General features: G+C 48.7%; 1 protein-coding gene across 1 annotated transcript; it reads right to left on the bottom strand.

Annotated features, from left to right (window-relative positions):
• Positions 1 to 299: 299 nt before the first annotated feature.
• Positions 300 to 95,753, bottom strand: CA6 (carbonic anhydrase 6). Its single transcript, XM_078642308.1, has 9 exons — positions 95,337 to 95,753; positions 61,358 to 61,540; positions 57,707 to 57,855; positions 46,658 to 46,753; positions 31,850 to 31,916; positions 27,469 to 27,626; positions 25,255 to 25,378; positions 3,718 to 3,831; positions 300 to 2,126 (listed from the first exon to the last, which is right to left on the bottom strand). Exons 1-9 carry the CDS (start codon positions 95,440 to 95,442, stop codon positions 1,513 to 1,515), a joined length of 1,611 nt encoding a protein of 536 aa, XP_078498434.1. The 5' UTR covers positions 95,443 to 95,753; the 3' UTR covers positions 300 to 1,512.
• Between the last annotated feature and the right edge of the window lie 48,426 nt (positions 95,754 to 144,179).

Genomic DNA, 144,179 nt, shown 5'->3' on the forward strand with positions numbered 1-144,179 from the left:
CCACTGCAAAATGGATTCCAAATCCCCCAAGTTCAGAATAATGTGACTTGTTCAACACACCTTCCAAAGTCAGTTTTGTACACCACACACTAAACCATCAGCTGTTTGCAATGCTGCTGTCAACTCAGCATTTTGAGGGCATATTTATCAGGACAGGAAGAGGTGCGGACGGAGTGCATGTGGCATAAGAGTTGTCCCATTGTTCCTTGCATGAAAACAAGCTTGCATCAAAGCTTTCATTTCACAAATCAGTGCATGTTTGAACAATAAAAAGTTAAGGAAAATAACTTGAAGATAACTTGAAGGAAAATCATTTAATGTAAATATAATGCATCTAGTATCCATCTATATGTTTACATTTATTCTTTTGATTACGTTTCACATTTTCTGCTTAATAAGTACATTAAAAAAACAAATTTACGTTTCTCCAAAGTGCAAACAATCATTAAAAAACAGATTGGGACGTGCTGGCGTCTCAGCAAACTGAAATCCACAGGGCCCCCTTGAAATGTCCCAGTTTTTGTAAACTGCCCTTTTTGATGAATGGAATACGTGGGGTTTGATATGAAAGGGGCATTAATTAATACATTTAAAGAGAACAATGAATAAAGAACAGAAGAGAAAAAAACAAGGATAAAACGTAAAACGATCAACAATAATTGACAGGAATAACACCACTTTAAAACGATAAAGCAAACTAAAGTATTATAAACAAAAAAGGCAGTGGGTCCCAAAAAAGAACAATGACAAATCAGGCAGGTGAACTAAAAACGAACAAAATTAACTGGTACATAGGCAACAGAAAGAGGACCCTGCTTTTACATTCTGAGGTACATGTCTTCTTTTAAAGCTAAACGTCTGATGTTTTGATCTTTACCCTCCTACAAAAATATTTTCCACAATGTATGTCAACCGGTTAGTGCATGCCCTGTTTGCTTAAAGGATGCCGATCTAGCCTGGCTGAGTCTCAGTACCACTGACGGCTACAGCGAGAAGGACAGCTTATTGTGTTTTTTTAATTTAGGGATAACTGAGGTCCACAGAACTAGGTATGTGTGTTCAAATACAGCCTAAAACATGGCAACTCAGTGGGATACAATGATAATTAAGAAAAGCATATGTCGCAGGGCAACAAAAGGGCTCTAGCACCAAAATGTGGGTAAAAAATATAAGGTAATTCATGGACCAACCACGCATTAAACATGGAGCAACTGGGTTTGCTTTCAGACAAACATCTGACAATTTCTGGAGAAGGGGTAACTGGGACAAAAAGCAGTCAGCTTGAGGGCTGAGGGGAACCAAACAAGGAGCACAATTCTGACAAAATTGTTAAATCCTTGGTGTGTTGCTTGCAGTCTGTCCAAAAGCAAGGTCATATCGTGACATGCCAATATAGGTTCTTTCAAAACAGACAAATTCTGCATGGGAGCCCCTCTTCTGTCACCTTTGCCCTAAGGATGGTTTGTCTGTCCAGCACTCCCACCACCTCTTGAACTCAACTGCTGAAGAGCCTCACCGGCAGCTGGTATCCACCTCCAGGATCACCCCCCCAGACAAGGTCATGGGGGTCTCGCCCCAGGAGATGAGGTCCCCCTTGGTACTGGCAAGTCGACACTGGGTGAGCATCATGATATCGGCTGCACCTAGGGCATGACTCCAAAGATGAATGCGGCTCATCGAGCCCACAAATCCATTGGAGAAAATGCCAAGAAGATCATCACGGTCTTTACCAAGCACAATGACACCTCCTGACTTTACGACATAGCCCTTCTGCAGGCCTTTCTCTTTGATCATCAAGCCATTGGTCCAGAGCTCGGCAACACCAGTGGCTGAGTCCCACCGCATACAGTTATGCACCCAGTCCTCAGACTTGTGGTGCACCGGGAAGTCTATAAAGTGCCCTCCGACCCACAGACCCACATCTGAACCCACCGTCACCACTAGCTCATTGTCCCTGTGGCGAGTGCTATAGGAGAAGATGGTTTTTGTGCCTTGGTTGTTTGTCCGGACCCAAAAGCAGAGAGTGAAGGCTTTCAGGACAATGTCTTTTTGTGGCCGCAGCTCTACATAGCTCGCTGTGTGTTCAGTGGAGAAATAGAACGATGGGTAGGCCACCATCCACACCCCTAGAAGAAAGGAAGGAACAGGAGTCACTTAGACATTGATTACAGTATGTGAAAGGAGAAGGATGATGTCTCCATAAGCACCTATAAAGGACTGAGAAGTCAGCTTTTATCCATAGCCCTGTCAGGAAGAAACAGTGAGGGGAGGAGACCACTTTTATACCTGGAAAGATTGGGCATACAGAACAAAGGCACAGGAAATGAGACTCAATCCACATCTAGGAAGTAGTGTACAGGGAACAGACTCCATAGTGATCACTGAAACGCTTCACCTCCCTTCTCAGGGTCACTCACACTACATTTTCCTCCACCTAAATTATGTTTGCCATCACACCTTCTCCCACTCCCTACTGCACTTCTTCACCATCGCTCCCTCCATCACCATTCCCATAAAAGTCACTCCATCTAAAGGGGTCCTCTACAACTGTTCTCAACAGTTTATCCCCACTACACCCTCCCCCAGTGTCTCCTTGACTAGATCTTTCACCCCTTTCCCTCCACCACAAACTCTATGGACATCTCTATACACCCTTTCACCAAGACCTCATTCAACGTCCCCTGTCCAGCCTTCTCTTCCTCTCACTCATAAGTATCTCCTCTACCGCTCCCACCTACCGCCCCAAAATAAGAATGTCTGCTGTGAAAACGGACCCCGGTTACCAAGGCAATGTGAAACAATAATATGTCATATTGTAGTTTCATTTCTCCATTCACTTTCTGTCTTCTCTTTCACAAGTTCTATCATTTAATCCAACTTTTGAAATTAGGGATGGATGACAATGTTTTTGTGGTCTGTTGTCAATGTGGCTATCTTCTCCCTACTCTCTGATTCCTGCAGCAAAGTGACATACTATTATGGTTCAGGGTAAGAGCCATGATCTCACAATGGAGCTCCCCTCACTGCAGTTCTTTACTCTGTGGTTAAGTAGCACTAACCTCGCTCATTGTAGAAAATGGGAGTGGGTGGGGCTATGGGCATGTTAAGTGCCAGAATGATGCAAGCTAGGTGAGAGGCCAATTTGATTGTCCAGTGGACAATATTCCTTGTGGGAGGTTGAATCAGGCCCAGAGGTTCTACCTATCTTCAAATTCACCCACAGACGAAGTGCATGAAGCCCCAGAAGAAAAATGGCTCTGGCTAAACAAATTCAAATACCACCTCAATGCCCTCTACAACTGTAACATCTGTGTCTCCCATACCATTGTGTCACTAATTGCTGCTCCACGACTAACTGGACCAGTGTCTTCTTCACCACCACTTAGACCAAATCCCCTATACCCCAGACCATCAAAGACACCAGTGCTAATTTGCCTATTCACCACTCTCCCGCGAGTGCCAGTATTCTTCCTCATAGGACTCATGTAATGCTCCACAATGTTTACTCCAAAAATCTTTCTTCTGCCGCGTACTCTCCCCGTACCATCTGCCACCTGTCACAATAATGCCGCTTCAATCAACACAAAGTCTAATCTGCCGCTTAACCCTCAGCACCTCCTCTGTCATGAACCCCGCCCACCTGTGTCATTTTCAGACCATGTCTCAAAGTATGGGAGACCTTGGTGTGCGGGGATGTGAGGGTAACACTTTTCTTACCTCTCAGGCCATCAAGGCTCCTGCCTCCTGGTCCAATCAGTTGCCTCCTCATCTCCAGGATCTCAGACTCTATGACACCAAGTTTCATACCAATCACTTCAGGACTGCATTTTTCTAAAGATGTAAAACAAACCAATGAGAAATAAAGTCACACTTTGTAAACACAGTGAGCGCTTATAGAGTTTTCTGAGTACACTCACTTACACAGTGTTTAAAGAACATTCAGAAATGTAGAGGAGAATTAAACCATATTAGGGATGTTCTACAAAAATATTGAGTTTTTATATCAATCTGCACTTACTCAAACTGCACAATATTGATTATCAACATACAGGCAATTAGTTGTACTTTATCGTGTATGGATAGAGCAAGCTTCGCATTGCGACTTGCTCGAGTCATGAACCTCGCCCGTGTGTAATCAATTAATAAAACTTGTACGTCTTACTAATCTTTTATTTTATATTCGAACAAAGTAGAGGAAGCTTGCGTATGTGTATTTTCTAATACAACTAATCCATGTCTCTAAAACATGGCCGCCGCTTGGAAAAGTTGCTTCTGCGCATGCGTCAGTCACACTCACGTGACCTGACGTAGTTATAAGTTTGGTGGGAAAGGGTGCGCATGCGTAATACACAGCTCTCGTGAATAACGTGGTGATGCTCTTGTGAGTGTGTATATGTTGCTAACACTTAAACTGCATAGTATAATTTTATAATGATAAGTTTAAAGTACACAACCCATGATGTGTTTTTCATACCGTCACTTCTATGTTTTAATTTATTTTCGCTTACTTTTCATGTATCCTCGACTCGGAGGGGTGCTGGGCTGGGGAGTCCATCTTGGAGGGTATTTCTGCGCAGAATCTAGAAGCAGCCATTGGCATTGAACTCAGGCCAAAGAAGGTTGATGCCAGAGCCACCCTGGGAAAGAGCACCTTCACCCAGCCGAAGCATCATGATTATGTTCTATTGTAACGAAATGTGTTCTTCTCATTGTATTCTGTGCGGCTTTCTCATGGGAACCCCAATCTCGCTAGGCGGTACCCAGAGATGCAAAGTAGGCCTCCAAATAGTCTATTCCGATTGGTGTGTTACCCAGACCCTACCTTAGGACCAATCCAAATTGAGGGATTCTGACACTTTGCAACATTGGGGGGTGGTACACCGTCCCAAAACAGTATATCTACCCTGGGTTCACCTAGGGAAATTGTCCGACTTGTCTGGTTTAGCTGACCTGTCACTGACCCAACGCACTCAATAGGTGACTTGATACAGAGGAGCTGCGGAGCTCTCTGTCCGAAATTTGACCATAGACTCTGAAGGTTTTACTGAACCTTAAGTGCTGGTGAAGCACTTTGCTGGGGAATTCACTGACCCAATCGGGGTCCTGATCGATAGCTGCAGAGAGGGTGGAGCGCAGGCGTTGCTTCCGAACTGCGGGTGCTGGTCGTATCCTGGTGGTCCTGTCCTGATTCCTAATCTGAGGGTTTCCTGTCCTGTCCTGGGTGTCCATTCTGCACCTGCTGTCCATTCGAGGGGTATCCTTCCTTGAGGGTTTCCTGTCCTTAACTGACCCGTGGCCAGGGTTTGGTTTTCACACCAGTCTAGGTAAATATTGCTCTGAATCTCCTGAAACTGCACCTTTCTATTTTTCTGTCTTTTGCTTCAATAAAGACATATCTTTGCGCGTGAATTAATTTTCCATGCTTTCTCCCGCAAACATTGAATCATAAAGTCATTTGCATTTGTTTCATAACGTGTTCCTATGTTACCCTATCTGTTAGAAATTATATTTTGCATTGCAGTTTGTCATTTCCTGATATGGTCTAGAACCTCCCTACTTAAATTGTCTAAAGCACTTTTGCCTTAAAGCATAGCGTGTCTCTCTCTCTCTATAGACTCTTCTATAGTTATATAAATGTCCCGAACTCCTGTCTCATATTTTGAGATAATTCTAGAATACTAGTCCTAATCAAAGCCTATCCCATCTTTAGTGATTCATCCTAAACGTTCTAATTCCTGATCCTTTATTTTAATTGTGTCCTGGTTCCAGTAGGTTATAAATGGTTGCACTGACTTATTTGCTATTCAGCTATGTACTTTCTGTTATTCTGATTATCGATTGCTTAATTACTGTAAATTTGATGATTTCTGAATTTTAATAAATTAGATAAAGATTTTAAAACTTCCAGTTGTCCGTGGCCATTTTACAAAGGGTATTGAATGTTATTTGCTGGGTTTGTATTTTGCTGCCTTTCCTTTTACAGCTAGCTCCCTGATCCATTGTGGTCATAGGTACCCGCATCGGTGGATGGTAAGTCGGGTACTCTGAGGAATAACGAGAGGAACTCACAAATATCTGATAGCAGACCGTGAGGTCATCCGATCAATGTGTATGGTGATTTGAAATATATGGGCCCGAAGCCGGAAGTGGCGAAATTATTGGTCGGGTGACCCGCGCGCTCTATCAGTATTTTCTGGTAGCAGAGGTATGGTTAGGGAATAGTTAAAGGTTAGGTAGGACTAGTTAGGCTAGTCAAGTCGATAGCTGCTAAACATTATTGCTGCTATAAGAACGGCCATTTCGGGGGACTTGATCAATCTCTTGAGAATGCGCTGCTTTTGAAATATATGAATTGTTTGAAAATTGTTATTCTTGTTCTTATATTGTTATATGTATTAATCCATGCGTATGTAAAACGTTTTGTTAAGTGTTGTCGGAACTCCCCGGGGAAATTGAATGGCAAGTGGTGAATAGAATCCATTGCCTTGAGGTCGCAGGCTCAAGGAAAGTTAGGTGCAGGTTAGGTAGAACCAGAAGCACTAACTAGGGTTTTCTGAATACATGTGTGAATAAATGTTAGTAACGAGGTTCATTGGCAAAATTCCCATAGTGGCGTAACCTAATAAGGGTCACATCGGAAGAGTAGCAGGTTCATCGGAGCTTGGGTGAAAGCAAAGGGGTCCGCTGGGAAACCTTAGACTCGGATATATCCCGGAAAGAGTGGATGGGTCTAGGGAAGTAACAGGTTCACTGATGCTAGAGTGAAGGGTGGGCGGAAGAGATCTACCCGTAGTGTGTGAAAAGTAAATGGAAGTAGTTTACTTGCAGTAAAACAACTCTTTCCTGTCTAGACACTTGAGCACTGTGGCAAATGTGTATTCGTTGTAAAATAACCAAGTACTAAACACTTTAGAAAGAAAGAAAGTTTTCGTTACCTTGTGAAGGGAGGGAGTCAGTCGCGAAGCGTCTCTGACGTCACTCCGTGCCGCGCTGAGATTGGTAGAAACAGCGGGCAGGTAGCGGGGCTGGAATTGTGAAGGAGGGGTGAGCGCCGAAGCGTGAGAACTGTCTCACGAAAAGGCCGCGCACCCATTGGCCAAAAATATTTGAACTCGTGCACCCCATTGGTCGCACGGAATTGCAAGGCGCATTCTGATTAGAGGTAATTTTGTAAATAAAGTAAGCGTAGAAATCGTATGTGGCACTCGTATACTCCAGAGACTAGACCCGATCCAAGAAACCTAGGGTTTGAAAGGGATCAGTGGAAGGCTAATAGATACGGCATTATGTACGGAAATAAGCGAAAATTGTCCCTTGTAAATAAGGTAAAGAATTACTTCAAAAAGGACAAGCCGATTCAAACTAGAGAGGGCATTGTTATTCCTCCACCAAATACTCCCGCCTCTTTCATGATGTTCGACAGAGGGTACAATACATGTGTATGGTTAGAAAATTGGGCGAAATACACACAAGATGACGGAATAATGGCCTTTCCGTTAGAAGGTACCTTTAATGGTAGGATCTTGTTCAATTTAAGAACCCGAATGAATGAATTACATCCCAGACCGAGACTAACGCAGTATGAGGCATTAGAGGAATGGGAGATTGAGGCTTTCCAAAGAGAAAAGCCCCGAATGGACAAAGGGCTGACAAAGTATTACCCAAAACTGAAACAAGAATCACGAGACAAAAAGATGAAACAGTGGAGACAGAGCATGATTGTTGAGGGTCTGTTTCCCATGATGCCAGCAGAAGATCCTCCTGGGGGGGGGAAAAGGACGGAGAAGTCCAAGCACTGGGGGCCCCTAGGAGAATCAGATGACGAGTTATTAGATGACATATGCATGAGAAGTCCGCCTCCTTATAATGAGGGACACCGACCTTCGAGTGCAGGAGATATTCCCCGGAGACCCCTACAAAGGGAAGAGGTCAGGTCCGCAAGTGTAGGAGGGGATTATCTAATTCCTCCTTATACTGAGAATCTAGGACCCGTAGAAACCAGAAGTATTTACCCCAGGAGACCTGTAGGTGGGGAAATGGGATATTCACAGGAAGGAGATTTTTGCCCTCGTCCCCCTTACGGAGGTGAGGTGGGGTCCTTAAGTACAGGAATGCCATTATTACAGCCCCGGGATGAGGAAGATCCGAGAATCCTAGGCACAGGAAGTTTGTTTCAGAAACCTAATTATGGTGGAGGGCCGAGTGAGACACATCCCACTGCCCCGAGTTATGCTCCTATTCTGACCCCGCAGGTGTTACATGGAAACACTTTGGACAGGTTATTAGAAGAGAAAGAGCGAGAAGCGCTAGGAAATCAGAGAGCTGAAATAATACGGAAAATGTCACAACTGAATGCAAGTCCTGAAGCTTTAACGATCTCAGTAACTATCGGACCGGTGGTTCCGTTGTACGGGGACCGTCAAGGAAGTCCGAAAACTCCAGTAATTACTCCTGTCATTGCACCGACCAGACCAGAACCATTAATTGTAGATGACCAGACAAGTGAGTGCGAGTCGGAGGTCTCGCTGCTAGATCTGCCCGTTAGAAATACAGGAAAAAGGATCCAGAAAAGACACAATCCTTTTAATGCGAGGGAAATTCAAATGGAATCGACCTCAGGTACGAAGAGTGTCACATTGGTGACTCCTGAAGAAATCGAAAGATGGAGTCAAGAATTTGAAAAACAAGCGTCCCCAACGAAACCTTTAGATCTCTGTCATTGGTCATTGGGTGTAATTTGATTAAAAAATGCACTCGTGTTTTTAAGGATTGTAAATATTTTAAATAGGAGCTTTTTAGCAGCCCCACCTAGAACGAGACTTACATCGCCCCAGGGCCCCCTCTCGTGTCTGGCAGCGCCACTGTTGCTAGGCGCCAGGCACCACTCCACAATCTTCAGGCGCCATCTTGGCCTGGGGAAGGATCGCGGGTCAGATCTCCGCCCCTCCGCCCTCCGAGGAGATTTAAAGCCTGACATCAACACCCCTCGTGGTATTTGTATTGAATGCTCACTCACCCTTGAGGCGGAAGCCGGGGGTTCTTCGCGCTCTCTTGCGCGCTGTTCATTTATTGAAGGTCATTGCTGTCATTGGGTGTAATTTGATTAAAAAATGCACTCGTGTTTTTAAGGATTGTAAATATTTTAAATAGGAGCTTTTTAGCAGCCCCACCTAGAACGAGACTTACATCGCCCCAGGGCCCCCTCTCGTGTCTGGCAGCGCCACTGTTGCTAGGCGCCAGGCACCACTCCACAATCTTCAGGCGCCATCTTGGCCTGGGGAAGGATCGCGGGTCAGATCTCCGCCCCTCCGCCCTCCGAGGAGATTTAAAGCCTGACATCAACACCCCTCGTGGTATTTGTATTGAATGCTCACTCACCCTTGAGGCGGAAGCCGGGGGTTCTTCGCGCTCTCTTGCGCGCTGTTCATTTATTGAAGGTCATTGCTGTCATTGGGTGTAATTTGATTAAAAAATGCACTCGTGTTTTTAAGGATTGTAAATATTTTAAATAGGAGCTTTTTAGCAGCCCCACCTAGAACGAGACTTACATCGCCCCAGGGCCCCCTCTCGTGTCTGGCAGCGCCACTGTTGCTAGGCGCCAGGCACCACTCCACAATCTTCAGGCGCCATCTTGGCCTGGGGAAGGATCGCGGGTCAGATCTCCGCCCCTCCACCCTCCTCCCTCTCTCTTGGATGGATAAAAACAGACCACCTTCCCGTCCGCGCAGCGGGCGGGCGCAGCGGGCGCGCCGGCGGCGCGCCGAAGGCGCGCCAAAGGCAAGCCCGTCTGCGCCCGTCCGCGCCGGACACGGGCCTAGGGCCACCCCCCCTGGCCATAGTGTTTGCGTAAACACAGTATCCTACCCACGCTCTGCGTTGATCGACCTTCGCCCACAAGCCACTGAAAAATGCATAAGGCACAGCCCAGACTTTATATCATCTAAAACTGTATTGGATTGTAATCACTGCCAAATGTCCATTCCCCTATTAAATAAAAGAGCTAGTAGCGAAAATTCCATCCAGGTAAATCAAGTGTTTACGATAGCCCTCATTAATGTACGCTCATTAGCCAAACATAGGCAAGAAGTAGCCGATGTACTTATTGATAGGAACATAGATGTAATGTTCCTGACAGAAACTTGGCTGGACAAAGCCTCTGACCCGGACCTCGTCATAGCCGTTCCACAAGGTTTCAAGTCTTACAGATTAGATAGAATTGGTAAGAGAGGCGGTGGGGTTGCCATAATCGCCCGTGACTCTTTTAGAATTCGTACTACTGTCATTCCTTCAACGGCATGTGAGGCGCTTCAATTCGATATCTATCTGTCCCCTTCACACAATTTTAAAGGTGTATTACTATACAGAAGACCAGAATCACGGTCGGAATTCCTCACAGAAATACTCACTATCCTAGAAACTACAGCTATGGATAAATCTGTGACTCTGTTAGGTGATTTTAATTTCCATTTGGAATGTAGCGAAGATAAGGAGACTACCTCATTGCTATCTGAAATGGAGATCTTTGGCCTAGTTCAGTTGGTGAAAGGACCTACTCATAACGCAGGTCATACCTTAGATGGTATTTTCACCAACTTGGAGAATATACTAGTGACTGATGTCCTACCAATGACGTGGACTGATCATCACTTGGTACTGGCCACAATATTAATGAATAAAATACCCATAGCCACTTTGCTCCCCCCCAAACATGATATGTTTAAAGTCTGGAAAGACGTTAATATTCCCAGTCTTCAGGAGGCGTTACAGAACTCTACACCCACATGGGCTACTGATCCAGAAACTGCTACTAATCAATATCATATATGGGTCAGCCAGGCGGCCAACAAACTGGTACCTGAAAAAAGAATGTCCAGGAATAGAAGATCCCCCTCAGCACCATGGTACACGGAGGAACTAAAAAAACTAAAACAGCAATGCAGAAACAAAGAAAGAATTTGGAGGAAAAAGTATGAGAACGAGGATAAGATAGTGTACAAGGGACTGCTAACCCAATATAAACTATTGATCACAGAGACAAAAAAGAAATTCTACACTGAGCAAATTGAAAGCGCAAAAAACTCGAATAAAAAGTTGTTTGAAATAACTAAACAGCTTGCGGGAAGTGTCCCAGACCTTAACCCCCCGTGCTCACAAGATTTCTGTGATTCATTGGCGTCATTCTTTTTTAGCAAAGTGAATGACATATTTTCAGCCTTCAACCTAGCCGATAACCAATGCCTTGAAAAAATAAATACCCCATCCCCAAGTATAAATTTTTCCTGTTTTGCAGAGGTTACGGAAGTTCATATTCAGGACATTATTAAAACAATTAAATCTGGATCAGCCCTGGATCCATGTCCCTCAAACACCCTCCGTTCAATACTGGATACGGTTATCCCAGCCATTACCCAAATAATTAACCGCATGTTCCGCACAGGCGTCTTCCCAAACCAGTTAAAAAAAACTTTACTCAAACCCCTTTTGAAAAAACCTGGCTTGGACAAAGCAGAACTTAAAAACTATCGGCCTATAGCGAATTTACCTTTCCTTGCTAAAATAGTGGAAAAAACTATGAATACTCAACTTACGGAATTCATCGAGCAATACCACCTGCTCGATGAAACACAATTTGGATTCCGTAAATATCATGGAACGGAAACAGCACTCATCAAAGCTGCAGATGACATTCGACTCATCAGAGACCAAGGTGGCACTGCACTGTTGGTACTCTTAGATTTATCTGCTGCTTTCGACACGGTTGACCATAAAATCCTGGTCAACCGTGTCGAAAAGATGGGTGTACAAGGCCTAGCAAAAGATCTGCTAGCGTCTTTTCTAGCAGAGAGATCCCAGGCAGTTATACTGGACCAGTTTGAATCCGCTGAGTTATCGCTGCCATGTGGGGTGCCTCAAGGTTCATCCCTTAGTCCGACACTATTCAATATATATGTGTCGGACCTCGCTAATACCATCAAAGCGCACGGGATGAACCTTACCTCATATGCGGATGATACACAGCTGATACTGGCTGTCAGGAACAATGGGGAAACAGTGGCGGAAAATTTCAAGACAGGTATGCTGGCCATTGGAAAATGGATGTCAGCAAACTGTCTGAAATTAAATTCTGATAAAACTGAGGTGGTCACTTTTGGCCACCTCAGTCCTAGCTGGTCCCCAACCTGGTGGCCATCATCTTTTGGAGCCGTACCCAAACCAGTTACGAAAGTAAGAAATTTGGGTGTCATCTTCGATGACAAGCTAAATTTTCTGGCTCATGCTAATCAGACGGCCTCTACGGCGTTTTACAAACTACGTCTGGTTAGGAAGATTCTTCCTTTTCTTCCTACTAATGTGGGAAAGACACTGGTCAGCGCTCTGGTATTGTCAGCACTGGACTATTGCAATGGCTTGTTTGCAAACGCACAAGTCAGGATAATAAAGAAATTGCAAACAATCCAGAATGCGGCAGCCAGACTTCTCCTGAACATTCCTAAATTTAAGCCAATACAAGAATCCCTGAGGAGTCTTCATTGGCTCCCGGTCAGGAACCGAATTAAATTTAAAACACTTTGTATCGTCTACAAGGCTTTACATCAACAAGCACCTCAATTCCTGCGCGACCATCTTGTCCCATACATTCCCACTCGAATGCTACGATCAGCAGGACAGAATGACTTGGCAGTGCCTCGGACTAGGCTGGTCAACTGGGGAGACAGACGTTTCCTAGTTGCCGCCCCAAGATTGTGGAATTCTCTCCCACAAATCATAAGATCATGTCCGAACTTAATGTCCTTCAGGAAGAAACTGAAAACCTGGCTGTTTAACCTCTGAAAAACATCCTCAGTATCAAACAAGTGAGTAATACAATACAGCGCCGAGACGCCTGCGGGCAATTGTTCGCGCTTAATAAATTCTAAAAATAAATAAATAAATAAATACAAGCTGAGAATAGAAATAGAGGAGTTGATGGCAGGAAACGTAGGATTAGACAGATTAAATACCTACTCTGAAGACGAAATGCTGTTTATCTGCAAGAGTCTCACCCGAAATACCCGAGTACTTCATGAAAAACTGACAGATACTGCTGCTAGCATGGGAATAGATATTTCGAGATCGAAACCTCTGCAGAAACCATATAGGGCAGATTTCTCAGACAAGGATTTGGAAAACTTGAATGTTTCAGGGAAAAAAGCACAGGTCAAGGAACTATTGACCGTATTGCAAAAATGGGGAGATGTGGAAAGGTGGAAAGCCCGATGGGTCAAGAAAAAGGATGAGGCCAGGTCTAGGCAGGCAACTCCCGAATTCGCTCTAAGAGAAGCTGACAAGCCAGAACAGTTATGCCCTATGCGCGAAGTACCAGGTGGAAAATATGTGCACGTTCCATGGTCCAGACAGGATATTGTGTCCTTTACTAACGATTTCCCGAAATTGCGCGAAAAACCAGTCGACTGGTACAGGCAGGTGGAAAGGTTCGTAAAGGTGCAAAAATGCTTGTGGAAAGACCTGGATGGGTTTTTCGACATAGTGGTCCCGGTAGATCTGTGGACCGAGTGTAAAATAGCCATAGCTTGGCCTAGTGAGGAATACCCGAGAGATGACAAAACAGGGGAACCATCGAAAGAAGTGATGAGAAAATATGAACAAGTAATTCAGCATCTGAAACTAAAAGTGCCAGCAAAGGAAACTGATTGGACCAAAATAGATAGAACCACGCAGGAAAGAGACGAGACAGTGCACTCCTTTTATGAAAGGCTGTTGCAGGTGTTCAAAACATACAGTGGTATAGATAACATCGAGATGAAGGATATGACACATTTTATTTACAGGTTTGTAAATGGTTTAAGACCCGAAATTTGTCAGTGGATAAAAGATAACAAAATCTGTTGGCATACTAAAAAGATGGATGAGGTCCTACGGTACGCAAAGTACTGTGAGGACGAGATGGCAGAAAAGAAAAAGGCTCTTAAGGAGAAGGTTATGTGGGCTCAAGTGAAGCTCGCAGAACAGCAGGAAAAACAATCGAATAAAATGGCCAAAACTACTCAGAATCCAGGTCCTGGGGGTGGGGGAGGAGGAAAGCCCCGGCCCAAAATGAGCAGGGAGGAGGCTAAGAAGAAATTTCCCTGCCACCAGTGCGGAGAAATTGGACACTGGCGAGACGAGTGTCCCTATTTGCAGGATGATAACTCCCAAACACCTGATTTAACTCCACAGACGCAGAATGAAAGACCAAGAAAGACCCAACAACAGGTAAAAACGATTCAGTTGCCCCGAGCACCAAAGCAAGTGTTTAAGGGAAAATCCACACAGGGTGAGGACGTAGAAGTCTGGGGGAGCAATGAGAACAGAAATGCAGCAACTTCGCAGTATTTACTAAATGATACCTTCTTTTGTGATGACCAGTACTGACGGGGCCTGAGAGGGGAGGACGAGGAGTGCGTGCTTGGCGCTTCCTTGCCGGTAGACCAGTCAGGGCCATACATTGAAGGAAAGGTTGACGGAAATGATGTCACTTTTCTATTGGACACTGGCGCTACCCGTTCTACTGTGAGAACAGTGGACGTTCCAAACCTACCCCTCTCGGGAGAAGCAATCCAAGTAGTGGGGGTATCTAATCAACTGATTAGTACTCCTGTTACCGAGCCCATGGAGATCTCAATTGGAAACTTTAAAGAAATGCATAGATTTGTCGTTTGTGACACCAGTCCAGTGAACTTACTGGGACATGATTTGCTGTGCAAAATGAACTGTACCATCTTTTGCACACCAAAGGGTGTTGAAATTCAGACCCCAGATGAAGATGGCATTTATAAATTAATGTTAATAAGACCTGACTCAGAAATTAAACAAATGACTATGCAGGATTTGCCCAAAGAACTCCAAGAAACAGTGAAGCCAGAGGTATGGGACTTTACCGGGAAAGATGTAGGGTTAATGAAAAACGTAGACCCCATACAGATAGCCATAAAAGACAATGCAGTATACCCTAATACTAAACCCTACAGAATGAATGCAGAAGTGAGAACAGGTGTTGCCCTGGAAATACAGAAACTGCTAGAAGGAAACATCATACAGGAAGTAATGAGTAGCCCATGCAACTCACCGATTATGGGCATCAAAAAGCCTAGTGGCAAGTACAGAGTAGTGCAGGACCTAAGAAAGGTAAACAAAATAGTGGTTCCTTGCTGCCCTATTGTCCCGAACCCAGCAGTGATTCTGTACCAGATTCCCTGGGATGCTGAGTGGTTCACTGTGATAGACCTATGTCATGCATTCTTTTCCATTCCCTTGCATCCAGACAGCAAATTTCTTTTCTCATTTGCTTTCAACAGTCACGTGTATGTCTGGAATAGAGTCCCCCAGGGGTACACAGAGAGCCCCTCTATCTTTAATCAGATCTTGAAAAAATGCTTGGAAACTTTGGTCTTACCTGGAAATTCTGTCTTGGTGCAATACATTGACGACCTCTTGGTGGCGTCCAAAAGTCATAAGGACTGTGTGATTGACACCATTGCCCTACTGAATCACCTGAGTGAGAAGGGACATAAAGTGGCCCCTGAAAAATTACAGTTCTGTGCAAAATCAGTAAAATATCTGGGGCACCAGATAGAGAAAGGCATCAGGAAAGTAACGTCAGAAAGAGTGAGAATAATTCAAAAGATGCAGTTACCCCGTACTCAGAAAGAAATCAGAATGTTCCTTGGGGTGATAGGATACTGCAGGCAATGGATTCTGGGATTTGCAGTTCTAGCTAGGCCTTTGATAAAAATGACCAAGAGAGGAACACCGGATGTTGTAGAATGGGATGATGAAAGCTTAACAGCCTTCACAAAATTGCGAGATTGTCTGTGTACAGCCCCTGCATTAGGAATGCCAGACTATTCCAAGGAATTTGCCCTGTTCTGTGACACTCGCGATAATTGCGCGTTGTCAGTCCTAACCCAAGAGCATGGCACAACCAGGAGGCCAGTGGCATATTTCTCTGCCACCCTGGATCCAGTGGCAGCTGGATTACCAGGATGTCTGAAAGCAGTAGCTGCTACCTGCACAAGTCTAGAACAGAGTGAATCCATTGTCATGGGACATCCTGTAACTGTGTATGTTCCACATGGAGTGGTGATTTTGCTAACTAGAACGAAAACTCAGTATCTCACCCCTAGTCGACTGACTAAATACGAGAGGATTCTCGTGGGTGCTGCAAATATAACAATTGTCAGGTGTAACATTGTGAATCCCGCCACTCTGCTTCCCAACTCAATGGATATGGAAGATGGGGAGGAAGATGAGCATAACTGCATTGATTTAACAGAATTTTGCACAAAACCACGCCCAGACATTAAAGAAACACCTTTGCCTAAACATGACATGGAATTGTTTGTGGATGGTTCATGCCTAAGACATGAACAAGGAGGCCTGAGTGCTGCCTATGCGGTAGTCTCCTTAACCAAAATTGTAGAAGCCGGTTATTTATTTGAAGTAAAGTCTGCACAAGTAGCCGAATTGATCGCTATGATAAAAGCTTGCAAATTGGGGAAAAACGTACGCCTAACAGTGTATACTGACAGTCAGTACTGTTTTGGAGTTGTGCATGACTTTGGCCAATTATGGCTACAGAGGGAGTTCCTGACTTCATCAGGTACCCCTATTCGAAATGGAAAAGTTGTTCAAGACCTTTTAGAGGCAATCCAATTACCAAAAGAATTGGCAGTGGTCAAGTGTGTTGCACATAAGAAGGACTTTGACCCTGTATCATTGGGAAATGATTTCGCTGATCGAGTGGCACAATTATGTGCCAGGGATCGATTGATCATAAATCCAAAACGGGGGGGCCCGGAACCAGCTGCCAACTTCGAGTGTTTGAAGAAGTGCCTACATGGGATGAAGTGAGAGAATGGCAGCAGGCGACACCCTGGCAAGAGAGAGAGAAGTGGAAGGAAGAAGGGTGTAGACCAAGACGTGAGGATGGTGTCATCTTGGGCCCAAATGGTATGCCTGTGTTACCCAGACACTTGCTTGGCACAATGGCGAGATTGATACATGAGGGATCACACATTGGTAGGGACGCCATGATTCTGGTATTCCAACAGACTTGGTACAGCAAAAAGTTCAGGAAAGTAGCAGAGTCCCTCTGCCAGAGGTGCCTGTCATGTCAACAGATGAATCCAGGCAAGAGAACAATGGTGGAACTAGGGAAATTGGGAGGTCAGGGGGTCCCTTTGTGAGAATACAGGTTGATTTCATCACCATGCCACGTTGTGAGGGGAAACGTTATGTCCTAGTCATTGTCTGCCTATTTTCAAAGTGGGTGGAAGCTTACCCTACTCCCCAAAGTGACGCACTGACAGTAGCAAAGTGTTTACTAAAAGAACTGATACCTAGATTCGGGGTTCCAGTCACTACTGGAAGAGGTGTGGCGCCGCGGCCAGGGCGACTGACGCTGGAATCTGGGGATCACGGTTCGATCCCCGGCTCCGGCGGCAGGTTAGCTCAGCACCATGTGACTCTGGGCAATAGCTTGCTTAATCTTCCCGACGGCCCCCAGCGCCTAGAGACCCTAACGGGTGATTGTGCGCTTTACAAATGTGGATTATTATTATTATTATTATTATTGAATCAGATAGAGGCCGACATTTTCAGAATGATGTGATCGACCAACTCTGTAAGGCATTTGGGATCTCGCAAAAACTCCACTGTGCATATCATCCAGAGGCTTCTGGAGTAGTGGAACAAATAAACGGGACTATCAAAACAAGACTAGCGAAATTGTGTGATGCATCTGGCATGACCTGGGTAAAGGCCCTGCCTCTGGTTCTGATGGGACTACGAAGTATTCCAGACCGGAAGACAGGCCTGAGCCCACATGAAATCCTGATGGGAAGAGTGATGAGACAAGCGTGGGTACCAGGAAGCAAACTGTTGAGTATTACTGATGATTTGGTGCTTGAATACTGCAAGAGATTAGGTGACCAAGTACGTTATATCTCTCGCCAGATCGGAGAAGACGCCGTCACCAATCCAACGACTCCTCTCCACAAACTGGTTCCAGGGGACTGGGTCAAAATAAAGAAGCATACTCGGTCGAGCTGCCTGGAACCAAGGTGAGGACAGAAGCGCCAAGTAATCCTGGTGATGACCACAGCAGTGAAGTGTGCAGGTATTCCCCATTGGATCCACGCCAGCCACACCCAGAAGGTACTACCTGACGAGGAGCCTGGAGAAGAAGGCCGTCCAGCAGAGGGGCCTGCAGAAGTAAGACCAGAAACAACTGACAACGTACAGCCCAGTACCAGTCAAGCTGAGGGGTCCGCAGACGTTGGTCCAGGAGTAGTTGATGACGAACTACCAAGAGTCCAGCCTGCGGAGGGGTTCCCAGAAGTTGGTCCAGAAGTAGCTGATGACGAGCTGCCGAGCATATGGCCAGATGAGTGGATACCCTTGATTGACCTCACCGAAGACCCCATCAGAACAAGAGAGCGAATTTTGGAAGGTAGAGAGTGGAATAGAGAGGAAAAGCAAGGCACAGGCGAAGAACCTCAGACTATTGAGATTCACATCAAACCTGAGGAAGGAGATGGTCAGACAGGGACTGAGCAAGTAATTGATACACCTCCACTGACTCCTGATGTCGAAAAGGAACAGACTAGACATAGTGTAATAGTTCAAGCAGAAGAAAATCAAGGGATCGAAGTGCTCGAACAGGATCAGACAGGGTTAGAAGAACGTGTTCAGGAAACAGAAACAGAGACATTTGAAAAGCAAAAGCAAAACTCTCCTGAACAAGGCCAGTTTAGTAACCAGGCAGAAGAAATAGATACGAGCCCTGGAACTAGTCAGATAGGAAGGGAAGAAAAAGAAGCGGCATTGCCACAAGCAAATGAAATTAAAAGGGCAATAAAAGAAAACGAAATCCCAGTACCAACTAAAAGGCTTAAGAAAAGAAAGCACATTGAGCCTGGATTCATAAAGAAATTGAGACTGAGGATAAAAACGGTAGAAGAAAAACGTGCAGAAGAAAGGAGAAGTTCTCGCATAGCAGAACAACCAGAAGACACTTCCAAAAGAAGGAGCGATCGAATAAAAAGACAAAACAAAAAGTACAAGTCTCCTGAATGGACGCTCGTTTTGGAAGAATTTGAGGATCTTGATATAACTGACGAAAGCGACGGAGAGCCAGTCGCTGAGTACTCTGCCGAAGAAGAAGACGAGCCACCGTGAATTTGCACAAAGTAAGCTACTGGTGCAAAGAAAAAAGAGGGGTCGAGAAACTTCTTCTGAGCCAAAATGTCTGATTCAAACGTGAGTGGTAGACCTAGTCGCAGTTGTTGCAAAACATGCTGCAAGGTATGTGTATGTAGTATAATTATAGTAATATTAGTTTGGATAGGACTAACAGTTTTCATTCCTTTTGCGGTGAGCAAAAATACTAATATTGACCCTACTCAGATTACCGACACTGAAGAACTGACAACACGAAGTGTAGAAAGACATGAAAAAGCACTCAGACAGACAAAACGAGACTTAGAAGCATCAGATGAGGAAGGACTACATTACCACGGAGTTAGAAACAAGACACATTTAAATGTTTTCGCAAACTTGTTAATACACTATGTAGAAACTATGGAAATTGAAGATTGCTATGTCTGCATGAAGCTACCTACCTCTGTGGCTGAAGGCGTGACATACCATCACTTGCCCCTGACATACGGAATATCCTGTAGTATTTTAGCAAGTTTATTTTACAAAAGAGGACCGTTACAGTACTATTACTCTAACAATGACGTGATCTTTTCTGAACTTCCTATACGTGGGAACCTGAATCCTGTACATACCAAAAGTGACGTTACTCGCTATATGGGCGAATACTTTCTGACTATAGGTAATATAGACATAGGTGACGCACACAGAGATAACTTGACCTGCTCTTTGCGTGAGCAGGAAAAGATTTTCCTGAACATGGCAGAGAAGAGGAGAATAAAAATAAAAAGAAAGGCAGATGACGAAAAACAGAAAACACCAAAATGGGCTGAGGACATGGAAGGCACCTCAAAGGGTGGGGCGGGACCTGCTCTGTTGCTGGATTTTGAAAAGAAAGGAAAGCTATGTCTTCATCGCGAGAAGACTAGCTATTATAATAACATTTTCATTGGTTCTAGTGAATGTGAACATAATTACAAGGTAATTGGAGGATGGGGTTTCAAAAATGGGTCAGAGCCTGTGTTTCCTGGAATTTATTATATATGTGGAGACAAGGCTTATTTTAAATTGCCGGATCACTGGTATGGAAGCTGCTACTTTGGCATTGTCTTCCCGAAAATATACCATGTGAATGAAGTTGCTGGAAGCAGTGAAAATACTAATGGCTTAGTGCGTAGTAAAAGAGAAAGCGTAGGTGAAATAATGGGTAGTATTTTCAGTGCACTGATACCTGGAGTGGGAGTGGTTCTGAACACTCACAGAATTTGCAAATTGTCCACTATAGTGGATGTGTTGTCTACTGACACAGCTCATGGATTTCTGCTGGTCAATACCGAAATGGTTGCGATCAGATCAATGGTTTTGCAGAACAGACTTGCTCTTGACACCTTATTAGCAAAAGAGGGCGGAGTCTGCCGGATGTTGAAGGCGCAACATTGTTGCACTTATATTCCGGACAAAAGTGTGCAGCTCAAAAGATATGTGAAAAACATTACTAATTTGGAAAAGGAACTCAAACCACTCGAGGTTGACAGTGCCTGGAAGAGACTGGTAGATGGTCTCTCAAATGTAGGTCATTGGTTTGCTATTTTAGGTAAAAGCTTATTGTTCAAGGTACTGATGCCAATTGGAATTATAGGTCTTATCCTATTTTTCATATTTGTCTGTTGCAAATGCCGTAAGCACACCAGAAAGCATCAAGTGAATGCCAGAGGAGTGAAACGAAGTGTGGATGAGCTTGAATTAGAGGAAATGAATAATCAGATATACAAAAAGGTGAAAAATTCTCACCCTACCAAAAATGAAAAAGAGAAGCTGGATCGTTTGTTGGAAGAGATAGAGCTGTATAAAGTGTGAAGAAGTTGGCATCTGGTTCCATTATTTTTGTGATGATAGTAAATATCATCAAAGAGGGGATTGATAGAGCAAGCTTCGCATTGCGACTTGCTCGAGTCATGAACCTCGCCCGTGTGTAATCAATTAATAAAATGTGTACGTCTTACTAATCTTTTATTTTATATTCGAACGAAGTAGAGGAAGCTTGCGTATGTGTATTTTCTAATACAACTAATCCATGTCTCTAAAACATGGCCGCCGCTTGGAAAAGTTGCTTCTGCGCATGCGTCAGTCACACTCACTTGACCTGACGTAGTTATAAGTTTGGTGGGAAAGGGTGCGCATGCGTAATACACAGCTCTCGTGAATAACGTGGTGATGCTCTTGTGAGTGTGTATATGTTGCTAACACTTAAACTGCATAGTATAATTTTATAATGATAAGTTTAAAGTACACAACCCATGATGTGTTTTTCATACTGTCACTTCTATGTTTTAATTTGTTTTCGCTTACTTTTCATGTATCCTCGACTCGGAGGGGTGCTGGGCTGGGGAGTCCATCTTGGAGGGTATTTCTGCGCAGAATCTAGAAGCAGCCATTGGCATTGAACTCAGGCCAAAGAAGGTTGATGCCAGAGCCACCCTGGGAAAGAGCACCTTCACCCAGCCGAAGCATCATGATTATGCTCTATTGTAACGAAATGTGTTCTTCTCATTGTATTCTGTGCAGCTTTCTCATGGGAACCCCAATCTCGCTAGGCGGTACCCAGAGATGCAAAGTAGGCCTCCAAATAGTCTATTCCGATTGGTGTGTTACCCAGACCCTACCTTAGGACCAATCCAAATTGAGGGATTCTGACACTTTGCAACATTGGGGGGTGGTACACCGTCCCAAAACAGTATATCTACCCTGGGTTCACCTAGGGAAATTGTCCGACTTGTCTGGTTTAGCTGACCTGTCACTGACCCAACGCACTCAATAGGTGACTTGATACAGAGGAGCTGCGGAGCTCTCTGTCCGAAATTTGACCATAGACTCTGAAGGTTTTACTGAACCTTAAGTGCTGGCGAAGCACTTTGCTGGGGAATTCGCTGACCCAATCGGGGTCCTGATCGATAGCTGCAGAGAGGGTGGAGCGCAGGCGTTGCTTCCGAACTGCGGGTGCTGGTCGTATCCTGGTGGTCCTGTCCTGATTCCTAATCTGAGGGTTTCCTGTCCTGTCCTGGGTGTCCATTCTGCACCTGCTGTCCATTCGAGGGGTATCCTTCCTTGAGGGTTTCCTGTCCTTAACTGACCCGTGGCCAGGGTTTGGTTTTCACACCAGTCTAGGTAAATATTGCTCTGAATCTCCTGAAACTGCACCTTTCTATTTTTCTGTCTTTTGCTTCAATAAAGACATATCTTTGTGTGTGAATTAATTTTCCATGCTTTCTCCCGCAAACATTGAATCATAAAGTAATTTGCATTTGTTTCATAACGTGTTCCTATGTTACCCTATCTGTTAGAAATTATATTTTGCATTGCAGTTTGTCATTTCCTGATATGGTCTAGAACCTCCCTACTTAAATTGTCTAAAGCACTTTTGCCTTAAAGCATAGCGTGTCTCTCTCTCTCTATAGACTCTTCTATAGTTATATAAATGTCCCGAACTCCTGTCTCATATTTTGAGATAATTCTAGAATACTAGTCCTAATCAAAGCCTATCCCATCTTTAGTGATTCATCCTAAACGTTCTAATTCCTGATCCTTTATTTTAATTGTGTCCTGGTTCCAGTAGGTTATAAATGGTTGCACTGACTTATTTGCTATTCAGCTATGTACTTTCTGTTATTCTGATTATCGATTGCTTAATTACTGTAAATTTGATGATTTCTGAATTTTACTAAATTAGATAAAGATTTTAAAACTTCCAGTTGTCCGTGGTCATTTTACAAAGGGTATTGAATGTTATTTGCTGGGTTTGTATTTTGCTGCCTTTCCTTTTACAGCTAGCTCCCTGATCCATTGTGGTCATAGGTACCCGCATCGGTGGATGGTAAGTCGGGTACTCTGAGGAATAACGAGAGGAACTCACAAATATCTGATAGCAGACCGTGAGGTCATCCGATCAATGTATATGGTGATTTGAAATATATGGGCCCGAAGCCGGAAGTGGCGAAATTATTGGTCGGGTGACCCGCGCGCTCTATCACTTACATTGACAAATGTCAGCAGTCGATTTTGTGTAGTCAATGTAAATGCAAGTGGATATTATTGTCTTTGATACTAGACCCAAAACCCTGTCAGGGAGTGGAATCTCCATGGGGAGACCACCTATCAGGAGAAGAGTGAGAGCAGGAAGAGTGTGAACACCCTGGTCACACTGTAAGCACAAAGGGGCTTATTTATGAGCCCTTGCCTCACTTTTGCGCCGCCAGTGCGTCACTTTTAGTGACGCACGAGCGACGTAAAAAATTAGCCTAGTTGCATCACATTTACAAAGTGACGCATCTAGGTAGATGCATCACTTTGTAAACCCCTGCACCACATTATACCTGCGCCAGGTATAATGTATGCATGGGGGGCGTTCCGACGTAAGAAAGGGTTGTAGAAGTGACGCTGTGAAATCTATGAAATTTCACTACGCCACTTCTAGGACACAAATGTGTCAATATCTTATGCCTAAGGCTGATGCAGGCACATTTCACATGGGACTTGGCCATGTGTAATGACCCATTGCTAGAGTTGCGTCACTTTTGTGTAACTCTAGCAATGCATCATTTTTGTGATTACAGATACGTTAGAAATACTGACATATCTGTAACTCCTTGCGTCATACTATAAATATGATGCATCATCGGTGTCGCAAGGAGGGTGCAGTGAAAAGTGACACATTGCTGTTTTGACGCAGCGATGCGTCACTTTTCATAAATGAGGCCCAATGTGTGGCCTAAGAGCACCCCGGGGAAACTGAAACAACCATTGGACGTACTCTTAGGAGACAAACTGCATCAGACAACTGGGGGAAATGTGAGCACTTGCTGAGACATTTGAAGCCAAGGGAGAGCAAAGGTAAGCTGAGGTGTCGTGAATCACCCAGGGGACACTGCGGGCATTGTGGCTGATCAGTTACACACTGGGGCGACTGTGAGCATAGAGAGCATTCTTTAGAGGCTGTGAGTATCTTCAGGAATATGGAACAACTCTAAAAACACCCCGCCTATCCTCAGGCGATTAACAATACCCCTGTGAGACAGAGTACACCATAGGGAAATCAACCACTTACAAGGAGGCGAACAGCTATAGGGAAACTGGAACCATTTCGAGGAGAGTAGCATTACCACTGGAAGACCAAAACTGCTCTGTAGTCGATAGATCCACAACAGAAAGACCAAAACTACTGTGTGAAGACCGGAACCTCTCGGCAGAGACTGGAAACCAAGGAAGACAGTCAAAATCCCTTGGGAAGGACAGAATCACTCCATCTCACTCAGCTTGGTAGACAAGTAAACTGTCCTCATCCCAACACTTCAATATCTTCCTCGCAGTACACTTGCTAAGAAACTTCACTAGTGTGCAGGAACACTATCCAGCATGCAACAACCAACTCTGGAAACCTCTTGGAGTGCAGGTGCAATATTTGTGTGCTTGAGTCGCTCTTCAGTCAATACCTCCCCTCGGAGTGGAGGGAACCCCTCAACGAAGGCATGATACCCTATCAGAGACGGAAGGCATATTTGGGGTATGCAACGTTTACAACGAAATTTTTACAACGCACTACCATTACAACGCAGGTATTACCACTCATACCATTACAACGCATTGCGCTGGGGGGCGCTCTAGGATAGGGAATAAGTTTAATTTTCTATCCAACACCTTCCCTAGTGTCCACGGGGACTGGAGTTGGAATAGAAAATTATACTTACCACTATCCAGCACCTCTAAGCGCTATGCGTTGTAATGGTATGCATGGTAAAAACCGCATTGTAAAGGTATGCGTGGTAAAAGTATGCGTTGTAACGTCATACATCCCATATTTGGTGTACCGGAACCATTTATCATCCTGAGATTCATGTATCGCCCTCAGATTGCAAGAACTTCTGTGGGACTGCAGGTTCCTCATCAGAAGGCAGGAACTCCCGGCTCCTCTTTTCCCAAGTTTAGAAAACTCTTTGGACTGCAGAACAGAGGTTCCTGTTTTGAGAGATATCACAAGTGAATCTATTAAGTGATCCTTCTTACCTTTGGCAAGTTTGGGTGAAAATGTTGACTCCACGACTCTGTCATTCAGCGGCTGGGCGTGGCGGTAGTCATTCCTCAGGGTTTGGTTGTTATAATCCAGTAGTGAGTTTTCAAGCAAATTAATCTATGGAAAGAAAATGTTCACAATTATTCAGTCCTATGATAATGGTATGAATAGCCTGGCCTCGAGTAATGACAAGGTCTCGTTTCGGGGGTGAAGTCGCGGTTTGGTCAAAAGTGAACCTAATTTAAAGATGAATTGACAGTGACTGGGGCTGACCACACAGAGATGACTGCAATAATCTTGGACTTAAAGATACTTCATGAGGGGCTTGGATGATCTCACCAAAAGGACTTGTGGTGCAGAATGCAACCAATGGAACCTCACAAAGTGCGCCGGAGCAGTCACACTATTCTAAGCGGAGTATAAATTTAATATATCTTTACAGTGGATTTGGAGATTTTTGCCACAGTGTTTTAGATCAACTGTGGCATATGCCATATTTAAAGTACAGTAAACATAGGAAAAAATTGGCTTTGGATAAAAGATAACTTTATTGGTGGTGCTGTGCTTTGACCTCTGAGCAAGGGTAGGGTAACAGATGTGTGAAATCATACATTTGTAAGAACGTCAGAGTGAAATAATCAGTGCACAGTGAGGGAGTTTTAATGTGTGGTCAATAAAGGACTTCAGCTTCATTGACAACAAAGTTTGTAAATGGTTAGTGTTAAGTCAGGTTCTCCACTGCAGTATCCAATCCATGCACTTGTACCTAAACTGTGCCCACCAGTACCTCTCCGAAAACCCAACACTGATCACTGCTGCGGTGTGTGCCTGCCCCAGGGCTTTAAGTGGGCCGGGTCTCGCTGGTGCTAAGCACCGGCAGCTTTTTAAAGGGGGCCTCGAAACGGCTCTCTATCGGGCTCTGTTTTGAGCCCTGGCACAGGCGGTCCTTTTTTTTTTCCAGACTGCAGTGACAGCAAAGTCCGGAAAAAAGTCCCAGTGCGCAACAGCCCGATAGAGACCCATTTCGAGACAGCAATCACATCGATGTGCGCTGCCCACACTGCTCACTTCTCACTAGTGGAGAAGTTACCGCATGACGTCATGCAGGTGTGAGTTGTGGGGGAAGGGAAATCCTTTAAAGAGTAATTTTCTTTCTGGATTTCCCTTCTCTTTCTGAAACGCAAGAGCAGCAACATTGTGGTAGGGTCACCAGGGCTTTAATTGGAAGCTTTTTCAATATTATATGTAACAAGCTAAAAACTAATAACCATTGACAAAGCCAATAGTCCTTACTTGTTGTAGGTATGATGTTACTTGTTGTATCACATATCTGGATGCAATGACAGAAACAGCAAAATACAAGTCAGGCGGCACACTATGCTAAACACAGATTTTTAGCGTAAGCGTTTTAAAGCCACACCCCTGATTACACTGGCCATGCTCCTTTGAGAGAGCCCCCAGTTTTTTCATCCTACCTAAAGCCATGGCCTGCCATATTGTAAATCACAGTGCTGAGTATTGTGCCATAGGCCTGTGGTGATGCTGTGTGTGTACACGCCAGTGTTGACAATCCTTTAGCGATGCTGAGTGTACACAGTGTAGTATGAAGGCAGTATTTTATTAGTGATAGTATATGTGAACACTACTACAAAATTGCTAGTGTGAAATAGCTGAATGGTGATACTTTCTGTACACAGTATTGTTGATAGATCAATGGCACTGCTGATTCTAGTCTAGTCTAGTCTAGTCTGGACATTTGTATTGCGCACATATCACGTCCAAGGGAGTCTCATGGCGCATGCAGACAGTCCTGAAAAGGAGATGAGCCGAGAATAGATCTAGCAGAAAAGCCAGGTTTTCAATTTTTTTCGAAAGTTCATATGTTCTACGATGGTACGAAGGCTCAGAGGTAGTTTGTTCCAGAGGGAGTGCATAAAGTGTTATATGTGCAAGTCCTATGGTAGTACTATGTGCACACAATATAATGTGTGACAGACCTACGGTGACACTAAATGCACACATTTTAATATTTATACCATGTTCCTAGTTTAATGATGGGTTTGTGTGGTAACCGTTTAGTTTATATTACGTTTATATTTTATATTTACGTGATGCATTGTTTTTGTGCGCACAGCAGATTTATTTCTGTATGTATTTTTTTTAAATGGCCCTTTAGTTCACAATAATTGATCAATTATTGACTATACCTGAGTATGCGAGAGAACGATAGGCTCATCAAACACAGTCCAGATGACGTTTTCTGTACATGGCGGGGTGGTGAGTGACCCCGGGTACCGGTAAAAGTTCCTCAGATTTTCCGGCAGCATAGCTTGCACGTCCAGAGAGGTGAGCTCCGTCTTCTGCCCTGCAGAGGGAAGGCCAAGCATTGGACAGTATCACTTGTCAGTGTCCCCTCAATAAAGACCCTCACCTGGAGTATAGTGCACCCTGCCTTAGGGCTGTGAATGGATGGGGGCTTACAGTGTGGGACATTCAACTCATGATGATCTGTCCCTGGTGACGGGGTGGGTACACTCTTCACCCTGCATGTGTTAGCCACTGCTCTGCCTATTCTTCTTTATTTGTTGGAGGGATGATGATGATGTGAAGGCGACTGTGATTTAGCCATCTATCTGCTTACTAGCACCTACCTGCCAAGCTTGGGAAAACCACCCTTTGTGATAAGGTACCAGGCTGTGGGATCGTAAATGGGGCTGTAGTGTGCTTCGTCACTTTCGAGACTCCGTCCGAGAGGTGCTTGGCGCTGCAATGGGTCGGCTACTCTATTTGACCACCGAAATATCCTGACTGGGCTTAGTGGAAGATTTAGGTTACACATATGCAGGGAGGACGGTATTTAGATTGGGTCTTGTGGTGACCAAACAAGATATTGCCTCTCCGTGGTGGCAGACTGACCGCTCAACAGGTTCTGGGTGCCGCGCATGTATGGACTTGTGTTGTGTCAGTGAGAAGCCGATCTACAAGGCCTGTAGTTGCCCTTTAAAGCACTCCAGAGTATGGGACAGATGGATAAGATACGGAGAAAACCTATAATAATATAATATAATATAATATAATATAATATAATATAATATAATATAATATAATATAATATAATATAATATAATATAAGGCAGCCCTGCTTTCCATTTTGTTCGGCTGATAGAGGGTCTCGGAGAAACAAAATATGCAGGCGCAGGGCAGTCTACTCTGAAGTGAATACATGCAGCCAACAGCTTCCCAGCCACTGAAAGACCAGTTGACCTGCAAGGGGGTGCTGACAAAAGGTGACCGAGGCAGGGACAGTCTGATTGAGCTGATTTGGTTTGTCATTCTTCTGCCCAAGAGGACAGCCTGCTATAAGACAAAGCAGACTTGTGCTGAACTTATTTTGTGTCTCTTGTCACAAGGACAACCAGTTGTCCAAGATGTATCAATGATACCTTGCCTCTGAGCACTGGGGCAAAACGCCAGCAATGCACAATGAAAATATTTCAACCCCATTCAAAATGAAGGAGCAGACCACGGCCTGTGTGGGTATAATCGTCTCAATAACCAACTCCTATCGGGCTTGGCTAATAAGGCAGCCGTGTCAGACCCTTTCAACTAAGCTCCGCTCGAAGCCCTGCTATCCGGCATGGATCCTGGCCCTTAAAAGGTTGATGGGTGCCATTGCTCTACAACTGACCTCCCTCTGACCCCTGATGCGAACTAGTCTAGGTCAGCATCATCTTGTTCCAGGGTGACAGGCTCCAAAAAAAACAGTAGATAGTTCTGAATCATAGTTATAAATCTTTGTATCATCTTCACCTCTGGCATTCTAAGCTTAGTATTGTAGATACAAAAAAGAAAGCCATTGCTGTAGAATGTGCCTGCAGGCTACAACTCGAATGCAAGTGAAATAACTCCAACTCTACAACCACTACTCCAGGGAGAGGTGGGGCCTGCTGCCGCAGCCCGCCAAAGTGACAGACCAGCTGCTTTTTATTGGTGCCCTGAAGAAGCTTTCTGATTATTTTAGCACTATTAAAAAATAACCTGGAGATGATCCCAAACGGAAACATGAAAGAAAATCACAAGCATATGTTCCACATGATGAGGAGTTGACCTTATGAATGAGTCAAAATGACATTTTAAAACAATAGTTACTTTTTTTTGGTGCATCTATAGTAAATGTTCTGCCTTGAATGTTATAATGCCTGTGTGCTAAAGGTATGGGAAGTAAGAGATGGATTTAAATTGCGGCCTTATGTGTCTCTAACACTCCACCTCCACCGCCTTTAGAATTGCAGATCACTCTTACACACCCTGTCTTTCTCAAAGAAGGTGCCTAGCAGTATTGGAGATTCTTCTGCGTTCCGCCAGTAAACAATGTGAAGGGTCCTGACCCAATCCTTGGGCACTTATATTTATTGGTGGGTCCCAAACACAACAAGCCCATATAACCTGGTACCCAAGCATATGTTGTTCAGGCCCTATTAGTTAATGAATGAGCAAGGCCGCCCATCTTCCACCAATGCCACACTCACCAACTCTTGGTCTCTCACCCAGTTCTTGCTAACAGACCCTGGTGCCATATTCCGAGTTGGAATCAGCCTCTCCACGGTTGCCATCTGGGCTACCCTGGTGCTCCCCGGATGAAAGAGGAGCAACACTGGGTGTAGTGGTGGTCGGAAAGACGAAGCAGTGAAAGACATGCAGTTTGGAAACAAAGGGGATACTTACAAGAAAATGCCAGAGCGCAGTGTTACGCCAAATTTGGCAATGCCGTTCTCTGACATTTTCAAAACACAGGGATGCGCCTTATTAACAAAAATACAGCACACCCCTGCATCTCCGCTTGCGCAAAAAAAGATGCCTAACGCCAGTGTAGGCACCGTTGCGCCATGTTGCGAGGGTGTCTGCGCTGTAGGGGAAATTGTTTATGTGCAGGAAGGAACACCTTCCTGCACATAAACAATCAATAATGGCAATTTGCTCATTCTATGTGTGCATTCTGCAGCACACATAGAAAGTGCAAGAGAAATAGCAAAAAACGAGGAGAAATGAATAATTTCTTCTTGTATCCCATTCTAAGACCGGTATTACTTGGCCTTAGCTTTTGGCGCTGCCTCAGACTTGTAAATCTGGGGCAGCGTCTAAAAGCAATGGGTGTTGCGGTGGAACGACCACTGGAACACCCACTGTCCGCCCCTTTGCCACAGAGGGCTGCAGCGGAAAGGGGCATATTTACAAGATTGTTTTAAGCTATGTTAAGTGGCTTAGCGCCCCCTTGTAAATATGTAAAATGGCACAACGCCACCAGAGCATCAGCAAAAGTGATGCTCCAAGGGCGTTCGCGCCTTCTAAATATGGCCCAAAGTGTCACTGTGATTGCCTAGAGCATTTCTGACTCGTGGTTGTTGGTGCAAAACATTCCAGAATAGCCCCCGTTTATATAAATGCACAGATGAAGGCTTTCCTTCACAATATTTGTAAAATGTAGCAATGATTCAGTATTTTTGTTATAACAGGTCCTGTGCCGTCTTGCATCCGCCATGCCTAACCTTACTTGCACTCCTCATCCTTTGTGCATATATTTAAAGAGGAAACAAGGGCTGGTAAGAATCCTTTACTAAAGGTTTAACATACAGTTCCGTATTGTATGGAATCATAAGGGCTTGAACTAAGTTACAATGGATAATACATTAAAAAGTATTCAGAATAAGGGGCCCAAAATCTGTTTTACCTGGGGTACCAAAAATCCTTAAGATGGCACTGGCAGTAGGAAGTCTGAGGTGCTGTATATCCTCTTCGGTCCCTTTCAGGTACCACCGTGTGAGCAGCAAGGTTGGCCAACAACAAGCCAAAGAGGAAACACATGAAAACTCTGAATAAACCCCCTTCCGAGGATAGCACCTGAGCAAATAGGTGAGGACATGCAATTATGGTGCCTTGACATTCCTGGACCATCACTTTCCTCATAGCCTAGCGATGGGTTGAGCATCATTCTCAGGTGCACTGTGCTGATGAACTGTTTTTAGCTATAAGGCTGTCACGTGAGCAGGAAACCTCAAATTATCTTGCAGGTCTGTAGAAGTTCCCCCAGTAGAGATCCATGAATGTATTTCCCTCAAGAAGCTTCTAGCCCAGGTTCCCAGTGCAAGCAGCCCCAGCTCTTGTAGAAGGAGGCTGTTGGAGGTGACCTCACGAGTGTCCCGAGGGCAGCGCAGAAGGCGTCCATTACCCACAGAACACAGATGCTGGGTGAAATAAATGTACTTCCTGTGAACAAACCGAGGCCAGATCAGCTCCAGCGTGCTCAACCAAAATGAGTGGAGCCACCATTGACGACACCCACATAGTCTTCCCACATGGAGGGGTACACGTTCCTTGCTTCAGGGGCCCTGGCTTTCCAACATGAGAATGACATGAGAATCATGACTGAGGTGTGAAAACAGTGATTGAGATGTAGTTGGGACACTGAGGAAAGTCAGGCTTTAATACAGTGATTGGGGTGGTTAAGAAAAAGCATGTGGTGAGCAGTGGAGGTGTTGATCGAGACAACAGTGAAACCATACCTGAAGTGTGTGTATGAATTAAACTTACCGGCAAGGCGGATCTTGGCCAACCTATGGATGAAGTCACTGTAGTAAGTGTTCTCGAAGTTACCGTCCTGTTGGGAAGAGACCAGTACACACGAGTGAGGTATGGGATTGACCACTGAGTGAAGTCTAGCAGTGTACATTCCTTGACATTTTTGGGAGACAGGGTGAATGCTGTGAGTGACAGTAAGGGGAATAAGGTACAAAGAAGGGAAGTGCAAAAGATCAGCGGGAGATAGGCGAACAAGGTGTGAGACAGAAAAAAGACACTTGAAGAATAATATATTGTTATTTATTGTGATATTACTTTACTGAATTTATTTATATAATAGAAAGCTGGCCACAGTTCAATGCTGGGCATGGTGTATATAGATGCATGAAAAAACGACATCGAAGTATAGGGAATGTAGATGCTACAATTCCAAGAGTAGAACTAGGGTGCAGATTCACAGACATGTTTGTATTGACATGCTTTATTGATATTGAATGCCTTGATCTGGTGTTGCTACTTAACCAGTGTTTTAATATTATTTGCAGTATTTCTGGTGAAACTTAAGGCTCACCACACCATTTTCGTTGTTGTTCTCTATAAATAATAAACGAAAGTAACTAAGCTACTTTCAACTGCTGGAAAAAGTATTGCTGGGGACACCGTTGAGTGTTTCGTAAAGCAGGGTCAATGCTCCTCTGTCAAACCTTTGCCAGAACTCTGTTGAGAAAATATTAGCCGATGTGGTGGCAAAAGCAATGTTAGCAACCATCGAACACTTTCAGTGAGCAATGAGAGTGGACAGCGGTCGTAGCAAAATGCCACCCTCTGTGGCTGTTGTCATGGTCTGCAGGAATAGCAGATACACTTTGTGGCCAGATTCTGCTGGGCTGTGCATTTTGTTTAACCACTTGGGCGCTGATGACGAGCTCAGCTCGTCATCAGTTGCGCCGCTCGCACGCTGATGACGAGCTGAGCTCGTCATGTAACGCGGCTTTTTTAAAAAAGCCGCGCAGCGCGAAAAAAGCCGCCGCACTCATGCGGTTAAGCACGCAACCCAGAGTGACTGATCATGAACTGCTGCTAATTTTGGAATGATAGCAAACATTAGAAGTTAATGAACTAATAATAATCTTGATCGTTTTAAGTCATGTCATAAGAATCCAAAATGGTGGATGCAGTTCACGACCATATTTTAATATACAGAGGGGACTTTTTCCAATTTGCAGGAGCGTACCATGATTCCTCTCTCAGGTTGGGGTGCGCTTCTATTGACTCTCTAATATGCACTACATTATATATTTGAAATGCAGAGTCCGCAAACGTCTACTTAAAGTTCGCAAGATACAAGCATATCTTAATAGCAAGAGCAACAAACACTTTCAGTGCACCACAGCCAATCAGAATGCAGGTTTGTGAACCCAACTAATTACATTTCACATTCATTCATACATTGAAGTCCACAAACCAATATAGAGATCTATAAAGTCCAGATACCCACATAATTCACCTTTCAAGACCAACATTTGTAATTTAAAATGTGTCAAAAAAGAGTAAATGGATTTACACCAACTTGTTAAAGCACACACTAGAAATGTAATTCTGTACGCACACCAAATCTGAAGTCGTTCAGTCAAAGCCTTTTTTGCTTCTACGAGAAAACTTCTGCAAAAGAATTCTAATAGTGAAATGATGTTTTCAGACTCTCAAACCAATCTGAATGAAACTTTCAAGAGTAGAAGAAACCTAAAATGTATTTTCGGGTGTAAAAAGTTTGAATTGAAAAACTTCTTTCAATAACTACAGAGGCGCTATTGGTGTCTGATATGTATGTGTGTGTAAATGTATATCAAGACATTACCTTTTCAGGATTATAGTGCGGGCATAAATTACACAAAAAAGGAAGATGGAAGCAGAATTCTGGGTAGTTCTCAAGTTAAGGTGAAAAACAGCTCCTGTATATGAAGCACCCAATAATACCACACATTCTCTGAATCTGCTCACCTCAAATGCCTGTTTTTCTAACGGAATCTTTAAGCATAGGATTAGCACAGTGCCATCCACGTCTAGCTGAAAAATGTGAAAAGGCACTCACTACTTAAGGCACAGCATTACAGCTTTAGACTGTTAAAATACCACCCAAGCCAATTTGGAATGAATAAAAGCAACCCCTAGCAAAGGTGTCTTGCTCACTAGAAATTCACTGAAAGAACCAATAGTTAAAGTGACATTGTAGTTAGGAATTGTCATTATGTCTAAATTTATATTAAAAACCTTAGAAATTCACTGAAAAAAACAAAGGTTAAAGTGGCATTATAGTTAGGTGTGATAATAAGATCTGATTTTTTTTTAAACCCTAGAAATTCACACAAAAAAAAATCAAAGGTGAAAGTGACGTTATAATCACGTAAAAGTTTCAGTGCCAACGTAATATTTTGAACTAAAAAAACACAGAAATTCTGCAGTTATAGTTAGCAGAGCTAACTATAACTTGTTCCCCCACCATGCACTGCTTATGGCCTCACATATTACATCTCTCATAACATGTTCTATGACATTTATGACATCACTGATGACATCTCAAATGATATGATTGATGACATCACTGATGACATCATCCAAACAATTTTTGTTCACATTACTCTATAACAGAGTATGGTGTTAGAGGTTTGAAGTAAGTACCAAATTGCTCAGAGTAATATAAAGTTTCATTAATGCCATCACACATACATCCAACCCCCTTAAGCAAAGCAAGCTTGTGTTATGTACAACATTGACCCTTTATCATACACTTCATGGGTAGCCGAGTTCATATTAACAATCAATCCGACATAGATGAGTAACCTACTGAACACGGTGTTAAATCTGTATACAAATGTTCAGAGAAAATCAAGTTCCTCCTATACTGAAGTTCTGTTGCATAACTAATGCCCTCCTATGGACAACCTTTATCTGTATCAAACCCTTCACAGCCACCAAACCTATAGTGAGAATTAAAGTGGATATAAGTAGAAAAGTGTGTACTGAAAATAGTGTTTACTCTACCACACTGCAGGAAGTGAAACTCTCATCAGAAATACATCATAGAGTATTAAAAAGTATCTTGTAAGAACAGTGTTCACTCCATGCAAAAGTTTTCAAAAGAGAGACTATTCACTTAAAATACCCAAGGTCTGAATGTGCTAAAGGTCATACTACCTGCTGCCTCTATTTTGTGCTGAAAACTTTACATATAGCCCATTACAGCAGATTTGGAATATGTCCATCTCCTCCGGGGTGTTTCTGAAGTTATGGAAACATGCCACTCTCCTGCCGCTAAAGAAAAAACCAAATGGGGATCCCAAGGATCTTAGTAATCTTCGCCCGATTTCTCTCCTGGCAGTGCCGGGTAAAATGCTGGAGAAAGTAATCCAGCGCCAGCTAAGTAAATTCACTGAAGAAAACAGGATATTGCATGAGACGCAATCAGGCTTTAGGCCCGGCTTTAGCACGGAGACTGCACTAATTGAGGTTGCAGAGCCAGTGAGGTGGACGATGGATTCAGGAGACTCAGCGATGCTGGTGCTCCTGGATCTGTCGGCCGCTTTTGATACGGTCGACCACGCCAGGCTACTGATGCGACTGACTGAGATAGGCATCCAGGACCAGGCACTGGGGTGGATACAGTCGTATCTGACTCAGAGAACACAGAAGGTGGTGCTGGGGACCGTTTCTTCCACACCCAAGGACCTCAACTGTGGCGTCCCTCAGGGGGCGACACTCAGCCCACTATTATTTAATATATACCTGGCTCCACTTTTTACGTTGATCGCCAATTGGGGGGTCAAGGCAATCTCATATGCCGATGACACCCAATTGGTGTTTCCGTATTCGGAGGTGTCGGAGGCGTCCTTCTCGAGCTTCAAGGGCAGCCTCCAAGATGTGGCATGCTGGATGAACACAAACAAATTAAAACTTAACGCAAACAAGACGGAAGTGATCTTTTTTGGCAAAGGCCCCCCGCTACCCTCAGAACTTTGGTGGCCGGCAGAGATGGGACAGGCCCCTTCGCCTAGCCAAACGGCAATAAAATTTGGGGGTGCGGTGGGATGACAGTCTGTCCTTTGCCTCGCACATCCAGCAAGTAGCTGGTTGCTGTCTGAGTAAGCTGAGGAATCTTCGCAAGATTCTGCGACTCCTACCAGAGGGCTGCCCAAAAAACAGTAATCCATGCCACAGTGACATCCAGGCTGGATTATGCTAACGCCCTCTATCTGGGCTTACCTAAGTACCTAATTCAGCGGCTGCAACTGGTCCAAAATGCGGCTGCGAGGCTGCTAATGCGAATCCCTTTCAAGCATTCGGTCTCTCCGCACCTTCTCTCACTTCACTGGCTACCAGTAGCCAGTAGAATTAAAGTTAAGGCACTTACGTTGGCCTATAGAGCATTGTATGGCACCTGCCCAAATTATCTGAAAACTCGACTGCCGAGATATACCCAGTCCCGCTCTCTTCGCTCCAACGGCCGTGTTCAGCTTGTAGTTCCACGAGCAAAGAGGGCTCGGTTGGGAGGACGAACTTTTTCGGCCAATGTGGCGGCACTCTGGAACATCCTGCCCCCAGCGCTTCAGTAGGCCCCCTCCGAGCTTTGCTTTAAGCAGATGATGAAGACCTGGCTTTTTACCCAACCGCGCTAGGTGCTAATACTCCAGCCCTCATGGTCATACCTGTTCTTTTAGCGCCGGGACACCTCCTGGTGAGGTAGCTGTTCGCGCTCTACAAAATGCTGTATTATTATTATTATTATTCTCTGATGCAAATCAAGCACATGAACATAGGTTAGTACCTGGTGCGTATAGTCTTATGTAGAAATTGTCATGATCACACGATTCTGTCAAAATACTCAAGGCTGCTCACAATACATCGTATCTACTACATAGAATTTTTGCGGTGTTGGAAACTTTTTCTGCAAAACCAAAAACTTGTGAGAAACGTACTGGACACAAGTAGTCAACTGTCACTTGTACACAGAGTTACTCCTGAATACAAAGATTTATAATGTGTTCAGTATCGCTACCAACCTATGCTGCATTAGGAGCACATGTGTTTTGTAAACAATTACATCCATTAGCTGTATACAGGCTGTATAAAATAAGGTAGAGAAGTAATATAGCACTTACCTGCCACTATCTAAACTATAAAAACAAACTAACACACTCACTGGATGATGTCATCAGTGATGTCATCAGAAACAAATTTCAGCTGACATTTCAGGACATGGGACACAGTTCTCATGTCCTGGAAGTTAAAAAAAACTTGTCCTAAAAATCTTTTTTTTATAAAAGGTATATAGGGGCAGCATAAGGGAGCGTATGACCTCACATATTACATCACTCATGATATGTTCTATGACACTATTGATAACATCACACATGACATCTGAAATGTCATCATTGCTAAAAACATTGTGCATGGCAGGGGTGCGCGTTATGGTTACTTGAAATAACAATAACTGGTGAATTTCAGTGGATTATTTTTAGTTTAAAATGTCACTTTTAAACTGACATTTTCAACTAACTTTAACGTCACTCTAGCCTTTGTTTTTTTTTCAGTGACAAAATGAAGAAATACATATTACCCAGTGGTGGTCGCGACTAGGTAGTTATAGTTAGGTCAGCTATTCCATAGAAAAAGTGCATTTTATGTTCCTAGTAACTTTGGCCCCATTTGACGAATAGCCACTAAACATTTTAAAAAGGTGCTACTTTAGACTAGTTTGGCAATGGAAAGGTTCGGGTGATCCTTCAAGCGGGTTCCAAGAAAAAAGGTGGTCCCAAAACACAAAATCCCTCTATAGACTTCTTTAGGAAGGGCTACAGCACAAACTTCTGAACCTAATAACACCAAATTTGGCAGACAGCTAGATATTGGTCCACAGATTGTGCTTTTTGTGAATTGGTGCAAATTCACTCAGTAGTTTTTTAGAACTTAAGAGTCAAAAATATTTGTACATCTGGACGGATGGGACTCCGAGAGGCACAAGGGACGCTACGGGAGCGTCCAATTAGAAATGAAGCTTTTTTCACCTTGGGCCAGCTTGCTCCAGCGGAAGTCAGACACACGGGAGCAGGCGCTTGCCAGCAACATCAGTAAAATGTTTTGCTGGGAGCCATTACAGGACCCAGAGGCTTAGTCCCCATTCCTGAAGTAAAAAAGAGGGACCCAATCTGGGGCCAAAATCCAAACATAATCGGCAATTTTTGCTGCGATCCTAATGCAACCAGAGCAGCATTGTTCAATTTTAGAACCTTGGGGAGCCCAACCCCAGGGCCAAATTGGTTATTGAAGGGGAGGGGGCGTGTGGCGGCCCCTCCCAGAGTCAACATAGGTCCCTGGGAGCCCAACCACAGGGCTGCATTACATAAGAGGATGGGGGTGCAGCCCCCTCCTCAGGCCGTTTTCGAAACTGGGGACCCAAAAGTATTATATTTTTGGGGGGGTGGGGCCTCCCCTCCCAAGGCAACTTTCGGCCCGGAGACACCATCCATCGTGCCCAATCTAATAAATCAGGGAAAGGGGTAAACTGGGCACCCCTGCCCGAGCCATTATAGGCCCCGGGGAGCCCACCCCCCGGGACAAAAAAGGGGAGAGGGTGTGAAAAGTCCTGGGTAGCCCCATCCTGTACGCCTCTAACTTTACAAAAAGGAAGAGGGGGCCACGTGGCCCTCTCCCAGAGTCATTAATGGGGCCGGAGATCTGATCCCCTGGGGCAGGCTCACTTGCTGTGTCCCAGGGAGCCCACCCTCGGGACACAGCATTTGCCCTGCCTGCACCAGAGCAGGCAGAGAAACCTGTGTTTGCTCACCCATGGCAGGGGCATTTTCAAGACTCCCGCGAAATGGAACCAAACACAAAAGTTTGCTCCAAGCAGGCGGGATCTTTGAAAATGCTCACACCGGCTGGGAGCAGACTTTTGATCGATTTCCCTGCCCGCACTGATGCGGGCAGGGCGACAGATCAAGAGATTGCTCCAGCTCAGACAAGTCAGCATCAATAGCTGCTTCCTGTGGGCGAACAAATGCCAGCTCCCACAGAATACGGGGAGCTGGCTGGGCCAACGGGGGCGTGGGGCTTCCCCACTGCCCCCAACATTGTGTACGGTGGGTGTCCTGGATGGGCATTAGGGCACCCACCTATATTAAACACAGGCCCGGGGAATGCGGTTCCAGGGGACAGAATAGACTTGGGGGTAGGGGGGTGCCATGTGGCCCCTCCCCTTAAAAAAGAACCCTATGGGATATGGTACTTAGGGTCTAACGAGGTTTGGGAAGGGAGGGGCCCTTTAAAATAGTTAAGGCCTTGGGGGATGGAGTAGGCCTAATGAGCCTCGGGAAAGGGGCCACGGCCACACAACCCCCCTCCCTTTTAAAATACTTAAGGCTCTAGGGGATGGGGTCCCCAGGGCCTAATCAGATTCAGGGAGGGGGTCATGCGGCCCCCCTCCCCTTTGGGGCCTGGAAGACAGGATTTCCATGTAGCCCCCTTCCCTTTACAATACTTAAGGCCCTGGGAATGGGGTCCCCAAGGACTAATGAGGCTTGGGGAGGGGCCTCCCCTTTAAAACAAAATGTGGCCCTGGGATGATGGGACCCCCAGGGCTTAATGAGTTTCTGGGAGGGGGGCCACACAGTGTCCCTCTACTTTTTTATTTATAAGGGCCCGCCAAATAGGATCCCTGGGGCATAATAAGGCTCAGTGAGGAGGGGATGAGGCAAGCTTCCACTTCCCTTATATTTTAGCCCCAGAGGCTGGTGTTACTGGGGACCCAAGAAGGCTTGGGGAGGGGGGCCGCGCAGCCCCCCTTCCCTTTTTATTGGAACTGTTTCTGGGGATCGGGTACCCGGGCCAATCAAGGGTCAGGGAAGGGGCTGCATGCCCCTTTCCCTTAATATATATGTCTTGCCTCAGGGGAAGAGGTCCTCGTGGCCCAAAGGCCAATCCTATGCTGCGCACGCCAAAGGCTGTGTGTGGTATGGGGTTAGTAGCCTGCTGGGGTTTTGGCCACAGGGCATGGCTGCATGCACAGCCCTTTGCTCAACATGCCACTATGCACAGCCAAAGGCTGTGTGCAGCGTTTAGTTGGCTGCCTGCGGGAACTTGGAAATATGGGCTGGCTGAAAGACAAGCCCTGCGGCTAACCCTATGCCATGCACGACAAAAGGTTGTGCACGGCATGGGATTGGTTGGCTCCAAATGGCTGCCCTGTGGGGAGTTGCACCCAGGTCCTGCAGCCAACCCCATGCTGTGTGCGACGAAAGGCCATGCGAAATGTGAGGTTGTCTGCCTGTGGGGGGAGAAGGGGTAGCCACAAGGCATGGTCGCAGGCCAGACCCTGTGACCATTCCTCCGCCACGCACAACCAAAAGCTGTGCGCAGCGGCAGGGTTGTCTTTATGTATTGTGATAAAAAATTACTCTAGTAATTTTTTATAAAACTCTAGAATTTCACTGAAAAAAACAAAGGTTAAAGTAACATTATAGTTAGGTCTAATAAATAGAACAATCGGTTTATATTTTTTTTAAAAAAAACTTTAGACATTCACTGGAAAAAACAAAGGTTAAAGTAATGTTATAGTTAGGTCAATATGTAAAAGATAAAATTAGCCTTTTGAACTAAAAGAAAAACAGAAATTTCCCAGTTATAACTTGCGCGCCGACCATGCACTGCTTATGACCTCACATATTACATCACTCGTAACATGTTCTATGACATAATTGATGACATCACTGATGACATCATCCAAACTTCTTTTGCACACATTCCTCTATAAACAGGTATGGCATTAGAGCTATGAAAGTAACTGCAAACAGCTCAGAATAATATGAACCATCATTAATGCCATCACAGATACAACTCCGTTAGGTGTAGCAAGCATGTGCTATGTACAACATTGACCCATATACTATACACGTCACGGATAGCCTAGTTCACATTAATAATCAACCACAGATATATGGAAATCCCTCATTACACATGGTGTTCAATATGTATACAACTGTTCAGAGAAAGCCAAGATCCTCAAAATACTCAAAGTCTGCTCCAAAATGAATGTCCTTCTGTGGACAGCTTTTATTCGTATCAAGCCCCTGACATTCACCGAACCAACATTGTGAAATAAAGTTGATATGAGTCGGACAGTGGGTATTGTAAGCAGTGTTCACTCCATGGAGAGAGTTTACTCTGTACCACATGTTTGCAGACAGTGAAACTCTCATGAGAAATACACCACAGAGTATTAAAAGTATCTACTAAGAATAGTATACAGTCTATGCAACAGCTGGCAAAAAAGACACAATTCACTTAAAGTTACCAAGGTCTGAAGGAGCTAAAGATCAAACTACCTGCAGCCTTTGCACTGTGCTGAAAACTTATAGCCCATCTTCTGAAGCAAAATAACCACATATAGATAGGTTAATACCTTATGCACACAGTCTTCTATGTTACATAGAAATTGTCATGTTGAGACATTTCTATCTAGTAACTCAAGGCTGTCTACAATATTTAGTATGTAGCACCTTGAATTTATGCACTGCTGCAAAAGTTTTCTGCGGAACCAAAGAAATATGTAGAACATGCTGAACAGAAATCATCAACTGTCCCCTGCACACACGGTTACTCTACAATGCACAAATTTATAACATGTTCAATACTTCTACACAGCTATTATTTATTAGGAGCACATGCATTTTGTAAACATGTACACCCATTACCTGGACACAGACTGTACAAAATGAGGTAGAAAGTACAATAGTAGTTACCCGCCACTATGTAAACTATAAAACAAACTAACAGACTCCTTGGATGAATGCATCAGTGATGTCATCAATGATGTAATTTGAGATTTCATCAGTGATATCATAAATTATATCATAGAACATGTCATGAGTGATGTAATATGTAAGGTCATAAGCTGTGCATGGAAGAGAAGCAAGTTATAGTTAGCTCTGCTAACTATAATGAGGGCCACTGGAATTATGCGGCAGGAGAGGGCCAAATTATGCGTCACATTGAGTACATTTTGCAGAAAGAAAAGCCGAATTAGGTGGCACATTTCGTAACAGTATAACTTCATTATTTGGTCTTTTTTAAACTTGGTAACGCTTGCTGGGCATTGGCAGCACCTCATTAGTACTAGTTTAACATCCAAATATAGTAATATGCAAAAACAATGTGAGCAGTCCAGCTTTGCAAAGGACCTTCCAACCTCACAGCAACACGTGCCGCTGCATTTCTAGTAACTTTTGAACCATTTCAGCTAGAAACTATTTTTTTTTAATAAGCAGGTTGTTTGGCAGATGATGGATTCAGTGGCAAATGCAGCAAATTTATAGTTATCGGAAAATCGCCACGGTCACGCAATCACATAATTCCAGTGGCCCTGACTATAACTGGTGAATTCCTGTTTTTTTTTTTTTAGTTCAAAACATTAATGTTATCACTGACATATTCACCAAACTATAACGTTACTTTAAGCTTTGGTTTATTCAGTGAATTTCTAAGTTAAAAAAACCCCAAAAACAGATCTATTTATCAGACCTAACTATTACGTGATCTTAACCTTTGTTTTGTTCTGTGAATATATAGATATATATAAATAGAGATATAGATAGATAGAGAGATAGATAGAGAGATAGATAGATAGATAGATAGATTGATAGACAGACAGACAGACAGACAGACAGACAGACAGACAGACAGACAGACAGACAGACAGACAGACAGACAGACAGACAGATAGATAGATAGATAGATAGATAGATAGATAGATAGATAGATTGATAGACAGACAGACAGACAGACAGACAGACAGACAGACAGATAGATAGATAGATAGATAGATAGATAGATAGATAGATAGATAGATAGATAGATAGATAGATAGATAGATAGATAGATAGATAGATAGATAGATAGATAGATATGGAGTGTGGAGCATGATGTGCTAATTATAGCAACTGTTTGGGGGCAAAGCATTGAGTGGTCATGATACCCCTTTACCCCCTTATTAATGGTAGTGAGTAGCCTATTACACTCAGCATATCAGTTTATGCCTTGATATTTTTTCATGTGTATTTCTTTAAACAAAAACATTTAACTAAATACAGGCTTCAACGGGTGAAATGTGTGCAGTAAGGTAAATCATATTGAAGAGACCTTCTGGCTGTTAGGACAGTTTTTTTCTGTAGTAATAGCAATCTGTAATGCAATGGAAAGTGTTTTTCTCATGTCATGTTCACTGTACTATAGTAATACACTTTCATTTGACCTTTGTACTGTAGTAAGAAATCTGCGAATGTGTGTTTATTAGCACAGTTGCTCTCAGTAACGTGTTACTGGACTACATTTATTTTTACTGTCGTGCAATATATATTTATGCCATGTTTTAAACATGTTCTGCACCAATAAATCATGTTATTGGAAAAAGTTTTCACATATTTATCAATATACAGCAAAGGATACATTTAAAGTTATTAAAATAGTACAGTGTGAAACAGGATATCATAAAGTGGCTTTGTAGAAGAAAAGAGTTGCGCACAAGCTTCAAGGCATGTTTAAAGAGATTCACAGCCATTCACAAAGGTATCTTACACTTGTAAGTAAATTTACATGGGTCATTTACATTTACACTTTTAAGTAATGTAGGACGCTGGCTCTTTATATAGTGCACAAAGTACACTGTGCAGAGAGTCCAGTGAGATCCAGATTGGTATACAGAGGTAAAACTATATAATATTAAAGCTTTATGTGTGGTAGGGTGGGCGAGCAGTTAGGCTTATCAGAGGTTAGTGCTAAGCATTTATTGAACTCATATGTGCAATAAATGAGACACACACAAGAATGAATCTGAGATCAATTTACAAAACTAACATTGATTTGTATATAATTTTAAAGACCAAGAACTTTGTTCAACAGTAAATACTTTTTAAGGTATGAATTTTCAAAGTTCACAAAATCATTCACTTTTGTGAGCAATTACGCACCATTGAAGTCAATGGGAAGAAAGAAGAAAACTCATACAAAATCACACAGTTGGATCTCAAGGGTCACCTTCTGGATTTAGGTAAGTAGCACAGCCAGGTCCAATGTTCCACCAGCGGATTCTAGGGAGCGTTCCAAATTCGGTGGGAGGAGGGTGCGGAGGTCTTTGGTAGCTGACACTCTATAAAGAAGGGGTCTCCTGAAAACACACACAGCACAAGAGGACCTAAAGGTAAGCCTGAGTGGTCCCACAAAAGAGAGCAGGCAGCAAGGACCTCAGGACCACGGAAGAACCACTGAATCGCCATTACCAAGCCTGATCGGGCCGGGTGCAGAGCATATTGGTCAGGCGGGCGACGTGCATAAAGATGTCCTCACAATCAGGTGCAGGCAGCTTGGAGAGGCAATTTCGGGACAGTTGGGTCACTCACATAGTGCCTTGACAGGTGCTTGCTTTCTTGGTTGTTGGTGTCTCGAGTGGACTCTTCGTGTCACTGTATGCTGCAAGGGGTCAAGTACCCCAGGTATTGGTGCAGCATGGCTCCGGTAGATCCTGGTGTCTTCACACTTGATTAGGAGACAGATCAGATCCTCTGGAGCTGGTGTACCACTTTTCGTTTGGATACTACTAAGAGGTTGCCGGGGAGAAGCAAGTCGACACACCGGACTTCGCGGGTTCAGTGCCTGCAGTCCGAGGGGAGCAGTACCTCTCCTCCAAGGGAGTTCTTTGGCAATTTGTAGAAGGCTGGAGGAGCTCCAGTATTCTAGAGGCCTCGCAGTTTGGATGAGACAGCACACCACGATTGACGTGTCCTTAAGGCGGAAGGCAGAGTTTAGAGCCAAAATTCTGCAGCCGGGCTTCAGTTCTCGGGTCAGCAGCTCTTCTGTGTCCGTATATTCTTTGTGTCCATCAAATTTAAATTGCAAGTTCTAGGAATGCCACCTAAATACTACATTTAGGGGTGTTAAAGGGGAGACAGGTGGTAGCCAATGGGCTACCTACCTTTAGGGTTTCTACACCATCTAAGTGACCACTTCCTGTGGGAAGGGACACTACCCTAGCCCCGATAGGCTAATTCCTGCCATCCCAAGATGGAGGAATTGGAAAAGTAGTGTCCACATCACCGGCCCCACCTTAGGGGTGGTGCTGGCTGAATGTGGGCACACTTCCTTCTCTAACTAATTTTCTCAACTGTCCTCCCACCAGATGTGGAGCAGGACAGGGGAGTTGGTATCCTCCACTATTTGGAGATGCCTGGCTTACACTTCAAAGGCGGCATCGCCTTCAAAGCTTCCCGCCTTGGAATGCCATTCCAGCCTGGAGGAGGTGTGAAGCACCTACGCCCAGAGCAGGCTTTGTTCCTGGCCTCAGCGAGAGCTGACCCTCACCCCATGAGGTCAGAAATATGTCTGGTGGTGACAGGCTAGCTAAGATTAGTCAGTGACCAGACCAGTGTTTGGTAGGTTTTCAGGGGATCCTCTAAATGGGTCCTCTGTGTGTATTTATTATTAAATCCAACACTGGCAGCAGTGAGGATTTATTAATACGAGATGTTTGTTATCAAACACCTTAGGAGACATTGAAGCCGTCATAAAGCTAGGAACCTCATAATGACAAGTATCCAGCCCATGCACTCACTCTCTATGGCTTCCCTGTGCACTTACAATATCCAAGAATGGACTTAGACATTGTAGGGACATATCAGTTCATACAGATATGCCCAAACATGGCATATAGTGCACTCCGCCTGAAGTAGGGTGACTTACCTGTACCTCATGCCGTGTCTGTAGGCATTGCACACAGGGCAGTGTGTCATGTCAACTCTTCTGTTTTCTCCACATCGAGACACGCAGCCTGCAATGGCAGTTTGCATGGTCTTGGTAAGAGGTCCCTAGGGTAGCATCATTTGTGCCTCAGCCCTCTTCAGTACCAATGCCCTAGGTGTCAGGGGTACCATTTACTAGGAACTTACAGGGGTTGCTGAAGTTATGCCAATCGTGGTGCAGTTTTAGGAAAGAGATCTGGCACTGAGAACCTGGTTGGCAGGGTTCCAGTGCACCTACATTCCAAATCACATTATGCACCAAGCAAAAAGTGGGGGGTGACCATGTCAAAAAGGCACTTTCCTAACTTAGCCGAAGGGGATGTGTTTGATAAATGAGAGGGGTGTGAGGAATGCAGGCAAAAAATATCTGCCGAAAATTGGTCAAGATATGTTAGAGGTAGAGGCGGATACAGTATACAGGATATAAGTGAATGAGGAGTGAGGATTGTAGGTAAAATGTGTGAAGGATACAGGTCAATAATGAGTGTGAGGCAAGTCAGCTAGATGTGAGGGACACAAATTACAGGTGAACAAGGTGTGAAAGTTATAGGTAAATGCGGTGGGATGGATACAATTTGGTTGTGAAGGAGACTAGTGAATGGTGACTGAGCTGCGATGGATATAGGTAAAACATGTGAGGGGTAGTGGTGAATGAGATGCAAGAGGGATCGGTTATCGAGATGTGATGAGTACAGGAGCAAGAGGTGTTTGTGGGGTTCAGGAGAATCAGGTGTGAGCAGTAAATGTGAACTAGGAGTGAGGGCTCTAAGAGGTAAGGAGACAGGTAAACGAAGTTTGAGGGATACAGGTATTTGAGTTGCAGGATAGAGGTAACAAAATGTGACACGTAAAGTAAACCAAGTGAGAGATGAGGGTAAAAGAGGTATGCAGGACACAGGTAATCGAGGTGAATATGGTGCCATGGAGAAGGGTATATGAGAATGTTCACTCTTATGTATTACCCCTCCTTCCCACATACCACATAGAGGAACGCCAGCACAGCCAGGCCCTTTTCCTTGTCTTTCGCCTCGCTGACATCCCCATACAGGTCCGAGTTAAAATGGACGATGTGAAGCTGTGGACACAGAACAAGTTAGTGAATACTTTTTAGAGGCCCCAGGATGATGAGAGCAGGTTAGTGAATCCTATAGAGGTCCATAGGAGATATGGGCAGTTTATTGAATCCTAGAGTGAGACATAAGACCAGGTTAATAAAAACAATGGAGGTCCTCAGGAGATGAGAACAGGTTAGTAAATCCTAACGAAGCACCATAAGACCTGAGACCAGTTTTGTGACAGTGCACACTGGCTGATGATACTAGATTAGCAAATCCAAGAGTTTCCCCTGGAAAATAAAGCCAGGTTAGTGAACACACGTGAGGCCCTTCAGCAATGAGACCACATTAATGAATACAATAGAGACACCTTGGAGATGATACCACTCTAGTGAATGCAACAGGGGTCCCTCGGAGATGAGACTAAGGGCCTGATTATGATGGCGGTCCGACTTTTGTCCGACCGCCATCCTGTCGGGAATAGGACCACCCGACTAGCTGTCCGCGGTCCCGCCACAGGGATTACGATGCGACCGCCATGGAGGCAGTCGCAGTGTGTATGTTTTGCGGTGTGTGTTGCGGGCTGCAAGCACATGTCGCAGCACAAAAAATACACAGTTTGCATATCCCTGCACTAAGTGGCAGGCACCATGCGGTGAGAGCCTGCCACACTGTGGCCCTCCAGGCTGAGAGCATGGAGGGAAGCGGGGCCCGCTAGAGGCACCCATAGTCTCTTTCCACCTGCCTTTTCATGGCGGGTTAACCGCCATGAAACGGCCGGCGGAAAGGGACACTGTAAACCCTACAGCGGTGCATGAGCAGGCACTGCCACTGTTGTAGGGATTCAAGTCCTTCCGACGCACCGACTGGCTCCTTGAGCCCATCGGATGCCTGGGAGTCGGTCACATTGTAATGTGGCAGGCGGACCTCCATGCTCCAATAGTGGTGGGACCAACACCAACAGGCTGACGGTTGCAGGCCCACCGCCATCATAATCAGGCCCTAAGTTCCTGTGAGATGAGGCCAGGATAGGGAATCCTGAAGTAGCTCCTGCCCAGGGAATGCATGTAAGGCCTCCGGGAGATGAGGGCAGATTAGTGAACTCAAGAGCAGCACCTCAGAACTGAGGCCAGGTCAGTGAAAAGAAGAGAAGGCCCTCACTGATGAGACCAGATCAGTAAATCTGTGAGCGGCCTCCCGCAGATGACACCAGGTTAGTCATTACAAGAGAGACCACTCTGAGAAAAGACCAGGTTAGTGACTTCTTCAAAGAAAATGTATTGTTCAGTTAATTAAAGCGATTAAAATATTAAAAATATAGTTACGTCATGAAATATAAAAATATTAAAATCATCAAGTTAGTAATATTTCAGTAAATGCGTACAATATATAATACAACATGCTCTCACAAATATAACCCTTCTGTCTCTGACTTTGTGAGTCCTGGCTAGTGATGCCTGCCAGGTTACTGAATGCAAGAGAGGACTCTGAGTGCTGAGACTATATTAGTATGAGTGGCCCTGGGATGCGTGTCTAGGTGAGTGAATATGAGAGATCATGTGAGAGGCTGCCGGGAGAAAAAAACAGGTTATTGAATACTGGCAAGTCCCTTCTGAGACGAAGCCAGGCTAGTGATTACAAGACTGGCTCCTGGGAGATGAAACAAAGTTAATGACCACAACAGACACTCCTGAGAGATGAGGCGACACGAGGGTTGTCTGACAGAATATCGATAACAAAAATATTGTGTGTACAGAATATTGTGTCAAAAATATCGTGGACAAAAATATTGAGAAGGTAAGTGCAAATAAGTATAGATTTACTATTCTTAACTCCACAACTACGTGCCTTGGAGATATATATCTATTTTTAAGGAACCAATTATATGTGGACTTATGTATAGTAAAACTTTGCTTTCCCTTTGAAACTTACCTTTACGATATTTTTGTCTCTGATGTTATTGACGCAATATTTTATCCACACATTATTTTTAACTCAATATTTTGTCTAAATTCCAACATGAGGCAGGATAAATGAAAATATGGGCGGCCCCTCTGAAGTACCAGGTTAGTGAATACAAGCTAGGCGTTTGAGTGATAAGGCCAGGTTAGGGAATATGAGAGAAGTCACCTTTAAGATATGGCCAGGTTTGTGAATACAAGAAAGGCCCATTCAAAATAGGACCAGGGTAGTGAATATGAGAAAACTTTGGATATGAAAATATACACCAGCTTCTCCTCTAGGATCAACCTGGTAGATTAATGAGATTTACTGGGGAGAGGGGTTGGCCTAACGGCTAAGGCGCTCGACCTCGGACCTGGGGATCTGGGTTCGAGTCTCGGTAACGACGCCAAAAACCTCCTGTGATTCTGGGCAAATCACTTAATCTCCCCGTGCCTAAAAAAAAATGAAAGTCCTCATGTAACGTAACTGGTGCTATGTAAAGCGCTCTGATACCTGATTCGGTTCGGGTCTAGTTCGCGGTATATAAAACTCTGCAAAAAAAAAAAAAATTCTCTAATAACCCCTCCCCCATGATGAAATATGCTACGAAGTCTCTCAGTAGTCACCTGGGGACGAGATCTGATTGGTGAATCCTATTACGGTGGCGCTTGTCAAACTGATCCCCATAGCTGACTGTAGGGAGAGCCAAGCAGTCTCAAAGATGGTTTTGAGTGCCCTCCCAGCCGCGATATTGAAAAAACAGTTTGTAACAATAAGAGTGGCTACCTCAACCATAGGAAACAATGGTACAATGTCAGCCACTGCTTCAACTTCAACAATAACCATTGTCGACTGTTAATGTGTGTCAGTTCAGCACCTTAGCTCCGTCAAGCCCAAGGGAATAACTTCTATGGTCATCTATATCAAACATGGTGAGGATAGGAGCCCTATCGGCCCTTGTCTTATCCTCTATGTTTTTAATAATGAAAAGTGCAGGTGAGGTAAAGACAAGATCTGGAGAAGGAGGATCTTTCATTCCAGGTGGAGAGACTGTCCAATTTTTTTCTGCTCAGGAAAACAGGACAACTGCATACACTGTCGGGGTGTAAATTAGGGGTGGGCATAACTGGTGTAATTCTCTCTAACGTAATTACTTGTAATTACTGCACAGTTTGTGGCCTTATAGAGAGGGGCATGTGGTACAGTCTTGTGGTTATGTCATTGTTCAGTGTTTATATTCTGACCTATTATTGGTGGTCAGGGCATTCTATGACCATACATTGTAAGTGTCCTTTTAATTGGCGAATGCAATATTCTAGAGGAGGATGCTCGAGCGTAATGCTCTGGGATGGTTAGCAGTTGAAGCAATCTTCTGGGCGTCTTGTACCTGTATCTATCCTTTGACTTCTATGCCAGTACAACATTTTACTGGTTCTGTTCTACGCGCCTCCATCACTTCAGGGTTTTTCCCTGGAAATTAACTGGGTGGGTGGCACTGGCAATTCAGCCATATCCTCTAATCCGAAACACCCCAGCAGAATGGTAGTTGGTAGGGGCAGGACACCCATTTCCATAACTGCAGTTGAAATGTTAGTAGTGCTGAAAAGACCATAGCCACACCCTCTTTAATTTTGCATTCCTTTTCCAGCCACAGGCATCACCACCTCGCCAACGATGAGGACAGCTCTGTGGGAGTGGTGTGGTGTGGGGGTGCTGGGAGATCTCAAAGTGTACGAGGTCCACCCTGCTGGTGCCAAACCTTATGGAGAGCAAATCCTTAGGTCTTGAAAATATAGTCGTTTGTAATCGGGAGGTGGGCTTAGGTGGGGGCTTTATATACACAGAGGTTTTGCAGGGTGATGCATGGAGAGACTTGGTTTCAGAGTACTTGGTACAAAAGGGGGTACCCACATAGAAGGAGGGCGTGGTGAGCATAGTTAAACCATCGGAGAATGTTTCTAATGAACTGAGGGAAAACTGGTGCCACTAGAATATTATTCCATGTTTGACTTACTGCCTGGTGTGACATGGCTGACGATTTACCCTCAGGCAGGGAAGACCTGAGTGGATCAATAGAATAAACTCCTAAACAGTACTTAATTTGAGCCGGTGGTTGCCGGTGGAGCCCACCAGTCATTTACTGAGAGCAAGTGAGAGAAAATACATACATGGGAAAGGAGGAGGGCGAGAAAGATGGAAAAGCCATAACAAGGGGAGACAGTAGGAACTTGCAGAAGTGAGATAAAAGAGCTTGAGTGCCTGATAGTGGATTAAAGAGGCATGAGGTGGATTCAAGGCTATGCAGCATTGGTATTGGGCTGCCCGTCATTTAATAGCACTGGCCGTGGACTTCTAAGCAGAGCTAAGGGCACCAGCACTCATTCTTTTACAAACAAAGCCCTGCTCCAAAGGCACAAGCCAACAAGGCCCATAAACAAATGGCCCAGTGGACTTGGTATCTATCATGGACTCATATGTGCTGGCAGAGGCACTGTCTCCTAAACGCTGAAGATTCAGAAACTCCATGAGAGTCACAGAGAAGACAGCTGGTGCTATTATGATCAGGAATTTAGGATGCACAAGCAGAGGTAACCATGGATATCATGAGTTACTGCCAGGGATAGGCCACCTAGCGAGATCTTTCGGTTTGGCCCCTCCGTTGAGGGGGCATGGCACGAAAGGAATTGGGAATTCCAGGTACTGCAAGTCCAGAAACAGCTGTATTTTCATTAGTGTAACTGGTGTGGAAGAGGGAACCCAAGAATTGAAGCATATTCATAGACAAGGAGACAAGTATTATTGGTACAACCAATATGGAGGCAAGGACTTTGCTTCCACAGTGGAAGTTAAGAACCAGGATACACACATGCCAAGAAGAAGTGACATGGTGGAGGGGTTTACTGGAAGTAGAAACAGACCGCAGACCCCTGTAGGGATCTCGGGGCTAGGCAGAGCACTAACTCCAGAAAAGAGGATTTCACTAAAGGGATTCGTTATCCCATACCTGGGTCAAGAGAACCATTTGCGGACCATTAGTATGAAATCAGTAACATACCAGAGATCTGATGAGACTATACAGAAGGAGTGTGAGCTAGGGAGGAAAACAGACCTCTTTACCGCACCGCCATTGCAAGATTTCAGGTTTTTGCCTTTGGGCCAAATAAACGTATCAGTAATCCCATATGATACAGCATTTGCTGCTCCCAAAAAGGAACTCAGTGAACCACTGCTCAATAGGGAAGCGTATTTAGTATCCTGTTGTTCATTTGACAGTGTTGAGGACCTAGTGCAAGAGTTAAGCTTATGGATCTTGCTGGACATCAAATTTCCCTCTGGTTTGCTGTTGGTGCATCCTGAGAGCTACTCATTATTGGAGTTTGCAGTAAAAGGGCGGGAGAATTCTATCTGAGGTGAACGATTTCTGGTATCTACGAGTGGATTTCAACAGTGCAGAGCAGGAATATCGACGTATAAATATCGGGGACATATATATCGCTGCAAAAATATCGTGGGGAAGAAATATCGACAACATAAATATCGTGGGAAAGAATATCGACTGACAGGTAAGTAATATCGATTTCAAAAACATCGACGTCTTAAATATCATTTACAAAAATATAGTTGACAAAAATATCGAATTATTAATAATTGTATGTATTTTAGTGTGTTTAATGAGAATTGTTTGTTATTTTATTATATGTTTTAAAATGTTAGTAGTTATTCATTTATTTTAAGTTTAATTTTGTGTTTTTAGTTCCGTAGCGGGTTGCGGGTTTATAGGGGAATAGGGTGGGAAGTAATTTCATTATATAGATTTAAATTATAATTTATAGTAGTTAATATTTTTTTTTAAATTGAATTTTGCGTTTTTAGTTCCGTAACGGGTTGTGGGTTTATAGGGGAATAGGGTTGAAGTAATTTAATTATATAAAATGTACTGAATAATTTTTTTTTTTTTTGAAGAGTTTTATATAGCGCGAACTTGACCCGAACCGAATCAGGTATCAGGTATCAGAGCGCTTTACATAGCACCAGTTACGTTACATTAGGACGGACACACATTCATTTTAGGCACGGGGAGATTAAGTGATTTGCCCAGAATCACAGGAGGTTTTTGGCGTCGTTACCGAGACTCGAACCCAGATCCCCAGGTCCGAGGTCGAGCGCCCTAGCCGTTAAGCCAACTCCTCTCCCCGTATTGATTAATTTGTTAATTGATTAATTAATAATAGTTTAATAATTAATTGTCAATTAATTTCAATTAATCAATTAATAATTCATTATGTTCATTGTTTAATTAGTTTTAGGTGTGTGTTGTGGTGTTTTTATGTGTACAAGGTGTGAAGGGTGGTAAGTAATTAATTTTGTATTGATTAATTATTAAATATTTATCAATTAATTTCCATTAATTAATTAATACTTATTAATTGTAATTGTGTAATTAGTTTCAGGTGTGTGTTATGGATATTATAGCATTAATTAATGTGTAATGAATGACTTTTATTATCTTTGTTAATAATAATATATTTAATTTTATATAAAATATGTTAATATTGGAAATTAAATTTAATAAAAATGTTGATGTTTTTGATTTTTATTGTTGTGGGATCCAGCACTTTCCCTACTGTTGCACTCACTGGAGCGGTAATATTAATTTTATATAAAATATGTTAATATTAGAAATTAAATTTAATAAAAATGTTGCTGTTTTTGATTTTTATTGTTGTGGGATGCAGCACTTTCCCTACTGTTGCACTCACTGGAGTGGTAATATTAATTTTTACCCCTACACTATCCAACGCTTTCCCTACTGTTGCACTCACTGGAGTGGGAATAGTAACAAGCGCTTTCCCTAATGTTGCACTCACTAGAGTGGGAACAGTAATTTTTACCCCTGTGCTATCCAGTGCTTTCCCTACTGTTGCACTCACTGGAGTGGGAATAGTATTTTTTACCCCTACGCTATCCAGCGCTTTTCCTACTGTTGCACTCACTGGAGTGGGAATAGTAATTTTTACCCCTACGCTATCCAGTGCTTTCACTACTGTTGCACTCACTGGAGTGGGAATAGTAATTTTTACCCCTATGCTATCCAACGCTTTCCCTACTGTTGCACTCACTGGAGTGGGAATAGTAATTTTTACCCCTACGCTATCCAGCGCCTTCTCTACTGTTGCACACACTGAAGTGGGAATAGTAATTTCTATCCCTACGCTATCCAGCGCTTTCCCTACTATTGCACTCACTGAAGTGGGAATAGTAATTTTTACCCCTCCGCTATCAACGCTTTCCCTACTGTTGCACTCACTGGAGTGGGAATAGTCATTTTTACACCTACGCTATCCAATGTTTCCACTACTATTGTGTTTTTTTTGTTATTAAGTGTATTTATTTTTTTATAGTTTAATGAGTTAAATATAGAATATTTTATTTAATTTTAAATTATTTATATATGTGTATATTTTTTTAATATAATTTAAAATGTTTATCAATTAAATAAAGATAATAGTTAATAAAATGTATTTAAGTAAATATATGTATATGTACACATTTGTTTGTGTTTATATTTATTAAATTACGTTTATTAGTTATAATTAGTTAAAATATATATTACATTTAATTTATTTTGTTAATATTATTAATATTATTTGATTAATTTTAATTAAGTTATGTATTTTTTAAGTCGATATTTTTTACTTCTATATTTTTTACATCGATATTTTTGTGCCGATATTATTGTACTTACCTATTTATGTATAGGAAGTCAAAATTTTTGTTATCGATATTTTCACATCGATATTTTTTCTTCGATATTTTTTTCTTCGATATTTTAACATGGAACCGATTTCAACACCTTTTTGTACTGAGGGAGCAAGCACCCAGGTGGATTGGCGTTAGTCATCAAGCCATCACCTGGATGACTTCTTGTTACTGGAGGAGGCTGGGACAGGCCACTGCAGCATTCTGATGGAGCCAGGAGGAGATGACAAGGATGACTGGTAGTACTAGTGGCACATAAGGGAGAAGGCACAGTTACCGGCCTCGCATTCTTTGGGTTTTTGATCTGTACTTGGTCAAGCAGGAATCAGAGTGCCCTAAGGAGAAAGTTGAAGCATCCAGGGAGTCGGTCAGAGGTTGTTTGTTCAGCATGAAATCCATGATTTGTTAGCTGTTATTCCTCTCGGGAGACTTTAATTTTGCAACACAAGTCATTCCATGGGAAATTGGGGCCATGAAAAATAAGTGAGGAATGGCCTAGGCATTTGGGAGTAATTTCTGGAGAATATAAGATGTGTTTCAATCTGTTGAGGTCACACAGCCTCCAGTGATGCCTTGATGCTTTATACTCCTGCAGCACAGGGAGTTAGGGCTTGGGAGCTCTCTTCTGGTGGCAAATGGTAAACGTTGGAGGGAAGAACATCATCAACCTATAACTCTTCCTTGTGATAGTGGCCTTTATGGTTTGGGGGAAAGATCTGGCAAGCAGGAGCATTTCCTTTTGTCAGAGAGCTTGTCGATTGTGTGGGGTGTGAACATTCAGCAGTCTGCACAAACATCCTTAGGTTGACCAGTATTGTATGTATCTTAAGAATATGACATTCACAACAAAGTTTGTGGAGGAGTACAGGATTTACTTAGCTGGCTCAATTTAAGTGAAAGGATTTCTGAAGATTGGTGCCAGAGGCAGCACTCTTGCAGTAACGTGTTTGGGGCACTGGATACCCAGGCTGAATAAGCTAGTGGTGAGGTCAATCTCGCAAGGGTTGTTCCGTAACTATGATGTGGGCATTGAGGATGCTTGTAAATGGCACACAACTGAGTACAGAAGAAACAGCACATTGGCAGTGGAGCATCTCAATTGCAGAGTTTGTGTTGTGGGTCTGGAAGTACAGGAGGTCAAACTAGAGAGTGGGATCGAGGTGTATGCATTAGCATTTTTAACAGATATTAGGAAAAAAGGGAGACTTGCGGAATGGTTTAAATGTTGACAGGGTAGAGCAGATCCATTGTGAAGAGGTGAGTAGTGACAATGGAAATATTGGCTCATATTGTACTTATTCCAGGATGAGTTTGCACTGTTTTATATAAGGCCCGCTTCCTCAGGTGTGCATTCTTGATGTTCTTGAAAGTAGCAAATCAAGTAGGTGAGTTGTCAGTAAAGGGAAAGGGCATCGGAGCAACAACGATGGTTCAGAAGTTGGATCACACAAACATAGCGCAATTTCGACTAGTCCAGGAAATCTGTACACGCAGCTCAATGTCATTAAGACCCAAGAACGAGTTTTAAGCGTCAGAGAAAGGACTTGTGCCCAGTCGAACTGAGACAGGGAGCTGTAGGGGAAGACTGGGCTGAGGCCCGCTCAAGTTGGTTATTCCTACAGCATTATAAAGCCCCCGAGTTTAAGAAAGGGCTTAAAAATCAACATACACAAAATGTATCCTGCCACTTGGAGCTATTAAAATGAGTAATGGCTGTTTATCTCTATATCCTAATAAATAGAAGAGCCATGTGCCTTATTCGTCCAAAGGTGCTGTTAAATAGCACATATTCTGCACTGTGTACTCAGACGTTCTGTTAAATAGCATAGAGCAGCTGCCGTTTGCTACTGGGTGCTCCACTCTTAAAATAGTCCTGTTGCACAGGTCCAAGAAATGTGTCTTATCTACTGAACCAAGTGGCACCTGCCATTGTTTACTAAAAATGAAATTGGAGCATACACGAATCATGCATGCACATATGTCCAAATGCATGCACGTGCCTACTTGATGATGCGGCGCCAGTAGTGTCATGACGAGTATACACCGCGCGTGTCGCGTCATGACACATATTTGGCTTTTTTTTTTTGGGGCGACGGTGCAAGCCAAAGCCAACAGGTTACAATGGCGAGAAATATTGACTTTGCCAATGCTTGTTGTTACAGATGACGTTCAGGAGAAACCAGACTGAATATGAAAAAGGAAGTGCCAGCTCGCTTGTGCAAGGGATAATAAAAGTGTTGCTTTTTCTGTTTGTTGTATGTTAAAATTCTGGCCACAACCTACAAAGTTCAGTATTGCAACAGAACACATTTTTTTTTTAAACATAGAACCCCAAACAATGCACAATGCCAAACAGAAGCCCACACACACATCTAAAACATTTACATTTTTTTACAGGGTCTCACACACAGTGATCTAGCTGTTGCACCTGGAGTATTGTCTGTGCTAAGTATGTAACTTGTGTTCAATATATCCAAACCATGGTATACATGGTGTCAAGCATCACTCTGAGCCACGTATCTCACACTGCTACTTGTTTGTCACAACTCTGTTGTGTATCTAAGACTGCATAAGGTAGCCCCTCTGTGCCAGATGCCTCAGTCCACCCAGGTCTCAGAATGTTCTAAGTATCTCTCACTGCGACACATCTCACATTATGCCAACCCTGCCATCGCAGATCCCTCCTGTTCCATTTAACTTGTTTGTCAAGTACATCACACCTGCCCCAGATAGATTGCGCGTGTGCAGGTTTCTCTTACTGGGCAAGGTCTTCAAGCAATTTTAGCTACTTACCCAGATCTGAGACTGAGGTGAGTGTCTGAAAAGTTTCAGCGCTCCGTCCATCATCTCCTTGTGCTTCCTTTGTTCGTCCTAAGTTGGCAGGGTATGCCCTGATGTGGGTCCCTTGCTCACTTTGCCACTGGATTCAAGCTAGCCTGGCTGATGAGGGCTGTTACTCCGAAACCGGTCACAGGATGCTTGTTTACGGTCCAGGGAAGACCTGGCTTGGAAGTTCGGACTGGACTGTTCCCATGAGGCACAGGGTCAAGATAGATTTGCATATGCCTGGGTCTGAACTGGGGTGACGAAGCGAGCTAAAGAATGATGATGGATTAAACTCAGACCTGTGACTGGGGGTGAGTGTCTGAAAAGTTTCAGTCTTCCGTCCATCATCTCTTATGTTTTCTCAGCCCCTTACAATGTACCAGTTATCACATGTTGCCCCGGCCTCTTCTGTCCCCAGTATTTAACATTGCGCCCCATCTTACCTCAGCGAGGTATCTCATCCCATCCACTGTGTGCTCTGAGCCGCTCGTCTCCAGGTCCAGGCCCCCCCAGTGGAGGTGCATCTGCACTGCTGTGTAGTTGTTAGGCAGCCCGTTGGTGATCTTCATGGAAGGAGGCAAATCAATCTGCACTGAGAGGAAAATCAATGATGAAAAGCCATGAATACCTGTCACTCAGTGAGCATGTGCTGCTAAATGAAGGACCAGTGTTCACCTTGGTGGGGTTGGTTGTGGCATAAGAGCATCTAAGCAGGGGCAAGGACAGTCGGCCTCGGTGGGGATGGTTGCCCCTCAAAAGGGCATGGCCAAACACATGTGCACACCTGCCCTGTGTCCCGCACTTATCTGCTGCGTCAAATGCTCCACTTCTTTGTCTGAAGGAGATGGGACCCGCTTATAAAAACCACAGCCATATTAAGCTGCTAAGAAAGGCTCCTTTCCCAGGTAGCTGTGAGACAAAGATAGGCTGCATGGAATGATGCAAGAAGTCCCGAGGGTGTCCAGAATATTGACAACACGTGCTGTTGACTGTTTTTTTGTGGAATGTATATGGGAAGGAGGTGCTGCAGCTGACTACACTGAATGAGCCCTGAAATAGCAGGGGAATTGTCTTTCACCAGCAGGATAACGACCCAGACCGTTATTGCGATATTAAATTGAACATTATTCATTTAAGATGTCTATAATTATATTTCAGCAAGTTTAGGTTTTGGTGACCGGATTTAATTTTTACGTTTCATTGTTTTGGCTTATGCGGCTATAAGTGAGAAATGTAATGCACTTTCCTATGTACAGACTTGAGTTAAAAGTGTCAACCAAGCCAAGAGACTTTTTGATTTCTGTCATGCAGTTACTTTTAAACAAACGTCTCTGGTGCACATATTTCTTAATCAATTAGCAAAATGTAATTTGACCATCTTTACAATAATTGCTGGTTTTATAATTGCGGCAGTTTGCATTAAAGTATAATAACCTAGTACCTACTACCTTTAATGCTACAAAGGGTTACCCAATTGCGTTAATGGTCAGTCATCCTCACAATCATATTCCCAAATAGTAAACTTAGTCAAACTCGCCTTAACTAGCGGTCCCTTACTTTGTGTGTTGGGTTCCTCTCTTATTATCTTGTCACATACACAGCTGCTGTTTCCCTAATGTTCCCAAATTTGGAAAAAGAGGAGGACAGGGGAATACGTTTGAGAAATGATTGCAACAATATCGACACATCGGTCCCCTGGTATTATGAACCATATCTACTGGTTCAAAGTTCCAAACTGCCCACTGCACTTCCGCAGGTGGGATGGGGCAGGTAGAAGGCAGAATTGGACTATGAAACTTTATCGATCGGTCCTGGGGCAGTATGTGGTGACTGGGCTATGTCCACGGTGGATACGATTTGGGGGGATTAAAACACACCCAGACGGCCAGCAAAATATCTAGCCATGCATATATCATTTAAGGACATTAAGGGCCCTATTTAGAGGAGAGATGTATAGAGGTAAACCTCCAAAAGTACAAGGTACTCATAGCCTGCATATAAACATCTTCTGATGACTCCATGCGCATAGCGTCTCCACATGTGTTGTTCTTGAATGTGATGATAAAAAAGTTGTCCACCTCAAATGTGAAAAGTAACTAGGCAGGGGCTTAGACAAGGCAGATGCGCAGTTCGGCGGGGTTGGTTGTGGCAACATGCACCTCATCAGGGGCTCGTAAAGAGGGGGTGTGCACCCCGATGTGGTTGGTTGTGTGATTGGATATGCCTGGACAAAGCAAGAGGCCCCCATGGCGGTGTTAGCTGCGCCTCTACAGGGGCACGGACACAAGGCTAGACTGGAAACCAAAATCAGCCCTGGCAAAAATGGTCTAACCAGCAGCACACTGCATGAGCCCGCACTAGAATAGGGTCAAGAGAGCAGAGTTGGAGGATAACAGCACATCCTACTCTGAAGTCAGCACCTGCCCTGCTGCCCACAGAGGAAATGTCAGGGGGCTGAATGCAGGGCCGGACTGCCCGTACCGAGCATCGGGCGTTTCCGAAGGAGGTTGGAAAGGAGGGGTGCGGTTTTGTTACTAGGGAACGGTTTTGCAACAGTGCTGCAATATCGTCCCAGTAACAAAATCATCAGGCCAGCATTATCCACTCAGCATTCCCTTCCGTTTACAGCCTCCCTGTGTTTTGAAATATGTTATGGTTTTAAAAGGGCAGTGTTCCTTGTGTATCCGGCAGTTTTCAGCAACAATAAAAGTATCAGATATCTCTGGTGATTACTATTCCTACTTGAGAGGTATCGGAGATTGGTCTAGTGGCAGTTATGACTCATCTAAGGTAGCGCAGCGGGTTAACGTGCCTGCTGCAAACAACGCATATCACAGAACTGTATTATTTATGTGCATAGCTCGGGGGTTACTGCTTTTTTGAAAGAGATACTTTTGTTATTGTGCAGTTCACAAGCTGCAATCGTAATCTAGCTCAGTGAGCTATCAACTGTCATCAAAGAGCTGCATGCAAACTGTAAGGAACAGGTTAGAACCATATGTTTTTTCCAGTCTTTCCTTATCCTTATGTTGCTTTAAAAGGGTTTATATGGGTAGACATAAATTCTAATTAGTAAAGCCAACCCTAACCACCGTGTTACATTTTGAATCCTGAGTTTGTGCTTCTACAGATGAAGCACTCTTAAAAACACCTACCTAGTCCCCTTTGTCTCATGTAACATTTTCTCTATGTGTGTTTGATATTAAGTGCTCCGACACGCTACACTGGTATGAGAAGCACTATAAAGCAAATGAAATACATGTGAGAGAGGGGCTACGGAGAAATGAGGGGCACTGTTGGAGGGTGGTAGTAAGGGAAACATCGATCGACTCGAACAAAGACTGTCATATCCTGATGCCCTCTAAGGTCATTATTTGCTTTGCTTCAAAAGCTAATACAATTGAATGAATAATGAAAAATGTGTTGTAGAATGCACCATTTTTGCCATTTGTCGCCATATTTTCTTGGAGGGAGAACCAACAAACCCCCTTATAGCAGGCAGGCTCGCTCACTCCCCTTCATTGCTACACAACATACTGAGCAGTAGCGGCCCAAGCAGGATAGCACAGTGGGACAGGTGGGGTGTGGGGGCGACAGTGACAGTAGCGGCCCAAGCAGGTAAGCACGGTAGGGCGGGCGGTGAAAGTGACATATGATAGGATAGGGAATGTAAAATAAATCATTAAATAAAACCACTCACCTCGCGCTCGCCGCATCGCCAACTCGTCGTTGCGGTGAGCGCAATGTAAGTGGTTTTATTTCTTTATTTTACATTCCCTATTCCGTTGTTGGCCACTTTCACCCCCCTTCGCCCCCGGCAGCCACGCTTAGCTGCACGGGCCGCCACTGATTACTGAGTCTGCTCTGACAAAATTTGCCAGGGCGGCTTTGCGTTCTCAGTCCGGCCCTGGCTGAATGGCAGGTTTAGTCATGCCTGGACACAACTTGTGACACTTTGGTGGTTTCGCCTCTTGCATGTGGGCACTTGAGCAGCATTGTTGGGAGCAGTAGTAGTTGGGCGGTGTTGAAAGAACCGCTGCGTGAGTCAGCCAGTGCCACCTCCACGCCAAACCCAGCAGGTCCGCCAGCTGTACCTGAGTGGCCATTGTTGGTCATCGGAAAGTGGCCCTCCAGCAGCTCGTCGTAACCGCTCAGCTCCAGCTGCGGCAGATCCGGGTTGTGATTCACTTTGCGCCGCTGGATGTCGATGGGAGATTGGTGCTTGGCCGCGCATGTTGGGAAGGTTGCGCCCCAACTGGTTTCCGGTACTTCACCTTCTGCGTGGGGGAGAAAAACAGCTGGTGAGCATCCTGGCACCTGGACAAGACCAGGTTAAGGCTTGAGACTAAGTAAAATATGTACTGCTAATGGGTTCGCGAAGGCTGATGGGAAGTGGGGCAGAAGACAGTGAGACTATAACAACCACTAGGTCTCTCTACATTTCCTAGTTCCAGCCTTCTCTAATTAACACTAACATTATACTTGTGTTCCTAACACTGTTTTTCCACAGCTTTCCCAGACACATGCAAAGTGAACATTTCCAGTTGGATTCCAAGTCAGACTTTACAGTCTCTAACTAACCCTTACACTAGTATGACCTGGCAAAATCACATTGAGCTTCTCAAGAAAACTCTCGGAATCACACCCCTGGCCTAACAATTCTGAGTTTGTGGGAAATTTTATGTCAGAAGCACTGGAATAACACAAACAACCAGAACATGAGTGGCAGTTGTTGTTCACGATTCTTGTGCTTTTTGCGCTATATTTTTATGTGAAATGTTCCCCATTAACCAAAAAGGATTTGAGGACGTATTTTGCGCTCAAATAAGTTTTCTGTTCACGTATTTATATCAAATTTTTACAAAAACAAATTATATTTACCCTTACTTTATACATATTTTGTATTCTATGTAGTTCATTCATAAAGCGATATACTCAACTCAAAAGTTTACTTGGTATTATTGCTTCCCTGTGCCTCCAGCGGTGGTGCAGAAGAGTTGTTTTAAAATGCTATGCCCCTCAGCAGGGGGCCACCAGGCAACTTTAGGGTGGAGCCAGCCCATGAAGGGTCTTCCATGGTTCAAGATTACCTTAGGTAGCCTTGTGGGTCCAGTATTCATGGTTTCTATGGTCATTTGTGCTGACCAGGATTTATTATTCATCATCAGACTTTGACCCAGAGCAAGAGAGAAAGAAAGACAGAAAAGGGAGAAAGAAAAAGAGAAAGACAGGAAAACAGTAACAAAGCGAGACAGCCAGGTTGAAAATGAACTTGCATGAGTAAGATAAGGAGACTGGAAGTGTAGGGTGGTGGAAGAAGGGGGAATGAGCAGAAATCAAGACTAGGAGCTTTGGAATTTGACATCAACGGCATTCGGGAGCACCAATATCAGGCTCCCATGACAAACTTTGGGCACAGCACTTTTTGGAACAAATGAATCACTTAATCTTGTGATCAACTGCAAACTGGATCTGTAAACATGAATGAGTCCAAGAATGTATTATACACTGAGGTCTAAGTGAACTTTATAAACTGGATACACATGGTTAAAAGCAAAGTCACTGGAATTATGTGGCAATGCCGCACCAAAATATTCAGCTGGGTTGATAAAGTTAGGTGGCAAGAAAAGGAAACGAAAGGCCAAATTATGTGGGACAGTGTACAAGTATAGGAAAATAAAGCCTAATACATTATGCAAACAAAGGCAAATTGTGTCCCATATGGATTTGGAATACTTTTTAGGTATTTTAACACTTCCCACATAATGATACTATCCCAATACCAACAAATGCATATGTTACTAATAACAGAACTTATTCAAAATGATATTGACCAACAATGAAGCTTTTTATCTTGCAAGGAGTCAAAGGAACACCATATTATAAACACAATCCTTTCTACTTCCCAGCTTGAAACAAACTGTGTAAAGCACATACATTGTAGACAGCTTAAAATAGGCCTATCAGTACATAGTTCTTATAAAAGGTGGAACTTGTTTATTAAACGCCTCCCAGTTTGTTTCAAAACTGTTTTTCAGTTTTGGTTTACCTTTTGCTTACAGCAGTGGGCCCTTGGTAATACCTCTTCCATGGAGAAAACAGGATACTGCATTTTATATTTATTATGTAGTCATTCAGAGTGGGGATTTAATAATCAATGCACTAGACATTAAGAAGAGATGCAACATGTTTGTGATTCTTTGCAAGTCCGAGGATTATCTTGAAATCATTGCTACTTAAAGAACAGTGTCTTTAATGTAATCATTATTTTTTTGGAATAGTGAAACAAAACAATTTTATGAGAAAGAAGGAAGCATTGTCCACACTCCGTGAATTGTGTTTTATAATTTATGTTTGTTCCTTCTGGAGACAAAATCCATTCTCCAATCATTGAACCAGTGAACTTCTTCTGAGGCACAGCACTGCACCAAGCGTGCAGCAATTTATTAACATGTGAGCCACATGACCTAAAAACAATGCCTTTTTGGCAAAATCTGCAAGAATGAAACTGATGGTGCATTTTGGGGCAAGTGCTGCAAATATATATTTGTTGGGACAGAAAAGCCCCTTGATTGGCGATTGACGGGTACAATTCCCCTGAGTGCCCCCAACTGCAATGATGTCTGGATCGATCCATGGTGTTGATTTTTGTTGTCATGGGCGAACATAGATCATGCGTGTGTGCCATGATATAGGCCTGTGTCATGGACTGCGGTCTTGTTGGACTGGGAGGAGCACCCAAAGCGCTACCCTCATGGGGGTGAAAGGCTACAGCCTTAGCCAGCAGTTAAGCAGCACAATGGTGGCAGCATAATGTGTAGTGATCAGTAGAAGTGAAAAAGCCTTTTTACATGTGTCACTGGTGTGAGACCTACTGGCTCACTCATGTAAAGTTTCAATGCTGTGTGCTTAACTCAACTTTATCCTATATCAGGTTAGAATTAAAAGCTGTGCCGTGCAGGTATGTTATATGCATGTGCTGGGTGTATGTGTGCCTGTAAATGATACAATACTTGGAAGACTCTGGGTTCCATTTTGGAAGACCCAGGGTTGACTGGAGGAGCATGAGGACGTAATTCTCCCAAACAGATTTGCGGATTGCTGAATTCCTGTGAGCTAGGTGGGACACACTGACTGGAGGAAGGGAGACTAGAGCCAGGCTCTTCAGTATACTTCAATGTGCGCTCTTTGATTCATAGAGTTCACTGGAAGGGGCATGAGCACATCTCAGGAAGGAGATAGGGCTTGTATGAGAATCATAAAGAGTAGGTCTGCGGCAACCTTTTTAGACACATATCACTGTGGCTGACATGCAGATGTGAACCCGTAGGCACTCTTATGGCCATTCTCAGAGTCTCCGGTCATGCAAGTCCTGCTGGTGTGAGTACAACTGATTGATGGGCCAGTAGGTCCCAAGGGAACTTACATGCTAAATAGGGCATCCGCACTGGAACACTTTTGAATTTAATTGATTTTGGAGTAGGTCTCCTGAGACTCAGACTACTAGTTAGGACTAACCTGAATGTCGTCTATAGTGAATGGGGACTAACCACAACAGTTATCAAGAGGTGGAGTGAATAACCACAACAGTTATTGAGAGGTGGCGTGGGATTCAGGAACCCACCTATTGAAACAGTATAGCCCGAACTCATGGTACTGTGTGTATTGTTTGTGAATGCCGTATTCCACTTTAAATACTGCTTTCTAGGTCGCAGCCTACCAGACACCGCATCTGTCTGATTTGCTAACATCTTAGGGACATTCAAGCTTTACTGGGAATGCATTCCACTCATTGCTTACCATTGGCTTTGTGGTTTGTAACCCACATTTGCTTGCTATCTATTTGCTGGCTCTCTTTGTTTTAGGCTTGAGTCAATCCCTTCCTTTGTTCAAACACTATTTACTGTATTCTTCCACAAGTACTGGATTTCTATAAACAGGCCTTTCAATCTTGATCTTATATTGTCACATTTGCTGTGCATTCAATGACAGAGGTTGAATAACAGTCTTTGTCTTCCAGGATGTTTGGTGTTTACTTTCTTTCTCTGACTTCAAAGTGAGAGGATTTATGTGACAATCATGTTAGCTATTGAAGGCGTGCTTGAGGAAGGCTGTACAATGGGGTTTTTTCTAGCACACAACAAAATGTAAATGTCTGTAAATTAACTGTGCAGATATCTCAGGTTATATCAGAATTAGAAAAGCACAATAAAGCACATTTTTTTGGTAATTCTGAAATTGTGATGGAAACAAATATTTAAATATGATCAAAACAAATCAATACACTAGGTGATGACATTTACATACTGTTAGACCTGGCATCCTTGGTGTTTTTTCTCTTACCTTTTTGCCTCTGCCTCCTCTGTTTTGGCTCTGTGCTGGGTTTCTTTTTTTGCTGGTCTAGGTGCTTTGGGCACTTTGCCACTGCTGATCAGTGCCAAAGTGCAAGTGCTCTCTCTGTAAATTGTGAATATGGATTAAAGTTTCCATGATTGGCTTGTTTGACTTACCTGTAATTCCCTAGTAAAGTGCATGGTGTATGCCCAGGGCCTGTAAATCAAATGCTGCTAGTGGGCCTGCAGCACTGATTGTGCCACCCACGCAAGCAGCCTTTCCAAGGGGTCTCAGACCTGTGATTTCTGTGTTTGCATGCAGTCTCTAGTGCCATGTTGGCCTTGCAAGTGATCCCACTTTCCAGGCCCTAACCGTCTCTTTTATTACATGTGAGGCACCCCTCAGGTAGGCCTAAGGTACCCCCGTGGGTAGGGGGTCGTGTATGTGAAACATAGGACATGTACTGATGTGTGTGACATGTCCTGATAGTGAAATACAGTGCATTTCATTTTTCACTACTGAAAGACTATCTGTCTCGTAGGATAGAATGGGAGTTTATTTATAACATCTTATAAGTATAACTTCCCATTGGGACAACATTGACAGATGGAGCTTAGTATGCCTGAACTCAGAATATAAAAATGCATCTTTTACAAAATATGATTTTTCTATTGTGTGTTTGAAAATACCACTGTTTAGAAATTGGATCTTTTCTTGCTTAGCCATCCTGTGTGCCTCTGCTGATTTGTGGATTGACTGTCTGGCTTTGGAGTGACAGGGGCTGGGGATGTGCATTCACTGTAGACAGCCACTGGGGGAGGGGGGGCGGGTTTGAGGTGTGTCCTGCCTTTCCTAGATGATTCAGGGCTGAGATGAACAGACCTGGGCTCCATTTAGTGTAGTGAGAAGAGATTTCCTTGCACCTGAATGGGCCTGGTCTGCCTTACAAACTGCTGTTTCCACCTCCTGCCGGTAAACTGGACCAGAGCGGAAAGAACAGGTTTTGAATGAGCACAGAGCCTCTCTGCCACAAGAGAACAAAGAGAAATTGAGTATAAATATTGGGGCCCAGAACTTTAGAATACTTCAGGACTGCCAAGGAGAAGAGCTGGAAGCTAAAGGAGAACTATTGCCCCTTTGGTGTGTGCTTTCTGGGGTTGGGCTTCACTGACTCCTTCTGCCCAGAAGAGGACAAAGACTTGGTTGTGTGCTGTGTATCCTGCTTGAAGAAGATCTCCAACAGCTTGAAGTAGAGTTTGCCTCCTGTTCTGCAGTCTCAGGGACACAAAGACTCACCACCAGCTCCCCATAACTTCCTTGCTGGGAGTTCTGACCTGCCAAGAGGTACATGTTCCTGTGTGGCGCACCTGGAGTTTGTTCCTGCTACTGGGAGCTGAGAAAAGAGATGCAACTAAAGAAGCGTGACGCACCTGCACCTGATTCTGACACAACACTGCCATGCAGGAAGAATCCCACACATCGCCACCATCCCACTGAAGAAACCAGCACAGCAAATGACAGCAGCTGCGCCGTTGCACATTTCTTGTGCAACTTTTTGCACACCGACCGCCGAAGTCCGAGATTACCGCACTGACTCCGAAGTGGGTCCTGTTGTGCAACTAAAAGAAACGACACATCGGGGGCCGTGGCTGGAGAGATGAGCGCAGCGTTGTTGGCAACGCCACATCGAGAACTAACGCATCCATGAATCCCCATGCATCGCACTGGGGCACCAAGTCTACAACAACCTTGGGACTGAAACATCACCTCCCCTTCGTGGCAGTAAGGAATTGACACATTACCTCCCCTGGAGCAAGGAACCAATGCATCACCTTCCCTGTGCATAAGGAACTGATACATCACCTTCACTGCGGCTGTTTTTGTTTATGATCTTGACGCATCCAAGGTACTTTGAGCTGCAAGTGTCGCATCTATAGTTTGCCATGGACAGAACTGTTTTAACCTTTTAAAAGTCATATCTTGATAACTGTATGTTGGATTTTTTTTGTCGTTTTGGTCTTGTTTGGTTTAGATAAAGATTACTTATTTTTTCAAAACTGGTGTGGTGTTCATTTGTAGTGTTTTCACTTTATTACTGTATGTGTGCACAAATGCTTTACACACTATCTCCGAGATAAGCCTCTCTGCTCGTGCCAAGCTACCATGGAGGTGAGCAGGGATTGTCTAAGGACGCAACTCCCTTACCCTGACTAGAAGCAAGGGTCCCTACGTGGACAAAGGTGCAAACCATTGCCAACGAGACACCCCAATTTCTAACACATTCACAGTATCATTTGAGTGCTGTATACTTTTATCAGTAAAACTTTATATCTGTGCAAATGTAATGGTCATTTCAATTGAAGATGCGTTAACTATGCCACTCTACATTGCGCCTCTGTAATCTATTCCGCACCACACCACTCTATGCCACTGCACTGTACGCCTCTCTACTCTATCCCACTTTGCTCTATGCAATACACTCTACCCCACACTGCTCTACTATACACCACTGCACTCTTCACCACTGCACTCTACACTCTATACCACTCCATTCTATACTCTACTCTGAAACAACCTATGTCAGTGCACTCTATGCCACCCTAATCTACTTTTAACACTACGCCACTCTACTGTTCACCACTTCACTCCACCCTGACACAATTTAATCTACAGTGCCACTGCACTCAGCACCACTCCACTCTGCGCCACTCCACTCTACTCTGAACCGCTGCACTCTACGCCAATGTACTTTACACCTCTTTACTCAAATTAAATGAATTCTATGCCACTGTACTCTAAGCCAATCTACTCTGCACCACTGCACTCTACACCACTATACTCTACTCTGCAACACAGTACTCTATGCCACTGCACTCTACCCTGCGCCACTCTAGACTACTCTTATGCGCTTTACGCCTATGTACTGTATGCCACTTTACTCTACACCACTCTACTTTGCATTGCTCCACTCTATGGCACAGCATTCTATGCCAGTCCACTCTAAGCCACTCTAATCTACTCTACACCACAGAACTCTACGACGCTGCACTCTATGCCACTGCATTCTAAGTCACTGCACTCTAATCTAAAACAATGTATTCTACGCCACTACACTCCACGCCAGTCCATTCCACTCGGCACAATTCCACTCTATGCCACTCCATGCCACTACAATCTACACTGTGCCACTCTATTATACGCCACTGCAATCTGCGTCACTGCACTCAAAGCTAATGCAGTCTACACCGCTTTACTCAAAACCAATACATTCTATGCCACTGCACTCTACACCAATCTACTCTGCACCACTGCACTGTATGCCATTTCACCCTCCTCTGCAACACTCTACTCTATGCCACTGCATTCTACGCCACTCTACTCTACACCATTTCAATGTTTGTCACTTCACTCTGCACCATTCTACGCCACTGCACTCTACACCAATGCACTCTATGCCACTCTACTCCACTGCACCCTGCAACACTGCACTCCTCTCTGCCACCAACCTTTAGGTCACTCTACTCGGTACCACTCTACTCATTGCCACTGCACTCTATTCCACTGCACTATGTTCAGCACCACTCTCCTCTGCATCACTCTACTCTACACCATTGCACTCTATGTATCACTCTACTCTGCAAAACTGCACTCTCTCTGCCACTCTACTTTGCACCGCTGCACTCTACACCACTGCCTGCTACACCACTGCTCGCTACGCCACTTTACAACATTGCGCTTTACATCACTGCCCTCTATGCCACTCTAGTCTATTCTGCACCACTGTACTATACGCCACTGCTCTCTGCATCACTGTACTCTGTGCCAATGCACTCTATGGTGCTGCACTCTATTCCACAGCACTCTATGCCACTGCACCCTACTCTGTACCACTCAACTCTATGCCACTATACTCTGCATCACTCCACACCACTGTACTCTTTTCTGCACCACTGAACTCCACACCATTGCACTCTGCACCACTCTCTGTCACTGCACTTTACACAGCTCTACTCTACAGCTCTGCTCTCTACCATGAACTACTCCTCTCTACCCTGAACCACTCAACTCTACACCATTTCACGCTACTCTATGCCACTCCACTCTAATCTACACAACTCGACTCTGCAACACTCTATTACTTTCTATGTCATTCCACTCTCTTCCACTCTAAACCACTCCTCTCTACGACATTCTAGTCTGCTCTACGCCACTCTACACTATAAAACTCTACTCCGCTCTATGCAACACCCTCTATGCCCCATCCACTCTGCCCCACACCACTCCACAACACTCTATGCAACGCCACTCAGATGCCTTACTCCACTCTACACCATTCTATGCCCTTCTACTCTACAACACTCTACTCCCTCCGTGATACTCCACGTCACTCAATGACACTTGACTTCACTCCACGGTGTGCCAATCAACTGTACTGTTTATGTTTATGGAATTTTTATTGCGCACAACTACCCTGGGGTGTCTCGGCGCATGTCGGACTTCCTGGGACAGAGAGCAGCCAGATGATCATTGATTAAATAACCAGGTTTTCAGAAGTTTACGGAAGATGATGAGAGTGGGACTGGTTTTGATGAACAGAGGGAGAGAATTCCATAGCCTGGGGGTTGCTACTAAGAAACGTCTGCCTCCCCAGGTAGTGGTTCTGGTACGTGGGACAGACAGAAGATGGGCACAGGATGAGCGAAGGGATCTTTTTGGAACGTAGATCCGAAAAGCATCCTTAGGAAACCTGGGTCCTGAGTCATGGATGGCTTTATAGGCAATACAGAGTGCCTTAAACTTTATCCGACTCTTGACCCTTAGCCAATGCAGTGGACGTATGGCCGAGGAGGTGGGGCGGTGACCAGGGATGCCGAGCAGAATTCTGGCTACAGCGTTTTGGACTGATTGTAGTTAGGTTAAAACGTGTTCTTGGGTGTTGAGGAAGAGAGCGTTGCCATAATCCATCTTGGAGAAAACGAGGGTGGTGATCAATGTTTTTCCTGCAGCTGGAGGAAGATATGGCAACAGCTTCTTAATCTTCCTCAGCATATAGAAGGAGGATGCGACCACTGCATTCATGTGGTGCTTGAATAACAGCTAGTCATCGAACATAACACCGAGGTTTCTGACCTTGGCAACCGGAGTGGGAGGAGAACCCATTTCAATGCATTTCTTGCAGCAACGGCTGGTCCATCCTTATGTACCGCCAACACCAATTGGGTGTCATCCGCATAGGTGGTTAAGTGCAGCCCATGTGCTTTTATAACCCTCGCCAAATCCGCCACAAATATATTAAATAATGTGGGGCTTAGCGAGGAGCCCTGGGGCACCCCGCACGGAAGGGTGAAGGTAGGCGAGTAGAAGGAGCTCAGTATCACCGCCTGAGTACGGTTGGCCAGAAATGAAGCAATGAGGTCCCTGGCAAGATGGGTGACCCCCAGGGATGTGACACGGTCGATCAAGATGGAGTGATCGACCGTGTCAAAGGCAGCGGACATATCTAGGAGTATTAGGACCGCCGCCCCACCCTGGTCCATTATAGTCCTAATCTCGTCAGAGGCCTTTATCAGAGCGGTTTCTGTGCTATGGCCCTTCCTAAACCCGAACTGGGTATCATCTAAAAGTTGGTGACTGTCGATAAACCCTGAAAGCTGTTTGTTCATAACTGCTTCAAATATTTTGGCCGGGAATGGGAGGCAGGCGATGGGTCTGTAGCTAGCTGAATCTGCGGGGTCCAAGGACGTTTTTTTTAACAGGGGCTTGATGACTGCCTTTTTCCAGATTTCAGGATAAATGCCTGTCTGGAAGATGTAATTACATAAGTCCGTGAGCGGGGGAGTAATAACCTCAGTGAGAGCGCTCAGTATGGAAGGGGGGCAAGGGTCTAAAGGAGATCCAGATTTAATGGAAGTGATCAGTTTGCTGATCAGGTCTGTCGAGACCAGTTGAAAGTTGGAGAAAATAGGTGTGATTAAAGGGCCCGGAGGAGGGGGGTCAGGGTGATCCGAGCATTTAGGGAGGGAAAAAGATGAATAGATATTAGTGACCTTGGTGGAAAAGAAAGTTGCTACCTCATTACAGAGATCTTGAGATGGCTCAATGGGAGGTCCTGTCGGAGGGTTAGAGAGAGAATCGACTACTTGAAATAGCTTTCTTGTAGAGTTCTGAGCAGATTCTATCTGGGCCTGAAAAAAAGCGCTTTTATGTTTAATAATGGATCTTTTGTATAGCGCTAGCGCATCTTTGTAGGTTTGCTCTACGCTACTCCACAACACTTCACTCCATGACACTCCACGACACTCTCCTTTAATCTACTAACTTTTAGCGATGCTGAACAGCAGTCATGCTGGTGTTCAAAATGGCTAAAACAAATTGGCAAAGCATATAGCCCTTGCATAGGCGAGACCTATTGGCTTTGTCAATGCTCATTTCATAAAAGCAGGGTTTTTACTGGACAATCATTTATTGTTGTTATTGAACGGATTTTGAGTTGTAAGCCTGTGTTCACCACCCAGTGTCTACCTCCCCCCTGATAAGCCTTGGGCTGCTCGACCCTGGCTGCCGCTGGGAGGTACTTGGCCCACAGTAGGTTGGGCCCTGGGACGTCAAGAACAAAAGGCCTCAACCCTCACGGTTGGGCCCAGTAACCCCAGCTTGTCCCATGGCCCTTTGAAAGGGATTCTGACAATATTTATGCAAAAAATGCCAACAAATTGGATCATGCAAAGAGAAAGAAGTTCCGAAAGAAGTGCCAAGGGTTGGGTGCATAAAATCGCAGAGATCGTCCGTCCATTGGGCATAAAAATCATCACCTACGCTGATGACACTCAGCTCGTGTTGGCTCTAAACCACCCCGAGTAGTCACCAAGCAGCCTAGGAAGTTGCCTAGAGGAGGTTGCTAAATGGATAGAACTATCTTGCCTAAAGCTCAATGGGGACAAAACCGAGCTCATGCTTCTCAGGAACTCCCCTTCGTTTAAACCTGAGCTACTTTGGCCAAAATGCCTTGGACCTGCCCCAGTTCCTAAAGACCAGATCAAGAGCCTTGGCATCTGGCTGGACCACGCCCTTAGTTTTAACTGCCAAGCGGCAAAACTTTTGGCCACCTGCTACGGCCTACTGAGCATGCTACGTAAAATACTTCCCCTTCTCCCATTTTAAGCAAGAAAAATCATGGTCCAAGGCCTCATCCTATCCATCCTGGATTATTGAAATGCCCTATATCTAGGAGCTCCTCAATCCACCACTCTAAAGCTCCAGATAATTCAAAACTATGCAGCCCGCACGCTCCTCCAGACCCCCCACCGACAATCAGCAATCCCGCACTGATAAGCCTTCATTGGCTGCCGGTTGGGGAAAGAATACAATTCAAAACCTTGTGCATTGCTCACAAGGCCTTCTGCAGGAATGGCACTGCGGTCAGCAGATCCATGATAATCCCCTACCAACCTAGTAGACACCTAGCCCTCCTCGCCCTACTCCCCAGAATAAGAAAGCGAGATGCAGCGGACGCTCCTTCTCCTATAACGTCGCCAAACTATGGAATGCCCTACCCCAATGTATGCGATCGGAGCCCAATCTCTTACCTTTCAGTAAACTATTAAAAACTCTGCTTTCTAACAACGGTCTCTAATTCAATGAGCTCTTCTCTTCTGTCCGCGTTTCGTCTGCAGCGCTGGGAGGCCTCAGGGTAGCCATCGCGCTATATAAATATTTCTTTCATTTCATTTCATTTCAAAATAGGGAGAAAGTAGTGGGGCATGAAATAGGATGGGTGAGAGAAAATTGAGGGCCCAGAGAGAGAGACACAAAATCTGTACAAAGGGAAGAGGGTTTACAACTGACACAGAATGAGAAGGGAGAGAGTGGCGATTGGGGGCAAAGGGTAAGAACAAAGGTGTCTGCGTGCAATGTGAGGTGGGGGCCTGAGATCACCCAAGAGGGAGAGTATTTTCTGTGGCATAGAATGGTGACGGAGTAAGCAGGTAGAAGGTGCAAAGAATTTAAGAGTGAAATGTACAGATGGCACAAAAAGAGGAGTGGCATATGAGGAGGGTAGGGATTAGGGAACAGAATGTAAGGGGAGGCTGGGTTGGGTTGCAGCTATTTCTTTAGTCCACAGGTAGGCAGGTCATTGACAGAGACTCAACGGATTCTCTGTGTGCTGTTAGTTGCTCTTTACCTAAAGTCAAGGCAAATCCAAGAATTGGACGAGGATGGCTCACTCACATGATATGACATGCTTCATCATTTGGCACCTCATCTCACCTTGGTGAGATATTACTACCAGGGCGAACTCAACCTCAGAATGGGGCTTTTCTGAGGGAGTTCTTAGAAATTTCAATTCTTTAAGGACAAAGATTTAGGTCCAGGTCATAAACTTAAAAACCTTAGGAAAAACCACTAAAATATCCTTTAAGGGGGAGTGGCCAAGATGGCGGGCGGCTGAGACGTGTTTTTGTGTCTCTGCGCTCCCCGCTGCATGCCCTGGCCCCATAGTGCAGCGTTACAATGAGCCACAAACTCCGAGCCTGTGCTCCGTGCAGCCTGACCGTGGGAGAAGCTTCCGGGGTGGCCCCCCATGTCCGGTGAGCGGTCTGACTCACATCCCGGGTCTGCGGGGCCTAGTCGTCTGACTTGGCGCGAGAGGACACCTGGCTGTGGGTCGCGAGGACCTGGACCGTGCCCTCCTCAGCACCTGTTCCCATGTGCAGCTGTCGAAGGAGTTCGGAAGCTGGGCCGCAATGCAACACTACAGTGAGAGGCGGTGCTCCCGGCCAGGGGTGAGCGTGCCCAGGGCCGAGCAGACAGCACAGAGTTTAGGATAGACAGCGGCTGCCACGCCCGATCGATGCACTTCCCGGAAGCTGATCTTGGGGCAGCGGCGGAGATCCTGAGAGGTGTTCGTTCTCCCGGAGGATCCAGGTACTGCCCCGTGGGTGGAAGAGACTGATTCTGCTGGATTACCTTCCCCCACCCACCCCGGCGGCCCTTCCACCTGTGCCTCGGGACTGTGGCATGGCCTGAACTCTGAGCCCAGTGTGTGGGTGTCCGAGGGCAGGGGTGCATGGCCCTCTCCGCCTCGTTCTCCCTTAGGGACTCTGCTCGGGGATCTCCCAGGGCCCCCATCAAAACACTGCAGAGGTAGCAGCAGGCTGTGTGTGGGGACGGTCCTGTTGCCACCTGAGATGAGGCAGAAGCGCATCTCTGCTGCAGCCGGGGAGCAGGCCGACCTACTGTGAGCCCTGTTGGACACCGGAAGTGAGGTCCCAACTGGAGGGGGTGTCCTGCCCCCACAAAGGATCCGAAGACCTTGCACCTGGGGGGCTTGAGCCTGATCAGCAAGACACCCTCAGAGGTACTCCAGAAGACATAAACTACCACGGTCTTGACTCCTCTGATCCCACCAAGGTTCGTCGGCATAGGGCACAGACAAGAGCATCTCTGTTCCCTCAGGCCACCCCGATGTGGTAAATAAATAAATAATACCTCTCTTTTTGAATGCATAAATGAATAACAGATAGCTCAATAAATAAGAGTCAAGATTCGAGGTAGTAGGAGTTTTGCAGGTTTAATACAGCATAAAGACAGGGACAGGACAACCTGCACAGGAATAGGATGGCAAGCCCTGGCAGCGCTGCCGGGGTCAGGATCGGAATCGGCGGAAGGAATAACTTTTTAATAACAGTACATGAGCATATATACATAACGCAAACACATAGCATTACATCGCAATAGGCGTAGCAGTGGGTGGAGCAATAGGCGTGACGCGTAGCAGTCGCGAAAGATAAGGGTGAAAAGAGGTGTAACAGGGCGTATACATAGACATGTGATGCAAACGTAACAGAATATGTCATGAATGGGGTGGAAACCATGGAGGGGGCTACCTAAGGAGCCGGGACCTCTAACCTGATGGTGCGCGCAAACTGGCAATGACGTGTTACTAGGAGAAGCTGGGGGCTATGAACTCTGTGCTAGGAGCAGAGACTGAAGTCTGGAGAGTCAGGGCGACATGTACCTAAGCAGTATCTAGTATCTGATGTTTAGAGAACATGTTGATAGAATCCAAATGTTATCGGGGTAAAGGCGAACAGACTCTAAGACTGGAGCATGCATTATTCTACATGTAGTGCGTGATGAAGAATATTAAATGATCATTAAATGCAGTATTTCTCTTACATGGAGACGTAGAGGCTAGAAAATGACGGAAACTATTGATGCGATTCAGTAGCTTTAGGAATGCAGAGAAGGAGGGCTGTACTGATAACTCGAATCATAACATACTCTTGGCAGACTCAGAGGCAGAGCCAGGCTGAACCGGGCACTGCGAGGCAGGAAGTAAGTGAAGGGTCGAGGATACAGGCGGGGGCTGTATCGCTCCTCAGCGAGGCTTCAGGGGACAGGAACTGAATCTGGTGTCCAGGCCCTTTTGAGGCCTAGAAACGGAGATTTTACAATGGAATAACGTGCACACTGAGAAACGTGGCAACGTAGCTTTACATAGGCCTGATATTCGTAGTATTCACGAGAACTGGAAACTGACATACTAGAGATGGACACAACTGTGATTGCGTCTTTAATCAAACATGGGGAATACATATGCATATTAATCATGCACAGATAACATATGATGGAGGACGCGTAGGGACACAGAACATGGCAAAATTTACTTTTCCACATTCCCTCCTTGTCACTACGTTTCCTTCAGGAAACATCAATATTCATGATACCATCTATTATTTCGTACAGTATCATTTGCTCGTCTCGAATTTTCTTGGAACGGGTTTTAGAATGGGGCTTGGGACTAGGAATACAAGAGGTAGCACAAATGCCGCAAATCGCAGGGCCACATTGTATACAGAGGCAGCAGCTAAATATGATCGCTACTGCAATACCTAGAAAGGACAAGACTTTCCATCCCCAGGCGGAAATTATATTCCAGAACCAACCGGACCATGTCCAGGTGCCTGGATTTTGGTGTAACAGATGGGCAATTTTATGAAGTCTGGTTATAGCTGAATAAACAGACGGCGCGTTATTTGGAATGAAAATGCAGCAACTAGATCCGATGACTCTACAGGCCCCGCCCCTATCGGCCAATATGACGTCAAGGACGAGACGATTCTGGAGCACGACAATTCTCATAAAGGATTGTTCTTCGGTTAAATTACTTAGAGCAGAAGTAGTCTCAATTACTACTGCTTCAAGGGTTCTGGTTAACCTACGTATCAGTTTACTATTCACAACTGTACCTAAATAAGGGAAGACACCTTTATTGATATCTATATATTGTTCTAGAGCAGTTTCAGTATAATCGACAATCGGGAGGTTTCTCTTGTGTCTAGTATGTACTAGGTGGGAATTCCTATGGTAGTCGGGTGGGGCTAGAAAAACCGGTGGCAGTAGGAAGGCAATGTAACAGGTTCCCTCCCAATCGAGGGGCAGACGAACATATGCGGTCTGACCACAAATAAAATAAGAATGACGTGAAGCTTTGAAAATAGATTTCCCACTGTCACTATACTTGACAATAGTAGTACAATCACTATGTCCTACGTGTGTAGAACCATTATTTCGGACACATAATTCGCCTTTGACTGGTAGTACTGAAATTGCAGGTAAGTCTGGAGTAGTATCAGACTGAACATTCAGGACCATGAAATTCGAAGAATAATTACCTAAATTATACACTTCATTTTCTAGATCTAACCCGGTTCTGTGGGGGAGACCTTGCTTGTCTGGAAAACATGTACTGTTAAGAAAAGACATATCTGTTGAGGATGACGTTAACGTGGACCATGCTCCACACGAACCATTATGTGAAAAAGGATAAGGAAAGAGTGGCAGAACTCCCTTCGGTGTCTGAAAAGGGGGGAGTCGACCACACACCCAACAATTAGTGGCATTGCTGGTCTGGTGTGAATAATGTAACATGCGGATGAAAGAATTATTTCGCATAGCGAGGCGGTAAGAGAGTTCATGAGGAGGCAGATCACTAAACGTGTGCTCCACCGTGACATTAGCAGACTTATTTACATGAGAAACTGGAAAATACAGGTAAAATGCATAACTGGTGCAGGAAATCATAATGCTGAGAAATAATATGAAACATAGAAAAACGATACATCGGATTGAGTTTTGACTAACTCTCTCACTATGGGGGTCTATTTTATACATGTCAGAAACAGTCTAACCGTTTCACCTAGGGGAGGACTTAGACAATCAAACTGGCTGACTTATTTTACTAGACCGGAGTTTCAACTTATACTCCTGCTGTGGAGTTTTCTCTAACAGGGAGGGTGCAGTATCATTGTTCTTTGCGGGACAGTCCTTAAGAATAGTACTTTGGTAATCCTTCAAATCCTGGGAAATGTTCTTTGAGACCGGTTTCAGTCCATAAAACTTCTTTATATGTGAAAGATGCACCCAGCCTTTGCGTCCCTCCAACTTCACGGCTGTACGTGTGGCGAGGAGGACCTGTCGGGGCTCCTTCCAGCGAGGCTCCAGCGGACTTGAGCGGTCAAAATTTCGCACCAGGACCATGGATCCTGGAACGATTTCATGCGGTGCCACCTCGGTATTGTCTGGAAATGCGGCGGCAACCTGTGAACGACAAGAGTTGAGGGCAGACATCAAGGAAGCTAGGTAATCTGTCAGCATATTACTTGAAACATCGGTAATACTTCGGGGTCTGGGTGTACCCCACATGTTAGGGGGGCGGCCGAAAACGACCTCATACGGGGACAGACCTGATCTGGAATGTGCGACCATGCGCATATAGAACAAAGCGAATGGCAGAGCTACTAGCCAGTCCACACCTTTCTCTTTACATACTTTGGCGATGCGAATTTTCAGGGTCTGGTTATGTCTCTCTACGAGACCTGCTGCTTCAGGGTGGCGTACACAATGGAACTTCCACTGGTACCCTAACAGAAGGGAAACATGCTTCATTAACTCTGAGGAGAATGGCTGGCCGTTATCAGAATATACGACCCTAGGGAGTCCATAACGGGGGAAGAACTCACGAACCAACTGCTTGGCAGTGGTCGCGGCTGTGTAATCTGGGACTGGATATGCTTCTGTCCACCTGGACAAAGCGCATACAACTACAAGGACATACTTGAAACCTCGACATCGCTCCATCTGAATATAATCCATCTGGAGGACTTCAAAAGGGTGGTCAGGAGGTTGAAATCCACCTTGTTCCACCGGGACACTTTTACCTGGATTAAACTGACAACATATCATACAGGTACGGACTTTCTGCTTGGCTGCAGCTCGTAAATGCTTGTTGAACCAAATGTTCTGGATACTGTCTAACATAGCTTTTTCTCCTAAATGTGCTGGACTATGTGCGGTATTGATAATGACTTGAACCATAGAGTCGGGGAGAAACCAAGTGGCTTTTCCTTTCGTTAACCATCCTTGATCTGTCTGGACCCCTCCTTGTTCGGACCATTTCTTGATTTCTTCGGGAGTAGCATGTAACTGGATATCTATGACATCTTGAGTAGGGTCCTTAACTGTCATACATGTAGTCGGATCTGGAGTGTGTGTCATGTTAACTGGAATGTCTGGAGTCTGTGCTGTAAGCTTGGCTGTGCGATCTGCTAGATCGTTACCCTGGGAAATAATGTCAGTAACTTTCGTGTGTGCCTTGCATTTCATGATAGCAATGGATGTCGGTAAATGTATTGCATCTAACAGAGCTTGAATAAGGAGACCATGCTGAATCTTGGTTCCATGAGAAGTCATGAAACCTCTCTCCTGCCAGAGCACTCCAAAGTCGTGTACGACTCCAAATGCGTAGCGTGAATCTGTGTAAACATTAACTTTCCGGTTCTTAGCGTGTATGCAGGCTTGTGTCAGAGCAACTAGCTCTGCTGCTTGAGCGGACAGGGTGTCAATACGGTGTGTTTCAATAACTTCGGTGTCGGTGGTCACTGCATACGCGGCGACTAGTTCTCCTGTACTTGTTCTCATACATGAACCATCCACATAAAGTGTCAGGTCGGGATCTGGTAACGGAATATCTGTCAGATCTTGTCTTGGTTTTGTCGTAATATTAACTACTTCCACACAGTCGTGTGTGTCCGGACTTAAAGTAACTGATGGTAACAGTGTAGCAGGGTTCAGGATGTTGCAGCGTCTGATTTCTATGTGTGGCTGGAACAGTGTCAATTCATAACCTGTTAAACGTGCGATTGTCAAGTGCTGAGTCTGTGTTCGGTTTAAAAGAACTTCCACGGAGTGTGGAACTTGTACTGTCAGGGAGTGTCCTAATACTATGGAATCACTTTGTCTGATAGCTAGTGCTGTGGCTGCAACTGACTTGAGGCACGCAGGGAGAGCCTGGGCTACAGGATCTAATGTGCTCGAAAAATAAGCACAAGGCTTGTATTGTCCTGCTTGATCTTGTGTGAGAACAGATAATGCTGTACCTTCGCGTTCTGTGACGAAAAGTGTAAAAGGCTTACTGTAGTTTGGTGTAGCTAGAACTGGAGCTTGACATAGGGCTTTCTTTAACTCATTGAAACTGAGTGTATGTTCAGATGTCCAAGGGAGGACAGTCGATACGGCTGTCTCCTGTGTCGTTAACTGTATCAGTGGCTTAGCTAGAAATGCATACTGAGGAATCCATTGTCGGCAGTAAGAAGTGAGGCCGATAAAAGCACGTACCTCCTTCTGGGTCTTGGGCTGAGGAAGACTCGCTATTAACTGGATACGGTCAGGTGTCAACTGCCTACCCCTCTTGGACAGTAAGTGTCCTAAGTAGACCACTTGCTGGACACAGAATTGAAGCTTCGAAGGGGACACCTTGTGCCCCATCTCGGCTAGGAAATACAGAACTGTGAGGGATGCTCGCTCGCAAGCACGTTCAGAACGGGCTGTGACCAGTAGATCATCGACATACTGGAGCAGGGCAGTGTCAGTTGGCATGTGAATGTTGTCTAGTTGTCTCTTAAGTGCTTGACTGTAAATACTAGGACTTTCTGTGAAACCTTGAGGAGCTCGTGTGAACATATAGCTCCTTCCATTTAAACAAAATCCGAAAAGGAACTGGCTGTCTGGATGAATGGGGACACTAAAAAATGCATTCTTGAGGTCTATGACTGTAAAAAATGAGGCTTCTGAATCAATGGCTGTCAATAGGGAAGAGATATCTGGGACAACTGGGTACTGGGGAATAATACATTTATTAAGCTCTTGTAGGTCAATCACTAATCGATATACTGGGGGTGCATTTGGATCAGTACGTTTCATGACTGGAATGATCGGAGAATTGCATACATTGGAGTCAGTTTCTACAACCACTCCTTGAGCGATGAGCTCGTTAATAATTTTGGATAAGGCTGCTACAGCCTCCGGTGGCAATCTATACTGTCTGATTCGTGGTAACACTACACCTGGCTTGAGAGTCACACGATGGGGTGTGATTTGCATATAACCAACATCAGTTGGACCTTGCGCCCATAGATGCTGCGGAACATTGGACAATCTGGGATCAAAATCTCGTAATACATAGTGACCCTTAAAGTCACGCAGGAACAATCGTATTCCCTCTGGGGAACAGCATATAACTGCACCTAACTCTTTCAGTGTTTTAATACCTAATAGATTCTCTGGACATGACTTAGTAAGTAACAGATCAGTAGTACGGGACAATGGACCTACTTCTAGAGTAACTGGCTTTGATATTTCATTTACAATGGGTTTTCCTGAAAATCCAAGGGAAACATTTCTTGAGCCTGAGAGCGGAGCCCCTGGAACTTCGGCGTGGCTAATTGTGGTCCTACTTGCCCCTGTATCAATCAAAAACTTTCTGTCTTTCCCTAATACTTGACTGTGAACATAGGGACCTTCTTGATCTACAGGTATCTCGATGAGAGGCAAGCCTACCTCCCTCTCTAGGCTGTTTCATGAATATGGCTGATACTCTGGATACTCAGACTGTGCATACTGGTACATCTGCTGTGTAACGTGCTGTGTTGCAGCGATGGGCTGCGGTGCTGTAACTGTCTGTGGTGCATTCTGTGGCTGAGGAGTCTGTGAAACTTGTTCTTGTCTAGGCGGACGTGGTCTTTCTTTAGTCTTACCAGTAGCTATGTTGTGTTTCAGAACTGCACACTCGTTTATAAAATGACCTGGCTGTTTACAATAATTGCAGTTCCCTTTAACGGGAGCTGCAGGATGACTGGCTTGATTCGGACCCCTCTTCTGACTGTCTTGAGGAACAGATTGTGCAACTAGTACTTTCATTTTCGTGTCTTTCATACGTTTTCTCTCGTGTTCTTGCTCTTCCCTGATTCTATTCTGGTGATATTGGAGCATCTGTAACATCTGGGACGGGGTATTAGCTTGCCAGGTACTTTCGACTTTCAAAACTCGATTCTTAATTTGTGGACTTGAATTCTCGACTAATTTAGTAACAAAAAGGTGAGGGTATGACTCACTACTTGTCTTGAGGCCACTGTTGATGCTAAAACATTTCTCAAATCTAGAATAAAAATCACTAATGTCTTCGTCTTGTTTCTGTTTACAGGCTGAGATTGCATCCCAGTCTTCCTTTTTCGTTGTTAACAATCTGGGTAAAACTTGAATCAATAATTCAGGTAATTCTTTACATTTCGCTCCAAGACCGGTACCTGGTACTCGTGCCTTATCTTCAGCTTCTAGAACTGCCCAATCGATCTTTTTCTCTCCCACCTCCCATTCTTTTTCCTTGAGTTTTTCATACACCCCTGCGGGCAGCAGAACCTTTAACATTTTAATTATATCTGGATACGTGTATTCTCCCATACGGAGCATGTCTTTTAATTCTCGATGGAACCCTGCTGGATCTTTATCATGACAGGGGATTAATTTTTTCATCTCTAAGAGTTCCATCTTTGTGATCGGGGTGTAAACAAACACTCGTTCTAGTTCGCCACCCATTCCTCTAACTGGGTGGACTTCTCGTAACGGATTCTGTCTCTCTATGTAAAATGGTTTACTTTCTGGGGGTGAGACATGAACAAAATGCGGGTTCAAAAACGTTCTATATTTGTGACGCTGTTCTAGAATGACACTAATTAAATCGGTACCTAAACCTTTCCATCTATACTGGAGTAACTCGTTCAGGATATCATGTAACGGGCCTGGATCAGAGTGCTGACCCTCATACAATGTAATGAGGTGCTGAATCATATACATACCCGCCAGTCGTTGCTCGGCTGGGGGCATTTTCAGAAACATTTGTGCCACTATTTCGTCTGGAAAAGTGGTAGAATCAGTAGTCCATCGGACTGCTGATCGGGCTAGTTCTTGTTCATGCATAGTACTTAACTCACCGTAACCGATTCGTGATTTCAGAATGTGATCGGTAGCTTGAAACACTTGTTCTAGAGAACCTTGTTCTGGTGCTGGATGATGGAAAGTTGACTTGTGTTCTAGGCGTAAATGGCGATCTGGAAATCTAGATTTTCCTACATACGCTATTCTGGCGGGATCCTCGTCGTCTACCTCTTCAGTATCAGAGTTACTTTCTTTCTCGCTTACTTGTGCTGCTTTACGCTGTTCGTGTAACTTTATTATTTCTTTACGGATTTTCTTGTACATACTTTCCATAGCACTGATGGTCCTGTGCTTACCCTCGGCTATATTATCACTCCACTTTGTCAGGGTTCTCATTTCGGCTTGATCTTTGGACGGGTAATCTTGTTCTCTTATTAAACAATTAATCAAAAACTTTAGTATCATGAGCTGGATCTCGGCTTTCCTTTGAGACATGACTTCGCCAATGCTTTCTGGATCATCCCCTGTACGGATGAAACGATATATTCTGTCTAGATCTTCTTTCATATTCGGTAGGGTGACTAGATACTCGGCCACCTTTCTTACACGTAATGAATATAAAACCATATTATCCTCGCCTGGGACTGGATCATAGCCGCATTCATTAAGGGCTTTTCTTATCTCTGCTACAGACTGATATCTGGGCGTACGCTGTGACGCTTGTGCATGTAATTCGACTAACGTTAAACGCTTGTGTGGCGGCGGGGTCTGAGGAGGGCCTCCTCCTGCGGCCCCTAAACTAGAGTCGTCAACTGATACTCTTCGTACTAGAGTGGCGGGAAATTGAAATGCGGACTGAACTTGTGTGGCGGGCTGGACCTGGGGGACCGTAGCAGGTACTGCAAGGGGTACCCCGGTGTCTGGAGAAACGGGGAGTGCCTGATTTACAGGGACTGGCGGAGCGCGAACAGGATTTGCATATTCTGGGACTGTGTCGTCCAAATAGGACGAAATGAAAATATCAGCTGCGGTCTGTTTGTGACGTAGCTTGGTCGGAACTAATGGTGGCGGAAAGTTACTGGATGCCTCCGGGGTCGCTTTTGGCAGGCCCTCGGCAAGAAGAGGATACATACCCTTAATAAGAGCATGCCTCTGTCTGTCTGACTGTTCGGTTTTAACTCGTTCACCAATCTCGATTAATTCCCTTTCTTGGGCTCGTTCCAAGGATTCTCTACTTAATTCTGACTTTCTGATTTCTTTTTCGGTTCTTTTATGAGATTCTTTGCGCCATAACTCGATGGCATCTTTCTGTGACTGTCTGGCTTTCTTTTTCCATAATGCTTCTTCTACTCTCATGATGCACTCGGCATCCCATGTGCCTGACACAGGCCATCTATACTTTTCCTCTAACTGTTTGGTATACTCGACCCATAAATCTAGATACAATATGGCGCTTATGCCATGCTTCTGATACATAAAATGACCTGGACTGTCCCTAGGCGGGACAGGAACTGCTGCTTCTAGCAGACCTTTTTTAGTTCTCAACTGACGCAGTTTTGAAAAGAGCGGCATGACTGAACTATAATCTGGACACAATACGATACACAATAAACACGATAACTACTTCACACTCATACCACGACATCAAGATACATGAAGAACATTCAGAATAACAGTTCGAACAGAATACTACCTGGAATACGGAAAACAGAATACATGAATTTTCTCGAGAACAGAACTGACTAGAACAGAAACTAGATGCACTGCTGAAACAGTACGAAACTTACCGGTCTCATACAGAGACACGTCAGGACCCGTATCCACCGGAGTGGACACTTCGTTTGTGGGCTTGTGTACCACCAACCCACGGACCAGAGTCAATTAAATTGACCCTGTCTAGATACTACCCCAGTAATGGTACTCACCGGGCAGTAAGAACGGAAGGCCTCAGACTGGACGGGACTGCTTGGACGCCGGACGGACGAACTTCGGACTTCTGTTACGGGTGGGCCTCCGGATACCTCGGACCTTGGACTCTCGGCTTGGGCTCTGGTCGGGACTCGCCGCGTTCCTCCACCGTCTCGTCTGGATGCTGGACCGCCTCCTCTGTCTCCTCCGTGGGCCTGAGGGATACTTGAAGCAGAAATATCTGCCGGTGCGCAGAAGAGTTCCGTCACGACTGCAGAGGGTCAGGGGGTCGGCGTGGCTTCACCGACGCGTGGGGAAAGGGCAAGTCCCTGTTCGGGCGCCATTATGTGGTAAATAAATAAATAATACCTCTCTTTTTGAATGCATAAATGAATAACAGATAGCTCAATAAATAAGAGTCAAGATTCGAGGTAGTAGGAGTTTTGCAGGTTTAATACAGCATAAAGACAGGGACAGGACAACCTGCACAGGAATAGGATGGCAAGCCCTGGCAGCGCTGCCGGGGTCAGGATCGGAATCGGCGGAAGGAATAACTTTTTAATAACAGTACATGAGCATATATACATAACGCAAACACATAGCATTACATCGCAATAGGCGTAGCAGTGGGTGGAGCAATAGGCGTGACGCGTAGCAGTCGCGAAAGATAAGGGTGAAAAGAGGTGTAACAGGGCGTATACATAGACATGTGATGCAAACGTAACAGAATATGTCATGAATGGGGTGGAAACCATGGAGGGGGCTACCTAAGGAGCCGGGACCTCTAACCTGATGGTGCGCGCAAACTGGCAATGACGTGTTACTAGGAGAAGCTGGGGGCTATGAACTCTGTGCTAGGAGCAGAGACTGAAGTCTGGAGAGTCAGGGCGACATGTACCTAAGCAGTATCTAGTATCTGATGTTTAGAGAACATGTTGATAGAATCCAAATGTTATCGGGGTAAAGGCGAACAGACTCTAAGACTGGAGCATGCATTATTCTACATGTAGTGCGTGATGAAGAATATTAAATGATCATTAAATGCAGTATTTCTCTTACATGGAGACGTAGAGGCTAGAAAATGACGGAAACTATTGATGCGATTCAGTAGCTTTAGGAATGCAGAGAAGGAGGGCTGTACTGATAACTCGAATCATAACATACTCTTGGCAGACTCAGAGGCAGAGGCAGAGCCAGGCTGAACCGGGCACTGCGAGGCAGGAAGTAAGTGAAGGGTCGAGGATACAGGCGGGGGCTGTATCGCTCCTCAGCGAGGCTTCAGGGGACAGGAACTGAATCTGGTGTCCAGGCCCTTTTGAGGCCTAGAAACGGAGATTTTACAATGGAATAACGTGCACACTGAGAAACGTGGCAACGTAGCTTTACATAGGCCTGATATTCGTAGTATTCACGAGAACTGGAAACTGACATACTAGAGATGGACACAACTGTGATTGCGTCTTTAATCAAACATGGGGAATACATATGCATATTAATCATGCACAGATAACATATGATGGAGGACGCGTAGGGACACAGAACATGGCAAAATTTACTTTTCCACACCGATGTGGGCCCTGCAGCTCACTTAACTGCAGATAACTGCGACCTAGCCACGACGTGCCTGGCAGCTCCTAATAGCCCTGTTAGAGGTTGCAGGGGTCCCCTGAAATCACTGCCTGGGTACAGGCCTCTACATCGGTGATCTGGCCGGCACTTCTTTACTGGTGCATCCCAGCAACGGTAAACACCTGGCCGGAGTGCCCCAAGAAAATTGCTTTTAGAGGTTGTTCTGCCCTCGGGGTTTGCTGAGCCACGAGGTAACCCTCCGATCTGAACCTGTGGCTGGCTCACGGTCTTCCCTTTGCCCTTAAATGGCTGCAGCAGGAGTGAAAAAAGACTGCAACCTCAAACACATGTTGTTAAAACCAGCCGTAGGATACGGGGGAGACGTGCCTGCACGAACGCTGGAGGGGCCCCCGACCACGGAGCCATGGATGAGTTGATCACCCACCCCTACCTGGAGTCGCTGTTTGCCTCCCTATGAGAGGATCCTCATTCCTTCAAGAAAGAAATAATACAGGAGTTGAGAGAGACAAGGCGAGACCTGAATGGGCTGGGCGAGAAGGTCTCCATGCCTGAAGACCATGAAAAGAGCAGGGATGAGGAGCTGGAGCAACTCCAACAAGAGATCATCTTATGCCTCAGGGATCAGAACCTGGATCTTCAAGCACACACAGAAGATTTGGTCCCGCAGTTATTATGTTAAAACTGCATTTTGCACAGTTTTTAATCCTAACATCAAGAGACAACCATTAAAAGTATTTTTTCTCTTGATAATTAGTTTTAGCTCACTTTAAACATTCCACATTAGTTTGCACTGCGCTCATCACTTACATACAATACTAACAGCTCTTCATCTGGGGTTTTAGTAGCCCATAGTTAGGGATAACATCAAAAACATCCCAGACCTCCCCCCTCGCAGTGAGGGGGTTGTAGCCTCGGCTGTTCTAGGAGTTACAGTCGGGAAGAGATCCCAGATGTTGAAACATGTCACTTCAGTGAGTGATGGGATTCCGTTCTTTAAGTTAGAACTTCCTTTGTAGTTTACGTTTCTGGTGCACTGTTAGCACACATGCTACTATAGTTGCAGGTGGCGTTCCTAGACCCTCGGACTTTATTGTTTTGTATATGTAGATTGGGGGACATAGTCCGGGTTGGTCTTTAAATTTCCCTCAGACCTTCCCATCCTGGTTTGTATTCTTAGCCGCTCCTACGACCCATTAGTAACTCCATGGACACACAGGAAATGGACCGTTATTATTTTTGATCCAGTTTTTGTTGTTATTGTCTTTTGCGTTTTTGGTTTATTTTGAATTTTCTTGGGTGGACCGACCTAGTAACTGTTGCTGTGAGCCCATGGTGTATGAACTCTCTGGCACAGTCGGCCTTGTTAACAATTCACTCATAGCCCTCAGCCTACACATAAAAACCCTGGGCGTAGCAATCCCCTAGAGTACCCAAAGTCAGACCGACTAAAAACTCTCACTTTAAATGTCAAAGGCCTTAATCACCCCCTGAAGAGGAGCTCTATTCTGTCTTATCTAGAACACTCAGGGGGACATATATGCCTCTTACAAGAGACCCATCTCCTTTCCCGGGATGAACACAGGTTCAGTTCCAACCGTTTTCCACACCAACTATTTTCCTCCCTTCCGAATAAATCAGCGGGGGTAGCTATTCTAATCTACCGACACTTCAAAGGCAGGATGATAGCCAAAATGGCTGAAATACGATGCAGGCTCTTGGCGTATTCCCTACAAGTGGGTGCGGACACCATTACACTAGTCTCTATATACTCACCCAATGAAGGGCAAGAGGCCCTTTTGAAACAAACTGTGTCGAAGATTTTGGGTTCCTCTGACCGCCTAGTGTTAATGGGGGGAGACTTAAACCTTGTCTTTGACAATGTCATGGACCTACCTGCTCAAAGACAGGGGCACACGGGCGCACTCTTTAAAGAGGGTCTGTCTTAACTTAGCAACAGGGGGCTTACTGACCACACACCCGCAGTCCTGAGACTACACATTCTATTCATACGCTAGGTAAACATATGCTAGGCTAGACAGTTTTTTGGGTAGTCGTGACCTGATACCCTGGATACATGAGGTCCCTATTGAACCTCGATCCTGGTCAGACCACGCAGCGGTTGTGATCCATTTAGGCATTCCCAGGCATTGTCCATTCCCCAAAACTTGGCGCATGCGAGACAGCCTCCTGCCCCGTCCCAGGAACGAAGACCAAATCACCAGATCTATCAGAGATTATCTAGACACTAACGACACCCAAGACATAGATGTCTCTATTCTGTGGGCTGCATTGAAGGCCGTAGTCAGGGGTGAATTGATTGCCATCTCCACGGCTGAAAACACGGAACGTAGAGACAAAAGGATACCATTTCTAAACAAGCTGAGGAACTCGAGAGCATACATATACGCACGGAGCCCCCCAGGTGTGGAGGCAGTTGGAAGCAGCTAGAACCCAACTAGCTGGAATAGGGCAGAATACGCAGCTCTCTGCTTAAAACACCAATTTTATGTTGGGGTGACTGTGCAGGCCACCTCCTCGCCAACAGGCTGAGGATCCAGCGGCAAGAACAGTGGGTCCAGGAACTCCTAGACTCTTGGAATCAGGCGCAGACCGAAGATTCCCACATAGCCGAAGCGTTTTGTAACTATGATCAAACACTTTACACGGCACAGAGACTCTGGTCGGAGGACATCTCGTCATACCTCCAGGCAGCACAAACCTCTTCCCTCACCGCGCAGCAAATGGAAGCCCTTGACAGCCTCATCGAGACTGAGGAAGTCATTGCATGTATTGCCCGACTAAAGCCATCTCCGTCTCCTGGAGCACATGGCTTTCCAGCCATTTTTTATTAAACTTTATGCCGATGCTGGTTCCCCTTCTTACCCGCCTCTTCAATGCCCTCGGGTCCTCGACTGCCCTCCCTCTTCTATGAAAATGTCCTCTATTGCTGTGATACCCTAACCAGGCAAGGACAGGACCCATTGCTCTTCGTACAGGCCAATCTCCCTTCTAAATATAGATTTTAAAATATTTTCTGGTATTCTAGTGGCTCGCCTTAATCCCCAACTTCCAGGTCTTATCGACCCAGACCAAGCTCGGATCGTTCCACAATGCCAATGTGGGGATAACACCCGCAGGGTCCTCCACCTCATCGATAAGGCCCAGAGATACAGCCAAGAACGTATGATGCTATCGGTCGACGTGAAAAAAGCGTTCGACAGGGTTCACTGGCCTTACCTCATGGTCACCTTAGTACACTACGTCATGGGGGACAGACTTAGGAAGTGGATAGCTAGCATATACGATGGCCCCTACTCCAGTTATTCGGGTAAAAGGGCATTCCTCCTCCCCATTCACTATGAATAGAGGCACTAGACAGGGCTGCCTGCTATCGCCGCTGCTCTTTGCCCTATATATGGAGCCGATGGCCCAAAGAATTCGATCCCACCCCATAATTAAAAACATCAAGTTTGGCGGTGACTACCACATGATTAGTCTGTACGCAGATGATGTCCTAGCGACGCTCGAAGACCGGGTTTCGTCCTTGCCGGCCTTTCTCAACGAACTCACCACCTTTGGCAAAGTCGCAGGGTTTAAAATAAATATCCACAAATTACAAGCGCTGAATTTAACTATGTCACAAGTGTAATTGACTACTCTCCAGCAAAACTTCTCTCTCAGTGGGCTACGTCATCCATTAAATATCTAGGACTCCAGCTAGCTCCCACGACATCCAAAACGGACTCTAAATTAACACGTATTGACCAAGCAGACAAGCTCTGATTTGGGTCACTGGTGACAACACTCTCTCTCCTGGCTGGAGGATGGCCGCTGTCAAGGTGGCAATCTTATCTAAGATTTTATACCTCTTCCAAGTACTACCACTGGACCCACCTCCGGGCTCCATTTGATCACTTCAGGATGAGATATATCACTTTTTATGGGCAGATAAACATCCCTGTCTTCATAGAGACCTCACATACAGACCACCGTCTGGAAATCGCTCCTATTACAATAGAGGACATGGGTGTTAATTTATGGGTCTCTAATTTTATCTAACTGCTTGTTCTTTCCTATATAACTAGAACAACATGTGTTGCCTGAATACTTTGCCTACCATTCCTGTACTAACCATATCAGGGCTATATGACTGGTAACCATTTTCAAGTACTTTCTATAGAGATGGTATCTCTCTAATCTCTGATTTACATATTTATTGGTGACGCAAGAGTGTGACTACAGATGAGACCCACCCCGAACAGACCATGAGGCATATAGCTAAATAGCTTTAGGTATTTAAGAGTGCCTGCTTTCTTCATTTGATCACTGTATTATCACATGAAACACACTCGGCTGATTGTATATTTCACCTCAGCTTACATATAGTCTACTCACCCAAGCACAGGTCTGTGATTTTTTGTCATTTAGTGATACATATTTTATATTGTTATTCTTTAAAGCGACTGACTTTTTGGTCATTTACTGTGCTAAGTTAAGTCAACTTTGACTCTTTGTTGATCTATTACATGAACAACATTTTTTGCTGCTTTTGTGTTTATCCTAGGTCATCACTTACTATGACACCCGTTGAGAGTAGGTCCTCTCTTTACATCTAAGCTTACCTAGCACTTACTATTTGCAGTGTAGGGGGCATAGACACGGGTCTGATGAATGCCTTAGACTCTCGGCTGAATAGAGGCAGAAACATGTTGGCTTAAATACTGTACAGTGACGCATACAGACCATTATACCTTAGTATGCCTCCTGTATTTACCCTTTGGTAATCTTTTTAACTAACCAGGGATACCTCCAAATTAAAGGATACTTTAGTGGTTTATCCTAAGGTTTTTTAAATTTATGAACTGGACCGAAATCACTGTCCTTAAAGAATAGAGATTTCTAAGAACTCCCTCAGAAAAGCCCCATTCTGAGGTTGAGTCCGCCCTGGTAGTAATATCTCACCAGGGTGAGACGAGGTGGCAAATGATGAAGCATGTAACATTACCTGAGTGAGCCATTCCCGTCCAATTCTTGGAATTGCCTTGAATATAGGTAAAGAACAAATAGCAGCACACAGAGAACCTGTTGGGTCCCTGTCAATGACCTGCCTACCTGTGGATTAAGCAGATAGCAGTTTACTGAGGGTATCACGCCAATTTTTGTGTTTGTTTGAGCTAGTAAGGACAGGCGTGAGCCCCATAACGCACTTCCTTCTCTCCCTCGTGTGATATTATGGGTGGATTGCAGAACAGGGCAATGGGAGAGACTAGACTGCTGGCACAGGAGTGGGGACTCCACGCATAGAATGACAAGGGAAGGGCTCGTGGCACAAAATAGGGTGGGAAAATTGGAGCGGAAAATATTTGTGAAACAGAACGAAGCGGGAGGGAGGAAAGTTGTGGTTCACGGATTAGGGAAGTGGCTGAATTGAGGTCTCAGAACAGAGAGGGCGGGGTCAGACAAAGAATGAGGAAAAGGGGATTAGACGCAGGCAGCAGAAATGAAGTCCGTAGTGAGGTGAGGGGAGCTGTAAGGTATGTTTGGTTAGGAAAGGGTTACTTCACTACATCGGAGTCGGTCGAGGCACTGGTAAATCACTATTAGATATTCATCTGTGCCTTACAAATACAGTGTATTCTGTAGCCCGGACTACAGATCCAATACACCTTGAACGTGATTTGCAGCAATCCCCCCCCTTTCTAGTAATGCGACAAAAAATAGCTCAACCAATGCACCTCAATCCAGAAATGATTATCCACTTCGGTTTCAGTACAGACAATGCAGGTGACTGTCAATGGAGCTCAACACTTCGCTCCATGACCCCTTGCCCTTTTACTCACCTCCCTGTTTAATACAATGTTTGAAGTAGGGGAGTGCCAAAAACTTTGGAATGTCGCCTCAAAACTGCCTCTACTGAAAAAGCTCGACCTCGATCCTAAAGATCCCAATAACTTCCGTCTAATCTCTCACCTCCTGTAACCAGCTAAACTGGTCGAGAAATCAATGAAACCACAACTTAGTGATGTCTAAGCCGAAACCCATGTCCTGGATCCTACTCATTATGGGTTCAGAGAGGGACATAGCACAGAGTCTGCCCTCATTAAATCCACCGAAGAGATTAGAGAAGTTCTGGATAGGGGCGGCAAGGCTGCCCTGATTATGCAAGTTCTGTCAGCGGCCTTTGACACGGTCCATCATGATTTTTTGATAGACTGTTTGTCAACATGTGGGGTCCGTAATGCATGGAAGTTGCTGAAGTCCTTCCCAACTGACAGATCTCAAATTGTGGCGCTGGACGAATTCTGTTGTAAACCCTTCTCCCTGCCCTGCGGAGTACCACAGGGGTCCTCCCTCAGAACGATACTTTTTAACATGTATGTCTCTTTCTTAGTGCCCCTAATTGGCTCCTTTAGTTTTAACCTTACCTCCTACACAGACGACACACAAATTGTGGTGGCTCTGCGTCCTGGACAGGGAGCAGGAATTGACATTTGGTTCCACAACTGTATGGAGGCAGTTGGGAGGTGGATGTCTCAAAATTGTCTAAAACTCAATTCAGGCAAGACTGAGGTCATTTTATTCGGGAAATATCCCAAGTTCTGGATGCATTGGGCACTCGTCCCACACCTACCAGGAAGGCAAAGCACCTGGGAGTGATAGTTGACGATAAGCTCAACTTTGGTGACCAGATAAATGCTGTAGCTTCAAACACCTTCTATACCCTCAAAATGATTAAGAAAATACTACACTTCGTGCCGGTAGACAGTAGGCGGACAGTTATCACAGCACTTACCATGTCTAGGCTAGATTACTGTAAAAGTCTCTATCTGAACATTCAAGAACGCATTATGAACAAGCTCCAACTGTTGCAAAATGCAGCAGCGAGATTGCTCACCAGTACACCAAAATGTATGCCAATTGCTAAGGAAATCAAAAAATTCCACTGGATGCCTGTCAGGAAAAGGATACGTTTTAAAGCTCTGTGCATTGTGTATAAGGCACTGCAGGGCCCGGGCCCAGACTACCTCAAGCAGCAGCTGCAGTGGTACCAGCCCAAAAGAACACTTCGCTCCCTGGGGGCAAAGCTGGTATCAGTACCGCCCATAAAAAGAGTCTCATGGGTTGGGAGAAGCTTCATTGCTGGTGCTGCAAGGGCCTGGAACGATCTCCCCTTCCACTTGAGAAATACCACCAATCTCCTAACATTCAGGAAACAACTGAAAACATGGCTCTTTCACCTGCAAATGTGCCTCCACCTCAATGCCTAGAGGAAAGCAGCTAGTGCCAGGACACCCTTGGTTAACCGTTCGCGCTTTAGAAATGCCCTTAACATAACATAACTTAACTACAGAACCCCAACTATACCACCAGAGATCACACATAGCTTTATCAGCCCACCACAGCACAAAAACCACTGCTCACATTTACCAAAACACCTCAGAGCACAGCGAACTTTAACATTCTACAGCACACACACGAAAACAGAACACAAACTCCACAGGATGCCATAACATACTGCAGCACCGCACAGCAGAATATGGAACACCACAGGACACACTGCTAAACCACAGCACCTCACAAGAGAGCACTTCATAGCACACCATAGCATACCACAGCACACTCAGGGTGCCACATATCACCAAAGCGCCACAACCAATGGTCGAAGAGCATTATAAAAAGCATGGGAACTCTGATGCTGATTGCAGGGGCGGGGTCAGTGAGTGCAGGGCGTGGTCAAAGGCGTGGCTAAAAACACAAAAATATTCTGCTATTTTTTCAGTCTTTCCCCTGCAGATAAAAATATAAAAATAACACACAGCTTAAATGAAAATTAAATACAAATTATGTTAAACAGTGAGAGCTATCATACATTATGAAACATCTACTGGTCAATGCACTGCCACCAGAGAGCCACAGAATTGAATCCTGATTTGTGCAGTGGGGAATAGTGACTTGTGTAGGTTTAGCGCTACGAGGTCCCCGTGTGACAGAAAGCCCTGTTAGCACGTAAGTCATTATTTTACACTTTCATTAAACACAGTATAAGATAGTCTGCTACAAAATGCGCAGAAAGGTTAAAGATAAAATGTGTTTCCAAATTATAGATTTTTTTGCAGACTGTACGTAGTGCACATTTTTTTAACTATTTTAAAAGCACACACCTCATAGAGTAGCTCTCTTACAATACCTTTTAAAAATAATAACTCTGTATCATCAGGAAGTGTCAAGTGATTCCATCAATTAAGGCCAATACCATCTTTTGAACAGCCTTTACATTAGCAGGTCGAACCGTATGCACGTTTACAAGCCTTTCAGGCAGCAGGCAGCAGCACCGAGGCAAGACTTGTTAAGTTCTCTGCCCCCTCCCTCGGTGTAACAGAACAGGAGTCTGAAGACTCCCTGTGGCTTACACTTCAGCTGAAGCATTTTAGCTCTCGGGATTTACCGTCCGACCCCCCTCACTTCGACCGCTCACTATATAACATGACATACCACAGCACCTCCGGAATAACGGTTCTTGACTAACTCGGGAAATCACTGATACCCAGATGGAAGCTAGTGTGCTTTTGTTTTTTACTAGTCTAGGGTGTTCTATATGTTTCTACCGGGCATGAACCTCCAACCAAGATATGAGTACCTCGGGAATCCTTTGTAAATCTTGCACTCCATTTCCAGAAGATGTTATGCAGAATTTCGGGAAAGCCCTAATCCAAAAAGTAATTAAAAATGCAATTCTTTTGATCCTTTGTGAAGCTTAGAATCTGTGTATCGTATTTTTTGTAATACCTTCACTTTCTTTAATGTTTACTTTGCACTGCATTTTGCGATTAAACCCCTCTTTTTACCAGCTCTCTTTTTTCCTTGCTTTCTCGTTCTTGTCCCTGTAGTTTGCTCCCCTTCTCCCATGTTTCCCTTTCCTTCAACGTTTAGTTCTCACCCCCACGCCTCCCCCATCCTTCCCTTTACCTTGGTAGGTCCATTCCACGGTATGCCCGCTGCCTGGCGGTACCAGCTGTACGAGGTGCAGCAGCAGTAACAGGGCTTCCAGTTGCAGGTGTCTCGTTGACGCCATGATGCTGTGCCGAGCCCGAATCCAAATAACAAGGGAAAACAAACTACCTGGGCAATAAGACTTTCGCAGCCCTCCGAGCCGGCCAATGAGGACGAAGCCCCTCTCTTGCGCCCCACGGCCGGCCTTCTCTCCCGCCTCTCGCCCTCTGCCAGCAGCAGGCCTGGAGTGACCCGTTTCACGCTTAGACCCAGAGGCTTGCGGCCTATCGATCTGATAAGAGCGCCCCCTCTCCCGCCTCCGGGGGCCCTCTCTTGCCTCACTCCCGGGGACCTTCAACGAACTGACCCTTGGACTGAGCGCGCCTGTGGAGCTCAGTCTATTGACCAGCCCAGAGAGTGCCCCTGCGGTGGTTAAATCATCGACCTTGTTGAGAGGCACATGGGGCCCGCACTTTAAACTCAGCCAGGAAAGCTTGAGACAACTAGGCCCAAATCCAATGTGTACGCAGGCTACGTCATGCCCCGGGGCGGGCCATGCGTCCCTCCACTTAAAAAGATCAATCTGGCCCTCTTCTGCTTCCACCTTTCACCCCGTTTCCAAGGCCTGCGAATGATAGAGACCCCACCGGCTGCCTTTAACCCCATTAGTCTCACAGGACCATCTCCTCTACCATCTTCCGGCCAGAATGTTCCTTTGTGTGAGGTCAGCATCCTGAGGAAAGGGCAGCGTCCTGATTGGTCAACCGAGTCTCTCTGAGAAGTGTCATTCTCTGGATGCCATTTGGGTAACGGTTGTGCCCTGGAATTGGCTGGAACAAGATTCCAGTTATTGATTGCTATATAGTGGGGGCCACCGAGACAACAGTGTCTCTATAACTCCAGCTGGTCCATACCGTGCAGTGGGAGTCACTGATACACCATTGTCTGACTGTGCCCCCACTATCTGCTCTGTATGTGATCTCAGTCAATGTCGTACTGTGACTGCCCTCTGCAGGTCACTCTCATACCAGCACTTGTCTCCTCCAGTATTTCAACAAATGCCACGTGAACCGCTGCTTGCCTAATCCAGAGGCCGAAGTTCATAAAAAAAAAGGTGTGGTTGTAATGCTTGTTTCATTTATTATTGTGTCAGCCTGCCATAGGACGCACAATATACTTATCACAATATACACACTTCTGACATTTAATAACATACTTCAATAATTAAAAAGTCGCATTTACAATCAAACATACTGATGTATAGCAGACAGCTGAATAAAATACTAATACTTTTTTAAAAATTCATTAATTGGGGCTGACAAATATTGTATAGGTAATTACATATCACCATAACAGGTTAATAGCTAATAAAGTGCTTTTCAAGATGGCCCTGTTACTATAAAAGTGCTAGTTCCTTGGCCAATGACCAGCTCTGAAACGTTCGTTGTTGTAAATACAGATTATTACAGCCAGCTAGAAATACATCAGTTGCTAGGCAGCATAGATGATTTTAGATATGATTTGATTGATATATTTGTAGAGCGCGGCGAATGCCCAGGGGCGTTTTGGCACTACAAACTGTAGATTTGAACGGTACTGGCGGGATATCCAGGAAGAATCAGTTGTTAAAGAGCCAGGTTTTTAAATGGCTTTCTGAAGGACAAAAGTAATGAGCTGCTCTTTATGGAGATAGGAAGCTGGTTCCAGATCTTAACTGTCCCAAACAGAAAACTTCTGCCACCCCAGAGGGCCTTCTTAAGGTGTCTCCAAAAGTTTTGCATGGGCAGAATTTAGGCTTCTGGCCGGAGCATACCATTTCAGCTGCGTCCTCAAAAATGAGGCCCTGAGCCATTTAAAGCTTTGAAGGCCAGACATTGGGCAACCAAAACAGACTGGCTCACTGTTAAAGTGAGTCCCAAAGTGGCCCTGGCAATATAAAAAGTGCTTGTGCATAGCCATCAACCCGCTCTCAGATGTTGATATCTATAAAAATAGGTTAATTACCTAGTCAAAAGAATATCTGGTTTGAAAATCACAAAAATATTTTAAAGAATTCATTCAAACTAGAGTGCGTCAATCAAATGACCCCTCAGCATTCCACAACAAATATAGGTAGCTCTAAACCAGTCAGAGATCTGTGCAGGTAAAATAACTAAGTAAGAAAATATTTCTTACAATAACAGTGTTAATGCAGTTGTCTAGCTACTCTCTAAGCCAGTGGTTCCCAAACTGGGGTCCCTGGACCCCTAGGGGTCCGTGACACATTCCCAGGGGATCCACAGGCAGCAGTTTTAAAAGCACTGCAAAGTTACTTGTATAATCAGCAGGTTTCAAAGCAACAATAAAAGTGTCAAGATAACTCGGGTGATTAATGTACCTGCTGGAGAGAGATGGGAGTTTTGTATAGTGGCAGCTTTGACTCCTCTAAGGAAGGGCAGAGTTTTAACATGCCTCTCTGCAAAGAAGGTATACCATGCATTTACAAAAACAATATTTTATGTGCATGGATCAGTGGGTTACTGCTTTTGTCACAGAGCTTCTGTTGTTACTGTACAGTTCATAAGTTACAATCGTAAACTAGCACAGTGTGCTATGAACTGCCATCAAAGAGCTGCATTCAAACAGCATGGTACAAGTTAGTAAGTCATGTTTTCTCCAGCCTTTAATTATACTCATGCTGCTAATAAAGGTTTATTTGGATAGAAATACATTCTTATTATTAACGTCACTGCTAACCACTGTGTTATGTTCTGAATCCTGAGTTTGTGCTGCTCCAGACCAAGCACTGTTAAAAAATGCCTATCAGTAGTCTAAGCAATATATATGCATGAAGAGACTTGATTAATGATCTGATCACAGTCAGTTTACATACACGTGAGGCCATCCTTACAATTTCTCATCGCATAAGCAATAAAAAGTGAGCAGAGATATTCTCTTCTAGCTTTTAACGTAAAAGTACAAAGCAACATAACGTGCATTACAGACTCTGCAACTCCCTTCCCGCAAAATCACATCCCCAAGTAGATTAATTGCTCCCACCCTTTTTAGGTCTCGTCTGCGAAAAGCGCGCGAAAAGCGCGCGAAAGCGCGCTCTCGCTGAGAGAACTATAGTCGTCGGCTCAGCCGACAACGAGTGGAGACAAGAGCTGGCCACGCGCACCATTAAGAAGCATGGCAGAGTCGGATTCTGACACGCGCCTTGGGATTGGGTCGCACGCGTGTGTTTCTGCCGTAGAGAGCTTTCGACGCACGGCTTGTCTTTCCTTGCCCTCTCTCTCACCTCGCTCCTTCACCCCACTCTCTCTGGTGAACCCCTCCCTCCTCCCTTCCAAACATTCATGAGACTCCCAAAGCTTGCAAGATCTCTGCCTTGATTGAAAGGCAGTTAGTGGGATACGGATGTTGCTCCCAGACGTGAAAGAGCGACATGATTTTCTACAGAACACGCAGCAAGGCAAACCTTGTTTGGCGAGTGACGGCTCAGTTACGTATTTACTGCCACCAGTGCGACTGACTTCGGAGTCTGCTGACAGCTGCGTGCAACTCGAATGTGACCAGCATCTGGCAGTGAAAACACGCTGCCCTGGGCATTGCGCAAGATGGAGGCTCCGCTGAGGTGCTTCTCGTGTGATGCACCTCTTCACAACAGACGCAACGTTTTCCCCTCGTAATTGCCAGTGTGAAAAGAGCCCCGGGCCGAGAGTGAGCTCTCTCGCTCTGTCTTGGTGTCTGCGCAGTGGATAAACAGGAGACTGCTTGCGCCGGCGTGAATATTTTCCTACCTCAGTCTCCGCATTTCCACCGTGACTTCCCGCCACTGTCTCAGAAGAGACTGAGAACCGAACTGTAGCGTCCCCCCTCTGATTCTCTTTTAGTGCATTGGAATCCCACTGCCCCGTTCTTACAGAAATAGTGACTGTCCGTTTTGGCACATATTTATTGTGGGCTTTCATATGTTCTTGTGGCAATCACATTTTCCTCCCGCCCAAACAGCATTCAGCAAGGGCAGTGGGTCAGCCCACTTCTGCTATCGGCTAACGTCAGAGTACAGTGATGGCATTCTGTTATTTCACAAAGATCACATCCACACACAAAGCAGTTCCCTTCAGTTCTGCTGAATACTACGGTCACGTGTGCTTTTTCAGACTAAAACTAAAGTTTTTACTTTCAGTCAATTTTTTTTAATGCTAAAATTACCAGGGCCAGTCAGCTTCCTCAGGAACAACGCTTTGGCAAAAAAACACAACAAAACTAGTATTGATAAAGCCAAAAAGCAGCCAATGCCAGACCTATAGGCTTTGTCAATGCGTGTCCTGCTTGGTGTATTGTGCGATCCTGGTCAAATTAGGTCATGCCTCTGTGTGTCAGTTCCCTTACCTACAGTTTGCAGGGCTATATGAATACTTTGAAAAGGAGTGTAGGGTGCAAGTCTCAAGGAATGGAAAGACAGTTCTCTCTTTCTCCCTCGTCTTTCATACCGGAGCCCGACATCACCTGATCTGCTGTTTGGACTCTTCCTGTCCGTGACACTGACACTATCAGCAGGGGCGTGAGCTAGATAGATGGGGTATGGGGTGGAGGGATTGAAGCTTAGAACGGGGCTAGACACGGGGGAGCGCGTGACGCCCTGAGCAGTGGGTCTGTGGAATGGCGTGAGTGGAGGGGGAGCCCAGGACGGCTTTTAAGTTGTGCTAAGTTTAGGGAGATTGGCAGGGGGCCTACCCTTAGCTCCAATGGAATGGCCATTAGAGGTAACCCCAGGCCCCGTACCCACACCCATGTTGTCCCTCCTGTCTCCTGGGCCGATTTACGGCTCGCAGGCTGACCTGGCCAGGCAGGGACAGGCAGACAGGCCACTTCATCATGCCAGGTGGCCTGATGGCTTCCCCTAGTCAGTGGGGGAGCACCCCTTGAGAGAGCAGAGCTAAGGCCATACATCTCTCCTCTTGGGATGGTCTGTAAACATCCGTGGTGGTGATGTCCTGCAGATGCTGTCTGACCAACTCCAGCGGACACGTCACACCACATCCCAGGCCCGGGCTCTCCCAGTGCTGCCACTCACGGGCACTCCCCCCCCGTCATGAACAAGGGGACAGCAGATGGTTTCTTGAGCAGGGCTGACACAGTATGTACCTTTGTATCCATTAATGCAACCATTTTTTCCCCCAACGACCGTCCCCAAAAGGCATAAAAAGTGCAATAACAACGTTCTTCTTAGAAATGTTTTTATGCTTTGCTGACAGTGGCGTTGCTATCTATGGTACAGCAAGTGCAGTGACACCGGGGCCCAGTGTAGTTAAGGGCACACTGGGGAGAGGATGTGGCCTAACAAGCTAAGGCGGTGGAGCTCAAATCTGGGGAACCGGGTTCGAGCCTCGACAATGACGCTCATCATCCTGTGATTCTGGACAAATCATTCAATCTCCCCGCGCCTAACAAAAACAAGCACGTTTTAGTGCGCTGCACCTCTTGACAACTAACGCCGTGTTTTACCCTCGTTCCCAGGTGCCAAAATCTAAATGTTGCCGTTTTTACCTAAACAAACGCCACCTGTAAACATGATTCAAGGGAAATAAACCAGTGGAGTTTGAATAATGGCAGTATCCTAGCTTGGTGTAAACTCCTTCGCGAGTCACAATGAAGCAGGAGTATCTTGGTACCCTTCTTTACACTGCATTCTCTGTAAACATATGTATCCGTGTGCACGTTTTCACCAGGAGAGCCCTCGGCGAGGGCCTCTCACAGTGCACGATAAGTGAAAGCCCTGTACAGGAGTAGTGAACAGGCTCAGCTTCATTCACAGTGGAGAAGTGTGGCTCACTGGTTAGAGGAGGCAGACCTGGAAGCAGAGGTCAGCCCGGGACCAGGGTTCAATTCCCGGCTCGGCGGGGTCTTGAGTCCTAAAATGTTCATGGACTCGACAATTCTCGCTCCGGTGCCTACTCGATTCACGGGTTCACACTCTGCGACTCTGGGCAATAGCTTGCTTAATCTCCACAACGGCCCCTCGCGGCGGGATGCCTGGCTTTCACCTTGCGGATACCCTGCCGGGGTTATCTCACAGGGGAATACCAGGACGGGTTCCCTAAGCAAGCGCTTAGAAACCGCTCGGTGATTTGCGCTATATAAATTCCTGTACATTTACATTTACATTTACAAACAATTTTTATATACCAATTGCAAATACATTTTTTTTTTTATGCAAAGCATTGTCATTTACAATGCCAGTAACTCAAACTTTAATGCTGCGAGACCTATTGCATTGCAAATGCTTGTTCCATGAGCTGGTGTATTGCTTCACAGGCAGAGTACCAAGCCTGAAATTAATATACAATGATCTTTTGAAAGGGGGATTTAGTTTGCCCAAATATGGTTCAAAAATAGGAGAGGGCGTGAGTGTCCAGAGCAGGTCTATCTTCCGCCCGACAGATTAACAACTGGCAATCAGCACACCCTATGGTTTGCAAAGTATTAGCCACATGACTAAACCAGGGTAATTTAACTAAAGGTATGGGAACTGTGACATGGTGGGCAATGGGAGCGTGATGAGTGAGCGTCGGGGGTGGGGTCAAAGGCGTGGCTAAAAAAAGAAACTATTCTGTATGTTTTCATATAAAATAACACAGCTTAAATTAAAAATAAATGCAAATTAAGATAATCTAAAGGAAATACTCTATCGTACTTTATGAAGTCTCTATTAGTTAATGCACTGCAGAGGTCTGTCTGTAACCACAAAGCCACAGAATCGAATCCTGGTTGGTGCAATGGAGAATAATGACTTGTGTATGTTTAGTGCTAAGAGGTCCTGGGACAGAAAGCACTGTGAAAATGTAAGTCATTATTTAAGACTTGCATTACGCACAGTATAAGGTAGGGTGAAACAAAATGAGCAAAACGGTTTAAGATACAAAAGCGTTTCCAAAATGTAGATTTTTAGTAATACTCAGACTGCACATAATGCCATTTTACAGCGCAGCTGGTAACTCCAACCAAAAAGAATGAATCTGTCACCAGGACGCTTCAAGCAACTACATCAATCAAAGCCAATACTGGCTTCTGAGCAGCCTTTACACTTGCAAATTGATCAGTTGTGCACATTTACATTTCTTGAAGGAGCCCTGGCAAGACGGCTTGTTTAGCTGTCTGCCTTTCCCTCGGGTTCCCAACACAGGAGACCCCCTCCGAGCTGAAGCATTTCAGCTCCTGGAACTAACCATCCACTAACCGCCCTGGGACGGTTATCTTTTCGCAACAAGTAAGGGGACTGTTTTTCTCAAATTAAAAAGTATGGGTACATTGTGCCCTTCCGATCCCGCCCACTTCGACAACTGGCCTAATCCATTAAGGACCTCAGCATATGCTATAGTATAGTTTCACCCCATGGGGCTTTATTAAACAACCCACGTTATCTCCCCCGGTAATTTGAGCCGCGAAGCACCTATCTATTGGTATTCTCATAGCAAGAAGGCATACAGGGGCCCGGCTCGACCACTCTTCACCATGAATCTTCTAAAATAATTGGGCCCAAATTAAAAATTAATTCTCGGAACAGTGACAGTGCCAAGTCACCTGTACTGCTCTCTACTTTTTATGTTCTATACGACAGACATAGTACAGCAGCCTGGGGAGAGTGAACAGGTGGCAGTAAGGGGAGAGAGCAGGAGTGGCAGAGGGGAGAGTGAAAGGCAGGCCGCAGGGGAGAGTGAAGGGGTGGCAGTAGAGGAGAGTGAAGGGGTGGCCGCAGGGGAGAGTGAAGGGGTGGCAGAGGGGAGAGTGAAAGGCTGGCCGCAGGGGAGAGTGAAGGGGTGGCAGAGGGGAGAGTGAAAGGCTGGCCGCAGGGGAGAGTGAAGGGGTGGCAGTAGAGGAGAGTGAAGGGGTGGCCACAGGGGAGAGTGAAGGGGTGGCAGCAGGGGAGAGTGAAGGGGTGGCAGCAGGGGAGAGTGAAAGGCTGGCCGCAGGGGAGAGTGAAGGGGTGGAAGTAAGGGGATAGTGAAGGGGTGGCAGAAGGGAGAGTGAAGGGGTGGCAGTAAGGGGAGAGTGAAGGGGTGGCAGCAGAGGAGAGTAAAGGGGTGGCAGTAAGGGGAGAGTGAAGGGGTGGCAGCAGAGGAGAGTGAAGGGGTGGCAGTAAGGGGAGAGTGAAGGGGTGTCTGTAAGGGGAGAGTGAAGGGGTGGCAGTAAGGGGAGAGTGAAGGGGTGGCAGAAGGGGAGAGTGAATGGGTGGCAGCAGACGAGAGTGAAGGGGTGGCAGAAGGGGAGAGTGAAGGGGTGGCAGTAAGGGGAGAGTGAAGGGGTGGCAGAGGGGAGAGTGAAAGGCTACCCGCAGGGAGTGAAGGGGTGGCAGAAGAGGAGAGTGAAGGGGTGGCAGAAGGGGAGAGTGAAGGGGTGGCAGCAGAGGAGAGTGAAGGGGTGTCTGTAAGGGGAGAGTGAAGGGGTGGCAGAAGGTGAGAGTAAAGGGGTGTCTTTAAGGGGCGAGTGAAGGGGTGGCAGCAGGGGAGAGAGAAGGGGTGGCAGAAGGGGAGAGTGAAGGGGTGGCAGCAGAGGAGAGTGAAGGGGTGGCAGAAGGGGAGAGTGAAGGGGTGTCTGTAAGGGGAGAGTGAAGGGGTGGCAGAAGGGGAGAGTGAACAGGTGGCAGTAAAGGGAGAGTGAAGGGGTGGCAGAAGGGGAGAGTGAAGGGGTGGCAGCAGGGGAGAATGAAGGGGTGGCAGAAGAGGAGAGTGAAGGGGTGGCAGCAGAGGAGAGTGAAGGGGTGACAGAAGGGGAGAGTGAAGGGGTGGCAGTAAGGGGAGAGTGAAGGGGTGGCAGTAAGGGGGGAGTGAAGGAGTGGCAGAGGGGAGAGTGAAAGGCTACCCGCAGGGAGTGAAGGGGTGGCAGTAAGGGGAGAGTGAAGGAGTGGCAGTAAGGGGAGAGTGAAGGGGTGGCAGTAAGTTGAGAGTGAAGGAGTGGCAGAGGGGAGAGTGAAAGGCTGGTCGCAGGGAGTGAAGGGGTAGCAGTAAGGGGAGAGTGAAGGGGTGTCTGTAAGGGGAGAGTGAAGAGGTGTATGTAAGGGGAGAGTGAAGGGGTGGCAGAAGGGGAGAGTAAAGGGGTGGCAGAAGGGGAGAGTGAAGGGGTAGCAGCAGAGGAGAGTGAAGGGGTGGCAGTAAGTGGAGAGTGAAGGGGTGGCAGAAGGGGAGAGTGAAGGGGTGGCAGCAGAGGAGAGTGAAGGGGTGGCAGTAAGGGGAGAGTGAAGGGGTAGCAGAAGGGGAGGGGGAAGGGGTGGCAGCAGAGGAGAGTGAAGGGGTGGCAGTAAGGGGAGAGTGAAGGGGTGGCAGAAGGGGAGAGTGAAGGGGTGGCAGAAGGGGAGAGTGAAGGGGTGGCAGAAGGGAAGAGTGAAGGGGTGGCAGCAGAGGAGAGTGAAGGGATGGCAGTAAGGGGAGAGTGAAGGGGTGGCAGAAGGGGAGGGTGAAGGGGTGGCAGGAGAGGAGAGGGAAGGGGTGGCAGTAAGGGGAGAGTGAAGGGGTGTCTGTAAGGGGAGAGTGAAGGGGTGGCAGTAAGGGGAGAGTGAAGGGGTGGCAGCAGAGGAGAGTGAAGGGGTGGCAGCAGAGGAGAGTGAAGGGGTGGCAGTAAGGGGAGAGTGAAGGGGTGGCAGTAAGGGGAGAGTGAAGGAGTGGCAGAAGGGAGAGTGAAAGGCTGGCCGCAGGGAGTGAAGGGGTGGCAGTAAGGGGAGAGTGAAGGGGTGTCTGTAAGGGGAGAGTGAAGAGGTGTATGTAAGGGGAGAGTGAAGGGGTGGCAGAAGGGGAGAGTGAAGGAGTGGCGGAAGGGGAGAGTGAAGGGGTGGCAGCAGAGGAGAGTGAAGGGGTGGCAGTAAAGGGAGAGTGAAGGGGTGGCAGCAGGGGAGAGTGAAGGGGTGGCAGCAGGGGAGAATGAAAGGGTGGCAGTAAGGGGGAGTGAAGGGGTGGCAGTAAATGGAGAGTGAAGGGCTGGCAGTAAAGGGAGAGTGAAGAGGTGGCAGTAAGGGGAGAGTGAAGGGGTGGCAGAAGGGGAGAGTGAAGGGGTGGCAGCAAAGGAGAGTGAAGGGGTGGCAGTAAGGGGAGAGTGAAGGGGTGGCAGAAGGGGAGAGTGAAGGGGTGTCTGCAAGGGGAGGGTGAAGGGGTGGCAGAAGGGGGGAGTGAAGGGGTGGCAGCAGAGGAGAGTGAAGGGGTGGCAGTAAGGGGAGAGTGAAGGGGTGGCAGAAGGGGAGAGTGAAGGGGTGTCTGTAAGGGGAGAGTGAAGGGGTGGCAGAAGGGGAGAGTGAAGGGGTGGCAGAAGGGGAGAGTGAAGGGGTGGCAGCAGAGGAGAGTGAAGGGGTGGCAGTAAGGGGAGAGTGAAGGGGTGGCAGAAGGGGAGAGTGAAGGGGTGGTAGCAGAGGAGAGTGAAGGGGTGGCAGTAAGGGGAGAGTGAAGGGGTGGTAGAAGGGGGAGAGTGAAGGGGTGTCTGTAAGGGGAGAGTGAAGGGGTGGCAGAAGGGGAGAGTGAAGGGGTGGCAGCAGAGGAGAGTGAAGGGGTGGCAGAAGGGGAGAGTGAAGGGGTGGCAGCAGAGGAGAGTGAAGGGGTGGCAGAAGGGGAGAGTGAAAGGGTGTCTGTAAGGAGAGAGTGAAGAGGTGTATGTAAGGGGAGAGTGAAGGGGTGGCAGAAGGGGAGAGTGCAGGGGTGGTAGCAGAGGAAAGTGAAGGGGTGGCAGTAAGGGGAGAGTGAAGGGGTGTCTGTAAGGAGAGAGTGAAGAGGTGTCTGTAAGGGGAGAGTGAAGGGGTGGCAGAAGGGTAGAGTGAAGGGGTGGTAGCAGAGGAGAGTGAAGGGGTGGCAGTAAGGGGAGAGTGAAGGGGTGGCAGCAGAGGAGAGTGAAGGGGTGACAGTAAGGGGAGAGTGAAGGGGTGGCAGAAGGGGAGAGTGAAGGGGTGGCAGCAGAGGAGAGTGAAGGGGTGGCAGAAGGGGAGAGTGAAGGGGTGGCAGAAGGGGAGAGTGAAGGGGTGTCTGTAAGGGGAGAGTGAAGGGGTGGCAGCAGAGGAGGGTGAAGGGGTGGCAGAAGGGGAGAGTGAAGGGGTGGCAGAAGGGGAGAGTGAAGGGGTGGCAGCAGAGGAGAGTGAAGGGGTGACAGTAAGGGGAGAGTGAAGGGGTGGCAGAAGGGGAGAGTGAAGGGGTGGCAGCAGAGGAGAGTGAAGGGGTGGCAGAAGGGGAGAGTGAAGGGGTGGCAGAAGGGGAGAGTGAAGGGGTGTCTGTAAGGGGAGACTGAAGGGGTGGCAGTAAAGGGAGAGTGAAAGGGTGGCAGTAAAGGGAGAGTGAAGGGGTGGCAGAAGGGGAGAGTGAAGGGGTGGCAGCAGGGGAGAATGATGGGGTGGCAGTAAGGGGGGGTGAAGGGGTGGCAGCAGAGGAGAGTGAAGGGGTGGCAGCAGAGGAGAGTGAAGGGGTGGCAGTAAGGGGAGAGTGAAGGGGTGGCAGTAAGGGGAGAGTGAAGGAGTGGCAGAAGGGAGAGTGAAAGGCTGGCTGCAGGGAGTGAAGGGGTGGCAGTAAGGGGAGAGTGAAGGGGTGTCTGTAAGGGGAGAGTGAAGAGGTGTATGTAAGGGGAGAGTGAAGGGGTGGCAGAAGGGGAGAGTGAAGGAGTGGCGGAAGGGGAGAGTGAAGGGGTGGCAGCAGAGGAGAGTGAAGGGGTGGCAGAAGGGGAGAGTGAAGGGGTGGCAGAAGGGGAGAGTGAAGGGGTGGCAGAAGGGGAGAGTGAAGGGGTGGCAGCAGAGGAGAGTGAAGGGGTGGCAGAAGGGGAGAGTGAAGGGGTGTTAGAAAGGCGACCCCGGGGGAGGCAGAAGAGGTCTGACTGACCACCCCTAGGTCCGCCTCTCCTTCGAGAAGTAGCCGAGCGTTACGGAGGGGCCTCCTGAATGAGGGCCCTCTCCGGGGATCGTACAGCCAAGTAATCACAACACTACAAACGGACACCACACCAGAGATCAAGTTCTTAAGCTTTTATAAGTAGAAAAGGTTGCAGGTTCTTGGCAGTATATACAGATGGATCGAAGGATCCGGAAAGTCTCGGAAAGGGGGGTAGGTAGCGGGACAGCCTAGCTCTGGGCGGAGGAAGGGATACGCTACGCACAGCTCTCAATCCTCGAGCTGGGGGGTTCCGAGGGGTTCGAGCCGCGGCAGCGCCAGCAGGCTTTCAGATGGTTCAGCAAGGTAGGCTGCGGCAGCGCCAGCAGGCTTTCAGATGGTTCAGCAAGGTAAGCCGCGGCAGCGCCAGCAGGCTCTCAGATGGTTCAGCAAGGTAGGCCGCGGCAGCGCCAGCAGGCTCTCAGATGGTTCAGCAAGGTAAGCCGCGGCAGCGCCAGCAGGCTCTCAGATGGTTCAGCAAGGTAGGCCGCGGCAGCGCCAGCAGGCTCTCAAGAGGGTTTCAGCAAGGTAGGCCGCGGCAGCGCCAGCAGGCTCTCCAGTCCAGGATACAACTGACGTCCTAATCCAGGGCTGGCCCAGATATAGGACTGGAGTCCTTTGATGTCCGGACCCTCGCGCCTGGGGGTCAGAAGGGCCGGGATGATGGTGTCCAGACCCCCAGCAGGGGGGTGGAGCCAGCGCCCAGGGAGGCCGGAGGGCGATCGAAACCAGGCGTCCGGGGACGGCTGGAGGGCTATCGAAACACCCTTTTCTCCGGGATCTGTCGAGTGGCCACTCGACCACCTGGGTGGATCTTGGTGCCTCGATGTCTGGGCTTCGCTGGGGCCCGGGCCGGAGCAGAGGCCACGTGGTCGTGGCGTGGTGGGCCCAAGATGGAGTCGGGCGCAGCCTCATGCTTAGGTCGTGAGGGGCCCACGATAGGGCCAGGTCGGTAGTGGGGGTCCGGGATGGTGGCCGGACCAGCAATGTTGGGGCGTGCAGTGTCGGGCAAAAGGGCTGCCTGATGCTGGGTGGAGGGCCGATGTCGTTCTGGGCTCGCCATGCGGACGTAGTAGGACCACGCCATGAGGCCGGGTCCAACACGCGTCCCCCCCAGCTGAAGGCAGGGGAGAGTCACCCATCTTCTTGGGGATTCTCCTCGCCGAGGCGGAAGAATCGGGACAGGCCGTCAGCATTGGCATGGTCGTTGCCGGGGTGATGCTCCACAGTGAAGTCCATCCCCTGCAGCGAAATGGACCAGCGCAGCAGTTTCGGGTTTTCTCCTCGCATCTGCATCAACCACCGCAGGGGCCGGTGGTCGGTCTGTACTCGGAAGTGGGTGCCGAAGAGGTAGGGCCGGAGCTTCTTGAGGGCCCACACCACGGCGAAGGCTTCCCTCTCGATGGTGCTCCATCGCTGCTCTCGTGCCAGTAGGCGTTGGCTGATGAAGGCCACAGGCTGGTCGATGCCTTCGGAGTTAACTTGGGACAGTACGGCCCCGATGCCGTGCTCTGAGGCGTCGGTTTGGACCACAAACTCTCTGCTGTAGTCGGGGGCCTGGAGCACAGGGGCGGTGCACATGGCAGTCTTCAGAGTTTCAAAGGCTGCCTGGCACTCGGGGGTCCAGTGCACCTTCTGTGGTAGTTTCTTTGAGGTCAGTTCTGTGAGGGGCCCCACAATGCTCCCGTAGTTCTTTATGAATCGCCGATAATATCCGGTGAGCCCCAGGAAGGCGCGGACGGCGGTTTGGGTGACCGGGGGCTCCCAGGCCCGGATGGTGTCTATCTTTGGTTGGAGGGGAGCCACTTGGCCGCTCCCCACTTGGTGTCCCAGATAGGTCACGGACCCTTGGCCTATCTGGCACTTACTGGTTTTGATGGTGAGTCCGGCCCGCCGAAGGGCCGTCAGGACTGTCCAGAGGTGGGTCAGGTGCTCATCCCAGTGGAGGCTGTACACTGCAATGTCGTCGAGGTAGGCGGCGCTGTACTCCTCTAGACCGGCCAGCACTTGGTTCACTAGTCTCTGGAAGGTTGCGGGTGCGTTCTTCATGCCGAAGGGCATCACTTTGAAGTGATAGTGGCCGTCTGGTGTCGAGAAGGCCGATCGCTCCTGTGCACCAGGGGTAAGACCAATCTGCCAATACCCCGCCGTGAGATCGAAGGTGCTGAGATATTTGGCGGCCCCTAGGCGATCGATCAATTCATCCGCCCTGGGGATGGGATGGGCGTCGGTCCTGGTGACGGCATTCAGTCCCCTGTAGTCAACACAGAACCGGAGCTCCAGAGCGGCTCCGGGGGGGGCGGCTTTAGGGACCAGGACAACGGGACTGGCCCAGGGACTGTTGGAGGGTTCGACTACCCCCAGAGCTAACATCTTGGCCACTTCGGATTGGATGCAGGCCCGGACCCGGTCGGGCACTCGAAAAGCTCGGTGTTTCACAGGCGGGCTGTCTCCTGTGTCTACATCGTGGACACACCACCGGGTGACCCCCGGAGTGAGGGAAAACAGATCCGCAAACTGCCCCAGCAGCTTCCGGCAGTCCTGTTGCTGCTCTGGGGTCAGGGAAGAGGAGAGCGTGACCCCTTCGATGGAGCCGTCCTTCGCGGTGGTGCTGAGGAGATCTGGTAGGGGTTCGGAGTCGTCCTCAGCTCCGTCATCGGTCGCTAGCAGCAGGCTCAGTTCAGTGCGTGCAAAGTGTGGCTTGAGCCGGTTAGCGTGCAGAACCCGGAGGGGGTTCCGGGGGGACTCCATGTCCACCAGATAGGTGACTGGGCTCTTGCGCTCCACCACTTTGAAGGGCCCCGTCCATTTGTCCTGGAGGGCACAAGGTTCGACCGGGGACATGACCCAGACCTGCTGGCCCGTCTCGAATTCGATGGACGAGGCGTTCTGGTCATACCAGCGTTTCATCTCCTCCTGACTAGCCTCCAGGTTGGCCTCGGCAAGTTCCCGGAACTTCCGAGTCTGATTGCGGAGGGTCAGGAGGTACCGGTAGACATCGGGTGGGGCCTCTCGAACTGCTGTCTCCCAGCCTTCCTTGACCAGGCTGAGGGGGCCTCTGACCGGGTGTCCGTACAAGAGTTCAAAGGGGCTGAACCCCAGGGACTTCTGGGGTACCTCTTGGTAGGCGAACAGGAGGCAAGGTAGCAGGACATCCCATTTGGCCCGGAGTGGTTCTTCTAAGCCCGTGATCATCCCCTTCAATGTTCTGTTAAATCGTTCCACTAGTCCATTTCCTTGGGGATGGTACGGGGTGGTGAATTTATAGGCGACCCCGCACTGTTGCCATAGGGACCGCATATGCTTCGAGATAAAGTTGGAGCCTCGATCATTCACGACTTCTCGGGGGAAGCCGACTCGGGAGAAGATGCTCATGAGGGCTCGGCCCACCACGGGGGCTGTGATGGTTCGGAGGGGAATAGCTTCAGGATAGCGGGTAGCATGGTCAACCAGGACGAGGATGAAGCGGTGCCCCTGCGAGGTTCGAGGGTCCAGGGGCCCTACGATGTCTATCCCCACTCGCTCAAAGGGGGTCGTCACCACGGGGAAGGGCTGGAGCGGGGCTTTGACTTTCCCACCGCTCTTCCCGCTGGCTTGACAGGTCGGGCAGGTCCTGCAGTGGTTAAGCACATCGGTGCGCATTTTCGGCCAGAAGAAATGGGTCACCAGGCGGCTGTAAGTTTTGTCCTGCCCCAGGTGCCCGGCGAGGGGCACATCATGTGCTAAGTTCAGGAGGAAGTCTCTGAATCGGAGGGGTACGACCAGTACCCGGCCGGCCCCTAGTTCAGCAATCTTTTGCTCACTGTAGAGAAGGTCGTTGTCCCAATAGATCCAGTGGGACCCCGCGGGGTCTCCAGCTGCTTGGGTAGCGGCTTGCTGTCGAATCCCTTCGAGGGAGGGACAGGTTTTCTGTTCCTGCCGGAACTGTTCGCGGGTGGGGCCACCTTCTTGGCGCCATTGGGCGAGTTCTGGGAGGTGGTCGAGCTCGGTGAGATCTTCTTGGTCGGGCCCTTGGGGGCCGTGCTCGGGGTCGGCGTCCTCGGGGACGACGGGCGGCGGAGGGGCGGGCCACTCCGGCTCCTCGGTGGGAGCTTCCCCCGCTGGGGTGGAGGCTCGGGCGGTCATGGAGCGGGTGGTCGCACAGACCCACTCGGGAAGGCCTAGCATCCCCAGGTGCTCTCTCCGTTCGACGTTAGCCCAGGGGGAACTTTCTAGGTCGTTCCCAAGGAGACAGTCCACGGGGGCATCGTCGCGGACAGTCACTTTCAGCACGCCCGACACTCCCCCCCACTCGAAGGGGATGCGGGCCATCTGGCACAAAGTCTCTGAGTTATCTGCGGACCGGACTGGACACAGGACGTTAGGAAGGATCTGTTCCGGGGTCACCAGATGGCAGCGGACCGCTGTCACGCTGGCCCCAGTGTCACGGAGGGCTTCGGTCCGGCGTCCATTGATGGTGACCCACTGGCGGTATTTCTGGGTGTTGCCGGGGATCGGGCCTCGGGGGATCAGGTCGTGAGTACCCAGGCATGCTAAGGTCATGGCGGCGGGCTCCCACTCGGCTTGCTCGGGGTTGTCGTCCTCCTCCTCACTCCTTTCTTCACCCAGGGCAGCGGCTGCGATCTGGCGGGTTGGGGGACCGGTGGTGCCGGGTCGCTGATTCATTGGGCAGAGGGTGTCATTCGCATAATGACCCAGTCGCTGACATCTGTGGCACGTCACGTTCGGGCGGGGCCCCGGTCTGGCTGGTGGGCCCCCTCTCTGGCCCAGGGATGGCGACGTGGATGTGGGGGAGGACCCCTGGGGGACGTCTCGACCCCGGCTCTGGCCTACTCCGCCGCCTCGTGGTCGGTGGTTCCCCGGAGATCCCCGGCCGTAGTCTCCCAGTGGACTCCGGGGAACTCGGGTGCTCACCCATCTATCCGCCTCGACAGCGAGTTTTCGTGGCTCAGTCAATTTGCTGTCGAGGAGGTGCTGCCGGAGTTCGATGAAGCAGTTATTGGACAGATGTTCCCATAGAATGAGGTCGATCAACTGCTGGTGGGTGGTGGCCTGGCAGCCTCTGACCCACCCCTCGAAGGCTCTGCTGTAAAAGTTCACGTACTCCACCCACGTGGTACCGGGGATTTTCTTGCAGTCTCTGAATCGCTGCCGGTACATATCGGGGGTGAGTCCGTAGCGCGTGAGGAGGGCGGTCTTCATGTGCTCGTACGAGGTCATCTCAGTATCAGGGAGCTCCAGCAAGGCTTCCCTTCCTTTGTTGATAAACTTCCCCCACAGGCCGGCGCCCCAGTCCTTGAGGGGTACTCGATGGGCGGCCATGGCGACCTCGTAGGCTTTGAACCACTGTTGGATGTCGTCGTTCTTATGGTACTCTTTGACGACATCCTTGGGTATGTGCACCTTTGTGTCCACCGGCGGGGGTGAGGTCTTACCCCCGGCGATGGCAGACTCATTTGCCTTGGCTTTAAGTTCCATTTCTTTGAGGACGCGCTCGTGCTCGAGCATGAGTTTTTTCTCCTCGAGGGCTAACTTCCTTTCTGCCAGTTGGATTTCTCCTTCTTGTCTGAGTCGAGCAAGATCCAACTCGTGGAGCCGGTTCCTCTCTCGTTCTCGGGCGTCTTCGTGGGAGAGGCCCGTGTCTGGGTTTGCGGGTCTCCCTCCCGCTGGGTTCGTCTCGGCCTCCGGGCCGCCGTTCGGGCCCGGGTTATCTTCACTCGGGGGTGGCGCCTCGCCGGCGTCCACCCAGGCCTGCAGGGCCGATTTAAAGTCTTCTTTGGTGCTTAAGCCAGTGGTAGCGATGCCTAGCTCTTTGCAGAATTGCTTTAGCTCCTTGTGGCTGTAGTCTTCCATTTTCTCTTTCTGGAATTCTGTGTTCATGGTCGTAGTGGGTTTTTCTTGGTAGTGAGTGAATTACTCTCTGTACGATCTGCGTGGGCTCGGATCCCGGCGCTTGCCACCAATGTTAGAAAGGCGACCCCGGGGGAGGCAGAAGAGGTCTGACTGACCACCCCTAGGTCCGCCTCTCCTTCGAGAAGTAGCCGAGCGTTACGGAAGGGCCTCCTGAATGAGGGCCCTCTCCGGGGATCGTACAGCCAAGTAATCACAACACTACAAACGGACACCACACCAGAGATCAAGTTCTTAAGCTTTTATAAGTAGAAAAGGTTGCGGGTTCTTGGCAGTATATACAGATGGATCGAAGGATCCGGAAAGTCTCGGAAAGGGGGGTAGGTAGCCGGACAGTCTAGCTCTGGGCGGAGGAAGGGATACCCTACGCACAGCTCTCAATCCTCGAGCTGGGGGTTCCGAGGGGTTTGAGCCGCGGCAGCGCCAGCAGGCTTTCAGATGGTTCAGCAAGGTAGGCCGCGGCAGCGCCAGCAGGCTCTCAGATGGTTCAGCAAGGTAAGCCTCGGCAGCGCCAGCAGGCTCTCAGATGGTTCAGCAAGGTAGGCCGCGGCAGCGCCAGCAGGCTCTCAGATGGTTCAGCAAGGTAAGCCGCGGCAGCGCCAGCAGGCTCTCAGATGGTTCAGCAAGGTAGGCCGCGGCAGCGCCAGCAGGCTCTCAAGAGGGTTTCAGCAAGGTAGGCCGCGGCAGCGCCAGCAGGCTCTCCAGTCCAGGATACAACTGACGTCCTAATCCAGGGCTGGCCCAGATATAGGACTGGAGTCCTTTGATGTCCGGACCCTCGCGCCTTGGGGTCAGAAGGGCCGGGATGATGGTGTCCAGACCCCCAGCAGGGGGGTGGAGCCAGCGCCCAGGGAGGCCGGAGGGCGATCGAAACCAGGCGTCCGGGGACGGCTGGAGGGCTATCGAAACACCCTTTTCTCCGGGATCTGTTGAGTGGCCACTCGACCACCTGGGTGGATCTTGGTGCCTCGATGTCTGGGCTTCGCTGGGGCCCGGGCCGGAGCAGAGGCCACGTGGTCGTGGCGTGGTGGGCCCAGGATGGAGTCGTGCGCAGCCTCATGCTTAGGTCGTGAGGGGCCCACGATAGGGCCAGGTCGGTAGTGGGGGTCCGGGATGGTGGCCGGACCAGCAATGTTGGGGCGTGCAGTGTCGGGCAAAAGGGCTGCCTGATGCTGGGTGGAGGGCCGATGTCGTTCTGGGCTCGCCATGCGGACGTAGTAGGACCACGCCATGAGGCCGGGTCCAACACGGGGTGGCAGCAGAGGAGAGTGAAGGGGTGGCAGTAAGGGGAGAGTGAAGGGGTGGCTGTAAGGGGAGAGTGAAGGGGTCGCAGTAAGGGGAGAGTGAAGGGGTGGCAGCAGAGGAGAGTGAAGGGGTGGCAGCAGGGGAGAGTGAAGGGGTGGCAGCAGGGCAGAGTGAAGGGGTGGCAGTAAAGGGAGAGAGAAGGGGTGGCAGTAAAGGGAGAGTGAAGGGCTGGCAGCAGGGGAGATTGAAGGGGTGGCAGCAGGGGAGAATAAAAGGGTCGAAGTAAGGGGTAGTGAAGGGGTGGCTGTAAAGGGAGAGTGAAGGGGTGGCAGTAAAGGGAGAGTGAAGGGGTGGCAGTAAAGGGAGAATGAAGAGGTGGCAGTAAGGGGAGAGTGAAGGGGTGGCAGTAAGGGGAGAGTGAAGGAGTGGCAGCAGAGGAGAGTGAAGGGGTGGCAGTAAGGGGAGAGTGTAGGGGTGGCAGAAGGGGAGAGTGAAGGGGTGTCTGTAAGGGGAAAATAAAGGGGTGGAAGAACAGAAGAGTGAAGGGGTGTCTGTAAGGGGAGAGTGAAGGGGTGGCAGAAGGGGAGAGTGAAGGGTTGGCAGCAGAGGAGAGTGAAGGGGTGGCAGTAAGGGGAGAGTGAAGGGGTGGCAGTAAGGGGAGAGTGAAGGGGTGGCAGTAAGGGGAGAGTGAAGGAGTGGCAGAGGGGAGAGTGAAGGGGTGTCTGTAAGGGGAGAATGAAGGGGTGGCAGAAGGGGAGAGTGAAGGGGTGGCAGCAGAGGAGAGTGAAGGGGTGGCAGAAGGGGAGAGTGAAAGGGTGGCAGAAGTGGAGAGTGAAGGGGTGGCAGCAGAGGAGAGTGAAGGGGTGGCAGAAGGGGAGAGTGAAGGGGTGTCAGTAAGGGGAGAGTGAAGGGGTGGCAGAAGGGGAGAGTGAACAGGTGGCAGTAAAGGGAGAGTGAAGGGGTGGCAGAAGGGGAGAGTGAAGGGGTGGCAGCAGGGGAGAATGAAGGGGTGGCAGCAGAGGAGAGTGAAGGGGTGGCAGCAGAGGAGAGTGAAGGGGTGACAGAAGGGGAGAGTGAAGGGGTGGCAGTAAGGGGAGAGTGAAGGGGTGGCAGTAAGGGGAGAGTGAAGGAGTGGCAGAGGGGAGAGTGAAAGGCTACCCGTAGGGAGTGAAGGGGTGGCAGTAAGGGGAGAGTGAAGGAGTGGCAGTAAGGGGAGAGTGAAGGGGTGGCAGTAAGTTGAGAGTGAAGGAGTGGCAGAGGGGAGAGTGAAAGGCTGGTCGCAGGGAGTGAAGGGGTGGCAGTAAGAGGAGAGTGAAGGGGTGTCTGTAAGGGGAGAGTGAAGAGGTGTATGTAAGGGGAGCGTGAAGGGGTGGCAGAAGGGGAGAGTGAAGGGGTGGCAGAAGGGGAGAGTGAAGGGGTAGCAGCAGAGGAGAGTGAAGGGGTGGCAGTAAGGGGAGAGTGAAGGGGTGGCAGCAGAGGAGAGTGAAGGGGTGGCAGCAGGGGAGAGTGAAGGGGTGGCAGTAAAGGGAGAGTGAAGGGGTGGCAGCAGGGGAGAGTGAAGGGGTGGCAGCAGGGGAGAATGAAAGGGTGGCAGTAAGGGGGAGTGAAGGGGTGGCAGTAAATGGAGAGTGAAGGGGTGGCAGTAAAGGGAGAGTGAAGAGGTGGCAGTAAGGGGAGAGTGAAGGGGTGGCAGAAGGGGAGAGTGAAGGGTTGGCAGCAGAGGAGAGTGAAGGGGTGGCAGTAAGGGGAGAGTGAAGGGGTGGCAGTAAGGGGAGAGTGAAGGGGTGGCAGTAAGGGGAGAGTGAAGGAGTGGCAGAGGGGAGAGTGAAGGGGTGTCTGTAAGGGGAGAATGAAGGGGTGGCAGAAGGGGAGAGTGAAGGGGTGGCAGCAGAGGAGAGTGAAGGGGTGGCAGAAGGGGAGAGTGAAAGGGTGGCAGAAGTGGAGAGTGAAGGGGTGGCAGCAGAGGAGAGTGAAGGGGTGGCAGAAGGGGAGAGTGAAGGGGTGTCAGTAAGGGGAGAGTGAAGGGGTGGCAGAAGGGGAGAGTGAACAGGTGGCAGTAAAGGGAGAGTGAAGGGGTGGCAGAAGGGGAGAGTGAAGGGGTGGCAGCAGGGGAGAATGAAGGGGTGGCAGCAGAGGAGAGTGAAGGGGTGGCAGCAGAGGAGAGTGAAGGGGTGACAGAAGGGGAGAGTGAAGGGGTGGCAGTAAGGGGAGAGTGAAGGGGTGGCAGTAAGGGGAGAGTGAAGGAGTGGCAGAGGGGAGAGTGAAAGGCTACCCGTAGGGAGTGAAGGGGTGGCAGTAAGGGGAGAGTGAAGGGGTGGCAGCAGGGGAGAGTGAAGGGGTGGCAGCAGGGGAGAATGAAAGGGTGGCAGTAAGGGGGAGTGAAGGGGTGGCAGTAAATGGAGAGTGAAGGGGTGGCAGTAAAGGGAGAGTGAAGAGGTGGCAGTAAGGGGAGAGTGAAGGGGTGGCAGAAGGGGAGAGTGAAGGGGTGGCAGCAAAGGAGAGTGAAGGGGTGGCAGTAAGGGGAGAGTGAAGGGGTGGCAGTAAGGGGAGAGTGAAGGGGTGGTAGTAAGGGGAGAGTGAAGGGGTGGCCGTAAGAGGAGAGTGAAGGGGTGGCAGCAGGGGAGAGTGAAGGGGTGGCAGTAAGGGGAGAGTGAAGGGTTGGCAGAAGGGTAGAGTGAAGGGGTGGCAGCAGAGGAGAGTGAAGGGGTGGCAGAAGGGGAGAGTGAAGGGGTGTCTGTAAGGGGAGAGTGAAGGGGTGGCATTAGGGGAGAGTGAAGGGGTGGCAGCAGAGGAGAGTGAAGGGGTGGCAGTAAGGGGAGAGTGAAGGGGTGGCAGAAGGGGAGAGTGAAGGGGTGGTAGCAGAGGAGAGTGAAGGGGTGGCAGTAAGGGGAGAGTGAAGGGGTGTCTGTAAGGGGAGAGTGAAGGGGTGGCAGAAGGGGAGAGTGAAGGGGTGGCAGCAGAGGAGAGTGAAGGGGTGGCAGAAGGGGAGAGTGAAGGGGTGGCAGCAGAGGAGAGTGAAGGGGTGGCAGTAAGGGGAGAGTGAAGGGGTGGCAGAAGGGGAGGGTGAAGGGGTGGCAGCAGAGGAGAGTGAAGGGGTGGCAGTGTTAGAAAGGCGACCCCGGGGGAGGCAGAAGATGTCTGACTGACCACCCCTAGGTCCACCTCTCCGTTAAGAAGTAGCCGAGCGTTACTGAGAGGCCTCCTGGGTGAGGGCCCTCTCCTAGGATCGCACAGCCGAGTAACCACACACTACAAATGGACACCACACCAGAGGTCGAGTTCGTAAGCTTTATCAGGAAATAAAGGTTGCTGGTTCTCAGCGATATGTACAAGCAGACCGAGGGGTCTGTAAAGTCTCGCAAGAGGGGATCAGGGTAGCGGGACAGTCTCGGTTGGGGAGTAGGAAGGGATACCTGGCGCACAGCTCTCAATCCTCGAGCTGGGGGTTCCGAGAGGGTGAGCCGCGGCAGCGCCGCCAAGCTCTTAGGATGGTTCGGCAAAGGTGGGCCGCGGCAGCGCCAGCAGGCTCTCAAGATGGTTCGGCAACGGTGGGCCACGGCAGCGCCAGCAGGCTCGCAAGATGGTTCGGCAAAGGTGGGCCGCGGCAGCGCCAGCAGGCTCTCAAGATGGTTCGGCAAAGGTGGGCCGCGGCAGCGCCAGCAGGCTCTCAAGATCTCTTCAGGTTCCAGGAAAACGAGTTCTTCTGGGGTCGGCCGTGACAGCGTCAGCAGGGCTTTCCAGTCCAGGATACAACTGCCGTCCTACTCCGGGGCTGGCCCAGATATAGGACTGGAGTCCTTTGATGTCCGGACCCTCGCGCCTGGGGGTCAGAGGGGCCGGGATGATGGTGTCCAGACACCCAGCAAGGGGGTGGAGCCAGCGCCCAGGGAGGCCGGAGGGCGATCGAAACCAGGCGTCCGTGGACGGCTGGAGGGCCATCGAAACACCCTTCTCTCCGGGATCTGTCGAGTGGCCACTCGACCACCTGGGTGGATCTTGGTGCCTTGATGTCTGGGCTGTGCTGAGGCCTGGGCCGGGGACGAGGCCACGTGGTCGTGACGTGGTGGGCCCAAGATGGAGTCGGGCGCAGCCTCGTGCTTAGGTCGTGAGGGGCCCACGCTGGAGCCAGGTCGGTAGTGGGGGTCCGGGATGGTGGCCGGACCAGCAAGGTTGGGGCGTGCAGTGTCGGGCAAAAGGGCTGCCCGATGCTGGGTGGAGGGCCGATGTCGTCCTGGGCCCGCCATGCGGGAGGGGTAGGGCCACGCCATGAGGCCGGGTCCAACACGCGTCCCCCCCAGCTGAAGGCAGGGGAGAGTCACCCATCTTCTTGGGGATTCTCCTCGCCGAGGCGGAAGAATCTGGAGAGGCCGTCAGCATTGGCGTGGTCGTTGCTGGGGCGATGCTCCACAGTGAAGTCCATCCCTTGCAGGGAGATGGACCATCGCAACAGTTTCGGGTTCTCGCCCCGCATCTGCATCAACCACCGCAAGGGCCGGTGGTCGGTCTGGACCCGGAAGTGGGTGCCGAAGAGGTAGGGCCGGAGCTTCTTTAGGGCCCACACGACGGCAAAGGCTTCCCTCTCGATGGTGCTCCAGCGCTGTTCTCTGGCTAGCAGCCGCCGGCTGATGAAGGCAACGGGAAGGTCGATTCCCTCAGGGTTCACTTGTGAGAGGACCGCCCCAATGCCGTGCTCCGAGGCGTCGGTTTGGACCACAAACTCTCGGCTGTAGTCGGGGCCTGGAGCACAGGGGCGGTGCACATGGCAGTCTTGAGAGTCTCGAAGGCTGCTTGGCACTCTGAGGTCCAGCACACCTTCTGGGGTAGCTTCTTGGAGGTCAGTTCTGTGAGGGGCCCCACAATGCTTCCATAGTCTTTGATGAAGCGCCGATAGTATCCTGTGAGCCCCAGGAAGGCTCGGACGGCGGTCTGGGTGATTGGGGGCTCCCAGGCCCAGATGGTGTCAATCTTTGGCTGGAGGGGAGCCACCCGGCCGCTTCCCACCTGGTGTCCCAGATACGTCACGGACCCTTGGCCGATCTGGCACTTGCTGGCCTTTATTGTTAGTCCGGCCCGTCGGAGGGCCGTTAGGACCTCCCGGAGGTGGGTCAGGTGTGCATCCCAGCGGAGGCTGTACACTGCAATGTCGTCTAGGTACGCGGCGCTGAACTCTTCTAGCCCGGCCAGCACTCTATTCACGAGTCTCTGGAAGGTGGCCGGGGCGTTTTTCATGCCGAAGGGCATCACCTTGAAATGGTAGTGGCCATCCGGGGTCGAGAAGGCTGATCGCTCTTGCGCTCCAGGGGTGAGGCCGATCTGCCAATACCCGGCCGTGAGATCGAAGGTGCTGAGATACTTCGCAGCCCCCAGGCGATCGATCAGTTCATCCGCCCGGGGGATGGGATGGGCGTCGGTCCTGGTGACGGCATTCAGCCCCCGGTAGTCAACACAGAACCGGAGCTCCGGGGGCGTGCCGGGGGCGGCGGCTTTAGGGACCAGGACAACTGCGCTGGCCCACGGAATGTCGGAGGGTTTGACTACCCCCAGCTCTAGCATCTTGGCCACCTCGGACCTGATGCAGGCCCGAACTCGATCGGGCACTCGGAAAGCTCGGTGTCTTACAGGCGGGCTGTCTCTGGTGTCTACATCGTGGACACACCACCGGGTGACTCCAGGGGTGAGGGAAAACAGATCTGCAAACTGCCCCAGCAGCTGCCGGCAGTCATGGTGCTGCTCCGGGGTCAGGGTGGAGGAGAGCATGACCCCTTCGATGGCGCCGTCCTTCTCAGTGGTGCTCATGAGATCCGGCAGTGGTTCGGAGTCGTCTTCAGCTCCTTCATCGGTCACTAACAGCAGGCTTAGTTCAGTGCGGGCGAAGTGCGGCTTGAGCCGGTTAGCGTGTAGGACCCGGAGGGGGTTCCTGGGGGACTCCATGTCCACCAAGTAAGTGACGGGGCTCTTGCGCTCCACCACTTTGAAGGGCCCCGTCCACTTGTCCTGGAGGGCACAAGGTTCAACCGGGGACATGACCCAGACCTGCTGGCCCGGTTCGAATTCGATGGACGAGGCGTTCTGGTCATACCAGCGTTTCATCTCCTCCTGACTGGCTTCAAGGTTGGCTTCGGCAAGTTCCCGGAATTTCCGCGTCTGGTTGCGGAGGGTCAGGAGGTACTGGTAGACATCTGGTGGGGCACCTCGGACAGCCGTCTCCCAGCCTTCTTTGACCAGGCTGAGGGGGCCCCGGACCGGGTGCCCATACAATAGTTCGAAGGGGCTGAACCCCAGGGACTTCTGTGGTACCTCGCGGTACGCAAACAGGAGGCAAGGCAGCAGAACATCCCATTTGCGTCGTAGTGGCTCCTCGAGGCCCTTGATCATTCCCTTCAGTGTTCGGTTAAACCGCTCCACAAGTCCGTTTCCTTGGGGGTGATACGGGGTGGTGAACTTGTATGTGACCCCGCACTGTTGCCACAGGGATCGCTATACTTGGAAATAAAGTTTGTGCCCCGATCACTCACGACTTCCCGGGGGAAGCCGACTCTGGAGAAGATCCCCATTAGGGCTCGGCCTACTACTGGGGCCGTGATGGTTCGGAGGGGGATGGCTTCCGGATATCGGGTGGCATGGTCCACCAGCACGAGGATGAAGCGGTGTCCTTGAGGGGTGCGGGGGTCCAGGGGCCCCACGATGTCTATCCCCACTCACTCGAAAGGGGTGGTGACCACGGGAAACGGCTGGAGCGGGGCTTTGACTTTCCCCCCGCTCTTCCCGCTGGCTTGACAGGTCGGGCAGGATCGGCAGTGATTGTGCACTTCGTTGCGCATTTTCGGCCAGTAGAAATGAGTCACCAGGCGGCTGTAAGTTTTGTCCTGCCCCAGGTGCCCGGCGAGGGGCACATCATGTGCTAAGTTCAAGAGGAAGTCTCGAAATCGGAGGGGAACGACCAGCACGTGGCTGGCCCCTAGTTCGGCAATCTTCTGTTCACTGTAGAGAAGGTCGTTGTCCCAATAGACCCAGTGGGACCCCGCAGGGTCTCCAGCGGCTTGAGTGGCGGCTTGTCGTCGAAGTCCCTCGAGGGAGGGACAGGTGCTCTGTTCTTGTCGGAATTGTTCGCGGGTGGGGCCACCTTCTTGGCGCCAATGAGCTAGTTCCGGCAGGTGGCCGAGCTCGGTGATTTCCTCATGGCTGGGCCCCGGGGGGCCGGGTTCAGGGTCGGTATCCTCAGGGATGGCGGGCGGTGGAGGTGCGGGCCACTCCGGCTCCTCGATCGGGGCTTCCTCCGTTGGGGGGGAGGCCCGGGCGGACATGGAGCGGGTGGTCGCACAAACCCACTCGGGAAGGCCTAGCATCCCCAGATGCTCTTTCCGCTCTACGCCGGCCCAGAGGGAACTTTCCAGGTCGTTCCCGAGGAGGCAGTCCACGGGGGCATCGTCTCGGACAGTCACCTTCAGCATGCCCGACACCCCTCCCCACTCGAAGGGGATGCGGGCCATCTGGCACAAACTTTCAGAGTTGTCAGCCGACCGCACTGGGCACAAGACATTGGGGAGGATTTGTTCTGGGGTTACCAAGTGGCAGCGGACCGCCGTCACGCTGGCTCCAGTGTCCCGGAGGGCTTCGGCCCGGCGTCCATTGATGGTGACCCATTGGCGGTATTTCTGGGTGTTACCTGGGATCGGGTCTCGGGGGATCATGTCTCGATCACCCAGGCATGCTAAGATCATGGCTGCGGGCTCCCACTCGGCCTGCTCGGGGTCGTCGCCCTCTTCTTCGCCTCCCTCTGCACTCAGGGCGGCGGCCGCGATCTGGCGGCTCGGGGGACCGGTGGTGCCGGGTCGCTGGTTCATCGGGCAGAGAGGGTCGTTCGCATAATGGCCCTGTCGCTGGCATCTGTGGCACGTAACATTCGGGCGGGGCCCGGGCCTGGCTGGGGGGCCTCCCCTCCAACCCAGGGATGGCGACTGGGAGGTAGGGGATGACCCCGCGGGGGTGTCTCGGCCCCTGCTCTGGCCTCCTCCGCCACCTCGGGGTCGGTGGTTCCCCGGGGATCCCGGGCCTTAGTCTCCCATCGGACTCCGGGGAACTCGGTTGCTCACCCATCTATCCGCCTCGACAGCAAGTTTTCGTGGCTCTGTCAATTTGCTGTCGAGGAGGTGCTGCCGGAGTTCGACGAAGCAGTTATTGGAAAGATGCTCCCATAGGATGAGGTCGACCAACTGCTGGTAGGTGGTGACCTGGCAGCCTCTGATCCACCCTTCGAAGGCTCTGCTGTAAAAGTTCACGTACTCCACCCAAGTGGTACCGGGGATTTTTTTACAGTCTCGAAATCGCTGCCGGTACATTTCGGGGGTGAGTCCGTAGCGAGTGAGGAGGGCGGTCTTCATGTGTTCGTACGAGGTCATCTCGGCATCGGGGAGCTCTAGCAGGGCGTCTCTCCCCTCGTTGATGAACTTCCCCCATAAGCCGGCGCCCCAATCTTTGAGGGGTACTCGATGGGCGGTCATGGCGACCTCGTAGGCTTTGAACCACTGTTGGATGTCGTCGTTCTTATAGTATTCTTTGACGACCTCCTTGGGTATGTGCACCTTCGTGTCCCCCGGCGGGGGTGAGGTCTTACCCCCGGCGGTGCCGGTTTCTGTTGTTTTGGCCTTGATTTCCAGTTCTTTGAGGCCGCGCTCATGCTCGAGCACGAGTTTCTTTTCTTCGAGGTCTCGTTGTCTTCTCCTTTACTCTAGGTCTCCTTCCAGCCGTAGTTGCTCGAGGGCTAATTTCCTTTCTGCCAGCTGTATCTCTCCTTCTTGTCGGAGTTGGGCGAGCTCCAACTCGTGGAGCCGGTTCCTCTCTCGTTCTCGGGCGTCTCCGTGGGGGAGGCCCGTGTCTAGGTCTGCGGGTCCTTCCCCCGCTGGGTTCGCGTCGGTCTCCGGGCGTCCATTCGGGCCCGGGTTATCTTCATTCTGGGGCGGCGCGTTATCGGCGTCTGCCCAGGCTTGCAGGGCTGATTTAAAGTCCTCTTTGGTGTTGGGGCCCGTGGTAGCGATGCCTAGGTCCTTGCAAAATTGATTTAACTCCTTGTGGCTGTAATCTTCCATCTTTTCTTTCTGGAATTCCGTTGTCGGTCTGGTTTCCTGAGTAGTCATGGTCGCGGTGTGTTTTTCTCGGTAATGAGTGAATAACTCTCTGTACGAGCTGCGTCGGCTCGGATCGCGTCGCTTGCCACCAATGTTAGAAAGGCGACCCCGGGGGAGACAGAAGATGTCTGACTGACCACCCCTAGGTCCACCTCTCCGTTAAGAAGTAGCCGAGCGTTACTGAGAGGCCTCCTGGGTGAGGGCCCTCTCCTAGGATCGCACAGCCGAGTAACCACACACTACAAATGGACACCACACCAGAGGTCGAGTTCGTAAGCTTTATCAGGAAATAAAGGTTGCTGGTTCTCAGCGATATGTACAAGCAGACCGAGGGGTCTGTAAAGTCTCGCAAGAGGGGATCAGGGTAGCGGGACAGTCTCGGTTGGGGAGTAGGAAGGGATACCTGGCGCACAGCTCTCAATCCTCGAGCCGGGGGTTCCGAGAGGGTGAGCCGCGGCAGCGCCAGCAGGCTCTTAGGATGGTTCGGCAAAGGTGGGCCGCGGCAGCGCCAGCAGGCTCTCAAGATGGTTCGGCAACGGTGGGCCGCGGCAGCGCCAGCAGGCTCGCAAGATGGTTCGGCAAAGGTGGGCCGCGGCAGCGCCAGCAGGCTCTCAAGATGGTTCGGCAAAGGTAGGCCGCGGCAGCGCCAGCAGGCTCTCAAGATGGTTCGGCAAAGGTGGGCCGCGGCAGCGCCAGCAGGCTCTCAAGATGGTTCGGCAAAGGTGGGCCGCGGCAGCGCCAGCAGGCTCTCAAGATCTCTTCAGGTTCCAGGAAAACGAGTTCTTCTGGGGTCGGCCGTGACAGCGTCAGCAGGGCTTTCCAGTCCAGGATACAACTGCCGTCCTACTCCGGGGCTGGCCCAGATATAGGACTGGAGTCCTTTGATGTCCGGACCCTCGCGCCTGGGGGTCAGAGGGGCCGGGATGATGGTGTCCAGACACCCAGCAGGGGGGTGGAGCCAGCGCCCAGGGAGGCCGGAGGGCGATCGAAACCAGGCGTCCGGGGATGGCTGGAGGGCCATCGAAACACCCTTCTCTCCAGGATCTGTCGAGTGGCCACTCGACCACCTGGGTGGATCTTGGTGCCTTGATGTCTGGGCTGTGCTGAGGCCTGGGCTGGGGACGAGGCCACGTGGTCGTGACGTGGTGGGCCCAAGATGGAGTCGGGCGCAGCCTCGTGCTTAGGTCGTGAGGGGCCCACGCTGGAGCCAGGTCCGTAGTGGGGGTCCGGGATGGTGGCCGGACCAGCCAGGTTGGGGCGTGCAGTGTCGGGCAAAAGGGCTGCCCGATGCTGGGTGGAGGGCCGATGTCGTCCTGGGACCGCCATGCGGGAGGGGTAGGGCCACGCCATGAGGCCGGGTCCAACAGGCAGTAAGGGGAGAGTGAAGGGGTGGCAGAAGGGGAGAGTGAAGGGGTGTCTGTAAGGGGAGAGTGAAGGGGTGGCAGTAAGGGGAGAGTGAAGGAGTGGCAGCAGAGGAGAGTGAAGGGGTGGCAGCAGTGGAGAGCGAAGGGGTGGCAGCAGGGCAGAGTGAAGGGGTGGCAGTAAAGGGAGAGGGAAGGGGTGACAGTAAAGGGAGAGTGAAGGGGTGGCAGCAGGGGAGAGTGAAGGGGTGGCAGCAGGGAAGAATGAAAGGGTGGCAGTAAGGGGGAGTGAAGGGGTGGCAGTAAAGGGAGAGTGAAGGGGTGGCAGTAAAGGGAGAGTGAAGGGGTGGCAGTAAAGGGAGAGTGAAGAGGTGGCAGTAAGGGGAGAGTGAACGGGTGGCAGTAAGGGGAGAGTGAAGGAGTGGCAGCAGAGGAGAGTGAAGGGGTGGCAGTAAGGGGAGAGTAAAGGGGTGGCAGAAGGGGAGAGTGAAGGGGTGTCTGTAAGGGGAGAGTGAAGGGGTGGCAGAAGGGGAGAGTGAAGGGGTGTCTGTAAGGGGAGAGTGAAGGGGTGGCAGAAGGGGAGAGTGAAGGGGTGGCAGCAGAGGAGAGTGAAGGGGTGGCAGTAAGGGGAGAGTGAAGGGGTGGCAGAAGGGGAGAGTAAAGGGGTGGCAGCAGAGGAGAGTGAATGGGTGGCAGTAAGGGGAGAGTGAAGGGGTTTGCAGAAGGGAAGAGTGAAGGGGTGTCTGTAAGGGGAGAGTGAAAGGGTGGCAGAAGGGGAGAGTGAAGGGGTGTCTGTAAGGGGAGAGTGAAGGGGTGGCAGAAGGGGAGAGTGAAGGGGTGGCAGCAGAGGAGAGTGAAGGGGTGGCAGAAGGGGAGAGTGAAGGGGTGGCAGCAGAGGAGAGTGAAGGGGTGGCAGTAAGAGGAGAGTGAAGGGGTGGCAGCAGAGGAGAGTGAAGGTGTGGCAGAAGGGGAGAGTGAAGGGGTGGCAGAAGGGGAGAGTGAAGGGGTGGCAGAAGATGAGAGTGAAGGGGTGGCAGCAGAGGAGAGTGAAGGGGTGGCAGCAGAGGAGAGTGAAGGGGTGGCAGAAGGGGAGAGTGAAGGGGTGGCAGCAGAGGAGAGTGAAGGGGTGGCAGTAAGGGGAGAGTGAAGGGGTGGCAGTAAGGGGAGAGTGAAGGGGTGGTAGTAAGGAGAGAGTGAAGGGGTGGCAGTAAGGGGAGAGTGAAGGGGTGGCAGCAGGGGAGAGTGAAGGGGTGGCAGTAAGGGGAGAGTGAAGGGGTGGCAGAAGGGGAGGGTGAAGGGGTGACAGAAGGGGAGGGTGAAGGGGTGGCAGCAGAGGAGAGTGAAGGGGTGGCAGTAAGGGGAGAGTGAAGGGGTGGCAGAAGGGGAGAGTGAAGGGGTGTCTGTAAGGGGAGAGTGAAGGGGTGGCAGTAAGGGGAGAGTGAAGGGGTGGCAGCAGAGGAGAGTGAAGGGGTGGCAGCAGTGGAGAGTGAAGGGATGGCAGCAGGGCAGAGTGAAGGGGTGGCAGTAAAGGGAGAGGGAAGGGGTGGCAGTAAAGGTAGAGTGAAGGGGTGGCAGCAGGGGAGAGTAAAGGGGTGGCAGTAAGGGGAGAGTGAAGGGGTGGCAGAAGGGGAGAGTGAAGGGGTGGCAGAAGTGGAGAGTGAAGGGGTGGCAGCAGAGGAGAGTGAAGGGGTGGCAGAAGGGGAGAGTGAAGGGGTGTCTGTAAGGGGAGAGTGAAGGGGTGGCAGAAGGGGAGAGTGAAGGGGTGGCAGCAGAGGAGAGTGAAGGGGTGGCAGTAAGGGGAGAGTGAAGGGGTGGCAGAAGGGGAGGGTGAAGGGGTGGCAGCAGAGGAGAGTGAAGGGGTGGCAGTAAGGGGAGAGTGAAGGGGTGGCAGAAGGGGAGAGTGAAGGGGTGTCTGTAAGGGGAGAGTGAAGGGGTGGCAGTAAGGGGAGAGTGAAGGGGTGGCAGCAGAGGAGAGTGAAGGGGTGGCAGCAGTGGAGAGTGAAGGGGTGGCAGCAGGGCAGAGTGAAGGGGTGGCAGTAAAGGGAGAGGGAAGGGGTGGCAGTAAAGGGAGAGTGAAGGGGTGGCAGCAGGGGAGAGTGAAGGGGTGGCAGCAGGGAAGAATGAAAGGGTGGCAGTAAGGGGAGAGTGAAGGGGTGGCAGTAAAGGGAGAGTGAAGGTGTGGCAGAAGGGGAGAGTGAAGGGGTGGCAGAAGGGGAGAGTGAAGGGGTGGCAGAAGATGAGAGTGAAGGGGTGGCAGCAGAGGAGAGTGAAGGGGTGGCAGCAGAGGAGAGTGAAGGGGTGGCAGAAGGGGAGAGTGAAGGGGTGGCAGCAGAGGAGAGTGAAGGGGTGGCAGTAAGGGGAGAGTGAAGGGGTGGCAGTAAGGGGAGAGTGAAGGGGTGGTAGTAAGGAGAGAGTGAAGGGGTGGCAGTAAGGGGAGAGTGAAGGGGTGGCAGCAGGGGAGAGTGAAGGGGTGGCAGTAAGGGGAGAGTGAAGGGGTGGCAGAAGGGGAGGGTGAAGGGGTGACAGAAGGGGAGGGTGAAGGGGTGGCAGCAGAGGAGAGTGAAGGGGTGGCAGTAAGGGGAGAGTGAAGGGGTGGCAGAAGGGGAGAGTGAAGGGGTGTCTGTAAGGGGAGAGTGAAGGGGTGGCAGTAAGGGGAGAGTGAAGGGGTGGCAGCAGAGGAGAGTGAAGGGGTGGCAGCAGTGGAGAGTGAAGGGATGGCAGCAGGGCAGAGTGAAGGGGTGGCAGTAAAGGGAGAGGGAAGGGGTGGCAGTAAAGGTAGAGTGAAGGGGTGGCAGCAGGGGAGAGTAAAGGGGTGGCAGTAAGGGGAGAGTGAAGGGGTGGCAGAAGGGGAGAGTGAAGGGGTGGCAGAAGTGGAGAGTGAAGGGGTGGCAGCAGAGGAGAGTGAAGGGGTGGCAGAAGGGGAGAGTGAAGGGGTGTCTGTAAGGGGAGAGTGAAGGGGTGGCAGAAGGGGAGAGTGAAGGGGTGGCAGCAGAGGAGAGTGAAGGGGTGGCAGTAAGGGGAGAGTGAAGGGGTGGCAGAAGGGGAGGGTGAAGGGGTGGCAGCAGAGGAGAGTGAAGGGGTGGCAGTAAGGGGAGAGTGAAGGGGTGGCAGAAGGGGAGAGTGAAGGGGTGTCTGTAAGGGGAGAGTGAAGGGGTGGCAGTAAGGGGAGAGTGAAGGGGTGGCAGCAGAGGAGAGTGAAGGGGTGGCAGCAGTGGAGAGTGAAGGGGTGGCAGCAGGGCAGAGTGAAGGGGTGGCAGTAAAGGGAGAGGGAAGGGGTGGCAGTAAAGGGAGAGTGAAGGGGTGGCAGCAGGGGAGAGTGAAGGGGTGGCAGCAGGGAAGAATGAAAGGGTGGCAGTAAGGGGGAGTGAAGGGGTGGCAGTAAAGGGAGAGTGAAGGGGTGGCAGTAAAGGGAGAGTGAAGGGGTGGCAGTAAAGGGAGAGTGAAGAGGTGGCAGTAAGGGGAGAGTGAACGGGTGGCAGTAAGGGGAGAGTGAAGGGGTGACAGAAGGGGAGAGTAAAGGGGTGGCAGCAGAGGAGAGTGAAGGGGTGGCAGTAAGGGGAGAGTGAAGGGGTGGCAGAAGGGAAGAGTGAAGGGGTGTCTGTAAGGGGAGAGTGAAGGGGTGGCAGAAAGGGGAGAGTGAAGGGGTGTCTGTAAGGGGAGAGTGAAGGGGGGGCAGAAGGGGAGAGTGAAGGGGTGGCAGCAGAGGAGAGTGAAGGGGTGGCAGAAGGGGAGAGTGAAGGGGTGGCAGCAGAGGAGAGTGAAGGGGTGGCAGTAAGGGGAGTGTGAAGGGGTGGCAGCAGAGGAGAGTGAAGGGGTGGCAGAACGTGTGAGTGAAGGGGTGGCAGAAGGGGAGAGTGAAGGGGTGTCTGTAAGGGGAGAGTGAAGGGGTGGCAGAAGGGGAGAGTGAAGGGGTGGCAGCAGAGGAGAGTGAAGGGGTGGCAGTAAGGGGAGAGTGAAGGGGTGACAGAAGGGGAGAGTGAAGGGGTGGCAGCAGAGGAGAGTGAAGGGGTGGCAGTAGGGAAGAGTGAAGGGGTGTCTGTAAGGGGAGAGTGAAGGGGTGGCAGAAGGGGAGAGTGAAGGGGTGTCTGTAAGGGGAGAGTGATGGGGTGGCAGAAGGGGAGAGTGAAGGGGTGGCAGCAGAGGAGAGTGAAGGGGTGGCAGAAGGGGAGAGTGAAGGGGTGGCAGCAGAGGAGAGTGAAGGGGTGGCGGTAAGGGGAGTGTGAAGGGGTGGCAGCAGAGGAGAGTGAAGGAGTGGCAGAAGGTGTGAGTGAAGGGGTGGCAGAAGGGGAGAGTGAAGGGGTGGCAGAAGATGAGAGTGAAGGGGTGGCAGCAGAGGAGAGTGAAGGGGTGGCAGCAGAGGAGAGTGAAGGGGTGGCAGAAGGGGAGAGTGAAGGGGTGGCAGAAGGGGAGAGTGAAGAGGTGGCAGAAGGGGAGAGTGAAGGGGTGGCAACAGAGGAGAGTGAAGGGGTGGCAGTAAGGGGAGAGTGAAGGGGTGGCAGTAAGGGGAGAGTGAAGGGGTGTGTTGGACCGGGCCCTTATGGCAGGTCCACCCCTGAAGTTTTGCTTGTTAAATGTGACCTGGGGATGGTGATTCCCACTCTGAGTGCGTGTAGATGGGTGAGGACTGCCCTCCCATAGGAATGCATGGTGAATGTGTGTATCCCTGATAGTTCCTGATGCGTAGGGGGTACAGGCTCGAGTCTGGTATGTGTGGACTCGTGTGATTGAATGCTGCAAGATGATGTATGCGGCGTGTGTGTGTCTAGAAGAGAAGTGCCACTTCTAGACATGGGTGTGTGTGTGCAGTAGGTGTGCTGGCGCGTGATTGGCTGAAGCCGGCTGGGGAGCCTGGCTCCAGGAGTCTGTGTGGGTCTGCCCCGGTGGTGAATGGAGAGATTAACATGTTGATGTGAGGGAGGGGCTGTGCCTGTATCCTGTATGGGGCTGGGCTTTCCCCCACAATGCTGGCTCCTCCCCCCTGGGGTGCGTCTGATGGCCGGGCCTGCCTGATAAATGGAAAGGGTGGCTGGGGAAAACAAGATACTCCCAAAACCAGCTGCGACTGGTTTCTCCCCACCCAGCACCTTGAGACTAAGGAATTTCATGTATAAAAAGAGGCTGTGACCTCTTCTAAAATGTTCTTGTTCCCACTTGAATCTACCAGGAGCTGCTGCTGCTTGGGCTCAGGGTTGGCTCGCCTCCCTGGGCCCTGCCCTGCTCTTGGACCTCTGATGGACTTTCCTTCCTAGGAGCGGCTGTGCTCCCCCTCCTGTTTTTGGACTCTACCAAGACTCTGCTGTTTGTTCTGATGTTCCTAGCACCTGGAAGCGCTTTACCTTCTGCCTAGTGCTTGGGAAGCGCTCTACTCCCCCACTCGCGGCTGCCTCGCCGCTGTCTGTCGATCTTAACGTCCCTGACAGGGCCTACCCTGCCCCGGGACCTGGCTCTGCTCTATTTTACCCCATCGAGTGCCCACCTCAATTTTTAGCCAGTTTCTACCACGCCGGTGCCCACCCGGCATTGCCCTGAGTTCTTTCTCGTCACCGCCGCAGCCCGGAGTCAGCCGGAGAGGCGCTGCGCCCGCCTCCCTATCCAGGGCCGCGCTGCTATTGGCGGCCCCGGAGAAAGCATTGCCATCACCCCATTGGCTCCGGCGACCAGAACTCCTGTGCGTCATTCCCGGGCTGCACAGGGATTGGCCCGGCCCTGAGGGCTTCCCCACGCGCACCCGGACGTTCTGAGAGCCCTGCCGGCTGGCCGACGACCATGCCCTGCCGGCCGAAATAAGAGCTGTCCCCTCTGCGAGGCTCCCCCGAGGAGAGAGCCCCGCCACCGCCACGCCAAGGAGCCCAGAAGGAAGGAGCTGACTGCCACAAGGAGCTGCCGCATCCGACAACCGGTGAGTGCGGGCGGGCTCCAGGTCGCTCCTCTACCTGGGGAAGTGCCGTGTGCTGGCGAGATTCCCGAGGGCCCCTCCCTGTCGTCCTCGAGTCCGGGAAGGACTCCAACGATGCCCTCCGCATGGCGAGCGAGCCTGAGAGGTGCCACCAGTATCCTCACCTTTCGAGCCCTGAGAGGCTCCACGTGCCCCTCATTTCCTCGAGCCCCGAGAGGCTCCGCCTTGCCTAAATACCTCGAGCCCCGAGAGGCTCCACCATGGGCCCTTGCCCTGTCGAGCCTGTAGGCTCGCGCCCGCATCTTTGTTCTTGAGCCCTAGAGGCTCCTTCGTGGCGCTCATTCCTCCTGAGCCGGCGAGGCTCCATCCCTGCCCCTTTGCTCCGAGCCTGCGAGGCTCCAACGTGTTGCCCTCATCATGTACAGCTGCCCAGCACTTTGTGGGCAGCTGATACGTTTAGGTGTGCTCTGGGCTACCTGCAGCCTGTCCTGACATTGAGACATTGGGGGTCCTAGCCCCAGAACGGCCAGTTGGCCTGATGGAAATTATTGGTGAATGTTTATGTGAACCCTGAGAGTATTCTCTGTTGCCCCTCTAAAAGTGATCTTGATGTGTTATGTGCCTTGCCATTCCTTCCCTCCTAAATATCCTAGGTCTCATGTATGTGGCTTCTGGTTAGAGTGAGTTCTACTGCTAGTTCTATTGAGTTCCAGGTTGTCATGTGTTCTAATGCTAGCTCCTGGTTGTTATGTGTTCTAGTACTAGTTCTAGGAAGCTCCCAGTTGTTACGTGTCCTAAATGCCAGTTCCATCATGTGCATAGTCCTGGCAGTAGTCCCCAGACCCTGTCCTGTATATACTCCCTTGTAAACCCTTGTGAGGTTATGGTGTTTGGTGGAAAGGAGGAGATCTGGTCCATGGAGTGGTGGCCAGACTCGCTGGGTGCCTGCCCTAATCCCACATCTTCGGCCAAAAATCTAGGGGTCATTATAGATCCCAACCTCGATATGTGCCAACAGGTCAGCAGGACTGTTTCCACCTGTTGGGGTATAATCCACATAATGAGGAAAATTAGGCACTACCTCTCCCCGCAGGCAAGAAGGCAACTTGCTGTTGCCCTTTTGGGTTCCCGCCTGGACTACTGCAATGCGCTGTATGCTGGACTCAATAAGAGCCAGCTGCAGCGCCTGCAGGTAGTCCAGAATGCGGCGGCCAGATTTGTCCTAGATCTTCCCAGCCGGTCTTCGGCCACGCTAGCTAGGAAGCAGCTTCACTGGCTTCCGATCAAGGAGCGGATAGTTTTTAAGTCCATGTGCATGGTCTATAAGGCTTTGGCGAGAAATTGCCTTACAGGGATTGGATCTGCCCTGTTTTACTATCATCCGGGCAGACACCTCCGCTCCTCCCATCATCTTTTTCTCCGTGTCCCGCGGATCCGGAAAACCAGATGGGGTGGTAGGGCCTTTTCCCATCTGGCCCCCAAATGGTGGAATGATCTCCCGATAGAACTAAGGTCCCTTCCCTCTTTACAAAGTTTTAGATCTGCTCTTAAAACTCGTCTTTTTGTTCAAGCTTATGAGTAGCTGTGCCCTGCATTTTTGATCTTTTTGTTAGGCGCCTTGACACCTTCGGGTTGAGTTTTGCGCAATACAAGATGCTAAATAAATAAATAAATAAATAAACCCTGCCCGTGCCCCTGGCACCTTGTAAATTGTGTATTTATCCCTAAGTATGTCTTTCAATACAAAGTCTATTTTTCATATATATATCTTGTGTGGAGTTCCTTTTGTGGGGGGCCCGGAAGGTTGTTGCTGGGGGTGCCTGCGCAAATGCTTTACACATGACCTCCGAGATAGGCCTGACTGCTCGTGCCAAGCTACCAAGGGGGTGAGCAGGGGTTGTCTTGGCGGGTGACTTCCCTACCCTAACTAGAAATGGTGATTTCTGCCTGGCCTTGGCACCAGCCTCGGCCAACCAGGGATCCCATTTCTAACATTGTTGGCTAGCGGTGGGATTTGGACTTGTGTTTGCGCAGTACCACAGTGATAACCGGCCCCACTACCACACTCCGCAGTTTAGATTGTCGCAAAGAAAAGAAACTATTGGTGCGCGTTGCTAAAAATATCTGTTCTGGTGGAAAATGTAGTTCTGGTGCACTTTGCTAAAAATGTCTGTTCTGGTGGAAAATGTGGTTCCGGTGCACGTTGCTAAAAATATCTGTTTTTGTGAAAAATGTGGTTCTGGTGCACTGTGAGTTAGGTGGCCCTAGCTCGGGTGGGTAGATCATCCCCCTAAGTGCAATGTGTTTTCTGGATTCACCAGAAGGGTGGGATCCAGTGGTGGCAGCGAAATTGTGTTCAATGTGTGTGGTCCTTGTCCCTTCCCTAGAGTAATGGTACCTGTGCCACATGGGTCAGGTTGAGAAATCAGGGGCGGTGGAAACTGTCTTACCAGTCCGGGGGAGGGTGTGTGGATGAATGTTGAGGTGTGCTGATTAATGGAGTGTAAGTCCTCTGAGATGGGGAGCTTGCTGAATCAACGATAATTGTGTCCCACCTACCCCGCTGAAAGCGTTTGATGCATCATGTGTTCCGTACACCGCTGAATGTGTTTTATGCGTCAGGTGTCCTACCTACCCCGCTGAATGTGTTTGATGCATCATGTGTTCCGTACACCGCTGAATGTGTTTTATGCGTCAGGTGTTCCCCTTGTTGAATGTGTGTGAAGTTGTATCCCGGACAAGGAAGACCTGCTGGCTCGGCCGCGGCTTGCCTTGGGGAGGGCTGAACACTGAGACCTGCTGGCGCTGCCGCGGCTCATTTTGTTGAATGTATGTTAAGTTGTATCCCGGACAAGGAAGACCTGCTGGCTCGGCCGCGGCTTGCCTTGGGGAGAGCTGAACACTGAGACCTGCTGGCGCTGCCGCGGCTCATTTTGTTGAATGTGTGTTAAGTTGTATCCCGGACAAGGAAGACCTGCTGGCGCTGCCGCGGCTTGCCTTGGGGAGAGCTGAACACTGGGGCCTGCTGGCGCTGCCGCGGCTCATCTTGTTGAATGAATGTTAAGTTGTATCCCGGACAAGGAAGACCTGCTGGCGCTGCCGCGGCTTGCCTTGGGGAGAGCTGAACACTGAGACCTGCTGGCGCTGCCGCGGCTCATCTTGCTGAATGAATGTTAGGTGCGGAACTGGACGGGGGTCAGAGGGAGTCTGACCCCTGGGCATCCGGTGAACTTAGTTCCCAGGTGGTAGACCAGTGGAGGGAGGAAATTCTGAAACTGGTAGGAGAGCGTGTTCTGAGGGTGCTTCTCCTGGGAGAGCGCGGAACTTCAGAAGTAGAGGTAGGGTGGGGCATTCTTGCCCGTGACCTCTGGCCAGCCTGAGGGTGCAGACCCTAGGTGGAAGAGAAAGTGGTAAAGTGGTACTACGCAAAGAAAGGTAGTGGAGTATGGCTGTCGTGGGCCAGGGGTTACCACCCCCCACTCCGGGTTGGCATGGACCAGTGGTATCTGGGTGGCCTAGGGCCTGGTCCTAGCCGTGGTCAACTAAGGAGTACCAGTGGGGTAGCCTGGTTGGGCCTATGTTTTTATTTTTTTTGTTGTTGTAATTTTTTTTATTTATTTATTTATTTATTTTATTTGATTTTTTTTGTAAACCTTTATTTGTACAAAAAGGAAATACAAATCTGGGCCTACAACCAGACCGGCCGGCCACGATACAATAGAGCAATCCAAAAAATACAGAAGAAAAATATACAGATACAATCAGGATAATATGCAGTCAATACAGTTCGAAAAAGGAAGGGGGGGGGAGAATCTGGACGGCCCACAAACAGGAAGAAGGAAGGTTAATTTTTATAATATTACAATAAGGAGTATAACAGGCTCGGATACAGTATAAATGAATCCAGGTCCCCAGAGCAAACTATTGGCCATAAGAAAACTAAAGGGGCAGCAATGCGGAAAATTATCACTACAGTCTACATCAGTACGAAAGCAGATGCGGTTAATTCAAATCAACATACAAGTAGACTCATCGTGTGCACCTCTACCACCCAATAGCACAGCAGAGATAGGACGATGGAACCGGAACACTAACATCACTAAAGCCAACCCGTCATACTAACCCTAGGGAGAGAGAGAAAGAGAAGGGGAAGGGAAAGAAAAGGGGGAAAAAGAAAAATACAGACTGAAAGAGAAGAGCGCCGCGCCGAGACAAGCATCCCGTAGTAAGGACACAGAAAGAGCAGGAGTATTAGCAACAAGGAAGGGATGGGAGTCGGCACTGAAACGCAGCATAGCCACAAAAGGAGGGAAGCAGCAATCCAGACCCCATCCCTATAATACCACGGGAGGCAGGGACAGCCGCGGCGCTCCTATAAAGGGATACAAAAGGGCCATAGAACAAAGGAAAATAAACCGGGAAAGAAAACCCGTCCCACCCATCCCACCCAGCACCCCTGCAGAAGGCTACGGCCTACCCCCCCAGCAGCGTGCCTGTCGCCCTAATCCCGAACCCGAAATGTAGGAAACACGAAAGAGAAAAAGAATAAGGAGACAAAAAGAAGAATAAGAAGACAAAAAAGATGTGAGGGAGGAGTGAAGAAGTAAAAACAAAATGGTCGGCCACAGCCCTCCGCCCAACCAGTCAATCGTAATACGTGTAGACGAAAGCGATACAGCTCGAGCATCATAAAACGTAGAAGGGGGTCACCCACCGCACTATGCACACGGGAAAGCTCGCCATGGATATGTATACCAGCAATCCACCGGAAGCAATGTATCTCACCCCAGGCCTTCCTTAGCTACATGCAACTCCCACCATACGACAGCGAGAAGCGAACAATTCGGTGCAAGGCAATCACACGAACAAAAAATAGTCCGATGAAGACGTAGGCCAGGGAGGGCAGTCCATAAGCAAAAGATCAAAAGTCCGGGTATACAGTGCAAGTGTCCCAACAATGTTAACAGGGGCAGGAAAAGACAGGAGTTCAGTCTCGCCGCTCGGGAAAGCGGGGGTTCCCCTGCAGAGCAGAAACACGACCTCATCAAGGCAAATAGATGTAGCAAGCCATCATGTTTCTCGGACACTCGAGTAGGATCCGACCCCAGAACGACATCCGGGCCCCCAAACTCCAAACAGTGAAGCGCAGGAGGTTCAGAAGCCAATCGTTCGCATACCTGTCGACGGCCAGTGGCAGTAGTTCTCAGCTCGGCCGAGGGGGGTGAGGCAGAAGCATCACCGAGACGAGAGGGGACCGTGAGAGAACGGCCCTCCAAGATGGCGGCGGACCGCACCGATACCCCAGAGGCAATGGGGGTCAAGGCCGCATGCAAGGACCGCAGTGCTTCCAGAACGTCGCCGATTGTAGGCTCGCGCACACATGTCCAGGCCCCCGTGCAGTCCAGTAGTCCAGGTCCGCCGTCCGGAGGATATCCACGGTCTATCTCGATGGCCGCCATTTTGTGGAGTCAGGCCCGTCACTACCTCCCACGACTCCCGGATCAGGGCCTCAGATGCGGACCTCCACAGAAACCAAGGGGGTCCCGCTATGGCAGCCTTGGTGCAAAAAGGAGAGCCGCCAAAGTCGGGTTGCAGCCTGCAATACCTTTGGCGTGGTCGAAGAGCAGATCCCGGGCGCGAGGCTCCAGGATGGATGGACGGAGCCGCGGCAGGGGGGCCCCCTTCACACGAGCAGCCCTCGGTGCACCGTGCCCCACACCAGCTCCACGGCCGCCAAGGCAAGTCCGGATCAGGACCACCGGAATGTTCGCTCAACGGTATCCCGCCAGCGGCTCACGCTCTCGGCCGGGGCCGACGCGTACAACAATGCCAGGCTGGGTCCAATAGGCGAGGCCCCGGCTTCATCACCGCGGAGGCCCTGGTTCCTCAGAGGGCACAACTTCGGAAGCGCGGCACGTAGGAGCCTCCAGGTCAGACGGTGAGTAAGAGCAACACGTTGCGTTTCAATCTCTGCTCGAGTGCATCGTCCCGGGGCAGGATATATGGCAGGATTTGCGAGTCAGGCCGGAAGGCTGACGGAGCCGAGCTACAGAGCGACCATTACGATCGCGAGCTTGGCTCCTCCCCTTTTTTTTTTTAAGTCTGTGTGTGTCGATAAGATCAACGTGGCGTAGAACTGGAGGGGGTCCCGGCAGTGCGGGCCAGCATACATGTTTTTTCGCCCAAAGCAGGGAAGTCCATCACGGTGGTGATTGGCCTAACCTGCGTTTTGGCTGGAAGGGGGCCGTGTTGGACCGGGCCCTTATGGCAGGTCCACCCCTGAAGTTTTGCTTGTTAAATGTGACCTGGGGATGGTGATTCCCACTCTGAGTGCGTGTAGATGGGTGAGGACTGCCCTCCCATAGGAATGCATGGGGAATGTGTGTATCCCTGATAGTTCCTGATGCGTAGGGGGTACAGGCTTGAGTCTGGTATGTGTGGACTCGTGTGATTGAATGCTGCAAGATGATGTATGCGGCGTGTGTGTGTCTAGAAGAGAAGTGCCACTTCTAGACATGGGTGTGTGTGTGCAGTAGGTGTGCTGGCGCGTGATTGGCTGAAGCCGGCTGGGGAGCCTGGCTCCAGGAGTCTGTGTGGGTCTGCCCCGGTGGTGAATGGAGAGATTAACATGTTGATGTGAGGGAGGGGCTGTGCCTGTATCCTGTATGGGGCTGGGCTTTCCCCCACAATGCTGGCTCCTCCCCCCTGGGGTGCGTCTGATGGCCGGGCCTGCCTGATGAATGGAAAGGGTGGCTGGGGAAAACAAGATACTCCCAAAACCAGCTGCGACTGGTTTCTCCCCACCCAGCACCTTGAGACAAAGGAATTTCATATATAAAAAGAGGCTGTGACCTCTTCTAAAATGTTCTTGTTCCCACTTGAATCTACCAGGAGCTGCTGCTGCTTGGGCTCAGGGTTGGCTCGCCTCCCTGGGCCCTGCCCTGCTCTTGGACCTCTGATGGACTTTCCTTCCTAGGAGCGGCTGTGCTCCCCCTCCTGTTTTTGGACTCTACCAAGACTCTGCTGTTTGTTCTGATGTTCCTAGCGCCTGGAAGCTCTTTACCTTCTGCCTAGCGCTTGGGAAGCGCTCTACTCCCCCACTCGCGGCTGCCTCGCCGCTGTCTGTCGATCTTAACGTCCCTGACAGGGCCTACCCTGCCCCGGGACCTGGTTCTGCTCTATTTTACCCCATCGAGTGCCTACCTCGATTTATAGCCAGTTTCTACCATGCCGGTGCCCACCCGGCATTGCCCTGAGTTCTTTCTCGTCACCGCCGCAGCCCGGAGTCAGCCGGAGAGGCGCTGTGCCCGCCTCCCTATCCAGGGCCGCGCTGCTATTGGCGGCCCCGGAAAAAGCATTGCCATCACCCCATTGGCTCCGGCGACCAGAACTCCTGTCGCGTCATTCCCGGGCTGCGCAGGGATTGGCCCGGCCCTGAGGGCTTCCCCACGCGCACCCGGACGTTCTGAGAGCCCTGCCGGCTGGCCGACGACCATGCCCTGCCAGCCGAAATGAGAGCTGTCCCCTCTGCGAGGCTCCCCCGAGGAGAGAGCCCCGCCACCGCCACGCCAAGGAGCCCAGAAGGAAGGAGCTGACTGCCACAAGGAGCCGCCGCATCCGACAACCGGTGAGTGCGGGCGGGCTCCAGGTCGCTCCTCTACCTGGGGAAGTGCCGTGTGCTGGCGAGATTCCCGAGGGCCCCTCCCTGTCGTCCTCGAGTCCGGGAAGGACTCCAACGATGCCCCCCGCATGGCGAGCGAGCCTGAGAGGTGCCACCAGTATCCTCACCTCTCGAGCCCTGAGAGGCTCCACGTGCCCCTCATTTCCTCGAGCCCGAGAGGCTCCGCCTTGCCTAAATACCTCGAGCCCCGAGAGGCTCCACCATGGGCCCTTGCCCTGTCGAGCCTGTAGGCTCGCGCCCGCATCTTTGTTCTTGAGCCCTAGAGGCTCCTTCATGGCGCTCATTCCTCCTGAGCCGGCGAGGCTCCATCCCTGCCCCTTTGCTCCGAGCCTGCGAGGCTCCAACGTGTTGCCCTCATCATGTACAGCTGCCCAGCACTTTGTGGGCAGCTGCTACGTTTAGGGGTGCTCTGGGCTACCTGCAGCCTGTCCTGACATTGAGACATTGGGGGGTCCTAGCCCCAGAACGGCCAGTTGGCCTGATGGAAATTATTGGTGAATGTTTATGTGAACCCTGAGAGTATTCTCTGTTGCCCCTCTAAAAGTGATCTTGATGTGTTATGTGCCTTGCCATTCCTTCCCTCCTAAATATCCTAGGTCTCATGTATGTGGCTTCTGGTTAGAGTGAGTTCTACTGCTAGTTCTATTGAGTTCCAGGTTGTCATGTGTTCTAATGCTAGCTCCTGGTTGTTATGTGTTCTAGTACTAGTTCTAGGAAGCTCCCAGTTGTTACGTGTCCTAAATGCCAGTTCCATCATGTGCATAGTCCTGGCAGTAGTCCCCAGACCCTGTCCTGTATATACTCCCTTGTAAACCCTGCCCGTGCCCCTGGCACCTTGTACATTGTGTATTTATCCCTAAGTATGTCTTTCAATACAAAGTCTATTTTTCATATATATATATCTTGTGTGGAGTTCCTTTTGTGGGGGGCCCGGAAGGTTGTTGCTGGGGGTGCGTGCGCAAATGCTTTACACATGACCTCCGAGATAGGCCTGACTGCTCGTGCCAAGCTACCAAGGGGGTGAGCAGGGGTTGTCTTGGCGGGTGACTTCCCTACCCTAACTAGAAATGGTGATTTCTGCCTGGCCTTGGCACCAGCCTCGGCCAACCAGGGATCCCATTTCTAACAGGGTGGTAGTAAGGGGAGAGTGAAGGGGTGGCAGTAAGGGGAGAGTGAAGGGGTGGCAGCAGGGGAGAGTGAAGGGGTGGCAGTAAGGGGAGAGTGAAGGGGTGGCAGTAAGGGGAGAGTGAAGGGGTGGCAGAAGGGGAGAGTGAAGGGGTGGCAGACGATGAGAGTGAAGGGGTGGCAGCAGAGGAGAGTGAAGGGGTGGCAGCAGGGGAGAGTGAAGGGGTGGCAGAAGGGGAGAGTGAAGGGGTGGCAGAAGGGGAGAGTGAAGGGGTGGCAGAAGGGGAGAGTGAAGGGGTGGCAGCAGAGGAGAGTGAAGGGGTGGCAGTAAGGGGAGAGTGAAGGGGTGGCAGTAAGGGGAGAGTGAAGGGGTGGTAGTAAGGGGAGAGTGAAGGGGTGGCCGTAAGAGGAGAGTGAAGGGGTGGCAGCAGGGGAGAGTGAAGGGGTGGCAGTAAGGGGAGAGTGAAGGGTTGGCAGAAGGGTAGAGTGAAGGGGTGGCAGCAGAGGAGAGTGAAGGGGTGGCAGTAAGGGGAGAGTGAAGGGGTGGCTGTAAGGGGAGAGTGAAGGGGTGGCAGAAGGGGATAGTGAAGGGGTGGCAGCAGAGGAGAGTGAAGGGGTGGCAGTAAGGGGAGAGTGAAGGGGTGGCAGAAGGGGAGAGTGAAGGGGTGGCAGCAGAGGAGAGTGAAGGGGTGGCAGTAAGGGGAGAGTGAAGGGGTGGCAGAAGGGAAGAGTGAAGGGGTGTCTGTAAGGGGAGAGTGAAGGGGTGGCAGAAGGGGAGAGTGAAGGGGTGTCTGTAAGGGGAGAGTGAAGGGGTGGCAGAAGGGGAGAGTGAAGGGGTGGCAGCAGAGGAGAGTGAAGGGGTGGCAGAAGGGGAGAGTGAAGGGGTGGCAGCAGAGGAGAGTGAAGGGGTGGCAGAAGGGGAGAATGAAGGGGTGGCAGAAGATGAGAGTGAAGGGGTGGCAGTAAGGGGAGAGTGAAGGGGTGGCAGAAGGGAAGAGTGAAGGGGTGTCTGTAAGGGGAGAGTGAAGGGGTGGCAGAAGGGGAGAGTGAAGGGGTGTCTGTAAGGGGAGAGTGAAGGGGTGGCAGAAGGGGAGAGTGAAGGGGTGTCTGTAAGGGGAGAGTGAAGGGGTGTCTGTAAGGGGAGAGTGAAGGGGTGGCAGAAGGGGAGAGTGAAGGGGTGTCTGTAAGGGGAGAGTGAAGGGGTGGCAGAAGGGGAGAGTGAAGGGGTGGCAGAAGGGGAGAGTGAAGGGGTGGCAGCAGAGGAGAGTGAAGGGGTGGCAGTAAGGGGAGAGTGAAGGGGTGGCAGAAGGGAAGAGTGAAGGGGTGTCTGTAAGGGGAGAGTGAAGGGGTGGCAGAAGGGGAGAGTGAAGGGGTGTCTGTAAGGGGAGAGTGAAGGGGTGGCAGAAGGGGAGAGTGAAGGGGTGGCAGCAGAGGAGAGTGAAGGGGTGGCAGAAGGGGAGAGTGAAGGGGTGGCAGCAGAGGAGAGTGAAGGGGTGGCAGAAGGGGAGAATGAAGGGGTGGCAGAAGATGAGAGTGAAGGGGTGGCAGCAGAGGAGAGTGAAGGGGTGGCAGCAGAGGAGAGTGAAGGGGTGGCAGAAGGGGAGAGTGAAGGGGTGGCAGTAGGGGAGAGTGAAGGGGTGGCAGAAGGGGAGAGTGAAGGGGTGGCAGCAGAGGAGAGTGAATGGGTGGCAGTAAGGGGAGAGTGAAGGGGTGGCAGTAAGGGGAGAGTGAAGGGGTGGTAGTAAGGGGAGAGTGAAGGGGTGGCAGTAAGGGGAGAGTGAAGGGGTGGCATCAGGGGAGAGTGAAGGGGTGGCAGTAAGGGGAGAGTGAAGGGGTGGCAGTAAGGGGAGAGTGAAGGGGTGTCTGTAAGGGGAGAGTGAAGGGGTGGCAGAAGGGTAGAGTGAAGGGGTGGCAGCAGAGGAGAGTGAAGGGGTGGCAGTAAGGGGAGAGTGAAGGGGTGTCAGTAAGGGGAGAGTGAAGGGGTGGCAGTAAGGGGAGAGTGAAGGGGTGTCGGATCTATGACATAATATCGACAGACAGAATATCGACATACATAAATATCGACACACAAATATCGACATCAAAAATATCGGAGTTATATCTTCATAATGGTAAGTACAAAAATATCGGAAATATATCGTAGTACAAAAATATCGGAATTAAAAATATCGTTTTTTAAATGTATTAATAATAATGTAAAAATAATTTAAAAATACATATAATTTTACAAATATTAAATAAAAACATTAAAACAAATTCTAAAAATTATAACTAATACATATAAATTTAAAATACATTAAAAACTCTACACATAAATTAATATATATACTTACTTCACATATTGCAACAGTAGGAAAAGCGTTGGATAGCGTAGGGGTAAAAATTACTATTCCCACTCCAGAGGGTGCAACAGTAAGGAAAGCGTTGGATAGCGTAGGGGTTTAAATTACTATTCCCACCCCAGAGGGTGCAACAGTAGGGAAAGCGTTGGATAGCGTAGGGGTAAAAAATACTATTCCCACTCCAGAGGGTGCAACAGTAAGGAAAGCGTTGGATAGCGTAGGGGTTTAAATTACTATTCCCACTCCAGAGGGTGCAACAGTAGGGAAAGCGTTGGATAGCGTAGGGGTAAAAATTACTATTCCCACTCCAAATGGTGCAACAGTAGGGAAAGCGTTGGATTGCGTAGGGGTAAAAATTACTATTCCCACTCCAGAGGGTGCAACAGTAGGGAAAGCGTTGGATAGCGTAGTGGTAAAAATTACTTTTCCCACTCCAGAGAGTGCAACAGTAGGGAAAGCGTTGGATAGCGTAGGGGTAAAAATTACTATTCCCACTCCAAAGGGTGCAACAGTAGGGAAAGCTTTAGATAGCGTAGGGGTTTAAATTACTATTCCCACTCCAGAGGGTGCAACAGTAGTGAAAGCGTTGGATATCGTAGGGGTTTAAATTACTATTCCTACTCCAGAGGGTGCAACAGTAGTGAAAGCGTTGGATAGCGTAGGGGTAAAAATTACTATTCACACTCCAGAGGGTGCAACAGTAGGGAAAGCGTTGGATAACGTAGGGGTAAAAATTACTATTCCCACTCCAGAGAGTGCAACAGTAGGGAAAGCATTGGATTGCGTAGGGGTAAAAATTACTATTCCCACTCCAGAGAGTGCAACAGTAGGGAAAGCGTTGGATAGTGTAGGGGTAAAAATTACTATTCCCAATGAGGAAAATGATATTTTGCCTGACCAAATATGTCCACTACATATACCCTATGTTACATGTCATGTGCATGTCACCCATGCATATTTCCCGTAGTGGCCTGAATCACTAGGCCTCTGCAAACATGTCCTGCAAGTCAAGTCATCAAGTCTCCCAAACGTTAAGCTAAAATGAAGGCCCATGTATTTGCATTTTGCATTGTGCTCTTTTAAATAAATATCGTACTGGTTGAGCCTGAAACCACTTTCTGAATTAATGTTTTCATGACTCTTGGCATACTGAGCTGCAGTCACGTCAGCAAGAAGCATGCCAAGACAGTATTATGAATAACAGTTATCCGTCTGCTGTACAGAGTGGCATCCCTGCCCGGTGAGGAAAAGTACACAGAACCCGTCCGAGGGAGATAGGGCCTAGCCATTCTGTCTCCATTTAAGTAAATCACAGTGCTTGCACCCATAGAAAGCTCATGCAATGAACGAATAAATATGCCCTCTCTGTCTTTTAGTGATGAACAACTTGTGCTCCAGATAATACATCCCCTATCATATCAGATTGTACAAGACGTGCTCAAGTCGCCTTGACACAAGAGATCTCTCTACTAGGTTGAAAGTCAGCTTCCTCCCAGTTACACGTCAATTGCACGTCATGTCCAAGTTGCCCACAAGTAGGGCAGAGTTCCAGCTGGTCATGCAAACTCCTCCTAAGTACCCACCCACCTATGACACCTACCTATCACCTACCTATGACTCATCAAAGTACACACCCTCATGTACACCCACATGTTCTTATCTCATTCTCTTCCTTGCTCTGCTTAGCCTATGTACAAGAAATGTATATATACTATGTTCAGTAAATAATTGTTAGAAGACTCTTCCTGAACCTCAGAGGTGATGGAACATATTCTCCCTTTGACTCGAGTTATTGGAATAAAGCCCATTTTAACTCAGATACCACAGACTCTGCTTCTCACTTGATGCATGATACTTTGTTATTGCCTAGAAATTCTGCCAGGGTAATATTTTATTTACCACACCACTCCAAAGGGTGCAACAGTAGGGAAAGCGTTGGATAGTGTAGGGGTAAAAATTATTATTCCCACTCCAGAGGGTGCAACAGTAAGGAAAGCGTTGGATAGCGTAGGGGTAAAAATTACTATTCCCACTTCAGAGGGTGCAACAGTAGGGAAAGTGTTGGATAGCGTAGGGGTAAAAATTACTATTCCCACTCCAAAGGGTGCAACAGTAGGGAAAGCGTTGGAAAGCGTAGGGGTAAAAATTACTATTCCCACTCCAGAGGGTGCAACAGTAGGGAAAGCGTTGGATAGCGTAGGGGTAAAATTTACTATTCCCACTCCAGAGGGTGCAACAGTAGGGAAAGCGTTGGATAGCGT

Source organism: Lissotriton helveticus, chromosome 5_1 (assembly GCF_964261635.1).
Source record: "Lissotriton helveticus chromosome 5_1, aLisHel1.1, whole genome shotgun sequence".
NCBI lineage: Eukaryota > Metazoa > Chordata > Amphibia > Caudata > Salamandridae > Lissotriton > Lissotriton helveticus.

Excerpts from the sequence above, each read along its gene's own strand:
- CA6 (XM_078642308.1), bottom strand. The coding sequence starts at position 95,442 with ATGGCGTCAACGAGACACCTGCAACTGGAAGCCCTGTTACTGCTGCTG. Across the intron at positions 61,541-95,336 it reads CGTGGAATGGACCTACCAAG|AAGGTGAAGTACCGGAAACC; the intron begins GTAAAGGGAAGG and ends TCCCCCACGCAG. Across the intron at positions 2,127-3,717 it reads GAGCCTTGATGGCCTGAGAG|GGGTGTGGATGGTGGCCTAC; the intron begins GTAAGAAAAGTG and ends CCTTTCTTCTAG.